Source organism: Marmota marmota, unplaced genomic scaffold (assembly GCF_001458135.2).
Source record: "Marmota marmota marmota unplaced genomic scaffold, marMar, whole genome shotgun sequence".
Lineage (NCBI taxonomy): Eukaryota > Metazoa > Chordata > Mammalia > Rodentia > Sciuridae > Marmota > Marmota marmota.
Genome location: NW_025999977.1, coordinates 50,367,661 through 50,511,839, shown reverse-complemented (window position 1 = coordinate 50,511,839; position 144,179 = coordinate 50,367,661).

Here is a 144,179-nt window from a genome sequence, read left to right as displayed (position 1 = left end):
CTTTTCACTGATATTTTTCCAAAAAGCTATACTCAAAATGCATATTTAAGCCCATGGTATATGGACACATATTTCATTCATTTTCTAGATAGAATAAGTTTTGTTTATCTACTATATAATGTGTGAGCTGAGGTGGAGGAAATGAATTTGTATACAGTGAACTCTGAAGAAGCCTCTTCACCAAGAGGAAAGGACACAGGAATGGGTACAGACACATGTACGCACACATTCACACACAAACACAAACCTCCTCCATGATTTCTAATGGAAAGAGCAAGCGTAGATGCCAGATGCCTGTCCTGCCTCGGGTATTGGGCTGTCTTTCCACAGCCAGCCTCCGGGCATCTCTCTGAAGGCTTTTCCACAATGGCACATGTTCATAAGGGACTGTTCTGAAATGCATATACTATAAGGTTGTCTGTAGGTGGCATTGCCTATGAGAACAACGGAAAACAGGGATTGCTAGACTGCATGAGATCATTAGCTATGGGAAGAAATAGCAACGGAGTGGCCATTTGGCAGGTGGTGTCACAAGGGCATCTGGCAGAAACTTGCTGGTCTATTCAGTTTTATATTTACTATTTATCCATCTTTTTGGAAGACCTTTATAATTCATGCAATTGTGTGTTCCAAAATGGCGCACACTCTTGTTCCGCAATATGGGCTAGGCCACTTTCATCCAGGGCTACAATCAATCTCAGACCACTGATGAGGGGGTCATAACACTGAGATGTCTTCACTTGGAAGAGTGCAGATCCACCTGCTGGAGTCTAGTTCCGGTATTCTGCAAGGCCAGTGCCAACAGCCTGCCTCTACACAGCCCCCTTACAAGGTGATGGTTTTACTCTGACAGGTGGGTTGCAATACAAAAGCAAATAGAATAACATCTGGTAGAAAGTAGGAAACTCAGACACTTGTGGTTATCTAACAACAAAGGCAAAAATTAAATAACCACAAAACACCAAAACCTAGTGCTATCATCCCCTGCTTACAAGAAAAATAGGGTGACAGGAAAGAAAAACCCTTTCCTGGCATCCACATTTAAGAGGCAATCATTACAGAGATCTTTATGTAAGGGGCATGGAGCAACAGAAGGGACACTCTCTCCTGCAGCACTTTTATAGAAGATACAGAAACATGCTTTATTTGGTCATTTCTTATATGGCCCCTTGATAAAAGAAAAGGACACGCTCTTAAATAGCCATTCTCTAGAGGCAGCTTTACAGGTGTGAGAGTACTGGCAGTGAGAACGAAAGCTTTTGCTCATCTAACTTCTTGGACAAGCTGTTGAAGGTAGGAGCATAAGGCTACACTGCTCATCTCCAATATCTCCAGCTTCCCCGACAGAACTGGGGACAAACAGTTGGCCCGTGGCAATTTCAGACAGATGTCTTGGGACTACAGGATTTTAGCCCTCAGCAGTATTCACTCCACAGGCTTCTTTCCTTTCTCTTCCTCTCTCTCAGCAAGCCTGAAATTTCTCCTTCAACTAGGCATCAAACACCCCTGAAGGCACTGGCAGGAAAAGTAGCCACTAGCATGGTTACTGGGAAGAAGAATTCAAGTTTGTCTAATTTATTGCAATTACCGTCTCTCTCAAATTGTCACAGTAGAGAACTAGCAATGAATGAATTTTAGTAGGTCAGATAGTCCCCAAAAAGATATACTGAAGTCCTAAACCCTAAGACCTGGGAAGCCACCCTTATTTGGAAATGTAACCAAGTCAAGATGCTTCCAAAGCAGTATGAGTTCATACTGGACTCAGTGAGGTGCCTGATGGCCTCGCAAGAAGGAGATTCAGAAAGACACAGCACGAGACACACAGGGAGTGTTCCAGGTGAAGATGAAAATCAAGGCTCAAGTAATTCAGCTACAAGGTACGGAATGGCAAGAATTGCTGGGCACCACCATAAGGTAAGAAGAGGCAAGCAAGGATCCTCCCCCAGATTCTTCAGAGGAAGCATGGCTCTGTGCACTCATTTCAGACTCCTGCCTTCCTGAACTTCAAATGTATAAATTTCAGTTGTTTTAAGCTACTACATTTGTTAGCTGTCCTAGAAAGCTCATAGAACCCCTAGTCACTCTTTAAGTATACAGAGGTATAAGTAATCAAACTGGAATTTTCTTAGATCGGATGGGATTTATTTTCTCTAAGCCTATGGCTATTTGGAGAGCATCATGGTCTTGTTAGTATATTATTGTTAGTAATAGCATGATGCAGCCCCACCAATGCATGAGACCCCTGGGCTCCAATGTTGGATGATCCACACTATTCTAAGTCCTGCTACCATCCTTGGATTTGTCTCATAATGGCCACCCCTCCCCCACCCATGCATCACTTCACCAGAAAGGAACCAGGACAGCATTACCTACCACCTACCTTCCAAGGGCATTGTGAAGATGTGTGTCTCTATAATGTCTGTCCAAGAAATTGGAGCTTGTTGGAGAGCTAAATATAAAGTGTGTTATTATACCCCCCCAAATTGGCAATTCCTTGACACTTTCCTTTTGAAAAGAAAATTATACTTACCCAAAGCATTTCATTACCACCTGAACTGTCTGTTCAATATAAATTTAGAAACTTAAATTTATATAACCACATAGACAGATGCATTAGAGTTAGGAGCCTAGGGTACCTGTAATATTGCTATCACAGAAAATAAATTGTGGCGTGTGACCTTGCATGACTGTTCAGTCTAAGCTCTGAATCATCTATGTTTAGAGAGGCCCCTTCAAAGTACTTTTGTGAGATGGTTTGCCTACATTTGCCTACATTGCCTATGATAGTTTTTGTCAATTAGATCTTAGAGACTTACTCAGCAATAATTATACCATCACCTATCTGAATATTTGGAATTCCTTAATGCATAGTTCCATATTGGAGAGGCATAGTTACCCTGAGTCAGATTTTTGATTAACTGAGGATGTACCTGGATTCAAGCTATATAGCTGGAAAGCTTCAGGAATGATGCAAGTTCCCCCTTTCATGCAGCCTCATAGAGTTAAATGGAATCATTTCAGCTAGGTTGTGTTTCTTTCTTTTAAGTTTATATACTAGTTTCTCCCCAATTCCTTAATTCCTTTGGATAAGAGTATAGCTCTAGATGGTATCAAACCTATGCTTGCCCCATGCATTGCTGCCTCAATTTCCTAATATATAAAATAGGGAAATAATATCTAACTCCTTTGATTGCTGTAAGGATTACATGAGCTAATTTTGTTAAAGAAGTGAATATGGTTCCTGACCCAGAGTGTGTGATAAGTGTTAGAAGAGAAGGTGAGAAGAGGGGGAGGAGGAGGATCATTATTACTGTTGTTTGTGATAGTAGCACTGTTCTCTAGGTCACCTCAGGACCCCAGGGAGACATGATTAGTAGAAAGCAATGGATTGGAAAAAATAAATTGAGCCCAGGATTAAATTTTTTCTGTAAAATTCTCTGGACATATCAAGAAAATCAGTCAACTGGTCAACCAGCCAACCAATCACTCTTCCACCTAACTGTACTAGTTTCTCCCAAGTGAATGGCGTTAGAGCCACAGGATCCAGAAGTCATGATGCCTCTGCCAGGACTGTTATCCACTGTGGTAGGAAGAATAGTGATCCTCCAAGAAGTCTACATTCTAATTGCTGGAGCCTGTACTATGGCATGCTACGTGGCACAGAGGAATTAACGTAGCAGGTGGAGTTCAGGTTTATAGTCATCGCACCTTAAAATAGAGAGACTGTTCTGGATCATTCAAGTGGGGCCAAGGCAATCACAAGTGTCCTTAAATGTGGAAAAAAGAGTCATAATGGTCAACGTTGAAACTCTTCCAAGTAAAAAATAAATAAATAAATAAATGATGATTGAAAAAAAAATGGTCAACGTTGTAGTGATGTAATGTGAGAAAGGCTTGATTGACGATCACTGGCTTTGTAGGTGGAAGAGGTCATAAGCCACAGGATTTGAGTGCCCTCTAGATGCTGGAGAAGACAAGAAAATGGTTTATCCCTCATCACCTCCCTTAAGGAACTCAGTCCTACTGCCACCCTGATCAGAGGCCAGTGAAGTTCCCTTTGGACTTCTCACTTCAGAACTGTAAGATAATAAATCTGTGTTATCATAAGCCACTAAGTTCATGGTGCTTTGTTTTGACAGTCATAGGAAACTGATAAAGCCCTTGATCATCAGATTAAACCACATCTCAGCTACCCGCAACCAGGGCTGTGCTCTCCCTCAGAGAACTGGAGAGTAGCCATCAGAGAATTATGCTCCTGAGGAAGAAGCCAGGTCTTCTAAGAAGAGCAAAGTTCCTGACACATGAAAGACAGAAGCTTAAAGATACGAGACTGAGCATTTGACCTTGCCCTCTCCCCTGGACTTACCAGAGCCATATCTTCCTGCTGGAACCCCCCAAAGCTCTCCTCTTACTCTCCTATGGAAGACAATTAAATTTGTTTGATATGGTTCCTTCAGAGAAGAGGGCTAAATGTTTTGGGAATGCAAGCCATGGGATTGTCCCTGGGATGAGCTTGTTTTGATCTGGGGACTCATTTCATGGAAAGTCTCATAGAAAGGTTCCTCTTTTGACTTCAGGGGACACTTGAGGATATCCCTATTAATGCCAACATCTCATTTCAGATATCAGATAGGAGAATTTTTACAAATGATCATGCAAGTGTAGGTGTCATTAGCATTACTGAAGGCTTACATATTATTAAGTGGTATTATTATTGTGATAACATAGAATTTGGGGAAGTTAAGGGGATTATGTCTTATATTAATTAGAAACAAATTATGCTTTTAGTAAAATGTTTAATTAATAAAATCTTTGTCTTAGGGGAACAGCTGACAACAGGTTATAAAAATAACTACAAGGAATGACCCCTTCTCTGTGTGCAGTGGTCCTCCTTTAGAATCATATCTATCTCATCTTACACTGGGATTCTATATAATTAATTGTGACTTTGACTTTAAGGTAATATTTTAGAATATTAAGTAAAGTAGGGTTAGTCTTGAGGGAAATTCCACAGAAGGTATTTACATGAAACAAACTGAACACTAATTCCTTTATAATGAGCACTCTTTCAAAATCTCCTTTCCCTCCCACCTCTTTCACCCTTACCCCTACCTACTGTTGTTGCAAACTTTATGATGACTATAAGAGTTTTAAGGCATTCATTCATGACTACAAAACATACTACTTGAATAAATCCAAATTGTTTATCTTAGTATCGCCATTACATCAATAGTACTTATTGAACCATTGCATGATATGTCGATCATGAAAAATTACATTGGTGTGACCTGCTAGAACAAAGAGTCAAGGCATCTCCCAATAAAAGGAACCAGTTCAGAAGCTATGCCCCCCCAAGCCCCATCCAACTGTCCCTGGGAGTGAGGAGATGAGTATCTCAAACCCCTTCTAACCTCTTGGGGCATGTCTCATACCCTGGTTGGAAAGAGCTGAGATAAACAGTGAAAAGCAAAACAGTGGACAGGTTGTATGGCATAATAGTTACCTAGTAGATTCTGGAGTCAAGACCAGCCTCTGCCATTGCTAGCTCTTGGCCTTGGGCTACTTATTGATTGCTCTGTACCTGCTTTGGTTTTATTATTTATAAAATATATTTGATTCATAGCACCTGCTTTACAGAGTTGTAATATTAGAACAGTAAAATATTAGAACAGTACCTGGTATATAGTAAGACCTATGTGAAAGGTTAGAGTCGAGAGGCCTAAGTTTAAGCCCTAACCCTATGCCATTTGACCTTGAGCAAGTTGTTCTGCCACTCAGGACACATTTTTATATCCCTAAATGAAGGAGTACTTGCAAAACTGTTTCATTGCTAGAACATCTGTGTTAGGCAACTTTCTGATACAATACACTTGAGATAATCAACTCAATAAGGGGTGTTATTATGTTTGCAGAGGTTTCAGTCCATGGGGGATTGGCTCTGTTGCTTTGTGCCTTTGCTAATACAGTACATCATGGCCAAAGCAGGTGGCAGAGGATGCTGCTCACCTCATGGTGGCCAGAAGCAAAGAGCAAGAGAGGAAGGGGCTGGGGTCCCAGTATCCCCTCCAATGGCACACCCTCAAGAACCTAACTTTCTTCAACTAGGCCCCACCTCTCAAAGATCCCAGCTCCTCTTCTTAGTACTGCAGGCTGGGATCAGGACTTTAACCCATGGGCCTTTGGAGAACATTCTGAACTCAAACTATTGCAGCATCCTTCATCCAGGCGTTCTGGGAGAGTGATAGTGTGCATGTCACTTCAGTGCCTGCTCCCACTTACACTGAAAAAGGTTCTGAACTGTGCCTCAGTTTGACATCATGGTATTGTTATTTAAATGTCTTCCTCAATTTTAACACGTAATGAACCTGGCAATCGGGAAGTCCTGGCTGCCTCCGGTGAGAGAGAGAGCTGTTTTGGAGAGTGGTTAGGGTGGAAGCCCAAGTGTGGACAGTCTCGAGTGAAGGTACAGAATTGAGAGTCTAGATGGAGACTGTGGACTGGAGTCTAGGTCAAGGCTCACTGTGGATTGAGTTGAGAGTCTAAAGGAGGAAGATGAGGCACAAACAAGAGGGACACGAGGCAGAAAGAAAATCGGGGGTTTCAGTGTATTCTAAAATAGAGATGTGAGAATGTTTATATTCTGAGAGCAAAGCACCAGAAAGAGATCACAGGACTCAAAACCAGCAGAGGAAATGGATGATTAATGGAGCAAGACGTCAAAGGTTATGGAAGGGAGTATAGAGTCTCAAATCCTCTCTTAAGAAATAAGTGAATTTTATATTGGCAACTGGATGACTTAATTGAGCTCTCTGATTTCAATGATGCCCACAAAAGAGATAAGCACATGTTAAATTCTAGACTATCCCCAGCTGATTTCTGCACTTGCAGTTGCTGAAGAAATAAAAGCAAAATGATAGAGATTGATTTCAGTCTTCCCAGGAGGCCTGGCTGGCACTGATAATGCAGTTGATACTATAATTACTTGGGAGTCCTCAAGCCAGAGCTCCCTGGAACCAACTTTTGGGCAATCTTACAGAACTGTCAGTCTTCATAGGGTCTGAGGCACCCCCACCTCCAGGAAAGTACACGCACCGGGCAGATGTGCAATGAAGCTTCTTAACGGAGCACTTCCAAAAGAGGCTTGCTTAACAGGCGCTCCTCCTACAAACATCCATTCTGTTAATTCTTCTGACTGGAAACCCTTTGGTGTCCTAATTTCTTCAGGGTCCGTCCAGATCACTGCATCACCGGGGAGGACCATGCATCCTCTCTCTCCGGCCTCTACATCTCAACATCTGCAAGTGATTGTTCCACTGTCTGCTCCCCCTGCCTTTTCTCAGCCTCTTCTGAGCCTTTGGATCTGTGTGACTTAGGGAAACGAGATTCATTCATTCACCCACGTAGTCATTCACACAGAGTGTGCCAGGCGCTAGGGTCTTGTTAATTTGGATCCGAAATGTCTATGTGACTCCTGTGTTGAAAGCCCGGTTCCCAGTGCAGCAAGGTTCAGAGACCGGGCTTCTAAGAAATGCTCAGATCCTGAGAGATCAACCTCTTCAGCAAATTAATCCATTTGATGGATTAAAATTCTGAATGGATTTACTGAAGATGTTGAAAATTACGAGCAGATGGGGCAATGGCTAGAGAAAGTGGGTCACTGGGGGCGTGGTCTTGAAGACTACATCTGTCCTGACCCCTTCTGGTCTCTGCTTCCTGGCTGCCGTGAGCAGAGCAGCTTCCCTCCACCAGGCCTTCCACCATGATCTTTCTCCTTGCAGCCCGCACACCATGGACTGGACCTCTGAAACCATGAGCCAAACTAACCTTTGCCTCATCTAAGTTGTTCTTGTCAGGTATTCTGGTCAGTGATGGGACTCGTACTGAAGAAGACATGGAGCCATCAAAGAGCACACTGTTGGGTGTGCACATCCCTGCTCCTGGCAGTATTGGAGCCACCCAGAGCCACAGAATCACTGACAATTCTCCAAAACATGCTATGCTTGTCATCCTCCTTGAAAGACTTCTTTGACTTTCCTCCTCCTTCCTCTGACTGAATTTACAACCCTTTCCAAATCCATTAGTATGCTTTATGTCTCAAATAATAAAAACCATATATCTAATTTAAACAATGAATCAGTGTTTTGGTTCATACAACTCGAAGCCCAAAAGTACAGCAGGCTTCCTGGTTGCCTGGGTCTAGGATCTTACATTGCTTCTCTGTTGATAACTCAGCTCTCTTTTCTTCTAGGTATCGAGTTCATTTGCAGGGTCACAGAAGCAAAGTGACTATGGTATTTTCTAGAGGATGAGAGGGTTGAAAGCAATTCTTCAGATTTTCCAACACATCCCCCCCCCTCACATCTGATTGATCTGAGATGAACCAAGAAGCCATTTTGAAATCAATGCCATGGCCAGAATACAGCCATGTATTGATCGACTGGGACCTGGGTAATCCATGCCAATGACTGTGCTAAGGCAAAGATTACCCCGATTGCAATTAGATGAATAAGAGTTCATTCCTGGAGCTGAGGATGTAGGCACCTCTCAAGATCTCATGGCTGCCCTATAAAGGGAAATTTGCAGAAGATATGTCCTTTGGCCACTGGTTGACAGCATGAGTACAATGCAAGAATGGAGTATCCCCTGTTGCTCTGAACCTGGTGTGGGTGGGAAATAACCATCACTCCTGCAAACAAACTCTTCAAGGGCTCCAGGCTCTAGTCCCCGGACAGAAGGATCTTGGGTGCCGGATCTCACAGATGGTGAGACCTTACTTTTCTTATTATCAAGGATAATGAAGCTATTTACTCCAAGCAATGTGGATAGGAAGACCTGAAGCACAAATCATTTGTTCCTAAACTAAAGCTATCCCTGGGTATCTGGGGAATTCATTCAAGGTCCCTCACAAATACCAAAATCTGCAGATGCTTAAGTCCCTTACATAAAGTGGTATTATATTTGCATATAAAACAGGCATACTTTCTCATCTACTTTAAATCATCTAGATGACTTATAAAACCTAATACAATTTAAATGCTATGTAAATAGGTATCATTGTATTTTTTAAGGGAATGATGCAAAGAAAAAAAGGTTTGTGCATTCAGTACAAACACAATTTCTCACTAAACATTTTCAAACCATAACTGGTTGAATGCACAGTCATGGAACCCACAGATGAGAAGGGTCAACTGTATTCTTTTTGTCTGCTGGTGGATTGGCCTCTGAAGATTGAAAGAAATATTTTCCACATTGCATCAGTTAGAGAGTTGTTTTTATTCTGTGTCACACACTGTTTTTCACAGGGCAAAGAGACAATCTCAGAATCATCCACCTTCCATTGGCTTATTTTCGTGTAAAGGTTAAAGGAAAGACTCCTTCTCGGAGTCTTCTCAGAAAGCAACATTTTCTCATTACGAATGTCCGAAGGCAGGATGAAGGGATTTGCCAGAGAAAACCTGTGAACCATCAGGCAGAGAGCACGACTCGGTATGCAACCTGGCTCGTCCTGGACTGAGACAGTGCAAAGAACCCTACAGCAGGAGCACAGGGGCTTCCCAGGGCCTGACATGGTGTCCTGGGTCATTTTCCAAATGGTGTCATTTGCTCTGCTCCTGGAAGGGGCTCTATGAGTGGAAAAGTGTTCAAGTGGTGGAGATTACAATTCAGCCCCAGATTCTCAGAGATAGGAGGAAACTTTGGAAGTCACTTCACAAACTAAAGTCAAGAGGGGTGAGCAGCTCCATCAAGCCCACTTTCCTAAGGAAATAACAGTTTGGAGGAGTCAAGGTGAAAAGAAAATAGTGTTACGCAGTGGGTTTGGCAGAGCCAGAAAGCAGCAGTAGACCAGGCCCGTACCAGAGCTCTGACACTGGGGTTGGCACCAGGAATGGGAGGTGACCTTCAAACAATGGCTGAGAGCCACTCCAGAGGGAACAGGAATCTTAGGGACAAGGCCAACTCTGGAACCAAGGGGGCAGCAGGAATCTGGACAACTCTGCCCAGTGGCTTCTCGGCTGCCTCCACCAGGTTTTATGGGCTGAATTCCTCCTGTATTAGCTCTTGCATTGGAGATAGCTTCAGAGCATGTTATATTTACAGTTCTAGATGGTTCTACTCAGAAAGGAAGGGAAAGAAGATGACACAAGTATTGTGTGTTCAGCTATATTCCACTTCTGTGTGATCCCGTGCAGCCTGCACTCCCCTCCTGCACACACCACACATGCACAAACCTGCACACGCTCTCAGACTTGCACATATACACCCTGGCTATGTTCATATACTCATGCACACACACACTCTCTTATACAGTTGTGTACGCACAGATCACACATGCTCATAAGCTCACATGTACTCACACTCTCACGCACGTGCACACACACACTCACTCTTTGACACACTTTAATTCATTGTTTTAGTTCCCTTGCCTCTGAATCAGGCTAGGCATATGTGTCACATTCCCAATCCCTCAATCCTTCTTAGCAAGGAAGAGTTAAAAGAATGATTAACACAGGCTGGGGCTGGGGCTTAGTGGTAGAGCACTTGCCAGGCTTGTGTGAGGCACTGGGTTCGATCCTCAGCAAAACATAAAAATAAATAAATAAAATAAAGGGATTGTGTCTATCTCCAACTAAAAAAAATATATATTTAAAAAAAAAAAAAGAATGATTAATTCATTCCTGATTGAGATGTTGAAGAAGGGTTATGGTCTTTGGTATTCAGAGAGGTAGGGTTTGATGTTGGCATCTCACTTATTTCAAGAACATCCAAGGATCTGCTCTACATAGTGTTCTGTTGATCAGGGTCACAGAGGGTGGAGTACAGGAGCGATTATCCAGGAACTAAGAAAGCTCATCCACATGCCTGTACAGTGGACGATCACTGCTGGAAAGTATCTAATAAGGATAGATAACTTTACCCAATGTCCACCACAAACAGAATATTGTGCTGAAGGTTCACACGCATATTTCCATTTCATCTTTGTAATTGAAAAGGAAAGAGCTTTTGTGATTATTCTTATTTTATAAATAAAGAAACTAAGACCAAGCCACCCACTGAGATCACAGGGCAGGTGAACAGCATGGATCTTCCCCTGCAGAGGCAGCTCTTCACAGTGAGCGGGAGCACTTCCGACTTCCTGGAAGAGGAGACATTTGGGCTGAGGTTGAAGGACAGGGAGGGACTTGCTTATGTTTGTATTCTCCAGGAGGCCGCAGGCCATGTGGGAGCAGAGGATTCTGAAAGGACACACTGACCCCCACTCCTGTGGAGGCGAGTGGCAGGGTGCTGGGGTTGGATGTGCAGAGAATGCTCGGGAGTAAGGACGACTGCTCTGGCACTTCCCACCAGCCCAAGGACTCCGTGACACAAGTCAGGCCAAGCGCGTCTCCTTGTCTGTGGAGAACTTTTGCAGCCAGAGCCCCCTTTTGTAGAAAACCCTGAAGGTCTCCTGTGGCATGCCCTTCTGCTCTCCGTCTCACGGCCAGCCGACTCCCTGAGCAGTCGGTCACTCCCCACGGAGGAAGCCCTAGGATCCTTCCTTTCTCCTCCACCGTGCTCTGAATGATCACGACCTTCATTTCACCCTCACCGTAGACCCTCAGCCTCTCCCTGGGCCACCGCAGCAGTTTCCCACCTCCTCTCCCTGCCCAAGCTGTTCCCTGCACTCCCCGCACGCCCCCGGCAGCCACACTTCCTACAAAAGCCAGCAGAGTGACCTTTATGAAAAATCCATTTTGACGACAGCATTTCCCAACTTACAGTTCTTTTACACTCAATATTGGAAGCAAATCACTAATCAATAAACTCAATGGGCTCTCAGGCAAAGGACCACCAGACAGGGTGGTGTTGTGGTGATGTGAAATGATCAATAAGAGTGTAAATTATAGGTTATAGATTAGTAAAATATATAGATTATAGATATAAGATTTTGATAAGTGAGATAAGACAATTATAAAGCAAAAACTGCCATAGACAGGCCTCAGACTCTATTTTGCTGCCTTCTATAAAAAACTGTTATAAGAGCTGTTTCTGAGAAACTGAAATGAAAGTTGTTTTCTTATTAAAAAAAATTGTCTTTCTGTACTTTGTACCCCACAAATTGTACCCTACTCAGGATACAGTGGTGGTCATGGTGAGCTACATCCTGGGTTTGAATGCCCTTGTGGGTCTACATGACCTTGAAGTAGATTCTCGCCCCGCTGACCCCCACCCAAATTCAGGATGCGACTGTCTACCACCTGCTTGAACCCAGGGCTGTGGTCAACTGAACTGCAGAGCTAATGCTTTTCTTGCTTCTGTTGATCGCTTGCTTACTGACTGGAAAATTCCAGTCCTGCCTAGAGCCCACAGGTCCCACTTATTTATGTTTTAATTTCTATGATTGGCTAGCTTACATGACGATGAGCAAGTCACTGAGTTGTGGTTTTTGTGCTTATATTCTCTTTGGATGAACCAGGAAGCTGTGTCCTCCCACAGAGCTTGAGTCTCTGTGGTGGGTGACAGTCCCTGGCCAGGTAAATAAAGCTCTCTTTTGATTTGAAATTCGGACTTAGAGTGCTTTCTGGAGAGACTCCCCATAACGCTGTCAACCAACAGCACTAGGTGAAGGGACTTGTGCCTGGTAGCACTCACCCTCGTGGAAGTCCATGCGCCTGGAGATGCTGGAGCAGAGACAGAACCCTGAGAAACAGTAGCGGCATAAAAGCAAGGACCTGTAGTCCCTAGGATCCCTCAATCCCAGGGCTGCAGTGGCTGCATCCCGCTCCGAGTGCCATAAGAGCTGCGGCACAAGTGGGCCTCTGGCCTCCTTGGAAGCCTCCTGACCTCACAGACCTTTAACCTGTAACTCACAGAATCTGATTCCTGCCCTGCTCCAGTTGTATCAACCATTGCCGTAGCTGCCGCCTGTCTGCGGCTGTTTCTGTTGAGGTGAGTTCAGAGGGAAGTCTTTGGAGCTCGGGAGAAGGCTCCTTCCCAGAAGATGAGGGTACATGGAGTGCAGAAAGGGGAATAAAGTTCAGTTTCTTGGTAGGCCCAGGCAGGTGAAAAACATTTCTAAGAGCCTGAAGCAGATGTGTCTATGATTCATGGAACAACGTGGGCACCCGTCATATGAGCCTCCCATGAAGAGAATTGTAAGGGAACTTGAGCTCCAAGGACAATCTCTCAGTAATGGGTTTCAGCACTCAATGCCACGGGCTTTCAAGAGTCAAAAGAAAAGATTAAACCCCAAGGGTACAGGAAAACAGTCTCCGTGTCTATTTGTCAAAGAGCAGGCGTCTCCCCCCACCTCCCACCCAGCCCCGGCCGCAGCTTTCAAGAGTGACCTCCACCCAGGCTTGGCAGGGCTTTTGCTACTGCACGGTTCAGACTCTGTCTTGACATTTCAGTGTTTCCATTGGACTTAATTCAGTTCAGAGGATTGTCATAATGTCTCTACTCTGTGCAGGGTACTATGCAAGGCAATGAGGCCACAGGAAAGAATGAGACATTAACTTAGACCTCTAAGAGTTTCAATGCTAATTGAAAGGTGCAGACATATTGCTGGGTGGTGGGTAGACGGCTTCATAAAAACTTTCAAATCCAGTGTGTGGGATACAGCATCCCTTCTCTACTCTGGGCCACAGGGCTACCTTCAAAGCCCAGCTTCAGAATCACCTATCCCAGGGATTCCGAGCTCTCACCTCCAGTGTAGACAAACCATCCAAAGCCTGGTTTCTAGATGGGGAGGAAAGAAGTGGCCGAGGGACCCTGGGAGGGGGACCTCAGACTAACCAAAAACAAAAGGGGAATTTTTAGGGCACAAGGATCCTTTCTCCAGGATACTAAACTAAAACTCCAAGACATTTCAGAAGCACTGTCTCAACTTTTCTATCCCAGAAATTCTAAAAATTAGTCATCACTGCTTTACAAATGAGGAAAATAACCAGGTTTACAGAGTAAGGTGCCAAGGAGCCAGGGGATGCGCTGGCCTCTTTCCCGTCCCCCAGTGGCTTCCCGGCTGATCCCCAGAGCTGGCCTAAACTGCAGTTTTTATCAGAGCCGTCTTTCCTCCTGTTATGTGTACAGGGTGACTTCTCATATGTGTAGGTGAGCACAGCATCTGGGAGATGGAGGGGGGCTGTCGTATATGAAGAGACCCCCCGATGGTCAGCTGGGCCTTTCGGCAGCCAAGGTGGCTGAGAGGCTGTCCTAGGGGAGGAAGGACACAGGTCTGCTCCAGAAGCTTGGCCGGAGTCCAGAGGTTTCACATGGGACTCTGACTTTGAAGGACTGTTCTGAGGATTATTGAGATACGGATTTGGCAAATTCCCTGAGACAGGGCCTGGAAAACAGTAGGCATACACTATGTGGTACCTAAAAAAAAAAAAATAGAAGACTTATTTTGGCCTAAGGATCAGAGGGTTCCGTCCACGGTCGTCTGGCTCCACTCACTTTGATAAGGCAGCACTTCCTGGTGGAGGGGCAGGCTGGAGCAAAGCTGCCCACCTCATGGTGACAGGGAAGCAGAGAGAGCAGGTGGCTGGGGACAAATATAGACCCCAACCCAACCCCAAGTATCCACTCTCTCTAAATACGTTTCACCTCCCAATATTCTATTTCCACCACCTCCCAATATTCTATTCACTATAAATCTTTTTAAAATTTTTTTAATATTTATTTTTTAGTTGCAGTTATACACAATACTTATTTATTTTTATGTGGTGCTGAGGATCAAATCCAGGGCCTCACACGTGCTAGGCGAGTGCTCTACCACTGAGCCACTACCCCAGCCCCCTATTCACCAATAAATCTATCAATAGATTAATCCACTGATGAGGTCAGAGCCCTCATAATCTAACCACTTCCCAAAATCCCCACCTCTGAACACTGCTGCCTTGGGGAGCAAGCCTTTAATGCATGAGCCTTGGGGGGACATTCGAGGAGGACCACATAGCACCAGAAGATCAGTGATTACAGGTAAGACTGAAGCTGGGCAGAGGCAGCTTGCCTGAGGTCACAAGCTTGGAAAGACAGACACAGGCTTTCTGAGTACAAGTCCTTTCTCTGGCCTCTGGCTTTCCCCACACAAGCGCAGCCTTCCAGGGTGCCATGGCGTCAGTCGTCCCCGCCCTGCTGTTCCTCCCACATGGAGTGGTAAGCTCCTCTCCACTGTTCACAAATCATCAACAAGAGAAAACTGCCAACACCTCCCTGTGCCGCAGGCAGCATCTCACAGCATCTGGCCAACAGAGAAGCAGCTTGATTGACTCCATGGAGAGAGAAGTTCTGGAACCTAGAAACCCAAACGCTCTGTTGTCTAGCCCCCCTTGCATCCTGCACCTGCAGACTGCAGACCCTTTGAATACACGACAGCCTTCCCCAGTAGCAGCCACATCCTCCTCTCTTCAACACCTTTAAAATATTCAGTGTTTCTGGAAATCAACCAGGTGCTGAAGACACATAGTCAAACAGCTACAGACCCCACCTAACCATCTCAACATGTGCACAATTGGGCTCAGCAGGGCACACCTGTAATCCCAGAGACTTGGGAGTCTGTGGCAGGAGGATCACAAATTTCAGGCCAGCATCAGCAGCTTAATGAAACCCCTAGCAAATTAGTGAGTTTCTGTTTCTAAAGGAAATATTAAAAAAGGACTGGGGCTATAGCTCAGTGGTAAAGTGTCCCTGGGTTTTAATGGAAGTACTTAAAAAAAAAATACTCAGCCTTGCCACCCACCACTAGTTGCCAAGTTCCCTAAGAACAGAGATCATGGCTCCTCCCTCCCTGGCAAGTCCTCAGGGCCAGGCACTCTCCCGGGAACAAAGCAAGGACCCGGGGCCCAGGTCACTAAACACCAGGCTGTTCTTTTGCAAGCCCAAGCTTTAGAAGGGAGCTCAATTCTCCTCTCTTGCTCTCTACAACAGAGGAGAGGGCTTGGCTGTGATCAGCAGCAATCAGACAGAAACCAGAAACACGACCTCCCTTGGCCTCTCCAGACTTCTCTCAAGAGTTTCTTTATGATTTCATATTTTTAGAAATTTACTAATCTCCTATACGCTGGAGAGATTTACATCCATTATTTTATTTAATACTCACAAACCCCTCTGGTGAGAGAGAAATGTTCCTGTTTTGTAGACTTGAAAAAAGGCCAAACAGAGACATGAAGTGGCCTGCCTAGTGCCCAGCCTTGGGGAGGGCCTAGGGGGTACTCACCTCAGTGTCCGCTCAAGCGACCTTCACCGCATTTCCTGTGTGCAACTCCCCCCACCCCGAACCAAATATAAAGGCATGTACACACAGAGATTAGCCTGGCACTTAGCAATTCATGCTGAACTCATCCTGCTCAAGGATGAATTAATAGTGATAATTTTCTGCAGATTCCCCTTATGTGCTGAAAGCCTACTACAGGAACCCAGGAGGGGAGAGGACAGTGAGTTGGAGCCAGGTTGTTTCTACCCACCCTTGGCCAAATTGCCTGCCTCCCTGTGCCACAGTTTCCTTATTCATAAAAATGAGCCAGTAATAACTACATCTACCACACAGAATTGTGGTAAGAATTAAGTTCATTAATATATGCACACCATGTCTGGGACATGGTCTGACTCATTGAATATCAAATGTTGCTACTATGCACCAGGCACTTCACACATAGAGTTAGTTCTGCTTCTTGCCACAACTCTGCAGAGTAGATAACTATCCTCAGTTTTTAGGGTGAGGAGGTTACTGCTCTGAAAGTTTAAATCACATTCCCAAAGCTACACAACTAGAAAAAGAGGTGAGGAGCATTTGACCCATTGTGTGGTAGAGAAGCACAATTCCTAAGAGCCAAGACCATGTACGCACTCAAGTTCTGATCAATAATAGAGGACCTTGTCATTAGACAGGGAGGGCCCTCAGCCCTCTGAGTCTGGACCCTCTACCACAGCTCTTTGCAGACCTCTAACTCCTGTGTTTACTCTGTAGGCATTTCCTGGTCTCAAGGGCTCTCCTGAAAATGTTAGTATAAAAAAAAAAAGCATGCTTTTCTAGTCCAGCAGAAAAGGAACTTGCAAAGACTTTCCCTAGAGTCTCTGATTCTCTGTGATTATTTTCTTGGAAGCGTCAGAGACATTGGGTAACTTGGCTCACATACACTCCCAATGTGCATCCCCACACTAACGCTCTCTCCAATCATCTGACATTTATTCTTCATTAGTAATGAAAGAGTCAGTAAACCCCATTCACCATGCTTACCTGAACATCTGGAACTAAATGCATATCAAATGCATTCATTTTAATGTGTGCATTTCAAATTATGGATTTATGGCTATCTATCTTGTGATGCCTCAAGAGTTTCAAGCTGGTCCTCATAAAAATACTACCTTTGGAAATTGTCTTCCAACACCTGCTACCTTCCTCCTGCTCCATCATCATCATCATCATCATCATCAATCACTATTGAGCATCTATCTTACCAACTATTTTTTTAAAATAGCCGATAAAATTTATACACAATAAAATTTACTTTTTGAAATGTGTAGGGAGATGGATATTTAACAAATGAACATAAAAATATTTTCACTCCAAAACATTCCTCCATGCCCATATGCTTTAGTCTCCTTTCCCAGCTCCCAGTCCTGGTAACCACTGAACTGATTTCTGTCACTACAATTGTGCCATTTCTAGAATATCACAAACATAAAGTCATACCAAATGTGGTATTTTAGCACAAGACTTCTTAAGGTTGTGTTTGTTAAATCCACTAGTTCTTAATCCTTACTGAGTTTCTGAATCTGGGGCATTGAAAAAATTACAGATCTGTAGTCTCCCACCCCAGAAAAATCAAATTCATCTTGTCCGGGGTGAGGAATGTTTTTTAAGTTCCCCCGGTGAGATAACCTAGGAGATCTGAGTGGCCATGGTAAAGACATTTTAGACACAAACACTAAATGCCTGATGGATGAAATAAAAAAAATGATAATCTGAACTTCATTAAAATTAACAACTTTGGGGGCTGGGGATGTGGCTCAAGTGGTAGCGCGCTCGCCTGGCATGCGTGCGGCCCGGGTTCGATCCTCAGCACCACATACCAACAAAGATGTTGTGTCCACCGAAAACTAAAAAATAAATATTAAAAAATTCTCTCTCTCTCTCTGTCTTTCCCCCTCTCTCTCTCACTCTCTCTTTAAAAAAAAAATTAACAACTTTTATTCTGAAAAAATCTACCAAGAGGATGAAAAGACAAGCCAAAGAGAGAAAATATTTGCAGAAGAATTATCTGATAAAAGAAAGATTATTATATCCAAACACAAAAAAAACTCTTCAAATTTAACAATAAGAAAACAAATATCCTCGTTGTAAAATAAGCCAAAGACCTTAACAGACGCTTTGCAAAAGATATGCCTGATGACAAATAAACACAGGAAAATGTAAGGGTTCTGTGTTTGGATTGGGGTCTCTGATGGCTTCATGACTGCAGATTGCTTGGTGACTAGGAAATTTCTATGCAAAGGCACAGAATGCCTGGCTGCCAGGAGGTTTCTGTGCAAAGACACAGAATGCTTGGCTGCTAGGAAAACCTCTGGGCAAAGACACAGGATGCCTGGCTGCTGTAGCAATGCCCTGCATGAGGCAGCTCTGTGGTAGAGTCTTATCAGCCTTGACTTTGATCTCAGGCACACAGCTCCTGGGAATAAAGAAACTCTCTTGTTAGACAACCACAATGTTTCACACAGTTCCACTGGGTCTAAACCTGTCCAAATTACAGTAACTTTAAACAGTGGACTTTCTTGAGAACTTCACAAAGCTCCTAACATTTCCCATTGCAACTATAGAATGTAAATGAGGAATAATTTGCTAACTCTGTAACCTACCTAATGACACAATAAACAAGGATGTAGTTATGCCACTGATGATCTAATGTGTCCTGTTGGTATAAATAAACATGGCTGCTTGGATGAGGAGCCATCTTTCCTGCCTCTGCATCTTGTCTCTGTGTCTCTTTTTATTTTTCTTACAGGAATAGTTATCCATACTGTTTGTTATCAGGTAAATGCAATTTTTAAAAAATGAGTTATAACTGTACATTCATTACAATGGCCAAAGTTCATGATATAAAATGTTCCTACTACTCAAAGTTATCTACAGATTCAATGCAGTCAACATTCAATGAAATCTCCATCAAAACACCAATGACATTCTTCAAAGAACTAGAAAAAATCCTAAAATTCATATGGAAACACAAAAGACCCCAAATAGCCAAAGCAATCCTAAGTAAATAAGAGTAATGCTGGATACATCACAATGCCTGATTTCAGGGCATACTACAGAGCCATAATAACCAAAACAGCACGACATTGGCATTAAAATAGACACATAGACAAATGGAGCAAAATAAAGAATTCAGATATAAATTCACATATCATCAGCCAACAGAGACTCAATAAAGGAGCCAAAAGCAAACAATGGAGAAAGGACCGTCTCCTGAACAAATGGTGCTGGGGAAACCTGCAGAAGATTGAAAGTAGATCCCTATCTCTCACCCTGTACAAAAAGCAACTCAAAATATACAAAAGGCCTTAGTGTAAGAACTGGAACTACTAGAACAAAACACAGGGAGAACCCTCACAATACTGGCACAGGAAATGATTTCCTGGATGGGACTCCCATAGCTCAGAAAACAAAAGCAGGAATTGACAAGTGGAATTCTATTAAATTTTAAAGCTTCTTAACAGCAGTGGAAAATCAACAGAGTGAGCAGCAGAGACAATCTTTGCCAGTTATTCATATGACAGAGAAATAATATTCCAAATGTAGATCAGCAAACTTAACAACAAAAACGAAACCAATAGCAAATGGGAAAATGACCTGAATAGACACTTCTCAAAAGAAGTACAAATAGCCAATAAAATATGGGGGAGGGGGGAGCTGAACATCTTTAGACATCAGGAATATGCAAATCAAAACAACTTTGAGATTCCATCTTACCACAACTAGAATGGTTATTTAAAAAAAAAATGCTGCTGAAGGCTGGGGATACAGCTCACTTGGTAGAGTGCTTGCCTTTTATGCACAAAGCCCTGGTTCAATCCCCAGCAACACCAAAAAAAAAAAAAAATGCTGCTGACAAAAAGGAATGCTTATACACTACTGATGGGAAGGTACAGCCACTATGGAAAACCATATGGAGTATTTTCTCCGAAAAGTAAAAATAGAACTACCCTATGATCCAGCTATACTACTCCTGGGAATATATCCAAAGGAAATAAAGCCAGCATACAAAAAGATACCCACATTCCCAAGTTTATTGCAGCACTATTCATAACAGCCAAGATTAGGAATCAGCCTAGGAGCCCATCAACAGATGGATGGATAGGAAATATGGTATATATTCATAGTGGAATATTATTCAGCTATAAATAAGAATGAAATCCTGTCATTTGCAGGAAAATGGATGGAACTGGAGGTCATCGTGTTAAATGATAAAACAGAAAGGCGTGCATTACATGTTTTCTCTCATCTATGTAAATTGAAAAATAAAACATGACCTGAAAGTAAGAAGAGGGATTATAAGGGACTGGGAATAAGGGATCAGTGAGTGAGAAAGAGAGGGAAGGGGGTGAAAAGGATAGAAGGAAGAGTGGACATGATCAATGCCCACTGCATGCATGAATGGAAAGTTCAGAGTAAAACCCATTGATTGGCACAACTTGTCCATGTTAATAAATTATAATAACAGAAAGGCCAAAATCCAGAACATGAACCTCATCAAATGCTGGTGAGAATGTCAAGCTCAGTCTTTGCAGGTGGGAGTGCAAAATAGTACAGCCACTTAAGAAGACAGTTTGGTAGCTTCTCACAAAATGGAACGTACCCTTACCACATCCTCCAGCAGTTGTGGAACTTGGCATTCACCCTCAAGAGCTTAAAAGCGATGTCCACACAAAACCCTGCACATGGATGCTCACAGCAGTTTGGTTTGTAACTGCTGAAAATTGAAAGCAACCAAAATGTCCTTCAGGAGGTGAATGGATAAATGAGCTGAGGTTCATCCAGAGAATGAAATATCATCCAGTGCTGAAGGGAAATGAGCTGGCAAGTCATAAAGATGTGGATGAAACTTAAATGCATATTACTAAAGGAAATAAGCCAATCTGAAAAGGCTGCATACTGTGTAATTCCAACTATATGTCATTTTGGAAAAGGCAGAACTATGGAGACAGTAAAAAGATCTATTGTTGCTGGTGGATAAGATGAATAGGTCTTAGTGAAATTACTCCATATGACACTACACTGGTGGATATATGTCATTATACATTTGTCTAAACCCATAAAATGTGCAAGAATGAATCCAAATGTAAACTATAGATTCTGGGTGATAATGATGTATCATTGTAGGTTCATCAATTGTACAATAACAACAACAAGTTCACTCTTATGGAGGTTGCTGATAATGAAGGGAGCTGAGCATACATGCAGGCAGAGAGTATTTGATAAATCTCTGTACATTCCATCAAAGTTTGCTGTGAGTCTAAAATTGCTTCTAAAAAATAAGAGACTATTTAAAAAAAAAATGATTTCCCCAGGCATCCAGGTTTGAGAACCAGCATATTGTTCCACATTCTCCATTGATTTACATGTATCAACTCCAATGCTCACAATACACTTGAAAAGTATCATCATCCATATGTGATTACAAAAAAATAAGGCTTTACAAGGTTAAATGTCTTGCCCAAGATCACACAAACAGTACTTGGAAAAATGAGGTTCAAACTCAAGTCTGTCTTTTCACACAGCCCACGATCTTTCTCCAGTACTACTTCAGGCGAGGGAGAAAATCTCCCACTGTGACAAAGAAGCACTTCTTGCACTCAAAGGAGGCCAAGGAAAATTTTCACTTTAAAAAAAAAAAAACCTCACTCCTGTTATTTGGCTAGAGGTGGAAAGCATCTAAACAATTTTCAGAGCATGATAACTATGCATCATGCTTCAGCAGTAAAAACACAGCTGAGCAGAAATCTACCCAACTTTCAGGAGAAAAAGAAATCACCTTTGGGCTCAGAACAAGCCTGATAAATTCCAGCCCAAAGGGTGAGTTGAAGGATGCTAAAGACTCCTGAGCCACAGACTTATAATAAAAAAGTCTCAACAATGATAATTGTAGAAAGTGAGGGCTGTCGGACAAGCAACTGGTCTCAGAGGTCAGATTGGCTGGAAGACAAATTAAAAGCTCCCTGCATCCCTTGGTTTCTATATATACACTGTTAACTGGGCCTGTCTAGAAAGAAGTTTCCATGTGTTGCTTACCGAGACCTATAGGAAAGAGCAGTATGCCTGGTGGGACCTGTTTGTCAGAAAGAACACTGAATGCATAGACATTTTAGAATGAAGAGTGGGTTCTTTCTAGTTAACTAGCAACTCAGGAAACCATAGTTTTCCAAATGCACTGGAATTCTTTGAAATTAGAAATATTATCAACTTTAGCTATTCTGGGTCTCTTATTTTTCCAGATGAGTTTCATGATTGCTTTTCTTATTTCTATGAGGAATGCATTGGGATTTTGATTGGAATTGCATTAAATCTGTATAGTGCTTTTGGTAGTATACTCATTTTGATAATATTAATTCTACCTATCCAAGAGCAAGGTAGATCTTTCCATCTTCTAAGGTTTTCTTTGGTTTCTTTCTTTAGGGTTCTGTAGTTAGCAAGGATAGTGGAATGTGATGGACATCATTATCCAAAGTACATGTATGAAGACACAAATTGGCTATCAACCTACTTTATATACAGAGATATGAAAAATTGTGGTATATATATATATATATATATATATGTAAGAAGAATTGTAATGCAAAAAAACCCAAAGTACCTGTATGAAGACATGAATTGGTGTGAACATACTTCATATACAAAGACATGAAAAATTGTTCTCTATATGTGTGATAAGAATTATAATACATTACGCTGTTGTGTAGTTAAAAAATAAATTCAACTAAATTTAAAAAAAGAAATATTACCATCTTTAATCACCTTTGCACTCGTGACATTATATGGTAGGATGATATACCAGCTTTTTGTTGTTGCTGGAACCAGAGGAATGTTAACAAATGTCTATTGAAAAGAAGCATACAGTCCTGTCCTGGCTAACTTGTTTGGTGGTTTCAAAATGTTCACACATCCCACAAGCCTCCTCAAAAAAACCCTGAGTGAGTCAGCAAGGGTAGCTGACACTCAGATGTGAAGGTATCTGAAGATACCCAGGAGAGTAGCCAGGGAGATGGAACTCGGCTTCCCAGCCCCACTCTGTCCTCAGAAGCCACTGAAGAGCTGATAAAGAGCCTGATCCTTGGGCCTCACCTCACCCTAGCGATTGCACTCAGTAGGAGCTGGACAAGACTGTGCATTCGTTTACTAGTGCTGCTGTAACAACTGCAGGAGCCTCCCTATTCTTGGGGGATCCATTCCAAGTCCCTTTGTGGATGCTTGGAACCAGATAGTACCAAACTCTATCTATACTATGATTTCCGCAAACACACGTGACCTATGATAAAGCTTAATCTATGAATTGGGCACAGTAAGACATTAATGATAACTAATAAAAGTAAAATGACTATAGCAGTCAGGACTGAAAGATCATTATAAAAATTTAAAAATCAATCACAAAAATTAATTATGACAGCCCAGCATCAGTGTACTTGCATTTTGGGGCCATTATTTAGCAAAATAAAGGTAACTTGAACACAGCACTGGGAGAACATGGCAGGCAAACTGATAACCAAGAAGTCTACTAAGTAGGAACTAACAAACAGCACAAACTGCATTGAGGTGAGTCAAACCCTAGGCAGGACAGAGCTGGGTGCAGAGAGAGTTCATCAACCTTCTCAGAACAGTGCATAATCAATTGTTTATTTCTATTTTGATTTTCAATTTTGATTGCTAGAATTGCTATTTCAAAGTTTCAAATTGGTTATTTCTGGAATTTTTTCACTTAGTATTTTTGAATTGTGACTGATGATGGGTAAACCTCAGTAAGGGAAATCTTGGGTGAGAGGGTGCTGCTTTACCACAAATGAATGGTGTGAGAAACTGACACTATTCTGTGACAGCTCTAGGTCTGGAAGTCTGATTGCAAGGTGTGGCCAGGGTTGGCTCCCTCTTGGGGTTGTGAGGAAGCATTTGCTCTATGCCTCTTCCCCAGCTTTAGGGATCATGGATGGTCTTGGCTGTGTCACCTTGACCTTGGCCTTCATTGTCACGTGGCATTCTCCCTGGACACATGCCTGTCTCCAAATTTCCTCTGTTTATAGAGACATAAGTCACATTGGATGTGGGACCACCCTACTCCAGCTGACCTTATCCTAACAGTAATTAACACCTCCACACAGTCCTATTTCCAAACAAGGTCCCATTTGATGTAGCAGAGGTTAGAACTTCAACATAGGAAATCAGGGGTTGGGAACACAATTCAATCCATAACTGGCTGAGTCTGTCATTTGAACCAATTGCCTAGAAAAAGCTTTTCGGTTTGGTTAGAAAACCAGTAATTTACAGTGCAACAGCACACTTTGATAAACCCATTTCCAGCACAGGAAGAAACTAAAATGCACATACACAAATCCATGCCTCTTTCTCCCCTCACTGCCCTCTTATCCCTCAGATACTTCACCTGTGTTTCACTAAGCCCACTTACTCTGACCAAAGGAAAAAAGAAGACTAGGTGGGGATCATTACAAAAAGGAAACATCCCCAACTGGGCATTGGGGGCCACCTTCACCAAATGCCCATTGCTGACCACGAGAGCCAGAGATTACATTTACCAAGAGAGTATTCACTATTAGACAGTGTTCCAGGTCTAAAAAAGTTTGTTCTTGTCCGTGAAGATGTTAGCTATTTCAAACACCAAATGAAATTGGACATCAGTAAATAACATGGCCTTCTCTGTGACAAATTCAAAGAAATGGTATCTGCTCCTTCTGCCACTTGGCTTAAATTCTATTTTCTTAGGAGAGGACACAGGCTAAACCCAAGTGTATACCATGTGCATGTAAAACAGCACAGTGACAAATAATGAGGGAATGAAAAAAGCATACCCGTCTTAGTAAGAGTATCATACACATTTGTTTCAAATATTTATGGTACAAAAAGCAGGATCTTTCTTTTCAAATTAAAGACAAGTTTCAAGCCAATAATAAACACATAAAGACTATAAACAAATCAAAGACTCTTTCAAAGACTCTTCTCTGTATTCTAAATGTTAGAAAGCTTTGCATTTTGTCTAAAAGGGTAGCTATAAGGTAGAAAGAGAATATATAAACTTCTGAGTCATTAACAATCCAGTCTGCATGCCAGCCAGGGTGAGCTTTGAAAATGTAAATCAGATCATGCCGCCCTTGACAGCTGTCAAGTGTTCCCAATTCTACTAGGAACAAAGTCCAAAGCCCTTGCTGGACCTGGACCCTGGCTGCTTCACCAACCTCCCTCCTGATGGGGAGGAAGGCAGAGAGACACAGGATTTCAGCCTCTACGTGAACAATGGCAAAGGCAATGGTGTCCTCTCTAGTGATTTTAAAGACAAAACTGTCATCAACAAAGATTCTAGCAAGTGCCTCTTCAAGAGGGCCCTCCATGCTTTCCCTGTTCACTCACCAAGGCCAGGACTCGGGTAAAGAAAAGAAGGTGCCCTGGATACAGAGTTGAAGGGGATAATTCTCAGAGCCACACATGTGTGTGCTGCTTTAGATTTTGCAAGGTAGGGGCCTCTCTGTCGGTACCCGATGCCCAGCCCCATCACACACAATGAACATCCCATCCAGCAGTTAACTCTACCTGATTGAGATCTGCTCCCCACACTGCACCAGCTGGCTTCTCAGGGACCCTGGGCCAGCCTCTATAATGGAAGCAGAGATGAATGAGGGCCAGAGTTTGAAGTGACAAGCTTATGATCTCATAAGGGCTGAGATGCAATTTGGTTAATACTCAGGACCCCGTGACGAGTTCTCTAATGGCAGGTCAGCAGTAAATGGGGATGATACAGGGAAGGAAGGACTTTATGGGGTTTGTATGGCTTCTTGTAGCCCATCACAGTGGAGAGGGACATTGAGGGATGAACAGGATTTGGACAGGTGAAGATGGAAATTGAAAGATTCCTAGGAGAAAGAAGACTGGGAGCAAACGTGCCAGAAAAGCCAGACTGCAGGTAAAATAATGTGCCACGTTCAAAGGAGAAGGCTTCAGGGCATCTTGTTCATAGTCTGTGAATGTCTGGATGTCATCAAAGCCAACATCTCTCTTCCAGCCTGACATTCTTTCTGTCATTTTCTTTCTAATTAGTACAGGAGCTAAGCTCTGGATCCTTAATTTTACTCCTATGCCGTGTTAATAGCAGGATTGGCTATTAAATGATTTAAAAAAAAAAAAAAGGTGATTCTCTTGCACATGGACCATTTAAACTGTGCTCAGGGTTAATTCCTTCATCATATACTAAAGAAGGGTTTCTTCATCCAGACCTAATGAGACTCTGCAAAGAAAGGTACTGGGCACACAGTCCAGGGGATTAAGTGCGCTAATTAAAATGCAATGCCACCCAAGCTGCCCAGTTTCCAAAGATCAGCGATGCCAAGAAGTCAATGAGGCTAAAAGTCGGAGCTGGCGAGGAGAGCAAGGAGTGGGCTCCCAGGTGCATGGCCCCGGAGCAGCGCCAAGCAGCCAGGCAGTTCTCTCTTGGAGAGACGAAATGCTTTCCCAGGGCTGCGTGTAACTCAGAATAACATAATTTTATTCTTAGAAGCAATTTCCATTACTGGCCCTGTTTATTATCACATTATTTTCTCAATAGCGGCAATAAACACACTAAACTCTTCCCGTTTGCACACATTTTTATCGCTGTGCACAGTCGTCAGCAAAGGGTAAGCTGTGAAGAATGGGCTCCGTGTCCTGGTACTGTCGGCATCACCAGCAGCCCCAGAGTGGGACACAGGGGTCTGGAAGACAGCCAGGAGCCTGAGGCCCGCCTGAGGCCTCCCGAGGGCCACTGGGCAGTCAGCTCCAAGGCCACCAGCAAGGAGTTTGCTTCAGTCTCTCTGCTCATGGTTTTGACCTAGTAGAAAAGATTTAAATAAATGCCACCAGCGAATACTTGATCACTCTGAAGATTGTTTTTCAAACTGTGGATCACGGCCATTTGGTGGCCTATGAAACAATATTAATGGGTCATGAGCAGCATTTTGTAATTGAAGAATGAGCTAGAAACAGAGTTGCGGTAGTAGACCGTTCATTCAGAAAGCTTCACTTTTGTGTCTGTGTGTGTCTGTAGGGGTGCATGTGGGTGCCTGTATAGATCTATGGCAATTTCTTACCATGGACTGACATCAAACACGTTTGGAATACACTGTGATATAGTCATGCACATAGCATGATTTGGTCAACTTCCTTCCCCAGTTCTTCATAATGCTTTCCAATTTTACATCTAATGAAACTGTTCCAACTAAAATTAATAAATAAATAAATAAATAGAAGGAAGATCAATAGAGTAGGGGATGGAGGTCCGTCAGAGGGAGGAGGACAGGGTAAATGGAAGAACTGAGAACTGAAATGGAGCAATCTCTTGTATGAACTAATGAATATGCCAAAATAAACCCAACTATTACTATAACTATAAAACACAAATAAAATCATTTAAAAAAAAAAAAAAGGTTTTGGTGCCAGGAATTGAACCCAAGGATGCTTAATGACTGAGCCATGTCCCCAACCCTTTTTTAAACTTTTTGAGACAATCTCACTAAATTGCTTAGGGCCTCAAGAAGTTTCTGAGGTTCACTTTGAACTTGCAATCCTCCTGACTCAGCCCCCTGTGTCGCCGGGATTACAGGCATGTGCCATTACACCCGGTCACATTAAAAACAAACAAACAAAAATGCTTGGGAAGAACAATTCATGATTCAAAGCTTCAAGGAAAATGGCAAAGTCATAAAATAAAAAGAGTAGTTGGCTTGGAGTTGAGAATTAAGTTTGAATCCTGGCCTTCCACTTGCTAACTGTGTGACTTTGGGCTCCTCACGGCAACCTTGGGTCCTGTTTCACCACAGCTAAAGTGGGATAGCAGAGAGCATGGGCATGAAATCAGACTCGGTTGGTGCCTCATGGTGGGCAGAGCCCTTATCTCTTGGCATCGGTCTCATTGTCTGTAACATGTGGGTGATGACTCTACCTCTTAGGTTTGTTTTGAGGATAAATGAGATGAAAAGATATGAATGTGCTTTGTGAATGGAAAAGTGCTCTCGAATGTGAGGGCTTGTTATTTCTACTTTACTTAAAGCCACAAGTGTTCCTAATGGTCTCTGGTAGTCCTTTCTGAGAAGATAATAGCTGAGCCATAGTCTGAGTACACCCCAATGTCGCTTAAGGTAGGACCAGCAGATGAGTGACAGGTTCTTAGCTGGAAAAACAGAACCTGGATGCCTCTCACTGGGCCCTTACTCTCTTCTCCAAGGACTCTGATGTGCTTAGATGTGCTTCAGGGGACTCTGATTCATTAGGAGAATGAGGCCTTTTGACAAAGAAACTGAGTATTAGGAAGAGAGACAGCCCTGAGACCCTATTCCCAAAGCATCAAATTACCCAGTTAAAATTGTTCTCTGTTGACTCCAGCTTTTTAAAAATATCCTGGCTGAATTTCAACTGATCCATAGCACAGAAGTTGCCAAGTCTTGCAGAGAATCAGTACCAGCTATGTGACTATTTTGGAATGAAGATTCCAGGGCCACTCCTGGAAAAACCATGTCCGTTGGCCTGGTGTGGCACTTAGTGGTGTGTGTCCTTCCTTAAATGCTCTTTGGTGACTGTGATAACATGTCACCAAAGTCTGTGTTTCAGAGTCTGTGCCCGGGAAGGAGAAAGCATGGCCATTCTGAGAGTTAGATTGGTTCTCTGTTGAGAACATTTCCTTACAAAGTGGTTGTCATGTTTTGACGTGCTGAGGAATTTCCCCAGGGATTGTGAAGGTCACAGGCTCCAGGACTCACCTTCTAAGGCATTACAGCCAACACAGGGCCAAGGTCTGTAGGACTGAGTACCTCCAGATGTGTCTCAGGGAAGTGAGACAAAACAAAGCCTTTGGAGAACACCACACAACGTGGGCAAATCACTGCACTTCTCAGAGCCTGCTCCAAACAGGAGCAACTCTGCTCTCTGAATAGGTGGTATTCTTCACGGGGTTCTTATGAAGCCCAGATGAAAATGGTCAGGTGTAGATTGCAAAAGGCTGTAAAGAACGCTTCTGGTAGTTAACCAGATAGTTGTGTAACTCAGAGCACAAAGGTCTACAGGGCAAAAACCCATGTTTCCAGTTGATCTCAAAGCAGGTCCTTAAGAGACAAAAAAAAAAGTCACAAATCCTTCTGAAAAGCAAACAAGACAATGGAAAGACCAAGCCAATGTAAGGAATGTTTCCTACATTTGGCTACTTGATTGTTCCTGAATTCATCCTGATCTCTTTCAGTTTCAAATCTATGGGACTGCTTATTTTCTGAGACAGACTAAAATAGTACATGTACAACTGTAAATATGCTATAAATATAAATGCTAAAAGGAACATAGATTAAAAACTTCACACACATGCAAACTGTTGTTGGCAAAATACACAGGACCTAGGGACTCAATCTTCAGGGACTATGACTTGGATGGAACTGAGCCCCAAAGAAGCCTGAACTCAAGACTAGCAGAGCCAGAAGGCACCTGAAGTCCCTCACATTGGAGAAAACTTAGACTAAGAGTGTCATGCCATTATTTACACAGTCCACTTTATTTGACTCCCAGGATACTGGTCATCTCACTCCAGCAACCCCTGATGATAACTTCATTAGACTCCCAAGTTACTGGTCATCTCACTCCAGCAACCCTTGATGATAAACAGGATGTTGGATGCCCACCATATTTTTTGAGTGTGCATCTGTGATTCAAGGATGAATAGGACCTTGTCTTAGGAGACCGTATTGTCCAAGTAGGGAAGTAAGAAAAAAAAATCCAAAGATTAAAACCTAAAGTTTCATCCAGAAACTCACAAATCAGAGCAAGAGGGTGATGATGGTAATGCATAGTGAACCGGACAAGCACCTAGGTCTGGCTGGGTTTGGAAGGGTTCAGCTGGGAAGAACTGCAGACTCAGGCAAAAACAATAAAGGGGTGCTCAGGGAATGATGAGAGAACAGGGGTCTCTAGAGACCAGGACACATAAATGCAGGAAAGTTTGGAGAGAAGATTAGATAAATCATGAGGAATCTGAAAAATCACGTTGCAGAATTTAGATTGCATATGGAGCTATCGAAAATTTCTGAGCAAGCAAGCAGCCTGATGGTATAGAATCCTGAAATGAGAGTTGGAAGGAACCTCAGCAGCGATTCTCAGACCTCACAGTGCACTGAGTCACCTGAGGTTTTTGCATATTCTGATCCAGTGAGCTGGCCTGGGACCCGCAATGCTACATTTCTGACAAGATCTCATGCCGGGCAATGCTGCTGGTCAGTGGCTATCACTTGGAATAGCAATATCAGTGTCCATTCTAGCCCAGGGGATTTCCATCCTGCCACATAGTAGACTCATTCATAGAACTTCCCTGAACTACCAATACTCATGCCCTACACTAAAAACAATGAACTCAAAACAGTTGGGGGAACATAGACATTGATCATTCTAAATACTCTTCAGTGATTCCAGCAGCCAGAGCTGAGACCCTACTTCCAGTCCAAGCTCTCCTCATTGCAGAAGACGGAGTGTCAGACAAAGAAGGTGACAACTTCTTTCAGGAAAGAGACTGAAAACAGCAATCTTTAATAGTTGGCAAAAAAAAAAAAACACCCACAGAAGCTGCAAATCTTATTTAGGGTATTTTTCTAGCAATGGTGTTTGCTGGCATACTGTGAGTTTATTCTTCCATGATGCACTTAACTCTGTGTGATTAATGAGTGTAGGGAAACCCCTAGAAGCTTCACTTCCCATTCTGGCAGCTCCATGATCTAGTAACAAACTGTATAGGAAGTTTAACAGGAAAGATTTAACTAGAACTTCACAATAGAAATGCAAATAAACTGAAATTCAAATCTGTTGGTGACTAGGGTTATTATTTAGGAAGAGTAAAAAAAAATTGCCCATTTGTTATTCTATCCCTTCCCCCATTCCCTAGAGGGAGCTTTGCCCTGGAGACAGAGCACTGGACTGAGGTTGTACTCCTGGGTTCCAAAACTCACTGAGTGGTCTTTTGCAGTTTTGAGCCAGGGCTTTCTCATCTATGAAATGGAACGGTGGAATGAGATGCTCTGTAATTTGCTACTCAGAACTTTTCTTGGTTATAAGTAAAATATAATTCAATGGGGGGTTGGAGGCAGGGAGCAGCAATGTACATTTAAAAAAAAAATGCTCCCCAACTAATGAATTAAAAAGTGAACCAAAGGCAGCAAGTGAAACCACCCTGGCAGAGGCTGCTCCTTGCTTTCCCAAGGTCTACGTTCTCTTTCTTCCTTAGCAGCAGAGCTCCAGTGACATCTGAGAGCCATGGACCAGCCTGAAAACTACGTTTCCAACTCTCCTGCAGCTCAGATTGACCATGTAGCACAGTTCTAGCCAATGAGAGAGAAGCAGAACTCTGCTGAAATTTTCAGGAAAAAATGTTTTGCTTTCCTAATTTAGTTGTGATCACTTCATCTTTTTAGTTTCTTAATTCTTCTTTCGGCACTAAAATTATTTACAAAATTCTAACCCATGTGTCTTCAAATGCTGTCAAGTAGTTATTATCTACTAATACATATAAACCCAGTAAATGTACAACTAAATTACTACTGACAAGATCTTTCTTGCATTGCTACGGAGATCACCCTTCAAAACCCAAGCCAACTCACTTATCAATAAATCAGCAATCATTAGCTCAGTGATCTACCAACGACCAATCTCCTAAATTACAGAATGATTTAAAAAAACTTTATTACCAATTATAAAGTTAATAGCAGTTTGTTTGTTTGTTTGATTGTTTTGTTTTGTTTGTTCTTTTGGGTACCAGGGATTGAATTCAGGGGCATTTGGCCATTGCAGCTAGCTTTGAACTTACTATCCTCCTGCCTCAGTCTCCAGAGCCACTGGGATTACAGGTGTGCACCATCATGTCCAGCAGTTTTGCTTTCTTTGAAGATGGTTAACATTGAGAGTAACTTTGGTTTGCAATTTCTTATAGATTTTGAATTTCACCTGTCAGGAAAGTCATAAATGTTAAATAATGTATAAATGAAATAGTAGGCTGCCTTCACTGAGTGTATTCTTCAATCCAGATACTGCCATTTCTACTTCTTTGATTTACTGATTTGCTGTTGTGATTGAGAGAAAAGAGATGGTACCAGGTAGTGCACCACAACTGGGAACATTTCACTCATTTATCTGCATGTATTACACACCTATCAAATCAATACCCACACCCGTAACTTACAGATACACGCACACTCAAGACATAGCTACACAGATCTGACCAGTTTATTGAGGCTGACAAGCATATATTATGGCCCTATAGATTATGTATGAAGAATAGGCCATACAAAAGACACCAAATTACTCTATTTTTTAATGACACATAAAATCATGCACTATATAGAACCAGAGGAAATAGTGATAGAGATACAGCATACTAGTAAATCACATTTCATCTTTGTGAGATGAGAAACAGTGTATACTCCACAACATGAATAGCGGGATGACCATGCAGGAGCAAAGAACAGCTCTGTGTCTGCAAGGGCATCAACACACGGGTATGGTGATACTCTCCTAGTGTGAGTATTTTTCTTGCATTGCTATGGAGAACTTTTCTTGATTATAAGTAAAATATAATTCAATGGAGTTGGAGGCAGAGAGCAGCAACGTACATTTAAAATAAAATGCTCCCCAACTAATGAATTAAAAAGTGAATCATCTCCAAGCATGAAACGCTGCTACATACAAAAAAAGAAATCTGTGTGCTCAGGGAAGTAGGGAAGGCAGAAGATTGAATTTAAAAATGAGAATTCATCCATTCATCTATATAGTTCTTGACATTCATCATTCATAGAGTGCCTTAATTCAAAATCCACAATATATAAAGGAAAAAATTAACACAACATTGATCCAGAAACAAATAGTTGCTATAAACTTTCTAAGTGGTTAGTAAAATAAGTTGTTGTTTTCTTTTGGTTTTGGTTTTGAATTTTTTACAGAGCTATTAGACGAACAGGTCCTTCATTAGATGAACAGGTCCTTCATTAGATGAACAGGTCCTTCAGCAAGTTGTACCCATTGCCATTTGCTATTACAGAACTGGGGTTATGTCAATGTGTCATTCCAAGGTCAATGGGTAAATTATTTGGTAAAGTAGCCTTTGACTGAATATCAGTAAACTCACCTAGGGTTTTCTATATCATGACATTAGCATAATTAACAAATTCCTTTTTAAGCTGTATAAACATTTTCAGTTATTAACAATGGTACTGTTTTTTACATAACTGTTCATTAATGAAAACAATCTCATTATTTGATACATCTGGTATTTGGGCTTCCATCTAATTGATATTATATTGTGGTCTTAATGTCAGTTTAACAGTTCTCTCAAGTTTTGTTGAAAACCCATTACTAGAAAACCCATTCTGTGCTTTAATTATAGTGGATTTTCTGTGATACACCATTCTTCTCCAACCCACATTGGAATTGTATTTTCTTTTTAAGATGTATTTCTGTCCACCTGTACCTCAGATAGAGCATTAATTTCCAGGATATATAAAGAACCCAAAAAACTTAATACATACAAAAAAAATAACCCAATCAATAAAGGGGCAAAGGAACTGCACAAACATTTCACAGAAGAAATATGATCAGCCAACAAACATATGAAAAAATGTGCAGCATCTCTAGCAACTAGAGAAGTGCAAATTAAGACTACAGTGAGATTTTACTCTAGTCAGAATGGCAATCATAAAGAATACAAGTAACAATAAATGTTGGCAAGAATGTGGAGGGAAAGGTACCATATGTTGCTGGTGGGACTGCAAATTGGTGCAACCACTATGGAAAGCAGTATGGAGATTCTTCAGAAAACTTGGAATGGAACCACCATTTGATCCAGTTATTCCACTCTTTGGTTTATAGCCAAAGGACTTAAAATCAGCACACTATACTAACACAGCTGCTGTGGCCATCCTTCCACCACAACTGTTAATTCAGAAACCAGTGAGAGGCGATGAGGAGTTGAGAAAAGACAAACACATAAAAAGAGAAAGCTGGGCCCAGGTGGGACACCTTCGTCTGATGGAAGAACAGTAACCCAGAGCTAGCTCAGTATGTTTACTGTACTGGTTTTATCTCAAAAGGTAATTTGTGGGAAAGTTTTTGCCAAGCAGACAAACTGAAGGACACAGCTCTGGTGAAACATTAGGGTTATCTTGTTATGCCAGAATTCTCTATTCTCAGGAGTAGAGCCTGAGCTCAAAGTCCAGCTCAAGGTCCAGGCCAGGAATTACCATAGCAAATGGGAAATCTTTGCACAGGAAGTTCCCAGCACAAATGTAGCCATGAGGCAGTCAGAGATCATGATCCAAGCCACACTCTCCACATGCAGCCACATCAATATTTACAGCAGCTCAACTCACAATAACTAAGCTATGGAACCAAACTAGGTGCCCTTCAACAGATGAATAGATTTTAAAAATGTGAGATATATATATATATATATATATATATATATATATATATATATATATACACACACACACACACACACACACATACACACACAAACACACACACACAATGTAATATTACTCAGCCATCAATGCAATATTACTCAAATGAAATTGTGGCATTTTCCAGGAAATGGATGGATTTGGAGAGACTGTTACGCTAAGTGAAACAAGCCAATCCCCCCAAAAAACAAAGGCCAAATGTTCTCTCTGATATGGGGCTGTTAACACACAATAAGGGAGGAGGGAAGAATAGAAGTTTATTAATTGTGAACTTAATCAATTCATCTAATTGTGCTTGTGGGGTGTTTTGGTCACAGACAAAGGAATGAAGGGAAGGGAGGAGGGTTGGGAATAGGAAAGGCAGTAGAATGAATCAGACATTAGTTTCCTATGTTAATATATGAATACACGACCAGTGTAACTCCACATTATGTACAACCACAAGAATGGGAAGTTATACTCCATGTATGTATAATATGTCAAAATATATCTACTGTCATGTATATCTAAAAGGAACAAATAAAAAATAGTTATTAAATTAAACAGAAAAAAATAAGATGTGTTTCTGTGTCTAATTGTTCTGAGTTTCCACCTAATGCAGTATGATGGTTGGATGTAAGGTATCCCCCAAAAGCTCACGTGTGAGACAAGGCAAGATGGTATAGAGGTGAAATGATTGTGTTATAAAAGGTTTAACCTAATCAGTGCTTTAATCCCGGTAGGAATTAATTTGGTGATAACTATGGCACAGTCAGTGTATGGCTGGAAGAGGTGGGGTTCCTGGGGACATGCTTTGGGGTTTACTATTGGTGAGTGAAACTTAGTGTCTCTCTCTCTCTCTCTCTCTCTCTCTCTCTCTCTCTCTCTCTCTCTCCTTTCTGGTGTGAAGCCTTGAGCTGCATCCATCTGCCACATTCTTGCTCCCTGAGGAATGGAGCCTGCTGTCTATGCACTGTGACCCAAAACCATGAGCTCCCAAATAAACTTTTCCTGCTCTAATTGTGCTTCTCAGACCTTTTGGTCACAGAAGTGAAAAGCTGACTAACACATGCAGATTGTCATCAAGCACATTTCTTTAAATATGATCTTTGAAACACTAAATTCATGCACCTAATTCAGAGGCCTCAGAAGTTTCACTCCCCTTCTAAGTACACTGCCACTGTGCACTGTCATGGGGTGAGTGTGCGGTGCGTGCATGCATGTGTGTGTGTGTGCAAGAGAGAATGTAATGGTAAATCATTCTTTCTGATTGAGTAACATCACGGTTGATTTCCAAATGAAAATGAATCTCCCAGTGTACAAAAACAAAATCCATCATAGTCTTTGTGTTCCTGTTAGCGCTCTTAAACATTTTACACCCTCTACCTTCTGGGTACACCATTATGTAAATGTCAAGGAGATAATAAATCATCAGTCATCTCTTCATTTATTCTCCAGGACGTGTTCTGCCTTGTGGGGCTCCCTGCCTTGAGGCTTGCTCCTTTATGGTTCTTGAGGTTCATCTTTCTAAATTTAAAATCCAAATTTACCACCAGCCTACTCAAAAACCTCTGATGAACCCCATCTCCTACCAGAGAGAGGGAGATTCCTTGAAATGACAAGCTAATGCCTGCCCAGCCTACCCTAGACTTCTAGAGACTCACTCCTGACATCATGCCCACCTTCTAGTGTCTCCCACTTGCTTTCTGCTATCTCTGGGCCTCAGCCCAAGGGACCCCTGAGACAGCAGTTCTCATTTCTGCAAGATGCCTCTTCACATTTTGAAGCACTTCTCCAAGGGAAGTTCCCCAAGCTGACTTTGGCCCTCTCTCATAGCATGAGGGTTTGTGTGATGATTAATTGCAGTATCTGTATATTGGAATCTCGGTTGCACACGCTGTATGATCTCTAAGCCTTGGGTTGTGGTTTACAAAGTGAGGACAATAATAGTACCTACTATGCAGTTCATTGTAAAAATTAAATAACGCTACCCTTGAACACGTTAGACTGAATCAGTCACCATCTCAACATCTAACCCAGACCCAGCATCTATAGCTTCTGAATTAAGATGTCTAGTTCCTAAAGAATCTTAGATGAGACATTATTTTAAAGAGGCCATTGCAACTTCTGTCCTGTGAAGCACAAGACTCACCAACATACCCATCATGGCATCTCCACCTCTGGGTTTTCAGGCAGTATAACAAACGTACAGCTAAACTTACATATGCCCCATCAGAAGTCACCAGAAAATTTCTGCAAGGTCCAGGCAAATCTAGATGTAGCCACTGTGGGGCTCTGAGTTGTACAGGAGCAGCCCGTGTTATGGTTTGCAGATCCCTCTCTTCAGGCAGGCAGTGCATGCCATAGACCCCCGCTAGCCTCCTTCGGAGTGAGAGGAGTGTGGTTCTCACATACGCTCCGCTTTGGGCTTTCAGAAGCTTCCACCAAACTTGGCCAGGACCTGCGAGGCCCACAGGCAAATTCAGCTCTTACAATTAGCCTATGCACAGCCTTGCTGTTTATTTTTTAAAATTATGCCTCACACAGCGTTGGGCATCCAGTGCCCTGTAAATACTAAACCATTGATATTAGTATAGACTGTAAGCTCCTTGAAAGCAGAAACTCGCCTTTTTTTTAATCATTTCATTATGATACAGTGTAGAAATTTAAATAAATGACAGAGGGTCTACAACTCCTATCGGGCCTGGCAGACATGGGTTGTAGAACAGCAGTCATATCCTCCCGAATTAAAAGTTTCATGATCTAATTAATTTAAACCTGTAACAACTTCTTTGCAGATATACTGACATCATTAGAGTGATAAATAACTTGGATAAATGCCTTACTTGTGCTTCTCAGAATTTCTACCTGGAACATAGAGGTAGCCTATGACCAGTCACCTCCTGGGCTGATCTTGTCAATCAATGCAAGTGTAGCTACCAGTGTCCTGTAATTGCCTTCTTGCTCAGACCTCTCAGACCCCATTCCAGAGCACCTTTCGGGGCAACAAGGATTTGTGAGCCCTGGGGTGCATATTCACTTTGGCTTTGCTCCCACACTTGGGTGTCTCAGCTTGCCTTTTAGGTTGACAAGCGCATACCCCAATCCTTGGTGCCCAGAAAGACCTCAGTGGATACTGCCTGAGTTAACTAAGGATGGTTAGAATTAGCAACTGTGTAGTAATTTGTAACACATACAGAACTTGCAGATTCATCCCCCTCGTTATTTTAAAAATGATGCTCTGACAAAATTCGTCTTATTTTCTACCGAAGACTGTGGGAATCAAAGGAGGAACCCGGCTTGCCAAGGCTACAGAATTAGTGACAGAGCCCAGACTCAAATCCATGTGTTGTTTTGCTTTGTTTCTTCTTTGTTTTTGTTATTTTGAATTTAAACTGGATGGTCTTTTGGTTACACGATGATTTGTTCAATTAATTAGCTAATTTTGCCTTGGGAATGCTATTCAGAGGTCTGTGCCACACAGAGAAAGGCTTCTTATTTTCTCCTTTCATGAGCTACTCCACTAGAGTTTTCTCTAACCTCGGAAAATCCCATATAACCATGTTGCAGAGTTATAACTAATCCATAAGCTATACTAGGGAGAAAGAGAAAGAAAACATACAAGTCATTATCTGCCAAAAGGAATAGTCTGAAATCACTTATATCAAAAGCAATGCCAGTAATCTCTGCTGAAATTCTGCAGGAACGTATGTAATTGGATAGATACTTTCCAAGAACATTCAAAGTTATCACACTCCTGGCATTTAATATATAGGAGTATGTTATTCTTCCAGTAAATCCTGACTGTATTAAAGTTTCAGACGATGAATGGGTACAATGAAAACATCTCTGAATGTCCCTTGTCATTTTTACTACTCACCCACTCCAAGACATTGCAGTCAAATTATTATTTTGCAGTTTAAATATCCTCAGCTACTAGAGGTTCCCCAAACCCATGCCTCATTCTCAAGAACATTCTCATAATTTAGATACAAGCTTTTTATTAAATGTATAAAGGTGTGAAATTTATAAACCTCATAAAACCTTCCCACTTCTGCTCCCTGTGTGTGGCTTGCTTGGGCCACACCACCATTAATGCTGCTTTACATAATGGAGCCATGTAAAAGGCAACCTGGATGATTTCAATATTTTAAAGCTTCCCTTTAAAGGAGGACGTGCATCCTTTTATGTGTCTAACCAATGACCTTTTAAGAATTAAAACAAGGGCAGCCAACTCCTACATCCTTACACGCGTAGCTCTGAAGGAGAGCAAGCAGACCCCACAGAAGGAAGCTGAAGTGAGAGCCTGCAGGAGGTCGCTCCTTCAGGTAATGACTTCTTCTCTCCCTCATTAGCATCTTAACAGTGTATGGATTCGAGATAATTGAGAGGTGCAGCCAGAAGGTCAAGTCAAAACTGCCAATAAAGGGACAGACAACTTGATGGGGAATTATGCAACTGTCCTCAGAAGTGGATGGGAAAGGCGGTCACCCCTCAAATGCCCCTCCTGCAAGACACATTCTGAGGGCTGCAGATGCATCTTCTCAAGCTCTTTGAGGGAGAGAATTGCCATTGCTATATGGGTCCCCGATAATTCAGCAAGTGAGACGACGTGTTGTGAAATCACCTCGCTATTCTAAAAAGTTTTTATTTTTTCAGGTATAGAGGATTGTGAAGATTCTTTGTAAATTATAAATCTGCTTGAATGAAGGATGCTTGTTACAATGGGGACAGTGTCTCTGCTCCCCACGGTTCCTTGCAGATGAGCAGGTACATTGTTATAGTTCCTCCTTCTCCCACAGAGACTACTGAAGAAGGGAGCCCATGCCAAAAATCTAATCTGCTCCAAAAGAAAGATGAAGCTATGAATTGAAAGTGTGCATGCTCCTGGTCTTTGCAGAGCTAATTGAGAGGGATTGGGAGATATGAGAGCTATTCTGAAGGACATTTTTATGAGCCCTGTTTCATATACTTAAATGGGTCTCTTGTCAAGAACCAATGCATGACAGAACAAGGGCTATGGAAAGAAAGAAAGGAAAACTTTCTTTATAATGTAAATACTATAAATAATGTATATACTATAAAATAATGTATATACTATTTACATTATGATTTATAATATAAATACTATAAGATAACCCCTTGGAAGTAGAGGTTGTCCTTGTGGAATATATATATATATATATATATATATTATATCTTATATGTATAATACATATATATTATATATATGTAATTTGGGAAGTATTTCTCTTCAACTTATTTAGATTGCACTGTCTGAGAATTAGTAACTGTCCTGAGTGATGTGCACACTTCGGGGGTAGGGTGAGTTTCAGGCCAAGGTTGAGCCACATGGGATCAAAAGCCCCAAAGAAAAGTGAGATTATTTTTATTTAGTTTGTACTGATAGAAAGGCATGAAAGTGAGGGTCTTCAGCTGTGAGCGCCCATGCTGAACAGCCGTCCCATGGGACACTGGTCTTGACAGAGCAAGCTGGGTTTTAGGAAATGGATATAATCATACACAACTGTGGTTGCTGTTTGCCAAGGGCAGGAGGGGAGGACGGAACAAGAGAGAGACCAGTGCCGTAGGTGGACATGGGCTTTTCCTGGTGGGGACTGACACCCACACTGTGAAAGTTGGAGGTCATGAGTACCTATCTCTCTGCAATATTTATCTGTGCTAGCACCCCTGTAAGTGTCATGGCTTACTGTCTTCCCTTTGGTTGCTGAAAACAGTCTGCTTAGCATTTATGAGTAAGAATCCTGCTCTCCATGTTGGAATTCCCTCTGGTTATCCGAGCCCTTAGTTAAAAGAAGTCTGACCTGCATTAGCAGGGTTTTTTTGTTTGTTTGTTTGTTTTTTGATAGTGGAGTTTGAAGACTGAACTCAGGGGGCAGTGAACCAGCCCTATTATTTTGTATTTTATTTAGAGACAGGGTGTCTCACTGAATTGCTTAGTGCCTCACTGTGGCTGAGGCTGGCTTTGAACTCATGATCCTCCTGTCTCAGCCTCCCAAACCACTGGGATTTCCAGGCATGTGCCACTGCGCCTGGCCATTAGTAGGGTTTTGCAGAGTGAAGGGGGCTGGCAGCAAGAGGAAGGTGATCTTTATACAGAACGCCTCCAACAGGGTCCATGCAGTAATCTGAAGGAAAGAAGGCAATGACCCAGGGTGGTTAGGTAATGAACAGGAGAAAGTTAGCCAGGGTAAAGGTGGGTTTATATCTCTACAGAGAAGCCACTGCCTCGTGACAACTCCTGAGCAGACAAGGGAGCAAACCCCTCTTCTAACACATATTCTAGAGAAACTTTTCCCTTGTTAACATTAATAAGTTATACTAGCATTCCAATTATCATTAAACTGTTCCATAAATATTTACAGAATTGAATAAATGGAATAATTTATTCACTCCACAATTATTTGCAGAATGCTAACTTTCAGGATATGCAATACTTCCCCCAAAGGCATACATATACAGTGACATGTGCCCACCATGCACACACGTCCCCACTCCCACCCACAGGGAAGTCTGATTGTAGACAAACTCAGACACATACATATATGTACAAGGCCATCCAATGAACACACACATGCCTGCACAGCAGGACACACCCCACACCCTTGACAGGTCAGACATTAGCGAGTGTTGATGACCGTAGGCCCCAGAGGTCGGCCACACAGCCCTGGCAGAAGCAGACCTCCTGGATTCTTGGATTCTGCTCCTCCCGGCTAGGTTCTCTGACTCTGGCCTACTGACAACACAAAACCCTGTCACTCTCCTTTATGGTAGCACCAGGGCCCCTTCAGGGTGGTTCTAAGCCAGAAACTTTGACTACAAATGATAGAAACCCTTTTCCAGGTACCTGGGTCCTTTGCCAAAGAGTAATTCACCCCCAGTTTCTGTGAGATTTCCCGTGATCCCAAGGCCTCACCCTTTGACTCTGTTCCATGTTACCAGTTGCTAAGCTCGCGGGGCCTGGGCAGAGTGGTATTTCTTTGTGGTTGTCAAGGCACAGATACAACCACACAGAGACAAAATGCAAGGAAGAGGAAAGCCAAAGAGAAAAGCAGGTGAAGATCATGTGGAAAAGTGAAAGAAGACACGCATGGTAGACAGAGTAAGGTGGGTCGTCCAGGGACAGGTGGAGTGGAGATGGAGGATGCCGACTGGAAAGAGTCAAGTCAAAACATCCAGGATCTCAGCTGGTAATAGTTGAGAAAGTGCTGGAGTAGTTCCAGGCTTTCAAAGCCTGGTGAGTCTCTCCAAGTTGGAAGTAGCTCCTTAAAAAGGCAATGAGCAGACCCAGTTAAACAGTGAAACATAACTTAAAATATACATTAAAAGCGCAAAATTCAAAAATGATATTGAAATGAAAAAGATGTTAAATTATATAACTTTATTTAAAAGGTAAAAAGATATTAAATCTATTACTTTCGTGTTCTCACATGCGCAGATATTGAACATCTTGCAGGCCCGATTGGGTATACAGCTGCAATGTAATGTTCTTCTTTGTATTTGAGGATATCACAGGTCCAGGACTTATAACATACAAAATATGAATATATATTACATTTCTCTCTCTCTCTCTCTCTCTCTCTCTCTCTCTCTCTCTCTCTCTCTCTCTCTCTTTCTCTCTTGNTTCTCTCTCTCTCTCTCTCTCTCTCTCTCTCTCTCTCTCTCTCTCTCTCTCTCTCTTTCTCTCTTGTTTTTGTTCTATTTGGAGGAACAGTAATACTCTAAGACTCTTTCCAGTTCAGTTTCCCAATATTTGAGAGGTTTTTACAGTGGTTAAAATCATTCCCTGTTTCTATGACTCATCTTTCTTTTGTACAATGAAAATTTTGGTGATTCTACCAAGGTTATAAATGTAATCAATGAGGTTATAAAACCGATGTGCTTACAAAGAATATGTGGCTTAGCTTACACTTTTTTTTTTCAATATTTAACATGTTAGAAACTAACCATCACCAGAAAGAGTTGGGACACAACATTTTAACTATCTACTGGTTTCAGAAAATGTTAGGGACTGTGTAATGATTTATAAATGTTTTTATATTAAGAGAAAAATACCCCAGTATTCATTCCAACATGTTACTTCAAATGTTTGATGAAGTTTGGTTCAGGTCAAGGGGAAAACATATTCCAAAGAAGCACTGGGTATAGAGTGTTCAAAAAAGATAATTTCTGAAAAACTTCATGGTCTGGGAAATTGGAGATTCTTGGTAGTTTTAAAGACATATGAAAGAATAAAGATAGCAAGCTCCAGTTTCTTGAAGGTTAAAAAATGGGAGATGGGGAAGCAAAAGAAGTGGAATGTAAATAGAACAATTTATTTCTGGCTGTACCAGTCAATAGGGTCTTAGTTACACTGCGGTAACAACCCCAAAGCACCGTGGCTTAATGAAACACAGATCTATGTCTCACCCAGGCAAACTGTCCGGTACGAGTAGGCAGAGTCTGCTAAATGGACACTGGTACTCCCAGCCCACGGAGCCTCCATCTCAACACACACCCACCATCTCCATGGTTGACTCAAGGAAGGTGGGGTCAACACCAGCAATTAAAACTCCACCCTGGGAAAGACCCACTGCTTCTCCCTGTCACTGTCCAAGTGAGTACGCCCATCCTGCCCATTTGTGTGCCTCCAGAGTCAGTATTCCACTTAGCCTTGCAAGCAGGTATATTTGTGCTCACCTGAGTGTCTGTCACTGGATGAGGCCAGCTCCAGGCTGAGAAATCTGCTGGTCTTTAACTTTTATCATTCCCCTCCCATAGTATACCTGCAGTGTTTTCTCCCCTCTTAAAGTAATCTCACATAGACTAGAAGCCAAGCTGCAGAGCTGACAGATGGCTCTGCAGACATCACAGAGTTTGGAATGTCAGAGAGCACCACCTTCACATGCAGAAGGGACCCAGGCAAGGCTTGATGGGTAAAACCATGTCAGGTGCTTACCCAGAGTACCCCATCCTCATCTCTAAATTCACCCTCTACTCCTCTGCTCTATTCCAAATGCCCAAGAGTCTTGGCGTATTATCCCGGGGAGAAACTGTCTATGAATCAGAGGACGTTAATTCTGGCAGGGATCTTAAAATGCCTCAAATCCTTTGGTTCTCAAAGAATGTTTCAGAGGTAATTTAGGGCTAAATAGAGATCATCCACCATGAGAGTCAAATGAGACAACCCTAAGGGCACTTCTACACCATGTCAAGCAATAAATTAGATACTCTTCAGAGATTATCATATTCTATTCCATAGACAAACTCACGTGGTCATTTCCAACACTTCTCTCTTTTTTTTTATTTTTTAATGGTCTGAATAGAATTCTCTTAATTGTAAAATTTCCTTGCACATTTTTCTTGAACTTTTATCTATTGCTATTGCTTGTCTGCTGGTGTGCAATAAAGTATTGAACATAGGGTTGATTAATATCTGATATCAAGTGTCTTTGCTCAACCTGATAGGCTCATCCCTTACTACACATATGGTAGATAGACCTACAATAGTTTTATCCTGCTCATATATGAATTTTTTAAAAAGGTTATGTGGTATTCCCATATTTGATTCAGATGTGTCTATATATGTATGTGTGTATACACACACACACACACACACTCACACATTTTTCTGAATGTATACACACATATGTGTGTATACGTATATATGTATGTATAGAATATAATATTTTTCTTCTGGAAAAATCTTTTCTATTGGTATACAGGAATTAAAATAATTTCACTGCATTTAGGTTAAGAGCACCCAGATATCCCATTCTAAGCAAATCTGAGAATGTTGTGCTCCAAGTCCTTCATTCATAGATGAGTGAAGGAAGGCTTACAGAGAAGGGACTTACCCTCAGCAACAGAGTCACTTAGTGTCAGAAACAAGACCAGAAATAATTCCACTCACTCCTTGAACCTAAGCCTGGTGCTCTTCACTCCTAGGATACAGAAACAGGACATTCATGCTAAGGGCCTGGAAACTGGATCTCTTAGTTATTTTTGAGCACTAACAATCTTTCTAAATTTGAATTCTAGGAGAGGAAATGCTTAAATTGAATAATTTCTTTCAAAATATACAATTAGGTATTAGGTGAAGAAGATGGAGGAGGAGGAGGAGGAGGAGAGAAGGAAGAAGAAGAAGAAGGGGTGGGGAAGAGGGAGGGGGAGGAGAGAGAAGAGGAGGAGGGGGAGGCTCCACCGAGACCCACAGCCCTAGTAGGACCTGCAAATGCAGGTAGTAAGGATGAGGAATGCAGAGGGGAGGTGTGGCTGCTCGGGAAAAAGGCCAACACTCCAGGCTTTTCTGATCCTCCAGCTCCTCCAGAGTGGATCCCAGGCAACTCAGCACCTGACACTGGGAGTGAACACCAACAAATGAAAGCTTCTAGGAAAAAGGCAGAAATGATTTCAAACAGTCCTGGGAACAAACCCAGATGGGCAACCCTGGAAATGTTATTTAAGCTGCAAATTTCCACTCTTTCTGCATAGTTTGGAGATGATGAGCTCTAAGTCAAATGACCTAGGTAAGGCATTGGCACATGGCAGGTGCTCAGAGAGGATTAGTCACCTACTTCCTACCTGTACCAAAGTCCTCACATCCATCCTGACTGCCTGAGCCCATGTCCTGTGCTTTTATATGGATGCTTGGGGAAAGTTCCTTCCATCAGGGACACCTCCCTGCCAAACCATCGAGCCAAAACTGCAACACACAAAAACACAGGAGAAGTTGGAGGCTGACTCAGCCAATCTCAAGCACTCTTTGCTGGGTCAAAAGCTAGACCCCAAACGTCTGTTAGAAAACCCTTCATTTCTCAAAACGGAGAAACTCGCCTTCTGAAGCCAGCTGAAAAGGCTGATGAAAAATCAATAGCATTTGATTGTAAACGTGTCAAAATGATAGTGACGGGAGTACTTTAACGGAGGCTCCCCAGTATTGATCCCTCCCCCTTCCTTTCCCCATCATCGCCCATCACCTTCATACTAATAACAGACTCTTTTTTTCTGAATTAATCTCCAGACCAGGGAAATCAATAGCATTTACCGTGTGTAAATTTCCCTACTCTCCCAGCCAACAGTTCCCTGCTTCAAACTTGAAGCAAGGGGCCCATAAGAAAGGACTTGGACCATCTGCGCATGTGCTGATTCCTTAGCACAAGGGCTGCGCTATCACAAGCAAAGAGCCGAGGGAAAGAGAGAAACTCCACAGGCCCCACAGTGTTGAAAAGATGAAAGTAACGGGCTCCCTGCAAAAAGAGATCTTGGCGAGATGAAGGAGGCTAATTGACCCAATGTCCTAGCATTTCATGAGAGGAAATAGTCTCAGGTGGACTTTTCTCCCCATCAAAGCCACAAGATTCGTCCAAATATTAACAATCACAGCATCTTTGGGCTGTACTTCAAAACTAATTATTTTGTCCCAATAAGTACATGTTATTTTGAATACAATATCTAAATCATTTTTAAAATTTCACATGTCAGTGAAGAAAAATGTGAAATTTTATTTAATCAGAAGTGACATAGTTTTTAAAAACATTTGAAAAATACTGATCTAGCTCAAATTCCCTCAAACTAACAGTGGGGAAGTGGGCTCATCTTGAGCCCGGCACAAGATGAGTCCTGAAATTCACCCTGATAGTAAGTGGCAATTATTTTGTGATACTACTAGTAGTGGTTAAAATAGTGGCTATAATTCATTGAGCACTGACTTCTATGGCCACTCTGAATATGTACTTCACTCAAGTATTTCTAATCCTTGGAGAAATCTCTAATGGGAACTACTATTTATGACCATTGTAAAACTGGGCAAACTGGACTCAAAAATATTAAATAATTATCCATGGTCAAGCAGCGATGAGTCCTGGGATCTGGGATTCAAACCTAATCTGTCAAGCTCTGTCTTTCCTCTTGCCTTTCAAGAAATATGCTGACTTTGCAAATATGTAGGACTCCAGATACTCGCAGGAACTCACAAAAGCCAGAAACTTCACCTTTCAAATAATTTGTGTATTGTGCTCAGGACTGAGGATTACCTGGAGATGATCTTATTGGGAAGTTAAAATCATGATTTTATGGGGAGGTTAGTAACATCATGGTATAAGTATTTGGTTGCTCCTTGAATGAGAAATTCAGGCAATAGAGGAAGCAGGATAGCATTTAGGGAAGACTGGAGAGTTTCTAGTAAGAGGATCGAAAGGGAGATTGGTTCAAATAGAAGTGGTTAGTATAAGCCATGGAAGGGGGAAAACAGGAGACACAGTGGGGAGCCGAATAAATGCTGGCATCATGAGGTTCATGTGTTAGAACTGGAAGAAACCAGCCAGGAAGAGGGGACGAGGTTGCAATGGGAAGAGGTCAACTGTTTAGCTGAGAATTTGCAATGCAGGGATGGAGTGTGCAACATGGGACACAGGATAAGAGAGGAGGCAGGTAAGAGCCCGCAAAATTGTGTCAACATCCAGGGGCTGAAGCTAGAACAGGCCCCGGGCATCTTCAGGACAGGGGAGCTGAGGTCCGTGACAGGCTCCTGCATCTTGCCTTAATAATGAACATTTTAGTCCATTACAGCAGACCACCCTCCCCAGCACTAGCCTGGGGCCTCCTCAGGTCTCCCTGCCTCGGCCCTGTTTCTTTCCGCCTCATCTCAAAGCAGCTGTCAGAAGGAGCCTGCCAAAATACATTATCTTACCTCAGTGCCAGCTCCCTCAGGAGCCAGCAGGCTCCAGTGATCTGCCCTGTGATCTCTCTGGCCTTATCTCTTTAGCTACCCACTCTGCTCCCTCCACCCTGCAGACTGGGTCCTGCTGTGACTCAAACACAGCCAGGCTGGCTCCTGCCTCAGGACCTTTGCTCTAGCTGTCCTGTGCCCAGACTAGCCTTCCCTGGAAAGACAACCCTTCAGGTCTGGACTTATCAGCCCTTCTCTTGCTGCACTTAAGTAACAGTCCTGCCATGCTCATCAGCCATAGCAATTTCCACAAGATTTGTCTCTTGCGGGCTCGATGTTGGTTTGTGTTACTTTGCATTGAATTCTATTGTAGGGCCTTGTTTCTGACTCCCAATTCTGGACTCTAGCCAAATGAAATCGGATTTTCCTCTGTTTGGTTCACCACTATATCCCCAATGCCCACAAGGTTCTTGCTTATGGTAGGATCTTAAAACATATTGGTTGAATGACTGAATGAATGGATTCTACAGCCCTATGGGGTTTGTGGTTTCTTTTCATGACTAGATTATATAACTCTTGCTTGGACAGGGTTCATTTCTCTGTCACTGTGTTGCTAACCATTAGTGGCCTGCCAAGTCACAGTGACTCCCAAACCTCTCCCAGCTCAGTCTCCTCTTTTTCTTACTTCCTGTGTGGTCTGGAGGAGCAGAACTGGAGGAGAGGGGGCTGTGATTTCTTCAGACCCAGACTTGGCTCCTTACTAGCCATGTGACTTGGAGCCCTGAACCTCCCCAAACCCAGAGACCATCTACAAAATGACGACGATAGTAGCTTCCAGCTGGGGTTGAGAAATTGACTGGTTTGATGCTTAAATGTGACAGGAAAAGTGATTTTCAAAATCAGTGGCACCTGTGGGCCTGGACTTTAAATGAAACACACAGAATGTCCTTCAGGTCACAGTTCTTAGCCATTAATTCCTCTCCTCCAGCAGAATGGAACCCAGACTTCAGAGTCTATGTGGAAGTAGATGCTCTGCATTTCTATAAAAATGAGATTCCGTGAGATGGGATCTTGCCCACTCTCTTCTAAATTAGACTTTCATTTAATTTGAAGAGCTAAGAATCTTTAGGCTGGCACTGCCACATGCAGACATAAGCAAAAAGGTCTATTAAAAAGTCAGATGTGATGATTTGGTAATCATGTGCTCTCCTGAATTATCAAATTAGCCATGCTTTTTGGAGAAATGGCCATTTGGATCTTCTTCAAAAAGGCTGTCTTCATCAAATGTGTGCAAGAGAATGAACCACTCTATTTTGGGCTCCTAGATTTCTTCCAGGGACAAGAGAGATTTGCCACCCCCTCCCCAATAACTCTGGGAAATTCCTTTAGGCTGAAATCAAATCAAATCTTTGTCATGATGCATTCTGATTATTTGTTTATGTGTTTTATTTATCGATTTTTTTTCCCATTGGATTGTGAGTTCCTAAGAACAGAATTTGTGTTTTTTGTCTTTGTGACTTTGGTCACTAATTGTGATTGACATATTTTGGGGGCTCAATAAATGATTGAGGACATAAAGAAGACCCAGGAAGAAAAGAAGGAAGAGTGGAACAGAAGAAAAGGAAGGAGAAAGGAAAGTCAGGAAGGGCCCTCCAGAGGGGAGATTTTACTTTAAATTTTAATTCAACCATCTTGGAAAAACAGATTTCCTAAGATGTTTTTTCTAGTTGGTAACATGACATTACACATGCATGTTGGCAAATCTGCAACGAATCAAATGAAAATATCCTCTGCCATTTCTCCCTCTGTTGAGATAGAAATGATGTCACTAACAGAAGAGATTTTAAATAAGGAGGCTTCCTTGAACCTCCACAATATTTCCTTCTCTCATTTGAACAGAAATCAATAAAATGGAATCTTCTGTCCCTCTAGTGTCCTTACTATTGAGCACTTGTAAAAATGAGACTTTCCAGCTTATTAATTTGCTTACGCAAATAGAGCCCAGAACCAGTTAATCCCGAAAAACAACTACTCTATTATCATCTTTTAGTGGCTGTTTCATGCCTGGATTTCAACCTGAACTCAATAAAATCTCTCATAGAGTTTCCACATCCCCTACCCAGGTTGCTCAGAAGAATTTTCGGGTTGGGGGGCGGGGGGATATAACAGAGAGTAGCATGTCCCAGGCATTTCTTTTCCTGCAAATGACAGAGGACATCATTATTCAATCCACAGGCAAGGCTGCAGGAGGCAGCCCCAAATGGCTATCAATCAATGTGGGGACACAGCAAGGTGTTTTTGGTGACATTCCTCAGAGCCATGGTCAGATTGGGATCCCTCATCATATCTATAAGACTTTTCTAAAGGCACCTTTGTAAAGTGCTCTCCTGTTAAGAATCTATGTCTAAAGGCTATTGTGGCACACACACACACACACACACACACACACAAAATCTAACGTTTAATGTCCCCTTCCTTTATAATGCAGATGCAAAAAAGCAAAGTGTTAATTGACACTAATCACATGAAAAAGTTTGTTCTTGCAATTCTTACCCTTAACATTACCCCTTCACTTCTTCCCATGGGATGAACTCAAACTCCATCCTCCTCAGCATGAGAGATTGACCCTAATGATTTCACCCCAAGTCAGACTCTTTACTCCCCCTCTACCTCCTGAAGCTCATGGGTCAGCCATGCCAAGATGTGTGCTGCCCCTGAAACCTGCCCACTAACAACAGGATGCCCTCAGGTGGAGTGTCTTGTTCATATAAAAGTCTTCTCCAATCCTGCCTTTCAAACCCAGGTCAAAGGTCTCCCATGGTCCTAGAATAATAAATAAAATCAGTCTCTAAACCCCTGTTCTCCCACAGCCCTCTTCATTTCTCTTATAACACATTTCTGTCCCTTAAGCTAGCTATTCATTAATTAAAACTTGTTCTCAGGCCTGGGTTTTCCACATTCAATCTGATAGTGAAATTGCAAATCCACTCCGAATGAACTTCAAGTCACCCTGTTGTGACTAAACCTATTGCAAAATGGACCTCAACCTGACTCTTGTGACAGATGATGGTATCACAGAAGGAAGAGATTCTCCAACTTCCAAGACCCTGATCTCCTAGCAGTATCTAAGGCATATGCCGACAGAAAACTTTTAATACATTAGGAATCCTAACATTTGAAAACTACTGGGCCAATTAATGACCTTATAGCCATCCATTGCTTATGGCCAGTGCATGAAGGCTCAGACATTTTGTAGTGAGCAGGTGAAAATGCAGTGATCTTATAAGTAATTTCCCAGGACGGGAGGGCTCCTGCTCTCCTCTGGTCTCTGTACCTTATACAGGCCTCTCCTCCAATCCTTTTATTTTTTTTTTGAATTTTTTTAATATTTATTTTTTAGTTCTCGGCGGACACAACATCTCTGCTTGTATGTGGTGCTGAGGATCGAACCCGGACCGCACGCATGCCAGGCGAGCGCGCTACCGCTTGAGCCGCATCCCCAGCCCTCCAATCCTTTTATTTATGGGTCCATCCCCTCATGACAGAGCAAACTCCGTGAGAACAAAAGGGACTTTTTATTGTCTTTGTGTCTTCGGTGCTACTGCACGCAGCAGGCACTCAGCAAATGTTTAATGAGTAAAAGAAGGAAATTCAAAACTGGAGCTGACAGAGGAAGTACAGCTGACTTCCACCATGGAGCAGGGCACCATCGGAGCTAAAGCTGAGCTGTCCTTGGCATGGCAGGAGGTGCATTTATTGAGCTCTTACTATTTACTAGGTACTGACCATAGATTATCTTCCTGAGTCCTCACCACACCACTGAAGACACAAAATTAGACAAGATAAGATATTCGGTCCAAGATGATACAGTCATGATTGAGCAGAACCAGGATTTGAACCCAGTGCTCTCTGAATCAAGGGCACAAACACTGAACCACTACACCACACTGCCTACTTACTGCTAATCTTCATAATCTTAGGCAAACACCACCTTTGAATAAGTCCTATCTCTGCATGGGTAATGTAGGAGGTTTTGATCGAACTGTCCCCTCATCTCCCTTCAGTTCTGATACTGTGTAGTCCTATCAACCCCAATTAAAGAGCATTTGCTCCTGGGCCGGCCTCTGTGGCAAGAGCCAGAATAGTTATCCATTCATAGGTTCCTCTCATCCCAGCCAAATAGCCTTTTCTGCCGTGTGAACACTCAAAGCTTATTCCTGAATCCCTTTAGAACTCTTTTATAAAAGTCAAGAAGAGGAGGCAATCGTTCTTCTTGCTTGGCTCTAAAAAGCAGACTGCGTGATAGAAACAAAGGCCTCTCAACAGAGTGGCACGCTGCATCCAAGTGGCTGCCACACCCACGAAGGCAGACAGCTCCCACAGAAAACCAGAGCCTTGTATGCAGTGTCCTTGAGAAGTTCATCTCTGCCTGCACTTGTCCAGACAAACCTGTCAGAGTAGAGGGACGGCAATCATCTCCACCACACCCTGGTGAAGGAGTGAGAACTGTATCGCCTGAGCACCTGCATGTACCCAACACTGCACCAAGGGGTGAGATGGGCAAGGAGAGAACATGGAGTGAGTGGGCCAGGTGGAAAGAACTAGCAAATAGGGCCAGTTCCACAGAGCAGCGGGGTCCAGGAAATACATTTGTCCTCATGGGCTTGAGACTCCCTGTTCCGCTGCCCAGGAACACTGGAGAAACCTGAGGAGGCGGGCTCAGGCAGGGCATCAGTAGGGGATCCTACCACATCCTTCCCAGTGGAGAGACACCTGCTGGCCTCACCTAGGAAAGTCACTTCTGCCCCTCAGGAAGTAGCACAGGGGCCAGGAGAGCCCCACTGTCACCTGTTAATCCGAACAACACTGTCACTAGAAGAAGAAAAAAACTCCAATGTAAACCAAAACTGATATGTTCAACCCTAGTCAGGGTAACTATATATGAAAATCTAAAAATTCAATAGAACCTAGAGTCCCCAAACATAATGGATAAAAAGTCAAGAATACAATTTTTAGATTATCCATCATACCAAGAAACAATAAAATCACAACTTGAGTGAGGAAGGATAATCACCTGACACCAACACCAAAATGTATCAGAGGGTGGGACTATGTGACATTGGTTTAAAGCAGTGCTGTGGACTGTACTGTGTCCTTCCAACGTTGAAGGTGTAACCTGCACCCCCCGCCGGGGTGATCACATTTAGAAGCAGAGCCACCATGGCAGTTGCTGAGGCTCGAGACTGTCCTGTAGACTCGAGACTGTAAGGGACTTGTCCTGACAGGCTCAGTATTCCTCCATGAAAGACACCCAAGCTCATCCTCTCCCTCTCCGGTATGTGTGAGCAAGAAGGAAGCCAAAGCCAGGACGAGAGCCCTCAGGGGAACGGAATCAGCCACACCATGATCTTCGACACCTCTGCCTCCACAACTGTGAGGAAATGGTTTTCTATAATTCAGACCACCCATAACGTGGTACTTTGCCAAGGCATTCCAAGAAGATTAAAACAAGCAGTCATCACAAAAATGCCTTAATGACCTAATATGAATCCTCTTGAAAAAATGGAATGGGCTCAAGAGCAGTATGTAGATGACAGAACTTAACAGTCATTAAACTTGGGGACAGCACAATAGAATTGACACGATCTGAACAACAGAGAGAAAGCAGATTGAGAAAAACACAGTAATAAACAGAATCTCAGGAACCTGTGAGGCAAATAAGAAAAGTTCAGAATTTTTACCGCTGCACTACTGCGAATTTCAGAAAGCAAAAGGGTAAAAATACAAGAAAAACAAGATTGAAAATTTCCAAAATTTGATAGTCACACTCACACACATTCAAGAAACTGAGTGAACACCAGAAAAAAACAAATTCAAAGAAATCATGCCAAGGTACTAAACTTTTAAAAACTAGAGACAAAGTCTTGAAAGCAGATAAATGACACAATAGAGATAGGGAACAGGAATTCAAATGACACTGGATTTCTCACGTGGAGCTATGGAGGCCAGAAGGGTGGGGCATGGTATTTTTCAAGTTGAGAAGAACTGTTAACCATGAATTCTGTATCTAGAGAAACTGTCCTTCAGGAATCAAGGAAAAATGTGAACATTCTCAGATGAAGAAAAACTAAAAGAATTTGTCACTAGTAGACCTACTCTCAAAGACTGGCTAAAGGAAATTCTTCAAACAGAAAAAAAAAAATGATACAAGAGAGAACCTCAATACATCAGGAGGGAAGAAAGGACAGAGAGATCATAAATATACTAAGTACAACAGACTGTCCTTTGCCTTGTGAGCTTCATAAATCTTTTTTGATGACTGGAACAAAAAAATAATAGTACTATCTGATCCCCCAACAATGATATTTAAAAGTAGAAAAGATACTGGGACCTAAATGAAAGTGGGAATTTCTATATTTCACTCAAAAATGGTACAATGTTGCAACCAGGAGATTGTTGTAAGTTGCATATGTATATTGTAATACCACAATGACCACTAGGAAAATTATACAAAAATATATACTCAAAACACTATAAATAAATCACAAAGAAACCCTTGAAAATTGCAAGCATCCCATAGGAGAAAACAGAAGAATAACAATTGAAGGAAAGAAAATAATAATCACAGACACTAGTGCTAGCAGGTTGACAATTATCTTAAATATATAACACCACCAATGCAAAGAAAAAGATTTTCAGAGCAGGTTAAACATATACATCCTAACTCTACATAGTTTAAAAGAAGGTACTTCAAATTCTATAAATAGATTGGTTGACGGTAAGAGAACAGAAAACAAGCTGCCATGCAAAGATCAGTGTTTTAAAAAGCAGAAGTAGTATTTTCATATTTGATAAAGTAGACTGTAAATCAAAGAAAATTCCTGGGGGCCAATAGGAGCATTACATAATAATAAGAGAATTAACCTATCAGGGAAACATTGTGATCCTAACTATGTACCACCAATCAACAGAGGCTCAAAATACATGAAACTACTAAGAGATGAAAGGAAAAATAAGAAAATCCACAATTATATTGTTCGCTTCAGCACCATCTTCTCAGCAAGTATAGAACTGCTATCTGAAAAATGAGTAAGATTTAGAAAATCTAAATAATACAATAAACCAAAAGGACCTATTTGACCAACTATGTGTGAAATGTTGCGGGCACTTTTTTTTTTTTTCCAAACACTCATGAAACACTCACCAAGATGTTCTCTGGCCATAATGAAATGAAATTAGAAATCAATACCCCCAAACAGCAGGAAAATCTTTAAACACATGGGAATTAAATAATATACTTTTAAATAGTTCACAGGAAAAAGAGAGTTTCAAAAGAAGTTTTAAAATATATAGAATTAAATGAAACAAACGAACAACTTACTGAAATATGTGGGATGCAGCTAAAATAGGGGAGAAATGGAAATTTGTAGCACTAAGTGCTACATTAGAAATGAGGGGAAAAAAACTCATGTCAATAATCTAAGTTCCCCCCTTAAGAAACTGGAAAAAGAAAAGCAAAATAAATGCAAGTCAAACAGAAGGAAAAAAATAATGATAACAGAAATTTTAGTGAAATTTTTAGAACAAAAGGCTTGATCTTTTAAAAAAATAATAAAATTTATATACATCTAAAGAAACTGACAAATACAAAAAAAAAGAGAGAAAACACAAATAAACAATATCAGGAATGAAATAGAGGATAAAACCTCAAATCTTGTGGCCCTTTCTAAAGAGAATAGGAAAACACTATGAACAATTTCATGTTCATAAATTGAATAACTTAGAAGAAATGAATCAATTTCTCCAAAACCAAAAACTGCCAAAATTCCAGTAAGATGAAATTGATGATCATAAGAGTCTTATAATCATCAAAGAAATTGAATATTTTATTTAAAATATTCACCAACAAACTCCACATCCAGATGTTTTCACTGAAGAATTCTACCAAACATTTAACAGTTCACAGCAATTTTATGTGATCTCTTCTAGGAAATAGAAGAAGAAAGATTACTCTCCAACTCATTTTATGGGGCCATTTTAGTATCATCCTGATACCAAAACCATACAAAGATAGTGCCAAAAATCAAACAAAAACAAAAAACTATATACCAATATCTTAGAAGCAAAAAGATCTCAACAAAACATTAGCATGCCAAATCGAACAATGTGTAAAATGAATCACACACACCATGACTAAGGGAAATATATTCCACCTTATGAACAAGCTAAAGAAAAATCATATGGTGATATCAGTTAACACATATAAATATGCTCAACTGATACTATCGATCTACACATGTAAATATGATCAACTAATTTTTGACAGTTGCAAAACTAATTAAATGAAGGAATTCTCTCATAGAAAATAATTCAAAATAAATTATGGACTTAAATATAAAATAAAATTATATAAATTTTAGGAAAGAACATCCAAAAAAATGTTTAGACTTGACACTAAAACATGATGCATAAAAAGAAAAATTGATAAACTGGTCCTCATCAAACTCTCAGCCTTTGCTCTGTGGAAGGTCATATAAAGACAATGGAAAATCAATCTACAAACTGGGAGAGAACATTTGGAAATTTCATATCTGACAAAAAACTAGAATCTAAATACATGAAGGACTTTAAATTCAAAAACATAAAAGAAACAATCCAACTAGAATATGGGCAAAAATATGAGTAGATATTATGCTGAAGAGAATATACAGATGGCAAATAAGCACATAAAAAGATGTTCAGTGTCATTAGCCATCAGAGAAACGCATATTAAAACCACAGTGAAATATTACTACACACCTATCAGAAAAATTCAAGCAACACCAAAGCTAATGAAAATATGGATAAACTGGAATACTCAGATACAGCTAATTTAAGTGTAAAGTGATTCAGACACTCTGGAAAACAGTTGGCAGTCTCCAATAGCATAGAATAACACATGGTCCGGAAGTCACACCTTTGGGCATTATCACAGAGAAATGAAAACTTAACTGTCACACAAAAACCTCCCCTACAAATGTTCACAGCGGCCATACTTATAGTAACCAAAAAAAAAAAAAAAATGAAATCCAACCAAATATCCTTCCAAAGGTGTTGAACAGACCATGACACAACCATATTGCAGAATCCCAACAATAAGCAGGAATGAACTATGGGTATATGCAAATCCAGGTGAAGTTCTGGGCAACTAAGTGAAAAACAAGAGCAAGTCCTAAAAAGTTAAGAAGTATTTGAGTTTATTCAAATAACATTTTGAAACGACAAAATTTTAGGAATGTACAGTTAAGGGTTATCCCAGGCTAGGTAGAGCCAATGGTAGGTGGGTCAGGAGGTGGATGGTTATATAAGGACCACGTGAGGGGTCTTTAAGGGCCTTGTAGTCCTGGAACTATTCAGAATCTCAACTGCAAGGTGGATCCAAAAACCTATTCCATACAGGTGATAGAACTGTATGGAATCCAACACACACACACACACACACACACACACACACACGTAGAAATAGAGAAATAAGAATAAGACCAGTAGAATATATGATTGTAAATAACCTGGGTTTTAGAGTATACTATAGTTTTGCAAAATGTCACATTGAGAATAATTGAGTGAAGTCTACAAGGAATCTACTTTTTTATGTTTTTATTGGTGCATATAGTAAATACAATAGTGGGATTTATTGTGACATATTTGTACCTGCACATAAAAGAACCTGATCATTTTCATTCCGAGAAGCTCCCTTTTAGCTTCCCTCCCTCGGGTCCCCTTCCTCTGCTCTATTGGTCTCCTAGTCAGCTGTTTTCATTCCTGAGACCAAAAGACCTGACAAGCACAACTCAGAGGAGGAGAAGCTGATTTGGGCTCAGGGTTTCTGGTGTGGGGTCCATGGTTAGCCAACTCACACCTCCGGGCCTGAGTGAGGCTGAACATGGTGATAGAAGGGTGTGGTGGGGGAAAGCAGCTCAGACTTGGCAACAAGGAAAGGGGTGGGGGCTGAGCTCTCCATGCACCAAGGACAGAATATAAATCCAAAAGCACAAGCCTAGTGACCCACCCAGCCACACCCTACCTGCCTACTGTTATCACCCAGTAAATCCCTACCAGTGGATTATCCACCAATTAGGTTAGGGCTCTCATAACCTTATAATTTCATCTCTGAAAAATTCTTGCATTGTGGGGACATCACATATCCAAACCATAGTATCTTGCTTCTGGTTTTTTAATTATTACATTATAATTATATATAAAAGTAGGATTCATTATGATACATTCATACTTGTGCGTAGCATAATTTGGTTGATTTCATTCTTCAGCCTCCCTGTTCCCCTTCCTCTATTCTAGTAATTACCCTTCTGTTTTCATGAGAGATCTCTCATTTTCTTGCAACTTAATGGGATTCTAGAATTGTGTCCAAAATTTTTATTTAAAAAAAGTGGTTAAAGTATAGCTAATCTTTGTCTAGCACAGGCCCAGCTTCTAGCAAAACAAACAAACAAACAAACAAAGCAAAGTCTTTATCCCAGGCCAAATGACATTTCCTCTTGAAGCAACATTTATAGCTTGATAGGAATAATTACTTCCTATTCTGTACTAGCAAAGGATCTTAATCTCCATAAATATCAGCTACGGCATCTATTAGATAGTATTATAATTAATATATTTACTTCTCCATCATGCAAAAATATCGATGTGGCTTGTTCATTATAGATTTTCTGGGTTCTAATCTGACTTGACTCTAACCAGCTATATAACGTTTTTACAAAATTTTTTAACCTAGCTAAACCTTAATTTTTTCATGTGTAAAATGAGATTAAGAAAAGGACCTACCTCAAAGATTTCCTGTTAAGACAAAGACCTAGATCAGTACCTAGGATATACTAAATATTGAATTAAGTTTGGTATTTCACTATGTTCTAGACATTCATCTAAGTTTAATTTTGTCTTGGTTTTATTTTTTTCTGACAAAATTCTGGATATTCTATAATGTATAATCATTCCATCCATTTATCTTAAATCCAGGGCCATTCATTGGAGAAGGTACTCAATAAATGTTTGCTTATTTATCTATTAGTTTATATCAATTTTATAAAGAGTTTTATTCTGTAAAATTGGCATATAATACATTGCATATACTTAAAGCATATGATTTATAAGATTAGATATATATCCCTGAATCTATCAACTCAACCAAGTCCATTAACATACAACCGTATCACCCCAAATTTTCTCTTATCCTATTGTATTATTTTCCTTCTGTCCTTTCTGGAATCCCCAGTTCCCAGTCTAAAATTCATCTTCCTGTCACTGCAGGTTACTCTGTATTTGCTAAAATTTTATATACATGGATTCTTACAGTATTGCACGTCTCTAATTCTGTTTTCTTTCCCCCAACATAATTATTTTGATATGCTCCTATGCCATTGCTTTTATCAACAGTGCATTTTTACTGTGAAATAGCTTCTGTTTTATAGATGTGTCAAGTATTATTTTTAAGTAATTTTTCCAGTCTGTAGTTTGATTTCATTCTCTTAACAGGATCTATCAAAGACCAGAATTTCTCAATTTTACCATTTCTTTTCTTTTATGGACCATATTCTTGATGCTGTACCTAAAAAGGAAACTTTTGCCTAACTCCAGGTTTCTCCACTTTGGTGCTACTAATATTGTGCAGGGGACAACTCTGTTTTAGGTAGGTATGGGGGAAGGGAGAAGCTGCCCTGTGCATTGTAGGATATTTACCAGGATTCCTGCCCTTTACTACCAGAAATGACTGTAGCAACCCCCACTCCAGTTGTAGTGACCAAAAATATCTCCAGATATTGCCGCATGTCCCCTGGCAAGGGAACAAAATCACCAGCAGGGAACCACTGGTTCAATCCAACATCACAAAGAATTTCTCCAATGCAGTCTTATGGAAGTTTTATGATTTGGGGTTTTGTATTCAAGTGTATAATATGGTTTGAGTTGAGTTTTGTAAACAGGATTAAGATAATGTTAAAATTTATTTATTTTTTTGTATGTGAGTGTCAAATTTGTTGCAATATCTACTTTTCCTCTAATGAATCGCTGCTGCATATCCACAGGAGAGGGGTTGATCACCTACATGGGAGTCTATTTCCAGACTCTCTCTCTCCTGTTTCTATTGTCCATCTTAATACCTCTACACATTGCCTTGATTACTGAAACATGACGCTCATCCTTGAAGTCAGGTGAAATAAAGCCCCAACTTTGTTCTCTTTCAAAATGGTTTTGGCTGTTCTAGTCCTTTGCACTTCCACATGAATTTTAGAACCAGGTTGTAAATTCCCACATAAGGTGCCTCCTGGGTTTATGACTGATTTTGCCTTCAATCTATAGAACAATGTAGGAAAAATTGGCATCATGGCAATTTTGAGTTTTCCCATTCATCAATATTATCTACCCCACACATCTTTGTGTCTTCAATTTCTCTTGACAGTATTTTGTAGTTTTCAGCATATAGATCTTGAGTGTATTCTGTCAGATGTGTCATGCAGTATTTCATATGTCTTTGCTTTGTTTCTTTGTGGTGCAAAGGATCAAATCCAGGTCCTTTCATATGCTGGGCAAGGGCTTTACCACTGTAAGCCAAACCCCAGTTTCATTTCAGTTTACATAATTGTAAATGGTACTGTTTTTCTATTTTAATTTCCAATTCTTGCTGCTAAAATAGACACAGTTGACATTTAGACTGACCACATGTCCTGCCACCTTCCTTGCTCACTAGTTTCCCAGTGCATCCAATTTTCTAGCTAATTGTATCACATGTGAAAAAAGATGGCGTCCTTCTTCCTTCCTGTTTAAATATGTTTCTTTTCCTTGCTTAACACTCCTGGCTGGAACCCCTAGTGCAACATGAATAAAAGTGATAAGAATGGAAAGCCTTGCCTGTATCCCACACGGTATCAGGAGGAACATGTCCATTCTGTCACTGTTTTAAGCATGATGTTAGCCACCGGCTTGTTGTAGATCCATTTATTGGGTTGAGAGTATTAATTCTTAGTTTCCTGTACCATCTTGTCAAATGCTCTTTCTAAATCTGCTGAGATGATAATATGGTTTTATTTTTAAATCTGTTAATACAGTGAATCACATTGGTTGATGTTCAACAGGTAAATCCACTTTACAGTCCTAGAATAAACTCAACTTGATTATGATATAATTTTTTAAAACTGCAATCTGTATACGGGGTAATAATGGGAGTTCATAATCCACTTGAATCTAAAGTATGAAATATGAGATGTCAAGAGCTATGTAATGTTTTGAACAACCAATAAAAAAAAGAAAAAAAAACTACAAACTATCAGAACTTTTAATTTTTAATTTTAATTTTTTTCTATTTTTGTATTTCTGGTAGTAAGTGGATTGGTTTGTAATTTTTTTTTTTTTTTTTGTAATTGGTTTGTATAGTTTGCTGTCAGAAAGAATTGTGTAGTGTCCCTTCCTCTTAATTTTCTGGAACAGTTTGTGTAGAATTGATACTATTTTTTTTATTTACTTAAACATTTGGTAGAATGTTCCAGTAAATGCATCTGAGCCTGAAGTTTTCTCTGTGGAGTTGTTTTCAGCTGTAAATTAATTGAAAACAAAAATAGTTGTAAGGATACTTTAGTAATCTACTCCTTAAGTGAGATTTGGTAGTTTGTGTGTTTCAAGTTGCTGCTCATTCATCTGGAAGGCTAAATTTATGGGTATAAACCTATTCATAATGTTCCTTAATTATCACTTTAAGATTTATAGAATCTATGATGACATCACCTTCTTACTTTCTAATATTGGTAATCTGTATCCTTTCGTTCCGCTGCAGTCTGACTGGAGGATTATGGATTCTGTAATATTCACAGTGAGCAGAGCATTTGGTTTTCTTGTTTTTCTCTACTGTTGCTATTTTATTGATTTCTGTTCCATTTAATTATTTCTTTTTTACATTTATTCTATTTATTCCCCTTTTTTAATTTCTTAAAATAGAAACCAAGTTCATTGGTTTGGGACCCTTTTGAGCTCATAAAAGAGCCATCTACCTCTCTAAATTAATCTCTAAACTCCTTATAATTAAACTAAAGATCCCAAAGTTTGGTAAGTTGTGTGTTCAGCTCCATTCATTTCAAAATACTATTTTCCCCTTTTGATTTCTTTTCTTACCCACAGGCTACTTAGAAGTTTGTTGTCTGATTTCCAAATATGTAAGAATTTTCCAATTATCTTTCTTTTATTGATTACCAAATTAAGTAAATTATGGTCAAAGAAAAAAAAACTTGTCTTGAAAAGTTTTAAATTTATTGTTACCTTTATGTGGCCCACCACATGGTCTGTCTTAGAAATAAGTTCCACTTCCACATGAAGAGGATGGACATTCGGCTGGTGGTGGCCTCTAAAACGTCCTTTCGCATTGGCTAATCATGTGTAATGACACGTTCCATATCCTGGCCAATCTTCTCCCTCCTGACTCCATCAGTTATGAGGGAAGGTACTGACATCTCTCCTTACAGCAGTGTCTGTCTAGGTTCCCTACATTCCATTAGTTTTGGCTTTACTATTTTGAACTTTTGTTATTCAGTGCATCTTCTTGATGAGCTGACAGACCTTTCATTAAGAAGTTGCACGGCCTCTGGTACCATTCTTCATTCTGAAGTGTACTTTGATAATCATATCACTCTTCCGGTCATTTTTTTGTTGAATGGTAGTATGGAATATTCTTTACCACCCTTTTTCATTTAATCTCTTTTGGTCTTTATGAGACATGTGAGTCTTAGAGTCAACATATATTTCAGTACATATGTTCCAATCTTATTTTTTATCCAACCAGGCAATATCTGCCTTTTAAATGGAATGTTTGAGCCATTTACATTTATGTGCTTATTGACAGACTTGAATACAAATCTTCCACCTTGGTACTTATTTTGATTAGTATAATTTGTTCTGTTTCTTTTTTGCTTTCATCCTACCTCCTATTTGGTTGAGCATCTTCATAATTCCATGCTATGTCCTTTATTGACCATTAGGTAAACTCTTTGTTGTGTTTTTTTAATGCTGGAATTGATGCATATAGGAGACATCTTATCACAGTATACTTTGGTTAGAACACTTTTCATTACAATATATCAACTTTATATTTCCATTTTCTTTTCCTGTTATCCTACAGTTTACTTCCACATTTTTTATAAATTCCATACTACACTGCTATTATTTTGGCTTCAAACAGTTGATTTGTAATATATTTAAATTATAAGAAAAAGGCATTTCTATTTATCCACCGACCATTTCCAATACTCTTCATTCTTTTGTGTAGATCAAACTTTTCATCTGGTGTCCCATTTCTTGTACTTCAAGTACTGCTTTTGACATTTCTCACAGTGAGGTTCTACAAGTGATAAATTATTTCAGTTTTTGTAGGGTTAAAATTATTGTCTTTTCCTTCTAAAAATATTTTCACTGGGTATAGAATTTTATGTTCACAATATTTTCCTTCGGTACTTGTAGTGTGCATTGTTTCTGATAATAAATCTGCCGTCAATCTTATATTTATTTCTCTGTATGCAGTGCACATACCTTAGCATGCTTTTAAATGTGTTCTTGAGCACTGATTTTTTAGCAATATGATTATAATTTTTCTTCCTTTCGGAGGGCTGTTTTGTACTGGGTTGGATTTTTTCCAATTTTCTTCTCTCATCCTCCTTGTAGTCTTAGGAATGCCAGTTACACGTGCAGGGGGGTTGCTTGAAGTTCTCTATAGCTCTGTCCACTGTTCTTCCATCTTTTGTCTGTGTTTCATTTTGAATTGTTTATTGTGAAATGAATTCAAGGTTACCAATCTTTTCTTCTGCAATGTTTATAATACTCTTAGTCCCATGCAATGTATATATATTTTTTTAATTCAGACACTATAGTTTTTACTTTTGGAACTTCATTTGTCTTTTTTTAATCTTCCATTTCTCTAAGTGTTCAATCTTTCCTTTAGCGTCTTGAAAATATGGGGTACAGTTTCAGTAATTAATTAACTCACCATTCTACTCTGTGTCATTTTTAGGTTGATACTTATTTGTTTATTTATTTAGTATTTTATTAATTTGTTTAGTTACACATCATATTAGGGTTTTCTTTGACATAATTATAAAAGCATGAAATATACTCTGCTCTAATTCAGTCCCCAGTACTTCCCTTCCCCACCCCCGACTCCCTTTCCTCTATCCTACTGATCTTTCTTCTATTTATCATTTCTTTTCTTTAATTAGTGCTCTGTGGGTATAACAGTGAGATTCTTTGTGGTATATTCATATATGACCAAACTTTACTAGGTTAATCTTTATTGATAGATTTTCTTCCTTTTATTTTAAAAGTCATATCATTTCCCCTCTTTGCATGCCTAGTAGTTTTATTAGATTTCAGACAACATGAATATTATGAGGTTGAATGCTGAACTTTTTTGTATTCCAATAAATACCTTAGATATTTGTTCAGGAACATAGTTAAGTTACTTAAAAAGAGTTCAACACTTTAAAATTTTTAAATTATTTTTTGTTAATCAGGACCATAGCAGCCTTGAGCCTTGAAGTGAATTAATATCAGGTAAATTCTTTCTGAATATTTATCCAATGTCCATGAACACTGAGATTTGAACTCCATCTAGAAGCAGCAAACACTATTCCTGGTACTCTGTGAGCTGTAGGAATTGTTCAGGAAGTGTTCTCACACCTGTGTGCTGATTATAGCTCACCTGAACACCTGAGGGGACCCTCTTCAGGTCTCTGGGGTCCTCCCGCTGTGCAGCAGGATCCTCTGCAGTACTTAGCCATCAGTCTTGCCCTCTCGGCCCTCCAAGACTCTGTGATCCTTCTCATTTCTTACAGACTACTGGGATTGCCCTGAGATTCCTCTCTGCAACATCTCCTGGAAATGTTTCTCCAGGTAAACTGAAGCAACATAGAGCTCTTCTCTGTTTCCCATCACTCAGAAGCCACCGTCCTGTGTTAACTAGTATTGATACCTTAGAAAACCATGGCTCATATATTTTGTCTGGGTTTTTAGTTGTTTCCAATAAGAGGGTAAATCCAGCCTTTCATCCTTCATCTTGGCCCATGTACACAATTTCTAAATGTACATATAGCTAATCCACAATAGTCACAGATTCTATAGTTGTGAATTCTCCCACTCACTGAAATGCATTTGTAACTCTCAAATCAGTACTGGTGACACATTTGCAGACAATCACAGAATGGTGAAAAATTTGAGTGATCCAGTGCATATGTGCCCAGCTGAGGTCAAACTTGGCCACCCTCTATCTTCTCATTCCAGCAAACAAGTGTCCTTTCAACAGTCTATTTAATTCCTTATGTTTCACATTTTTGTGTCCCACATATAGGACTGAAGTTCTAGTGCTCTTAAGCACAGAAGGCTATGATGTGCCTCACAGAAAAAAAAAATGTGTGTTAGATTAGCTTCCTTCAGACAAGAGCATAGTGTTTGGTTATGAGTTCCATATTAATGGAATATATGAGTGTGTGTGTGTGTGTGTATACTTCTTTACACAGAAACACTTATAAAAATGAAAATGAAGTTACATGTAAAAAAAAATTGATTGACAAAAAAATGTTGTGACCAGAAATTCACAAGAACTTAACTTTAACTCATGAAGCAAATGCTTCAGTATTTGCTAATTCAATGTTCATGGTAGCTTTACAGAATATAGAACAGGACCATAAGGAATAATGAGAATACATTCTATTTGAGCTCTGATATAAAGTAGATCAATATCCACACTCTAACAGAAATTTCCCATGCTGTGTTCAGCCTAGTGAAGGGAAGAAATAATTCAAGCCAGGTAGATATAATTGTGTTAGTGTCAAGGACTTGGAAAGGTTAAGTAGCAAGAAAGAAGAACAGCCTGAAGGGTATTCAGAATTATGAATTTACTGCTCGTATTACTGTTTCCTCAAACAGAATGACCTTGTCCACTAGAAGAGAGAAGTAATTCTCCCAGGCTCTCCTCACAAGCTCTGTTACTGGAAAAGCAAGCCAGTTCATATTCATCCAGCCAATAGATATGCGCTCCACACTTCCGACATTTCCGGCACTGCACTCAAATTTGAGGTTAGGAACTAGGAAGACTTGATTCTTCACCCTCTGGGCAGAATCAGAATCAGATAAGAGGAGTGGGACAGAGGAGCTATATCAGTGCAGTGAGGTGAACCTGGACAGATGCATCCCAGGATGCTACAGAGATGCAGAGATCCATCCACTTTGGTAAGGGGACAGTGAGAGAGCAAAAAGACTGACCTTGGGGCATCTTGGAGGAAGAGAAATTTGAATTGGTTAACTAGGCGTATCCCAAGGGAATGGCAGTTGGAGAAGCATCATATTAAAGGCCTTGAGGAGATGGGGAGAAACCAAAGAGATAGGGGTACAGAGGGAAGCAAGCAAGATCATAATAGACCTATTACATTGAGCTAGGGAGTTTGAATGTCATCCTGCAAGCAAAGAGAGCCTTGAGAGAATTTCATGCAGGAGAATGACATGGCCAGGTTTGAATGCTCCTTCCAGTTTTAGAATATAGACAATAAAGAGTGATCTTGAAGGCAGAAGATGAATAAAGAGGTTGATACAACAGTCAGTAGGTGAGGTAAAATGGCCTGGACCAAGGCAGTGCTGCTCCCAACATCCCCATCCATCCACCTTTGCTTCAGCCACACAAACCCTCTTCTGATCCACACACAGGCCATTTCTTTCTTGCCTTTTTTCTTTGGCTTTCCAGATTTCTCTTGTCTGCAATTTTATTTCCTCCCTTTGCTTACTTGGAGAACTCCCATCCATCCCTAAATGCCCACTTACTTGAAGTTTTCACCCATATCCACAAGCAGAGTTAATCTGTATTCATAGTTTATTTCTCTATGACACCCTTCAAAATCGATACATACTTGTCAATCAATTTAGGATCTCAACTAGATTGAGATCTGCTTGAAGTCAAGGACTGTGTCTTATACATTCACTACAGGAATGAACATAAATGTTGCTACCTGCAGATCAGTGGCTCTCAAACTTTACATTGCATCAGAGTCTCCTGGAGAACTTGACTAACACAGGTGGATAGTCCACAGATTAAGTAGGTCAAAGATGGGACACGGGAATATAATTTCAACAAGTTCCCAGGTGATGCTGCTGCTGCTGGTCCGGGGACCACACTTTGAGAAGCACCAGTTTGGATTTCCAGACTGGTTTTTCATCTCCACCATTCCAAGTGTCATGATTTTCTATCATGTGCATGTGTCTCTGTGTATGTGTATAGAAATGCAGGGCCACAATGCACATGCCCTCTTTTGCTTCCTTCCTACAAATGATTCTGCATATCTATTGTTGAGAAGAGTGTTAGGCATACATTGTCATTTTGATCCCCTTAGGTCATTATATATTAGAAGAACCATCCTACCCCTTCTACCACATGCCCATCTTTGCTCTAATCAGAGAGAACACTCACAGTTCCCTAGAGTTTCCCATCCATTACCACTTTCTCCTCTCAAATGAAACTGATCACAAACAAAAACCAAACAAAACAGAAACCCTACTTTTAGCTAACACAATAAAGGAAATGTACTACTCATTTTAAAAATCTGACTTGATTATAAAAAGGAGAAGAGGATGCTGAGGGGAAGGAATGGTCATCTTTGGGCAAAGCCTTCTAAATGACCAAGGAACACCCTAGTGTTTATTTTTGTTTTCTTTTCTCTTTTCTTTCACCCATAAGAGCTAGTGCTGATCACCCCATTGCACCAACAAAGCCGCTTTCCTTTATAAAATCTATTCCGTTTCATTTTCAGTTAGCTGTCAGACTTCCCTAGGGGTACATGTTCTACTCAGTTCATTTATTTTTGTGAAATTCTGCATCACATTTTCTTTCTTTTCTTTTTTTTTAAATCTGGTTTCCTGATAACTTCACAGCTTCTCCACAAAAAAAATTAAAAAATAAATAAATAATAACCAAAAAATGACACTAATAGACAGAAACTCTTTGCATGGCTCTTTGATTTGCTGGGATATAATGAGAGAGTGGGAGAGTGGCCCTGAGGCTGGTAGGTGTAAATATCAGTGGGGTTTGGGACATGCCTACTACTTTTATGAATTCAAATATAATTTTTAAAATGTCTTAATCATGAACTATTCTCTTTTATTTCTTCATTTTCATTGAACTTTAGAGTAATTACAAAGTTATCAATTATTTCAGGGTAATTTCTGTTTATTATGAAGCCTAATTTCTCTTGGACTTCTCATGTAGAGTTATTTGCATAAATGTTCAAACTTTCTGCTTTCTCCAGGGACTCCTAACATAAAATAATGATCCACAGCCCTGTACATTATCCTGAGAACTTCATATCCCTTGGGTGTGTGGGCCTGTGTGCATTCATGGGGGTGCATGGGAGAAGATGGTGAAGACGGCAGGCCTCCCCCATCTGCCTGTCTTTTGGGTCCGTGAGGTCTCAGGGAAGCCCTACCATGTAGGCAGTGAGCTGCCATGCTCATCCTAGGGGTCTCCAACTCAGGAAGAACATGAATGCCCATAGATTTTTCCCCCACATGATCAGGATTTAACATTCATCTATTTAAAACATATATGTTGCTTTGAAACTTAAAAATGTCTCTCAAAAGTGAACTGAGCCAGGTGGAATATTGCACATCTATCATCCCAGCAACTCAGGAGGGTGAAACGGGAGGATCGCAAGTTCCAGGCCAGCCTGAGAAACTTAGCAAGACCCTGTCTCAAAAAATAAAAAGGGCCGGGCATGTGTCTCAGTAGTAAAGTGCCCCTAGATTCAATCCCTAGTACCAAAAAACATAAGTGAATAAAATAAAAATTACCTGATGAAGCTGAGTCTGGATTTCAAACCAATGGACCCAGGTTCCAATCACAGCTCTGCCATCAACTAGCCATGGGACATAAGCTTCAGCTTTTCTGAGACTTGGCTGTCTTCAAAGTTAAGTTGAGATAATAACAGTTACTCTGAAGACAAAGTAGATTATTCATAGAAACACTGGGCATATAGTAGATGCTCCAAAGGGCTAATACTACTTGCTATCTATCTTCTTCTCAATCTCTCTCTCTCTCTCTCTCTCTCTCTCTCTCTCTCTCTCTCTCCCCCTCTCCCCCCGCCTCCCTCTGCCCTCTACTCTCTCCTTTCTCTTTCTACATTTTTCAAACTTTAAATATTTATATATTGTTTTATAATTTTAACACCTTTGTCGTACACACATTCTATTCTTAAATCAGGGATGACATGGTTCAATCGAGTACTACAGCCATTACATACATAGCAAAAAGGATGAATTATTTCTTATTGTGCATCTACTTTATGCTAGACATTAGGTTTTATTTAATACTATACCAATCACATATGGGATAGGCATTATTTTCCCCACTTTTATTGAAAAAGAAGTTTAATTCAGAAAAATAAATAAACTCATCCAAGAAGACAGAGCTGTAAATAAAAGAGCCAGCCTAAGAATACATTTTCTGGCTTTGGTGTTGTTTCTAGTCACAGTTGTACAACAGGATAAAGATCAGGGGTCCAGAGGTAGATGGTGAGGTTCAAGTCTGGACTCTGGCCTGGGTTATTTATGCTATTAGGGAAAGTAGCATGTTCTAAGTTTCCTTCCTGGAAAAAAGTAGAAATCAAAGTAGTAGTGTTCCTCCAAAGGCTTTTGTGAAGATTAGCTATGGTGATTTCTCCAAGGCTCTGAGCATGGTGACGTCCGGTACATGGTAAGGTCCTGAGAAGGAACATCTATCAGCAGTAGACAAAGTCAAAAGATGGGTCATGACTTCTTCAGATCAGAGTGACTCAAACAAAAAAAATTCCTATATTTTACCACAAAGTACCTTTGATTTCTGACATCCTCTGCCCAGGAGCAAAGAGATTAAGCAATTAAATAGAATTTCTGATTTCAGATCAGAAGTAAAGTGAGAACACTGAAAACGTCATTTACCTCCCCTACCATTCATTTCCCTGTCATGACAAGAGACCCATCCAGAAAAGAAAGATACCAAAAATCATCCAGAGGTACCGGATAATCATCAAAGGGGTTTGAAATAAAAGATTCAGGTTTTAGATAGAATTTTATATGCAATTCTCAACTAGAGGAAATTTTGACCCCCAGGTGATATTTGGCAATGTCTGAATACAATTTTGAATGTCATACCTGGGAGGACGCCACTGGCACTTACTGGGTATAGCCAAGAATGCCACTACCCCTCCTACAACACATAGGAAAAGTCCTCACATCACTGCCACAGCCGTCAGTGACAGGATTGAGAAACCCTGATGTCGATGCAGGAAGATGCAGGAGGACAGACTTCACAGAGTGGGAAAGTCCAGAGCAAGGTCACTGTCGAACAACCCAGGAAGGAAACAATGGTCCCAGATGTGTACTGATGGAATGTAGGAGGCAGGTGCATGGAGACAGTTAACAGAACAGACCTGGTGCAACTAGAGGGAGTGGTGAGCAGCTCTGGGTAAGGAAGAAAGAGCAACCCAAGAGGCTTCCATGACTGGAGGAACCATAGTCCAAAACCTAGGAGCTCTGATTCAGTTATCTAACAGTAACAAACCAACCCAAAACTTAGTGGATGGGAACAACATCCATCTATTATTTATCATGATTGAGTTTGTTGGCTGAGTGGTTCCTCTGTTTCACACAACATTGGCTGGGGCACAGGGACAGCTGGATGATGGAAGTGGTCTCATTCCCAGAGCTGGCAGTTGTTACTAGGCTAATTCATGTGGCTATTTGCACTTTCTCGCAGATTGGAGGCCAGGTTATAAGAAGAAGCAACCCCAGAAGATAAGACCCAGCGTGCAAGTGCTAAGCAAGCCTCTGCCTGAATGATACTTGTCAGTGTGTGATTGGTCAAAGCTAATCTTACACCAAGCCCAGAGTCAGCCTGAGAGGGGACCTTGTAAGGCATGCAGCGAGGGCTGGCTCATTGGGTGACTCCAGCATAACAGTCGACCTCAGCCTCCTGGGACATCTCATTTCCACTTCTAGCTCTCTGCACGATTCCTGAATTTATGGCTTACATTACCATCTTCTCTAGTGGGCCAGGACTGCGATCTATTTATCACATCTCCCACCATCAGTCAGTCACAGAAAAGGATGGAAGAAGGAAGAAAGAAAGGGGAAGAAGGAGGAAGACTCGTGTCCTTTATTTCTGAGGTAGAAAGGGTGGGGTGGGGAAGTTATTGGGTCTCTAGTTCCTTCTTTTCCAAAATTTAAAATATGAATCTGTGTCATAAGAAAACCTGGAAATCTAATGCAAATGTTTTCAGACCAAAACAGGTGACTAGGTGTGGGCTTACCTCATGCTCATCTATGTCTGAGATCCAGGGATATTTCACTCAAAGCACTAGTGTGAAAATAGGCCCAAACATATTCAAACTACCAATACCAAGACTTGCTGGAAACTGAGCACACACAGTCCCAGACGGAGAGCCAGAAATTTCCTGCATGAGGAAGAATTTCTCTACAGAAGGATCCCCTAGCTCCTGGTTTACACGCTTTGTTGTCAACCAAAGGATGCCCATGGGGAAAACATCTGAAAGCTGCATCAACAAGGAACAAGATCTGAAGTTTCTAACTTATCATTTCAAAGAGAGAAGCCACTCCACCGCTTCTCTCTCTGCTTACTTGGTTTGGGGAAACAAAATCACTTCCCTCCTTCCCATGTTCAACGATATTTTATACACTGGTGACGTCCAAGTTTTCATCCCAAACCCAGATTTCAGCCCCAGACCACTCCTATCATTTGCAACGCAGTGTTCTGCAGGATGTATTAATCAGGAGGACCTACAGGCATATACCCAGCAAGTCCAAACTCTGTGATCACACACCCCTAACTCTTCCTTCTATGTTACTAATCTTATGCAGCAACATGACTATTTACCTAGGCAAATGTACTAGAAATCTTGGAGCCAATCGACAAGCCTCCCCACACTCCTACACCTGACACACTAGGAACTGATGTCCAACTTTTTAAATGACTTAATTCAGGCTGGGGATGTAGCTCAGTTGGTAGAGTGCTTGCCTTGCATGCACAAGGCCCTGGGTTCTAATCCCCAGCACCACACACACACACACACAAAAAAAAAAAAGTCCCAATTCAGTTCCCTTCATCCATTGTCAAGTTTGTTGTGTCAGACCAGTGGTCTCCGCTCATTAAACCTTCCCCAGCTCCATTTCTTCCTCGTTGCTACAGTCAAATAACTTGTCTAAACCCCCAAATCTACAGATCTCTTTCTGCTATAAAATTTTCAGTGACTCTCCCAAATCACGAAATAAAGCCTAAACCTCTCCAGGCTTGGGAGGTCTCTTCTATTGGCTTCCTCTGTCTCAGGGGCACCTTATTGTTTTACTGCCTCACCCATCTCTTCTGAAGACGTACACTGGCCGCGAGTTTACATTTTTTATTTCTTCTATGAGGAAGAGCTTCTCCCCTTATTTGAACATCTACCTTCTATTCATTCTTCAAGGTTCCATCCTAGAAACTGAATTTGACCCCAGCTATGTCTCTGCACTCTGAAGTGTCCTCCAGAGGAGGGCACCCCCTGTCTCGTGGCTGTCTTTCCCACCTGACTAACCATTCCTTTAGAGCAGAGATCCTGCTGTATTCCCCTCTGCATTCCCAGAGATCAATACTTACTGCTTCGGCTTCACAGTACTAACATCAGTATTATGACACAGAACCCTGCAGGTGAGGCACCAGGCACAGCCGCCAAGGTTTAACAAGTCGGGGGAGAGTCATCCTGTGACCACCTCTTCCCATTCCTGAAAGAAGCAGACAATGTCTCAAGCAGAATTCCATCTGGCAGGGTTTCATCAACTGGGGTGACTCTTGCCAACAGTAGAAGACAGGATCTGCTCTGGATTGGAAAAATTTCACCCTTTGTCCTTTCCATTGTCACATTTTCATATGGTTGAGATGAATCCTTTCCCAAATCCGACATGAGTGTTATTCTCTTATAATGTTGCCATATGCTCTCCATGTTGTCAGGGAAAGGTCCTCTGTCTGTCCTGCAGCCATGCAGCACTCTGTATATCACTTAGAGAATCCATGACTCAGCACTTAAACCCACCCCTGCCTCCACTGGAAACCTTCTGGCTCCCCTCCAAGACCTGGTCCAAGAACTATTATCCCTGAGATGCCTTCTCACGTATTTCCTAACTGACTTTCCCCTTCATTGTGCATATTCTCCAAACACTGTTGCATCTGTCTGTCTTCTAGTTGAGACACCAAGTTCCCTGAGGCTAAGGACAGGGACCTGTTCATGTTTGGAACCCTACTGCTTTATGAAGTACCTAGAATATAGGAAACCCTTGTAACAGTCTGTTAAATGAATGGATAAATGGGCTTTTGAAAACATAGTTTGATGAAGGAAGTGGAGAAAATGTTTACAGATCCATGGAAATGTCGGAAGGTTGAACCGAGTATGAATCCACATTTCAAAAATCATCCAGTTCTAAGTGTATTCTTGTGCTAAATTTATTCTGTGAAGTGATCCTCATCAGGGCTGACATGGACTCACGGTTTCCTCCAGTGTCAGGAAGTGGTAGGAACAACAAAACCAGCAGGATTCCCAGGTTGGCATCTCGGTTTGCAGCTCACCATGCTTATGGCTGGAAATCTAGAACCCAGTTTCCTCACTTAGGGCGACTGCGTGAAGACTGCACTCCTCAGGACCCACCCTGCTGCCAGCATCTCCATGATCTCACTGTCCTCCCACCCCATTTCCCACCCTGCAGCCCACGTGTCCTGGCCGTCAGCACCCTGTCACCACATCCTGCAACACCTCCACTTGTCCCCACTCCATCTGCCTAATTGGGTGCTTCTCAGAACCCACTCACCTCTGTCCACCAGCAACATGGGACCACAGTTCCTCTTTGAATCGCCTCCTACGTCATGTTCAATGAGCTGTCTTCTCACCCTCCTCCTTCAAAAAGTTCCTTAAGCTATTTTCCTCACAAAAACTCAGATCTATCCTGAACAAGTTTTTGTGATGTGTGTGTGTGTGTGTGTAATTTGCAACAATAACAACCACCAGTACATCCTAATCCTTCAAACTTCTAAATTTGATATCTTATTTACTTTTCTTAAAAATCCCATAGTAGTTAACATCATTAATCACAATTTTAGAAGAAACTGAGATTTGGGCATTTAAGAGGATTGCCCAGAACCACAGTTGGGATATGGGAGGGTCAGGATTTATTCTCAGGTCCCCAGGGCTCCTATTTTTGTTCCCGTCCCTCTCTTGCCAGTAGTCTTTCACAACAGCAATTATACATTCAGAACTGAAAGTGAAATTCTTACACGGAGGAGGAGTAGTAAGTGCTCTTTAATCCTTTGTTAATTCGTGACAATCTTTACCTGCTGTCTCAGGGAAGGCCTAGATGAAGGACACAAGATGGTCTCACTGCCACACCTCCACAAGGCAGCCAGGGGGCAAAGAGGAGGCCTGGGGTACAAGAACCAGCTGTCAAGGATGCTTGAAGGTCACACCCAGGAGGGAGCCATGAAGGACCCTCTGGTCCCACAGCATTGAAACTTACATTTCTACAAACTGCAAATGTTTCTGTATTTTTAGGTCTATGAACATGTATGTTTTGTGCCCGGAAATTTCCTACCCTATCTTTGTTTTTAATCTAGAAAATTTCTGCTCAATTTTTAAGACTAAGATCAAGTTCAGCTCCTCCCCAGGGCTTTCCCTAAACAGCCTAGGCTGGGCTCACCGTCATTCCTCTGAGTTCCCAGGGCTTCCTTTGCCCCGCTCCATTACAAAGCTTCTAATCCTGAGCTGTAACTGTCTGTTGTTGAAATCTTTCTTCCCACTAGATCGTGTGCTTCTTCAGAGCAGGAGTGGTTTAGTATGCATTTGTGTTTCTTCAAAATTACCTCAATGCCCAGGACACATTAAATGTTCGGCTGTCTGTGAATGAATGAATGAATGAATGAATGTTCTAGGGAGATCCCACATAGGAACTGTCTTCTCTCTGCAAATTCTACTCTGCCTGTAGAACCCTTTTAACCCCAGCAGACAAGGACAATGAGTTTTACAACCAGCATATCTACAAAATAAGGAATGAATGTCTCCTCCAGTCAATAGCAAAAAGTTTCTTTTTTTATGTAACATTTTAATTTTTTTTTGCAGTTGTAGATAGACAGAATGCCTTTATTTTATTTGTTTATTTCTATGTGGTACTAAGGATCAAACCCAGTGCCTCACTCATGCTAGGCAAGTGCTCTGCCACTGAGCTACAGCCCCCAGCCCACAAAGAGTTTCTTAAAAGATTATTTATAAAGCATGGATTAGGAGGTCTCTAAAATCACTAGCTAGTTCAAAATCTAGACCATGAAAACACATGACACAGAATGAAAGTGTTTCAAAGACTTAGGTAAAGAAGTAGAAGTCCCCAACAGGACCCTGTTGTAGAGAACATCTTTCCAGCCAGTTCCCTAGTAAAGAGTACTTATAGGTAACAGCATCACCATCTAGGGAAAGCCAGATTTTATTGTAATCTTTGAATATTATCATACAAGGTAACAATAATCATATACTCTTATGTTTGCTACGTTCTCTTATTTCTTGCTGCCTTATAAAAGTCCCGATTTAAAGAACCGTTGAGGAACTTTGAAGAAGCCAGTTATGGAAAGGCTGGATACAAGAGAATTCGCTGTTCTCTTGTAGCCCTGGGAAGCAGCAGCTCTTGGAGGACAGCCCTATCACATTGGTCACCTTCCGTCTGACAGCAGCACCCTGGGACACAGTGGCCAAGCCAGGCCAGCTGTGTGAGCAGCTTCTGTGGGATCAGGAATGTGGACGCTCTTAGGGGGCCCCCGAGCAGCCATATAGAGCTGGTAGCTTGGTGGGCAGAAGGAAGCCTTGCAGTAGTGAAGGGGCCTAAGGATTCTCACTGCGTAAGGCGGCTCTCATCCCCACCTTTTCAGAGTACAACGTGTGATACTGACTGATGTTAGGGCCAGTCTCAATCTCTTGACCTCTTGACCCTACTATCAACCCTATTCCTTCTGGTTTGGTGTCTATCGCTCAAGTCAGCTCAGGAGTACTTCTCCTTGCTTCCTTCCAACCCCAGATGTATTGAATCTCAAATTCCCTGCTCTTTTTCCTGGCCTAGAACCCACCCCTAATTCTGGCCAGATGCTTCCACAGGGAAAGAATTCCATCACAATGTGGCCAACAAAGAGAACTTTATCTGACTAATATAGAGCTTTTAAGTTATGGGACTGAGGCCAAAATTTTACACTTTTTTCTCCCGTTAGGAAAATTTAGAATGATACCCTCTAAAATGTTATAATCGTGCTATACAGTAAACACGTCAAACTCTTGACTAGCAACCCAGAAGGGAATGTGAATGTTCTAAAGAGCTGGTTGGGTAGCATTTGTGTCATTGAAATAGAGGGACAAGTTAGGTCATGTGTCAATTAAAAACACGTCCACTGCTTTTCCTCATTCCTGCTATTGCCTAAAGGAACTGCCAAAATATCAAGTTTCTGTTTCACCTGGAAACAGCTTCAGGTACCAACTTCCCCAGAAAGTCTGTTCCCTAAGTGACTCACTAACATCCCACTGCTATGTAGCTGTGGACTGTGGAGCCATAGGAAGCTAAAGAGCACAGCTGGTGGGGGGGGGCTTTTAATTCACCCGAACACTGCTGAGAGTCTGTTGGACGGTAAGAAGAAAATTTCCAATGAACAACATTTGGCATGCAATCTTTGCCTACATTTCAGACCTCCAAAGGCACAATAAGGCCCAGCCAGTGTAATCCAGTCCACCACTCATCTATGATTGAAGATAGCCAACCCACAATAGAAGTGACTTGTTCAAAATGACACTAGTTTGTCCGTTCACTTTTTTCCCATCACATAGTGTGATCTTTCCGTGAAAATTCCAATAAGGTGAGCAACTTGAATAGGCGAGGACATTTTAACAACAAATCTTGTTAAGAACGTGAGATTATAGCTGGATATAAGATCAAAGATCGTGCTTACCGTAAATCATTCAAATGAAGCTATCCCACTAAAAAACACCAATGAAGAAACAACTTCTTTTTTGTTGTTGTTTGTTTGTTTGGCACTAGGGATTAAACCCAGAGGTGCTTTACCACTTTACTACATCCCAGTCCTCTTTTATTGTTTATTTTGAGACAGAGTCTCACTAAGTTGCTGAGAACATGGCTAAATTGCTGAGGCTGGCCTTGAACTTGTGGTCCTCCTGCTTTTGCCTCCCAAGTTGCTGGGATTATAGGCATGTGCCACCCACCCAACTTCTTCAGCAACTTCTAAATGGAATATTTCACTCAGTGCTCCTGGCTTCTCTTGGAGGCAGGTGCAAGGAGGTGGGTGCATCAACTATGCACATTCTAGACAGGGACTGATTGACTAAGTGACTCACTGCATAGAGACAGAGCAGAATTTGAACCCAGTGTCAGACACCAGCATCTGAGGCCTCAGCTATCATGTGACACTGCTCTGGTACAACTGAATTAGCAAAACAAACATAAATTGCAGGTAGTTCTTTTTTATTTATTTTTTTTCAACAAAATGTACTTTTATTCCTGTCAAAAATCTACAGAGACTTAATTTAAGCAAAGCATGTTCTCCAGTGTGCATTAATGAGTAGTTAAGAATGGTTTGCAATTAGCCAATCAATTTTTTATACCTAAATCCATGCTCTTCAATTGCTTCAAATTGCTTGAAAGTGCTCTCTCAAGCATTTTAAACATTCCTTTCTATCATCTCCTCTACACTATTCATTTGTAAAACTTATCAAGAAATTGTTTTAGTTGACTGAAGTTTTCATTTCCCCAATACTTGTAACTAAATGAATAAAAATCATAGTTGACTTTTTGTTTTTTAAGAGCAGAAAAAAAATCTCATAGAACATTTAGTCTGACCCATTCATTTTATAATGAGGAAACAGAGCCCAGGTACATTAAAAAGTAATTTTTATGAAGATTAAAAAAAAAAACCCAAATCTAAAACACAGATCTGCTTCTCTGTAGCACGCTGGGGGCCTATTGCACACAAAACCTTAGCTCTCTGAGTTTTAAACTTTTCCAAATGATTCCTTCATCTTTCTAAATTAAGAGCAAACTAAAGCAACATTAGAATTGTCAAAAGGGGGTTAAAATTGCAGCAGGCTTCAGTGGTAAATTCACAGGCATTAAAAAATAGAGAAGCTTTCCCTCTTTTTTTTCAATTTATAAAATACATGATTTTTTCTTAAAGCTTGGTTACCATATCAACCATCTTTCTTCATAGTTTAAAATGGAAATTTCAAAGCATTGTCTTAAATAAAATTTAAAAATAAGAAAAATGTCAACACATGCCTGCATACTCCTTTCAGATGAAGTTCCACAGTGAGAGCCAGAGTGGAGGGAAATTAACCTCTCAGGGGTGGTCCCCTGACCTTTGACCCAACCTGCTCTGACCTTGAAACACCATGTTCCATGGTGTCTGGGGCTGATCAGTCTCAGGCAGGTGAGGAGGACCCAGCACTACCCCAACCAATGGTGCCAACCCCTGTGCCAGGAAGGCACTTGAGCTGCATCTCATTGTGGCTTTGAGCACTGTTATCCCCACTTTCCAGGTGAGGAGACTGAGCCACAGATGCCAAGAAACTTGCCCAACTCTCACATGTAGTAAGTGAGAGGAGGAACTGGGATTGGAGTCAGGGTTCGTTGGTTTCAGTTCATGTGGTCTTTTTGCTACGAAGAACTACATAATTGTCACAGGCAATTGCCTGACTTCAAGGAGGTTGCAATTGGTTGAGGAAGAAAGGGAAAAAGTGTAAATCTAAATATTAGAAAACTTACAGCTATATGGGTAAACAAATAAAAATGCAGGTGTGTAAATGAAGTTATTAAGGAGTATTTTTCACTTCTTCAGTATAGCACATAATGCTAAGTATGAAATCTAGGAGCCAGTAAGTATTTATGGAAGGCAGAAAGAAAGAAAGGGAGACAGGAGGAAAACACTCAAAACCAAGAAGCCTTAAAGCCTTGATATTCAAGTGAGATCCTTAGACCTGCTGCAAGGACATCACCTGGGAGTGTTGGAAATGTCGACTTTCAGGACCAACTCCAGACCTGCTGAACCAGAATCTGCGTTCTCAGTCCCCCAGGTGATATGCATGTGCAAGAAGATCCAAAAAGCCCTGGCCTTCTCCAACCACCAGACAGTGAGTGAGCAGGGGACATGCAATGACCAAGAGCACACCTTGGAGTCAGTGGAAACAGTCATCTTCTACAAGGTGCTGGGGGGGGGCCACATGGGGGGGAGGTGTTTAGAATCCCCCTGAGCAGCAAGGAGCCAGTGTTTGAAGTATAGGAGAAAGAGCGGATCTGCAGGACAGAGAGCATCTGCAACAGTGAGCAAACCACGCTGCCCAAGGCAAAAGCGCCTGCAGAAGAACATTTGAAATTTCCCCTTTGTGTTCTTCCAATGCCCTAGGTTGCATATTCCCAATTAGAGTATTTCCATTTATATCAATAAAGAAATATTTTTAAAATATGTACATTTGGAATTGGAAAAGTTGGGTGCTCATGGGGGTTGTGTAAGAGACCAGTTGGAACCTCATCTGTGACCTGGGACCCACCCAAATGAGCAACTTCAGTGCGTCCCTTGATGAAGTGGGCTGGGCAGTCATGCACAGGGCCCTGGCTCCCTGTGTGTGTACTTCACATGACACAGCTTGCATATTCTACAGGTCCTATTGACATGAAGGGGATTTGAGAGCAGAACAATCCTGCTGAATACAGTTACCCTCCATACCATGTAGGCAGCCTATACTCTCTGGTTCACTGAGGGTTAACTTAATCTCTATTCCACTTCTTTTTTCTAGAGAAATCAAATTTCACCAGCAAGGAGCCAACTCTCTGTGACCCAAGTGATTTGCTAAGATCATTAACTAAATGCTAATCATCCAGAAAACCAACTGGTATATGGCCTCAGAAATGAGTCCTGCCCCTCTGAATCCACGGCGCACATTTGCTCATGCAACAAACATTTACTGAGGTCGACCTAATGTCAGGGCTCTGCCTGTGGATTTGGGGAAGGAAACAAATGATCCTTGAATTCAAGCAACTTGTAGTTTACCTTACAGACAGCAATTAAAATCCTGTAAGAGGTTGGTTAAATGGGGGAAAGGCCGGGTTCAGTAGGAGTTTGGATGAAGAAAAACTCCAGTCATTGCAGAGAAGTTAGTGAAACACCACAAAGGATATAGGAATCAGACTGAATGTCAGTAGGCATTTGCCACATGGACTGGTGAGAAAGGAAGTGGTATTCAGGCGGAGAAAGCAGATTAAACAAATCAGGGAAGGTGCGAGTGAGCAGGAAGTGTTGGTACTGCAGAGGTTACAGATTAGGATACAGATTTGGGAACCTGATAGTTTTGGGGTTCAAATAAGCTTTGGAATTTACTACCAACAAATCCATAGCAACTGTGTGAGATAATAAATGTTTGTTTTGAACAGCTAAACATAGGTGGGGGGTGATTTGTTACACAGCAATACTAACTGACACACCGTGAAACCAACGAAGCTTACATCTCAGGGCCCCTCCATTGCATTGACCTCTTCCAGCACTCAAAGGTGGGTGAAGGCTGGCCACGTGTTCACAAGTCTTTATATCTGTGCAAAAATACAATATTGGATTTTACAATGTTTGGGTATTTGTTAACTTTTCAATTTTTTAAACTAGCCATGTCATTTTAATTCATTCTAAATAAAAATTAGAAATAAACATTTCATAACTAACTAAATAAATAAATATGTAAACACTAACACACATATACATGACACAGTGCTTAATGGTGTGTCATGTGTGTATGACACTGTGTTTAGTGTGTGTGAGAGAGATATTAGATGTAAAAAGGTGTTGTGTGGAGAATTAAACGAACTTCAGTTCATGGACGTGGACGAATCCAGAGACACTCCAGACAATCCCTACTCTTCATCTGTCCTTCCGCCCCTTTGTGAGGCAGCTGTATATAGAAGTCTGCCCTCGACATCTTCATTGAGGATTCCAAGCCCATCAGACCCAGTGTGGTTTCTTGTGTTTCAGAAGAGGCCGGCCGAGTCAAGAGGATGGTGTCACATTGTGCCCTCAAAGGCCTTCGGTCACCATCTGGATGACCTCTCTCTGGCCCTACAGTTCACCATGTCATTCCACTGAAGTCTCAGTCCCAAAGTAGGACTTTGCCTCACGTTAAGACCCCACAGAGTTTGGAGCAGCTCCTGTTTCCAACTACTTTTCTTCTGGAGATTGCTTCTTGCAATTCTGGCAAACAACATTTTCAGCTTGTTGTAAACCTACATTGGAATATTGAATGGGCATTCCCACCAAAACAAGCCTGCAACATGCTGCCACTGCCTGTATTTACTTGAGGTTAAAAATCACATTGCAACCAGGAGCAGAATGTGGTTAAGAGAGGTCCATGAGAAAAGGTCAGAGGTGGGGTGTCTCCACTATATCATACTCACTCCAAATATATAGTAGGCATAGCGTGATGCAGAAATTAAGATCTGCAGTAGCTCAAAGAAGAAAAGCCAGGAGAAATTTAAATCATCACAAAGCAAGGACAGGAGAGTGGTTTGAACTCCAAAGCAAGTGCCTCTTAGCAAACAGTATTCTATTCACACAGTGAATGGTGGGTTGGTTCCATCAAAATCTTACCTGTCACATTGATCTTGTTTGTTTGAATTTTATTTGTTTCACTGTTTTGTTTGTAAATATATCTTTATTCTATGTCCCTGTAAGAATTATAATCATGAGGAACTTAAATTCATTTCTCATTTGTGCACATGTGAGGGACACTCAGGGGTTTGTGATCATTTTTTCAGACTTGAGAAATGCAGGCTTTTGCAGGTACGGCTGCAATAAACATGAACCCAAGAGTACAGACGTCTCCTTGAGGTCCTCACTTCAATTCTTTGGATACAGAAACAACCTAAATGTTCACCAGTGAATGAATGGATGAAGTGACACTTTCAAAAGGAAGGACTCCTGCCACGTTCCACCACATGGACAAACTGGAAGGACGTGATGTACGAGTCATGACACCACAGAACATATACCATGTGACTCGCTTATGTGAGTAAGGTAGTCGGACTCATAGAAGAAGAGAAAGGACCTGGGGTGAGGGGAAATGGTGTTCAATGGGTATATAAAGTTTCAGTTATACAAGATGAATAAATTCCAGAGGTCTTCTATACAGCACCATGCCTGTGCTTAACAATAGTGTATTGGGAACTTAAAAATTTAAGAGGGTAGATCTCAAGTATCCTTACTATATTTTTTTAGCTGAAAAATATTAAAAATAAATTTTTTAAAAAAGAAAAATACCAGCTTAGCATTTTAGAAAGTGAAAATTGAAAAATACTAAAAAGAGTACCCACCGTGATCTCAATTATTCATTCATTCACTCATTTACTCATTCAACATACAATTTATTAGATATTGATAGATAACATATAGTCAGGAATTATCTGAAACACCAAATAGAGCAAGACACAAGTTAGTCAGGGTCAGATCTGTCCTACATCTTACCTTTCAGAAAAAAAAAAAAGAGAGATAAGAGATAAGTAAAATGTTTTTAATAGACCACTTTAAGCCAGGTGTGGTGGTGCAGGCTTATACTCCCAGGTACTTGGGAGACTGAGGCAGGACCATCACAAGTCCAATGCCAGCAGGAACTTAAAATTTAAAACAATAAATAAAAAGGGCTGTGGATCTAGTGCAGTGGCAGAGCACCCCAGAGTTCAAACCCCAGCACCAGAAAACACACCCTCACACGTTAGAATATGATGTGTACACAGAAGGACGTAAACCAGAGTGACTTGATCTGCAAGCCAGGTTACTCTGGTAAACAGGAAAGGACTTTCTATGGAAGGGGTGTTAGAGGTGACACCTGGATGACGGGAAGGAGCAGCCATGGGCACAGTCAGGAATTCATGCTCCAGGCAGGGAAGTGTGAAGTTGACAGGAGAGTCAGCAGGGCCAAACGTATCATACTGGATCTTTTAAGCCATTTGAAAGAAAACAAGATTTGGGTTCCATGAGAAGCATTTGGAGAGTTCCTCATAGTGGAGCCACAAGATTGAATTAAAACACAGAACGATCAAAGTGAGTTCTAGGGCCTAAGAGCTGGGAGGCCGTGGAGCTGACCTGGTGAGCAATGAGGGTGTGAGCAAGGTGTGGTGGAGGGAAGGAGAGAGGGAAGGTGTGACAGGCAGCGGTGCCATCCCTAGGACTCGCTGGTGGACAGGACCCGAGAAGGCAAGGGAGGGAAAGGGAGGAATCGAGATGTTCCATGGGCTTGGGAATTGCATCGATATAAAGAGAATTCTGAAATATAACAAAACCCAAGGAGTGAATCTTCGGATGGCAGATAAAGTTTGCTTTTTTGTGCAGATATTCATTATTTTAAAATGGGACCATGATTAATGCTCTCTGTTTAAATGCCTGGTGATGAATGTCATTTGGTTTTTCACAGACTCAAGGCTGAAAGGCACCCGAGGAAGGCCAAGATCCGTCTGAGGCGTCTGACAAGGAGAGGCCCAGATCAGGAGAAGCCAGGGCCAGGGGCTGATCATGAATGACTTCAGGAGGTTCTGGGGCTCAGGAGCCAGAAAGGGAGAGGAGACACACGGCTGCAGTCTCTGCTCATGCTGAACAGTAGTGACTTGTCAGTGTTATTGTTATTTCCGAGTCCTATTGAACGAAGGGGAGTGCCACCCATAAGGGAGAAAACAGAGTAAGTTGGCTTGGAGGCCACCAATCGTCACATTGTTTCCTCATTAATCATCCCTCTTGATCACTTAAACAGCCACCTGTAGGTAATTGTATGATGAAAAACCTGAGAAACAACTGAACAAAGAGCATTTCTAAGCCCACCTAGTTATTTGGCGATTTAGGCCTCTTACCTTTCCACAACACTGTGTTAAACACGGCTAAATGTTAAACACAGTTAAATGTCACACCCAGAAGCTGGTATTTTTATAGGACGCTGGGGCACATGAACAAGGATGCTCACAGCCTGTTACAACTCCCTCCTGGGCTCCATTTGCCTCAGTCCTGACTTGGTCATATAAAAACGGAGAGGGTAAACATTTTAACATACCTCTCAGAAAACTCCACATGACATTTTAGGAAACTTAACCCAGAGGTTTCCAAACGTGACTGTCAGAATGATTTGGAAAACAGTTAAAATGCAGAATCCATCTCAGGCCTTATTCAAAACATATTCTTTTTTTTTTTTTTCAGTTGTAAATAACCGATAAGGCCTAAGCAATGAGCAGGCACTTTAGAGTCATTCACGTTGAACTCTGGATAACTCAGTGGCTCACCTTGGTCATCTGGGACTCACATCTTATTTCTCCACAATCCCATTCTGAATTTATCAGCTTTCCCTGCAGGCTGGCTTCTCTTATTGTCTAAACATGACTGAAACAATTCCAGGCATTCAATAGCTCATGTTATACAATGTCCAGCAACGGTCCAGGGCAGAAGGGGCCATCTTTTCTCGTGTCTCTTTCTGGAACGTAGGACCTTCTCAGAAGCCTAGCAGCAGACACAGCTTCACCTAATTAGCCTCAAGTAAATGACGTGATCAGCCTCATGTAATTAATCACAACTCGATCATGAGCCTACCCTTAAACAAATCAGGGGTGATTATCCTGATTGGTTTATATGACTCGTGGTTGATTCTTGGAGTCAGAAATATAATTGCCTTCCCCTGAGGCAGTGAGCATCTAGACAAAGTTGGAAGAAGAGTGGCATTACTGGAAGCTGCACAAACCAAATAAAAATCCTGCAGAAGTACCAAACCTACTAGATGATGAGCCAAACTTGGGAGCCATAGCCCTGAGCACAGGACGGCTGCTCATCCATTTGTGGCCTTTGTGGAACTTAGTAGAAGAGAGTAGCCCTGTGAGTGGACAGCTCTCAGTGGAGGGAGCTTTCCTTCAAGGAGAAAAAGGAGCCCTCCCACCCCATCCCCACACTGGGGAGCAGGGTTGGAGGCTCTGGCTGATGAGCAGGACAGGGCTGATTTTTATCCCCCTTCCTAACCTCCCCACAGTCCCCAGACTGAGCCAACAGATGCCTACCAATCATCCCCCTGAGTTTGCCAACTTCTGTGGTGTAAATATTCCCACCATGGCCGATGTTAAGCTGCTGGTCTAAGATCACTGAGCGTGCAGCAAAGGTGGATGCTCTCAATTAGCCTTCATAGAAGGTCTGGCCAACCTCAGCACCACTGCCCATGGTCAGCTCCTTCCTGAGTCTGCACTGGACTCCATATATGGGTAAAAGTACCAAAATAAGCACTAAAGTTACATCTAACTGTTTTTAAGCATCTTGCCTTTAATTATTTTTTCAGAACCCCACCTTACCTGATATAATACTCCTCTGAAAACTAATTGCAAACAGAAACTTCATGTTTTAAGTAACACCATGATCATTACTATAATATATTACTCATGAGTAAGAAAGAAAATTCTATATTTAAAAAACAAACTAGAATTCAGGCTGAGTAAAGAATTAATAATTTTTATAAATAATGTCAAAGGAAACTGTTATACCTTTGAATTTTGTTAAAAGCACAAAATTTATTTTAGAAACTTTCTATCCCTGCTATTACTTAAAAATATCAAGAAACTTTGAGCAATGTATTACATAGTCATGCAATTTTTCCTTTGCCTCAAGTAGGTACTTTAAAACTTAAAGTCATTAAATATAAATGCTGTCATGCCCCTTTGGTAGCTTTTTGTAAAATTGGCATGGGGACCAATAACAAGGAAGCTGGTACTGCCTAGAGGTTAAAAGCATCTCTCATGCCAGGTTCCCTGTAGAAAACCCCAGCTACCACCTGCCAGTGGGGAGTGGTCCTGGTGCAGTCCCTTAAGCCCTCCTCACTCCAGCATTCTCATGGGTAGCATGAAGGTAATAACAAGACCTTATCAGAGTGCTTAAAAGAGGGTAAATGAAATAGTCCACGCCCACCCTCAGCATCAGCCCAAGGCACAGCCATTAGCCTTGGGACACTCCTGGGCCACGTGTACAGATCTGGTGACCAAAAGCCTAACTGACCAATGACTCCTCCCAGCACTTTCCACAGTTCATTGTCTTCTCAGAGTGAAGACAACCAGGCATCGCCTAAGCAGTCTGTGTCGAGTTGATCCGTGCTGTTACTCCACGGCCATGCCGTGTGTCGTGTGTGTGATTTCTTCCTCTCCCCTGCCAAGTCCTGTGCTTCCCCAGGGCACAGACTTGCGTCCCCCTCCCCAGCCTCTCATGGTGTACTTAGTTACCCATGAGCACTTAAAAAGAGAAGCAGTCCCAGCCTACATGGCAAGAGGACAGTGTCCTCAGTGATTGCCAAAGCGAGGTGCTTGTCTTGTTTAGCCCTCCACCACTTCCACCACCTCTCCATGGCCCTCAGTGACCCCAGGCCCTGAGCTACCAGAGGGAAAGCAGATGAATCCCTGTCCCAGTGGCGAGACCTGGTGGGACGCTCCTGTGAGCCTGGCTGTGGTGGCTGCATTGCCCTGTGGCTCACGTTCTTGCCTCACTGTTTCTCATTCAGCATTTCTCCGCACTATCGGCATTTGGACTGAATAATTCCTTGCTGTGTGGAGCTGTGTGGAGCTTTCCTGTGCAGTGAAGGAGCCCTTGCTCCCCACCTGTGACAACCCAAAATGTTTCTAGACATTACCAAATGTCCCCTGGGGGTAAATCACCTGGAGTGAGAGCCACTGTTCTATACAATAGCTGCATTGGATAGCCATGATCTGATCTTATGGCGCAGAAGAAGCAGCTGCAACGCAGCTGTGCGGTAGATTGGCTACCCAGTGCCAGGGCACTGATGAATGTCATGACTGGACTGAAGCATTCACTATTCTGCCCCTTGGTTTGTGGCTTCAAAGTCTAGCTCAAAATCTTTAAGACTGTAGGCATTCCATTAATGTTGTTAAATTATTCAATAAATGAGTAGGCATCCTACTTCTCCACATTGTTAATACTCTGGGCTCTAGTTTTCCATTAAAGCAAATACAGCAGATAGCTTGCACTTAGCAGGATCCGCTGAGATGCAAAGTGGTGACAGCCAGCCAGGAGAACTCCAGTGTGTAAGGGACCCTGATTTGAAGAGGTCCATGTCACAGGAGGCTGTTCTGAAACAAGGGACAGCAGATCAGGGAGCTCACACAAGCTGTGTGACAGACCTTGGGCAAGATGCTCGATTTCTCTAAGACCCAGATTTCTCACTGTTTTAGGGAGCTTTTTCGTCACTGTGACCAAAAGAACAACTTAGAGGAAAAGTTTATTTTGGTTCACAGTCTCAACTCCCTAACTCTGGGTTCAAGGTGAGGCAGAACATCATGACAGAAGGGCATAGAGGAGGAGGGTAGCTCAAGACTTGGCAATAAGAACACAGAGGGAGCTCTGCTCACCATGGACAAAACATAAACCCCAAAGGCATCCCCCGGGGACCTGCCTCATACAGCCACACCCTACCTGTCTACAGTTACCACCCAGTTAATCTGTATCAGTGGATTAATCCACTGGTTAGACTCAGGCTCTCATAACTTAATAATTTCACCACTGAATATTCTTGCACTGTCTCATACACAAGACTTTAGGGAAAACTCACACCTAAACCATTACACTCATCCATAACTATTACACTTCATGCTCTTATAGTGAGGACCAGAGAGATTGTAGGTATTTTGATCATAGGTGATCAAAAAGTAAAATTTCTTACCATCGTTGTTACTACTCATGTGTATAAAGAATCCACATATCTGTCCCAGATAAACCACACAATGGGATACTGTCCCTTTTTTCCTAAGTGAGCCAAGATTCTGCATCATTTATGTGTTTTTTACAATTCTTGGAATAAGAAAGTGCTTTGGACTGAGAGGAGAACTGGATCCCAGTCCTGACTTCATTAGCTATGAACATGTGAATATGTGAATCTATTATTTGGCCCTCTGAGACTGTCACATCATCTGACACTTGGAAGATAGCTCACATTTTTTTCTAAATCTCTTATTCTGTATTCATAAGAATATAAAATTACCCTCTACTGATCTTTTCTAGATTCTTGAATCCATGTACATAAGATGACCATCTGCTACAGTAATAAAACAGCAGCCTTCTCTAAGACATTTTAGTGAATTGTTATAGGATTCAGATTAGAGCTGTAAAAATCAATAACTAGTCACTAAATATATGTTAACTATCATGACTTAATTATTTCTCTGCATGGCAAATAACTGGGATATAAATATGTATGACTTTATAGCCAGTTCAAGAATATGGTCTTTCCATCATGTATTGAGTAAAAATAATCAATGGAAAGTAATGCCTCCACCCATCAAGCAGAAGTCAGATGGAATGCTGAAGAGGCTAACTGCAGACACAGCAGATTTGTTCTAAAAAATCAATCTTCCAACATGGCGCCCAAATTGATAAATTCCGAACAAGCCAATCTTTGCTGTGGAACCACTTGCATTTTCTTCTCTGCAGCTCTGTTTGTGACATTCCTCTGTTTTAATTGCTTTGTCAGCTTTCTGAGGTCTGGTGCAAATGGACAGAGAAGTCTCCGGAATCTTATCACAAGAGGCGACACTTTCGGCCTCTGGATTGATTCCATCAAGAATATTCATTACACAATTACTGAATACTGACTGTATCATAATCCCTGGACTCATGGCCAAGGGGATTGTGGCAAAATTATGTGGCAGTGCACATGGGAGCACCCTATAGTCTGCGATCCTACAGAAAGGTTATAGGACGAAATGCAGGGAGATAGTGGGAGAGGAGGCTGGGGGTGAGAGAGAGGGCAGTTGGGGCCATGCCGCAGTCTGGCTGGGCACAAATGCCGCAGTCTGGCTGGGCACAAAATCACGAGCCACCACACAGCTTGTAGATTCAAACAGCAACTCTTTATTCCCGAACTCACACCAGCCGTCTACAAACACGTTCTGGGGAAATCCACGTTCTCTGCCCAAATCCACACTCCACTGGGCTTCTGTCTCCCAAAAAATACTGTCTGAATCCCGTGAGAACTCAAGGGGAACTCAGGCAGCAGGATATGCCCTATTCCCAGCAGGAATAACCTTAAACCTGGAATGTCCTAAACCGGGAACGCCCTAATCCGCCCTGGTCCTTGAGCAAGGTCACCTACATGCAATGTCACTGCAAAATGTCCTATTTCCACGAGTCCTTCCACTAAGCAACATGGGGTACGCTGGCAAGGAAACTGTCATACCTACTTGGCTAATGGCTCCCAGCAGGGCCACAGATTTGTTCTTCAAATTCTGCCTCTTCGAAAGCTAAGACACTGACTCAGAGGCACGGATCATGAATGAGGATAATGAATAAGCCCGTGAAGAGGGTTAAGAATGATTAGCCTAAGCTGGCATGAGCCAGCATGACCACATTTGTGTTTTACATGAGGGCCCATGACGATGGTAGGGAGGACACCACGAGGCAGGCAAGACCTACTGGGAGAAAGGAGCATTAGAAGGCTGTGGAGGTGACAGAGATCAAGTGCAGAGTCAGTAAGAAACCTGCAGGAGAGAGAAGCTCCAACAGTGTGAAGAGTAAAATGAAGTTGAGGGACGGTGGTGATGGAGAGAGGAGGAGGAATCCATGATGAAGTCCTGGATCCTGGCTTGAGGAGGAAGCAGATGGTGTGGCACTCCCCGCTGTGGGGAACTCAGCAGGCAGACAGGTTTGGGGTACGGCCTGTTCACCTGGAGGTGTGTTGAGAGTGAAGTGCCAAAGGCACATAGCTCAGGAAGTGTCCCTTAGACATTCAGACATACCAGCCAGATGCTCAAGAAGTGATACAAGCTGAAGAGAGGGATATTTTTAAATATCATTGTAAAAACATAAACATAGCCAGAAAAGTTCTTAAAAATAAATGTACATCTTAATAAATTATTATAAATTAAACATTCATTGAACTATCGCCCAAGACTAGAAATGGAACATTTCTAAATTCCAAGAAGCCACCTGCTTAATCACAACCTAACAGAACCCCTATTTTGATTTTATGTTAATCACTTCCTTGTGTTTCTATCTATATTTAGCACCTAATTATACATTATTAATCACTCTAGCTTAATTCTGCCTATTTTGACCTTTATATGAATGGAATGATATGGCTTCATTATTCTATGCCTCCTGTCTTGTCTTCAGGGATTTGGAAGACGTGTCCACATAGCTAACTGAAAGGTGGGGTTCGCATCCGTTGATGTCTGGTGGGCATTCGAGGTGTTTCAAGCTTCTGGCCATCAGGATCAAAGCTGTTATGAATACCCCTCAAAACCTGGCAGACATTGCTGTCAGCTAAATAGTGTGGAATGGGATGGAAGGTCAGGGATGGCAGAGTGTCCTCCACTTGAGCAGGCACTGTTAGCACATGTTCTTGTTGCTGTGCCAATTCACACATCCACAGAAAACCCGCAGTAAAAGAGATCCCCGTTGTTTCATCACCTCACCAGCACTTGATAGTGGGTGCCTTTCTAATAGCAGCCATTCTGGTGGTTGTGATGGTTATCACACGTGGCATTTCACTGATAACCAATAAATCTGGGTATCTTTCCGTTTGAATGTCAATCATTTAGATATCCTCTTTTCTGAAATGTCTGTTCTGATTATCTTGCCCATTTTCCCCATTGAACTGTATATCTTCTTTTTATTAATTTATAGGAGATAGTCATATTTTCTGAATAACAGTCTTTGTTATTTATGTGTATTCTATGGATTGTGTTTTTTTATGGTTTTAATATTTATTACTTATGGACAGAAGTTCTTAACTTTACTGTACTAAAATTACCAATATGTTCTTATGGTAAATAACTTTTGGGCTTAGTTTCAATAAAGTCTCTCTCAAAGACAAGGTATTCCTTTAACTTATCTTCAATACATTTGATTTTTCTGGTTCTCCATATTAAGTTCTCCAATTTACTTGGAATTAATTCTACATACGGCTTGATAATCATTTTCTTTCTTCCCCTGTATAGGTAACCAATGGTTACAGCAGGACAGATTGAGTGCTCTTACATGTCTGACTTTTTTCTGAGTTGTTTATTCTGTTGCACTTGATTATTTGTCTTTTAACCAATACCATGCAATCTTAATACTATAGCAAAACAAGTCTTTATATCTAGTAAAGCACGCTCTCTTATTTACTCAAGGTTGCTTTAGCTGTTTGGGGTCTGTTACTATCCATGTAAGTGGAAGAGTTCTTCATAGTCTCATGAACCATTGTATTTTAGTGGGGATCACATAGAATCTGTAGAAACATTTAGGAAGAATTAATAGCTTTATTATATTGAGTCTCCCAATCCATTAACACTTTATCTACTTTAACTTTCATTCATTTTTCCTAGATTCTCTGCCTAGAGGTTTTTCATATCTTAGATTAGACTTTTTTCCTAGAAATTTATTTTCTAATTGTAAAAATTTCTAAACTCTATTTTTATGTACATTTTATTGCTGTATTGGAAAAAATCACCTTTTATTCTTTTGATCTTTTATCTATCCAATTGCTAGATTTAATTTTTAAATTAAGAAGGTAGATGTAGATTCTTTTAGATGTGTCACATACAAAACCATATCCTCAGAAAATAAAGATCATTTTATTTCTTTATTTTCATTCTTAAAATTTTATTTGTTCTTCTTGCTTTCTTGCACTGGCTAGACCTCTCAGGGCTCAGTAAGTAGAAAAAGTAGCTATTCTTCTCATGTTCCTAAGTTCAAATTGGAAACTTTTATTATAGACATATGTGCAATATTCTAAACAAAATGTGAATAAAGTAGACTTTATAATATGTGAAAAAGAGCAATCCATCATGCTCAAATTGGCAGTTCAGAACTGTAAATTCCTGAGTGAGATTGGCGTTGAAAATATTTTCAATTAAAAAAATTTTAAAATTTATTTAGATTAGTTATACATGACTAATAGTCTAATAGTAGAATGCATTTATGCACTTTAATATATGTAGATGGGGAATAATTTCTCATTTTTCTGATGGTACATGTTGTAAAATCACATCAGTCATGCAGTCATATATGTACATAAGGTAATGGTGTCTGTTTCATTTTACTCTCTTCCTATACCCTTATCCTCTCTTATCTCGTCCCCTCCCTTCATTTCTCTCTACCTAAACCAAGGTAACTCTATTCTTCCCTAGTGCCTTCACCTTTATTGTGAATTAGCATCCACATATCAGAAAAAATATTCAGTTCTCCATTTCTTCATTTCAACATTCTTTCCCAACCTCCACAAACCTTACTATTCCATGGGCAGTGCCTTCACTTTCTTATTTGCCAAATAATTATACTTGACAACTTCTCCTCCTTCTTTTTTCTTCTTTTATAATCTAGCTTCAAGTTTTCTGTACAGTAGAGAAAAATCCCAAATCTAGAAATTGTACTGAGTTGATCTAGCGTCGCTGATGCTACTACGTAGTTGGAGAAACCAACCAAGCAATCAGACCTCTTACAGGTAGATAATCATCTGGGGACTTGAAATATTTCAGCAAACATTTTAAGCAATATCTGGCATACAAGCAAAGACAACTAAGTACATCCACAGAAAAAACCAGCATGAATAAAAAACTCAAAGCAACAGACAGTAGAAATAGATCCACAGGAATGTCAGGCACTGAACTGAACAGAAAAGGACTTAAAAAGAGTACTGTTCAGTACATCTGGCCAGATAAAAGATAAAAGTTTCTCAGAAAGCTGGAAATCACAAAGAGTGAGGTGACAAATTTGAAAGGAGACAAATATGAATTCAAGAACTTTAAAAATATCTGAAAGTAAAAATTCAATTAATGAGATTAATTGTTAATTTAAAACAGCTACATTCAATGAATGGAAAGGATTGAAAGAACGTCAGAGGAAAATATGTAAAATAGATCATGATGAACATGTTGGGTGGAAAATGCAGAACAAAAGAGCATTTGAAGCAAAGGAGGATGAAATGAAAGGGGTAGTTTGAGTCTTAGAAGCAGAAGAGACAGAGTATGCTGGTGAAAAAAGTTCAAAATTATAATTTGGATAATTTTCCAAAACATATGAAAGTTGACAGGTCACAGAATAAGAAAATATTAGTAAAATGTAAGTAGGCAAAATGAACAATCAAAAATGAATCAGCTATGCCAGATACATCACAATAAAATTAACTGATAATCTTAAAATGTTCAAATGCCAATATAGAATTCTATAATCAATAATATATATTCTTTTAAAATAAGTTTTAATTTTTTCCATGTTTTAAAAGTTTGTACATTATAGTATAAATCGTACATACTGATGGAATTCCAACAATATATATTCTTCAGGAGTCAGGGTGAAATTGCTATTTTTAGTTCAATAAAATTGGAAAGAATTTCCCACCAGAAGACCAGTGTAAATTCTGAAGGAAATATTAAAAGATGTTAAAGCAAAAAGATGATTGTACCAGAGTAAGTTTTCAACATAGAAAGAAACTACATGCAAAGGATATGTTAAGTTGGTGAAAAATCCCAAACAAATATGGAAAAATACTAATGGACTTTCTAAAGTTTTTATGTATAAACTTAAAATAATTAAATGTATAGCAAAAAAGTCAAAAGGAAAATGTATATAAATGGGGTTAACATATTTTAATACAATTTTAAAGCATCCACAGGAAGAAATAGAAAATCTAAATAGTAGTCATATTACTATAAAATCTATAGATCCATAAACAAACAAAACTCCAGGCTCATATGACTTCTCCAACAAATTCCACCAAACAAGTAAAGAAGAAATATTACCAAAAAATCCTCTGAAGAAACAACATTCCTTATGCAATTCCATAAATCCAGCAAAACCTGAACAGGGATATTGATAAAACGAACATTCAACGCCAATCTCACTCAGGAATTTACAGTTCTGAACTGCCAGGTTTGTGGAGGTTGGGAAAGAATGTTGAAATGAAGAAATGGAGAACTGAATATTTTTTCTGATATGTGGATGCTAATTCACAACAAAGGTGAAGGCACTAGGGAAGAACAGAGTTACCTTGGTTTAGGTAGAGAGAAATGAAGGGAGGGGACGAGATAAGAGAGGATAAGGGTATAGGAAGAGTAAAATGAAACAGACACCATTACCTTATGTACATATATGACTGCATGACTGATGTGATTTTACAACATGTACCATCAGAAAAATGAGAAATTATTCCCCATCTACATATATTAAAGTGCATAAATGCATTCTACTATTAGACTATTAGTCATGTATAACTAATCTAAATAAATTTAAAAAATTTTTTTAATTGAAAATATTTTCAAGAAGCTTGACTTTGATGGGAAAAAAAGAGCAAGGCCACAGTCCATATGTAAGCCATCTTACAGGTCTTCACATTATGCCGCAAAGGCTCCCTCCCTGCTCATATACAGTGCTACCACCACCACAAGATCTTCTAAAAAGCCAGAACCTTGACTTCTACTGGCTCATAATTCCAACACACATCCCCGAGCCTTCACATGATCAATGCACAATTAATCTAATTGAAATAGCTACATTATTCATTTGAGACTCTTTGAATACTTAATCCCAACAAAATGTGCACGTATTTTATTTTGTGGTCTTTATTTATCTCATTGACATCTATGGGAAATGTTAGTACATTCTCCAAGGAACAATGAGAGCTACAGGAATTTACGAGTATGTCAGTACATATGTACCTGCAGCCTGGTTGACAATGAGAGACTAAGCGGGAGGAGTCCTCCCTGACCCATCTGGAGGGGTGTCCAGTCAGGCAGGGGAGACAATCGTGCATGTGCCAGTAGAGAAACAAACCTTTTCCTTTCTAGTTCTCAAAAAAAAAAATACACACTTTAGATCACATTATTACTTTCAAAGATTGCATTGAGCAGACATATCTCTTTCACAAGTACTCCTTTGAGAAATCTCAGGATGATCCTATCCCCTCAATAATTTAAGTGTTCTATTATGTGGTAACCTATACTTTACTACTGGGCTTAAAATTTTATATTGCATTCTTTAAAAGTCTGGCATTACATTGCAAAACAGGCACAGTGAAATACCAAGGAAATATGTTCACAGTATCAGCATCTCTCTTTCCCTATTGGGGAAGAGAGGTGGACACAACAATTACAGGTAGTAGAAAGCCAGAGTGACACGTGGTGCTCCCCATATCCATTACTTCCTAGAAGGCTAGGACCTCAGGGCAGACCTTAAAGACCATGTCTAACCCATCATGGAGGGAACAGCGCCCCAGGTAGGGTTAGGGCAGAATCTGGAGCCAAGGATCCATGAAACAAGTATAGTGAACCTGTGAAAATAAGAAGCAACAGATCAAGGCACAATTTGGAAATCAAATCAAGGTAAATGCTGGATCCCTCTTGCTTTCAACTATTCCTGACACTCTGGGAGGAGCCAATTTTACTGAAAGAAGCTGCAACAAAATAATTAGCTTTGGGAAGGTAGTGAAGAGACTGGGTTGCAATCCCACGGTATCCTCTTATTAGCTGTATGGCCTGGTGAGGAGGAAATACAAATAACAAACATGTAACCTATCTACGTTTCAGGTTCTTCATCTGGAAAATTAAAACTAATGACGAAATTTCAAGGTTGCTTCCATGGTTAAATGAGATAGGCATGTGAAATTGCCTCACACCACACTGCACACCTAAAAGACAACTAAAAAGTGCTATTTTCCCATTGCAGTTTGTATTAATTAAGGTGACATTAGATGCTATAGTAAATAAAGCCCATTCTAAGAGGCTTAACACAAAAAATTCTTCGTCCTCTCACATCACAGTGCAATGAATGCAGACATTTGTGGTTAAGCAGACTTCCACAAGATACTTGAATGACTCTGGCTTCTCTTACCTGCAAAACTACTCTCTGTAATTATCAGAGTCCCCTCAATTCAGCCCATGAGAACAAAGGAAGACTATGGAATGATGCACCCGCTTCTTGTACATTTAGACCCAGAAGTAACACATTGGTAGCACAATCCAGGAACTCTGGGATTGGGACATTCTGTTCTTACACAGGGGTCCTGGCAAAGTTTTCCATCTGCCTCTATGGAAACACATTATATTTATTACCTTCTAATGTTGCAGATCTGCCCTGGGGAAGAGCAACAGATCTCTACCTTCCCAAATGTGTAAATTTGCTACAGGAGCTCCTATCTGTATTTTTCCAAGGTGACTCGCTTATATAAATAATAACAACAAAAGTTAGACTTTAAAAGTTGGTCACCCTCCTGGAGGGCACCTGATGCCCAGCAGTGAGTGTAGAAGCTGGAAGTCCAACCCTGGTCTCCAGGGTCTGCAGGCAGCCCTCTTCCTTCCCTCCAGTGAGAACTGGCATTTGAGGGCACCAGGCAATTTTTACAAATGAGAAGTCTAACATTCTACCAAATGCCTTAGCTGAGGTCACTTAAGTACTTAGCAGTAGAGTCAGACTTGGACCCAAGAGTCCTTTCTCTAAGACAACTCACATCATCCCAAAGGTGGTCACAAGGTAACTTCAGATCACGACATAGAGAATGTAAATCCTATTCCCCTGTTTCTGATATATATTTGAACAGTTCAGTTCTTTAACTTTTCTGAGACTCATATCCCTTTTCTATGGTGGGAAAGGGACCTTCTTTGCAAGGTTGTGGTGAAAAGTAAAATGAAACAACATGGTGTAAAGCAGCCAACATGGTGCCCAGCATCAAGCAGGCTCAAAGCATTGTGGGTAAGGGCAAGCACTTAGGAGCTGTGCTTGTTCCATCCACTAGAGCAATTATTTACTAGCTACATGACCTTGAGCAGGTTAACTTCACCTTGCTCCGTTAAAGCATCTGTACAAAGGGACCGGTAATAACATCAACATCCTGGGGAAGATTAAACAGAATACACAGAAAACACTAGAATAGTACCTGGCACCTAGTGAGTACTCTAAAAGTGTTAGCTATTAGGCTGGGGATATAGCTCAGGTGTAGAGCCCTTGCCTAGCACACTTGGGGCCCTAGGTTTAATTCCCATTACTGACCAAAAAAAAGTGTTAGGTTTTATTATTATTGTGCGTAGTATACAATTGTAATTGGTGTAGTCATGCTATCAATTCTACTCAAAGAAGGCTACTCATTTGGAGACTTCCTCAAAGATCCCCTCTGTGAGGGAGCATCAAACATGAGGATCTCTTGGTCTCCTATCCTACTTAAATGAGGGAAACTCAATTTTTTTATCTTTATTATTCAATGTCTCTCCATAGATGGACTTCTTCCAACAGGGTTTTAATGTAAAAAGTCAGAAAAAGTTAGTAGAAATGGCCTTCCTTTATTTTACTGCTTCTTAACCACAGTAAAACTTAGAGAAGTCAACCCACCCCTCTGGGCCTTCTGTTTCCTCATCTGTAAAATGGTGGGAGTTGTTGGGTTGTTACTTCTCATAACTCTAAAATTACGTGTCCTATGGATCAAATCCTTCAACCTTAACCTGAAGGGTTTGATCCATAGGACATGGAATTGAGAGAGCAGCTAAGGTGGGAGGTTTGGAGGAAAGGAAAAGAGGACATAGGGAATCTATGGGCATGGGGGAACATCCAACCAAAGGTTAGGCATGCAAAAAAGGACACCCAGAGAAGGAGAATACAAATACCCAACTTCACGTTTCAACAAGTCAGTGATAGGAAGCAAAGGTCCCTAGCTGTGAAAGAGAAGGGCACCTTGATTTTCAACTGAATTCATTAAAAAAAAATCTTAGACTTCTAAAACACGTACTATTTTTTATATTTAAACTTCTCTAAACTGGGAAATTGTCTTACTCATAATATATATACTCATCTGATAGTTTTGTTTTTTAACAAATGCTGATGTTAAATCAATGAGGCATCTTAAAATTAAATGAGCACTAGACTCATCAAATGTGGTAATATGTATGTAATATCTTCATGTAATCTTGTTTTTTTCTCTCACAACAATCCTATGAATCTGACATTATTATTATCCCCATGCTCTCAGGGAAATAGAGGCTCAGAGACTTTGTGTTTTTGCCCAAGTTAGCAGAACTCTAAGAACAATATCAGGATTCAGACTGAAGATTGGATTCATTCCACATCTCCTACTCCTTTTATTTATCTTAATATGCCCTTAGAAGTTTCCCAGTTCTGTTTTCAGAGGGATTTTTATCAGAATAACAGTTGCAGTTTCTCAGTCTGTCCCAGGGGAGGTGGGACAGGTGCTACATCTGGTCAGCAGAATCACAAGGGACAGATGTCATTGGTTCACATCACTCTGTGGACCAGAAAGCAGTATTGAGGCTTCCTGCTGCCATGTGGTCATTTCCAGTTCCACTCTGGCAGAGAGACCATCCTCTCTTCCACATGGCCTGCTGAACATCTGGGCTCTGTCCTGCAGTGAGTGACTAGCAGTTCTGAGTCCTTTAATCAAGCAGATGATAATAAGAAGACTGACTGAACACAGAGGCACCCTTGCTCTCCAACCTAGAACTACTAGCAACATTCATTTCTCTACCTGTCAGTCTCTGTCTCGTTCTCAGTTGATTCCTACTGCAATGGGGCAGAAAATGGTTACTGGCTTGTTATAAATAGCTATTGCAAATATGTCTGGAACATAGTATAATAGCAATAATATGATATTATATTATATACTTATGTATTTATCTAGAATTTTCCTTATTTAGTTTTTAGATGAGAGAGTCAAATCCCAGAGATGCTAAGCGACAGATGCTCTCAGCTCTGAAGTGGAAAGAATATAAGTAGAATTCATGTTTCTGAATGCCTAGTCAAATATTCTCACTCATTCTACTTAATCATGTACTCATTAAAATATAATGGTCAAATGAGATTATGTGGCTGAAAATTTACTACAGAGGGCATAGGGCCTTCTCTTGAGAATCAGAATCATTCTGAAAAATACTGCTAAGCAGATTTAATGACAGTCACAAGTATTGTCAATATTCATTTGAACCACACACACACACACACACACACACACAAAAAAAAAAATAGACTATCCAAGATGGGCTTTGCTTCAGCATTTCAGTGTTATCCACACAAATGAGGAATAGCTCTAGGGAGATCTGAGGCTAGACGACAACTAACAAGTCAAACATCTAACTGCAACACTGTGAGTCATAACAAGTATGTATACTGACTGTTTTAGTCACAGCGATGTCATAGGATTTTGTGCCAAAAAGATCTTGCATGGCTTATAAGCCATTACAGAGAGACATTATTTTAAAAAGAATAAACTACAAGAGGCTAAGAGGGGCAAATAAAACCTCCCATTGGGTAAATGGAACAAGTTGATGTGTCTCTAAGAGGAGTAAGACTTGTCGGAGGCCAGGTCAGGAAGCCAGCCTTTCTGGTCACAGTCCAAGAATCAATAAAACCTTCCCCAAGCACAGCAGTTCTCTGAATAGAAAGCAATCCAAATCAGGTCTCCGCAGCTTTGTCTCCACATCACGGCACAGGAGCTCTGAGGGGCTGCAGATTGTAGATTACTTTAACTCTGGCGACAATCTGAAAAGTCCCAAGAAACACAGGGTCCACCCTCTCTTGGGGAGGATCTGAGCAACTGGCCTAGAAGAAGAAAGGTACCGTTGCTCTCTCTCAGGGGAACATCTTCACTTGGCAAGGTTTCTGTTCAGGATCTGGTGTTTCTAGATGCCTGCCCTGGGTCCTCCATTCGACAGTCCAGCAAGCTACTACTGGACTAACGTGCACATCCAAGTGCTGGCCAGCCAAAAAGGGGAGGAACATGAAGATGGCTATCACTTACTAGAACATTCTGGAGACCATGCACATGATTGTTCTCAAACTTAGTAGGATGTTGTTCTCCCGCTCTGTCTTCTGAGAAGTGGATTTTTAAAATTCATTCTCTGGGTTTTGTTTTGTTTTTCTGTCTTGCCTTATTTGCTATCGTGAGGACCAACTGCATGCCCTTTTTGTTTGCACACTTTTAAAATGTGCTGACACATAATAAAAACAAAAAGTAAGTCTCATTTTTGTTTTTTTTTACTGCTTCCGATGTTTCTGGAATTATCAAAAGTTTTCTTTGCTAGTCAACCTGAGGACAGCCATTAGAGGCACAGAAAGAGGAGAACTGTGCCCATGAGCATCCAAGTGGAGCACAATGCAAACCCACAACCCTCCCTCTACGTGGCTGGTCTCTAGAACCTAGAGTGCCTTTGACAGAGTGTCGCTGTGTGTCGGCTGTTCTCAAGGGTTTTACAGAGAGTGTCTCCATCAGCATCCTTATTTTACAATTCAGGAAGCTAAAAGCCAGTGGGTAGGCACTTCACTGACCTTATGGCCGACACCTAGCAGGGCTGGAAGCTGAATCCTGATGGATCTGGCTCTGAGACTGTCCCCTTTGCTGTCTGCTGTGCACCCCATCTGTGAACAGTCGGGAGTCCAGATTCATGGTGGCATCCGCTGCTTTACAGCACCTTGGTTTATTGCCATTTTAACCTCAGAAGTAGTTATTTTGATCTTGGGTTTTAATAAGACAAGCATAGGGTATGTTGAAAACGACTAAAATTTCACTATGGGAAGATCCACATGTAATTTACTAACAATGGTTTTAAAACAAGGGTCTAAATATTTTCTTGTAACGGCCTTTAGTATTCCTGAAAGTACTTCCTCACCAATGTTGCTCTCCTGAGAATTTTTCATTATTCTGTGGTTCATACTACAGACCTGGGTGGAATATCACTTTGGTGAACTATAGCCCAGAACTCAGAACCCCTCTGGGGTGTATTCAAGGATTATACTAGATATAACCTTCGAGCCTAGTCTAAACTAAAAAACCGGGGCCCTCTTGTACATCATTTTGTGTAATCAGTCTGTATGATTTTGTCGTCTTCTCAACACCCTTTTCTTCCATGGACAAGCATCCCTTCCCATCTCCATTTGATTCTGATAAGGCTGCAACTCATAAAAATATACTCAGCCTTACAGTGGGGAGTAAGGGCTGTAGAGATGACTGAGAGCTAATGCACATGAACCAGACGGAGCCCAACAAAAACCTTGCCCAGAATTTTCCAGAAAGTATGTGGGGGAGTTGTTCTCTCTTTGCTCTGAGAAGGACAAGTGAACATGTCTCCAACTATGTATAAGAACTCAATAGAATGAATCCACTTCACAGATTAAAGAAATAAAAGCTCCTACCTTCATGATCCTTAAATATAGTGGAAAGAGACGAGAAATGAAATAAGCAAGCAAATTATACCATGCATTGAGTACTATTGCTCTTGCAACCAAGCTTGGCAGCAACTTCTGATCTCAGTCCCTGTGCCTTTCATCCTCTTGGCTGAGGACCCCCCACCACTGCACCTGGAAGGGTGTCCCCCAGCCCCTGTGAATAACTGACAGAAGTTCTAGAGATTTGCTTTTTCCAGGACAATAAAAAGAAGCCAGGACTCTGTGGGCAACGTTTCAACATCCCTGTCCCTCAGGTGGGAACTGAAGTACATTCTAGCAGTTATTTAGAGAGTCTCTAGCAAAATTGGGTAAAAGTCACCCGTAGTAGCAACAAGTCCCCACATGCACCCTTCAAAGCTGGCCTCCGGGCCCTGAGTCACTTTCCTCACCCCCTTTCTTAGGTTTTAAGAGATCCAGGGTGTTTTGGTTAATGGGATAAACTATGGTCCCTACTTCCACCGCAGGTTTCAGAGAGTCATGAATTGTACACACCAGCCTCCTTGTCGTCCTTCTCCTCCTCCACTGATCATTCTCCCAAATTCTTGCCCAAAGAGAGTCTACACTGGGGGAAACAAACTGAACCCCAGGGGTTCTTGGAGTGTTAAAGACAACGTTGGAACTTCAGGGAGCCAAAGTTGTTAGAATCCATAGGGCAAAACTCCAGAGACCAGAGAACTGCACAGAGAGGGAGAGAACTCCCAGGAGCTGCCAAGGGTGCTTCTTGAATCCTTAGCTAAGTACTCAACTCAACACGGATGTGAGGAAACTACCAAGTCCAGGGGAAATCACCAGGAAGAAGAATCCTGAACACTCCCCAAGACTTACCCAGGCAGGGGATAATGAAAAACTGTATTACAAATAGAAAACTACACAGAACGATAAATTTAAAGCCAACTATGTCCATTGTCATATTAAATGTAAATGATCTAACAGAATAATTAAATGGCAAAGATTGTCAAAGTGAATGGAAAAACAAGGCCCAAATATAGGTTGACCACACACACACACATACACACACACACACACTTACAAAGACAGTGTAAACATAACAGTATGAAAAATATAAATATACAAAGCTAAAGAAAACTGGACTAGACTATATAAATATGAGAGAGTAATTTTAGAGCAAAACATAAAATCAGAGAAAAAGAGGATTATTTGATAATCAAGAAGACATACTAATTCTAAATATTAATTCATAATAGTAGAGATTCAAAAAACATGAACTAAAATTAATAGATTCAAAGGAAAAATAAAGAAACCCAATAATCTCCTTTCAATAATTAATAGAACAAGTAGACAGAAAATCAGGAAATATATAGAAGTCTTAAAACTGCCTATTAATATTACATACAACAAAGAAGAATGTACATTCTTTCTCAAGAACACATGAAATATATCCCAGGATATATTATAAGTCATAAAACAGGTTTCAATCTATTTAAAAGGATTGAAATAATACAAAACTAATTCATTGTCTATAACAGAAGAAAATCAGATATGGTCCTCCCAAAGAAAACCCAAGGAAATAGCCAAAATCATTGAATTTTGGCTACTTGGCTCACTCTTCTAGGTGACCTAGAGCAAACCTTGCTCATCATAATCTCTTTGTAATGCTAATTCTTCACCCAGAGAAGTTCCTAACCCACCTCTTTTTGAACAAGCAAGGTATGAAGAAGCATGATCTTCAACTGAGCGTGCTCAGGATATACCACCCCTGTATGGGCTGGAGAGTCTCTCCAATATAAATACACATCAGTTTTCCCAGCAAGAGCTCCTTGCTTACCTTGTTTGGGGAGAGAGCACTTGGGGAGTTTCCCAGGGCTCTCTTTACTTGATCCAATTAACCTTACTGCACTTGTGTCTCCTGGTTGTGCTTAAGATGCTTACCAAGGGCAAACACATTGTGTCTAAGTAGACTACCAATGTTGGGAATGAGCTATGGGGAATCACTACAGATCTTACAGAGGATAAAAGGAAAACAAGGAACTATCAAGAATTTCATTAAGCCAATAAATTTGAAACTGTAACTGAGAGGAATTAATTTCTTAAAAGATACAAACTCACTCAAGAAGAAGTAAATACATTTTAAAATTTTGAAAAAATAGTAATTCTACATAATCTTTACTAAAAATGGGGGAATTTTGCATAGCTCTTTCTATAAGACCTGTGTCACATTGAAAAAAAACCTAAAAGATTATAGGAAAAGAAAACTACAAATTAATCTATCTGATGAAAATAGTTGCAAAAATCCTTACCAAAAATTTTGCAAATAGAATCTAAAAAAAATATTTTTAATAATAAGAGGTCATGATTAAGAGGGATTTTTTTCTAAATAATATATGTTTGGTTTAGCATAGGAAATCAAAAATATAATTCACTCTGATATTCAACAAAACTCAACACCTATTCATTAAAGAAATTTGCAAATATCTAGAAATAGAAGGGAGCATCTTCTATGTAAACTGTTATCAACCAACAACTACAAGTAACTTTATACTTAAGGGCAATAGACTATACACTTTCTGGCTAAGATCAGGTGAAAAACAAGGATCTTCAAACTCACCATTTCTATTCAACATTATAAATAGATCTTAGAAAAATGACAGAAAAGGAAATAAAACATAGAGACTGTAAAAGTGATAGAAAACCAGTTTTTATCTGTAGACGACATAATCATCTATATAGAAAATGCCAAGGAATCTACAAAAAGAAGGCTAGAAATAGCATCCTCACTATGCAAGTGAGATTAGAAAGGTTGCAGGATACAAGATCAACAGGCAAAAAAATAAATTTCAGTTTTATAAACTAGCCACAGTTAAAAATTGAAATTTTAAAAATATAATGCAAAATAGCATCAAAAATATGAAGGGGTTGCTATTTAGTGCCCCTGAAACCTGACACTATAATATGAAGAGAAGTGGAGAGTTTGCCCAGCCCCACAGACAACCATCAATATACACTGTGGTCTGACCCAGGTGAAGGCAGATCACGTCTGGCCCCCCTCACTGGAAGGGAAGGAAAAGAAATCATTACAAGACAGTGACAGCATACCATGCACCTGCATTTGCTCCAGCCAAGATTCTACATCTTGCATAGCAGCCTAAATGGGGCTACCTGGGGGAGCCCTCCTTAGTCTCTGCCAGTCCCTGTGGAAAACACTGGTTATATATTATCACTGTTGGGGAGAAGGCAGGTTGTGAGGTTTCCACTTGGCCTTTCCATGTCAATAGCCCTTACTTTACAGGTCAGTATAATTTTTTTTCCAATTACCAAGGATATACATTCCGATGTTAGGGATTACTGAAATGACAACCAGGAAGATTCGTAGACTCTTTGTGACCTCCTGAGAGCCAGAACTTCATTTATTCCATTTATCCAAAGTGACCCATTTCCCCTATATGCCCACTTTCACAGAGGACCCATGATACAAGTTTCTTTGTTATCAGTGTCAATATGACCTGTTTCCACTAACTCTCAAAATGCTGAATATTCCTTTTTTCCAGAATATCCCTTGTGTACATGAATATCTAAGTAAATAGCAGAAGATCCCCTTAAGGAAGGATCTGTTCCTGTATGTACTCTGTGCAGTATAGGGGTGTTCTTGTTGGGAAGTGGAACTATCCTTTAGCCAATGTGTTCTGAATTTAGGAATAAGTTCAGTCAGGAGACTGGCAAGGTCTGAGGAATTTTAATTGGGACAGTGGGTGTCAACCTCCTGGTAATCCTTATTTCCTCTTGATTGTACTTATTGAGCAATACCCTTGCTGGTCCTCCATCTGTGTACCAGTTCTTATGGACTAACAGGTCCTTAGCTCTTCATCTGTCAGAACCACCTGGCTGCCACTCCAATCTTGCTATAAGGTTTACAGTTTGCTTCTGATGGTTTTATGCTACCACCTGGCCACACATATTGCAGGAATCCATTCCACTGCTATTAGGGCTCTCATTTCTAGAGGGGCATCTACTGCCATCAGCCCTGTCCTAGAGAGAAGAGCCACCACCAAGCTTCCCATCAGTGCTCATTCCCCTCTTACCAGCACAAACCTCATTGCCTACTAATCCTGCTGTCCCCTGAGCTCAACTAAATTTTATGGCTATGAAATGGTAGATTCACTTTAGCATGCTTGTTTTTTCTGAGCCTTTTGTAGCTACTTCTCTTAGTGCAAGGCATACTTTTCCCACGCATTCAAGAGTCAGCAGTGTTTTAACTGCTTTCTATGGACCATAAAGGAATATCGATTCCCGTATCATGGAAAGATGCTTCTCTATCAATGAACTCTCCATAACCCAGCTTTACATCCCAACCTCCTCAATTCAGCATCCTCAGGATTCAGTCTATGCTCACTGGGGAGGGAGCTAGAGGTAAAGTCTAAGAAGAAAATACCAGACAAGAACTTCTGCATTATCTTCAGGCAGAGGGGAGCAACTCCTTAACAGGGAGGAGTCAGATACTCCAGGTCCAGGGGATTCAGGAAGATGGGTTTTCAACTTTTACTAGTGCAGCAATTCAGTTATCACCAGCCCAAGTCTCAGTCCCACTTTTTTCTAACCAGAGCCCGACTTGAGTCTAAGAGACTTTCTAGGATTGAAGATTTAATATTTGTAGACACTCCACTATTATAATTATGTCTCAGGCTTCCTCTTCAACTTTTCTTGACCTCTTACTATAAGAAATAAGATATCTGTATTCTACAAAGGAGTTTTTTTTTTTCTTTCTTTGGGACTGGGGATTGAACTCAGGGGAACTCCATCACTGAGCCACATCCCCAGCCCTATTTTGTGTTTTATTTAGAGACAGGGTCTCACTGAGTTGCTTAGTGCCTCACTTTTGCTAAGACTGGCTTTGAACTTGTGATCCTCCTGCCTCAGCCTTCCAAGCTGCTGGGATTACAGGCGTGCACCACCTTGACCAGCTTGCGAAGGAGTTTTCTGACTTCATATTTCACATTTAATTGCTAATCCCTTTAGCCTCTTTTTGTCCTCCTCCAACATATAGATGACACTCACCAATGGCCATCAGGTTCCATTGTCCTTATGACTATTTCCTTGATACCTCTCAAATGCCTCAAATGCTACTATACCTGACAGTGTCCTTCCTCAATTGCTATCTCACCCCAGTTCACCACAGGTGAAATTCAAACTATCTAGCCAAAGTATGCCAAAGCCTACCAGTGCTCCTATTTAGTACTGGTTGGCTGACAGGTGAGACCACACTAAAATCCTATCTATGATTGATCTACCTCCTCCAATGACTCCTAGCACCAATTATCTTAGGTCAGCATTCCCAGGGAAAAAAAATGGACCTTAGGTCAGCATTCCCAGAAAATTTTCCTACATGAAATTTATTGAGATTGTTCTCAGGAGCAACCTCAAAGTAAGTGAATGATGCAGAATTGATTTGTAGAGGAAGAAGTTGAACCGTGACATGATGCCAAGAAAGGCTTATAGAAGCAATGGAGCTGGAGTGTTCCTAAGTCATCCCAAATTAGAGGAGGAGGATCGTGAGTTCGTTAGGCTCACAGTAGCAAAGCTTGAATGTGGCTACCTCCAAAAAGGGACCTAAAGGTGGGTGGCCCAGGTTCCTGTGGCCAAGGCGGTTTCCAGAGTGCCTTGACTGAGTTGTCAGGATCCAGTACTCCCAGCAGCTGGAGGGATGGAAACCTCTACTCAGGAGCTGGGACCTGAGCAGGAGACCAGGATATCCACTATGGACCCAATGTTTTTGTTTGGGAATGGGCTTTACTTTTAGAGCCGTTTCTAGTTCACATAAAAGTTTAAATGTAAAGTGCAGGAAGTTTCCGTATTCCTCTTCCTCTCCATACACATGGTCTTCCCTTTTCTCAAAAGATACTTGTGACAAATTGATGAACCCACATTGAGACACATCATTTTCATACCAAATCCGTAGTGTACATGAGAGTCCATTCTTTGTGTTGTACATTTTAGGGATTTGGACAAATGTATAATGAAATGTATCCACCATTAGAGTATCACACAAAATAACTGAAGATCCCCCAAATTCCCCTGTGACCTTGTATTCACCCTTCCCTCTCCACTAACTGCCGCAGTCTGGCTGGGCACAAATCACCAGCCACTGAAGCAGGAACAAACTTTATTTCTGAACTCCACCAGCACACTCCACACACGCTCCCCGGGGAACTCTCCCGAATGCCCCCCACGCGGCTTCTCCAAGAACCACTAACCAGAAATCCCTCCTCCGGCACTTCCTCAACCAATGGGAACTCTCCGGGAATTCCTCTGAGAACTCCAAAATAGCGTGAGAACTCCAAAGTAGCAGGCCGAGGTGGACAGCAGGGGTCTAATATACACAGCTTAACATAACCATTATCATCTCAATGGCTTGCTGGCGTCACCTCTCAACCACTCCGTTCTGGCAAAAATGCCATGCATCATTCAGACTCGGCTATGGCTCTCAGCTACTAACCTTTGGCAACCATGGATCTTTTTACTGTCTCCATAGTTCTGCCTTTCCCAGAATCCCATGTGTTTGGAGTGATACAGCACAGAAACTTTTCACACAGACTTCTTTCACTTACTAACTTGTTTCAGTGTCCTTTGTGTCTTTCCCCAGCTTTTAATTTCATTTATTTTCAGCACTGAATAATACTGCACTGTCAGTATGCAACCCGTTGGATCTATTCACCTACTGAAGGACATTTTGGTTGCTTCCAAGTTTTGACAGTTATGAATAAAACGGCTAAAAACACCCATGTGAAAGTTTTTGTGTGGATACTTTGTACTTTAGGGCCTGCTAGGCCTCAACTCAATACATTCTTCTCTCTGATTTTGTTGCCACACAGAAATACCACATAGTAAATAACTCTCCAAGCCCCTCTGCATAGAAATAGATACACAAGTTCAATGCAAGGGAAATTGTAGGTTAAAGCTGTATTCTCTGATTATCTTTTCCAACAGCGACACCATTGGCATATTTTCACTTTGATACAACTTTGCATATTTGTTTGTCAAGACACAAAGGCAGCCAAAAGATACCCATTACCAATCTGTGTACCAAGATTCTTGATGAAGAATCTATAGGGGAGACTATTTCTCAGATCTCGTAGGACAATAGTATAACATATAGACTAAAAAGAAACTCAAATAAAACCACAAATAACACAAGCCTACAGCATGCCCACCGGGTAGTTAGAATGCTGCAAACTTCAATATTTACGGAAGTGATGAAATAAAGATTGAAACCTACAGAGACAGCTCCAGGGTTTATCCCAGAGTAGAGAACAGGAGCTAGACTTAGTAGAAAAGAAAAGACGGCATCATACCCCAGCGATGGAGAAACACAGATAGCATCTGCTCTGAAAAAGATTTTCCCACCATGAAGAGGGAAATAATAAGAAAATGTCTAAGAGGGGCAGACTGGCTACTAGGGAACCCAATGGAAGCAGTTTGAAAGTATCTAAGGGTGAAACACAGGTTCTGGGGCAAAGGGAGCCAACCCATAAGAACAGGCATCCCTTGGAGATTTGGTACTGATGGGGAAGAAAAAAGTGTATTCCATGATTAGAAGACACTACTGAGCTATGCGTATCTCCCCAATGGAAAGTTTCTACTAATTTCTTTAAAAATATATGGAAGAGGGAACCTTGAACAAAGAAATTTAATAGGTAACCAAATCCCCTAAACCTTTCCATACATGTATTAGTTATTGCTCTAGAAAATTGAAGGGACTTTAGGATGAGCTGAGATACCAAAATCCATGTAAAACACCATAAGATGAAAATAAAAGTGAGCAACAGGGCCAGGGATGTTACTCAATGGAAGAGCACATATCTAGCATGTGCAAGGCCCTGGGTTCAATCCCCTGTATTGCAAAAAAAGGGGAGAAACAAAAATTTTCAGCTCATTAAATACTCTACAAACCTCACTTAAAATAGAACAAAACCATAACACAACACACCAGCATAAAGTAAATTAAATAACAATGTAAATTATAAGTAGCTTAAGCTATATAAGTATTAAATTTAAAACTCAGGATTAAAATGGACATATAATACATGAACAAATTTAACAAAGAAATTAAAGAAAAATATGAAATTGTATTAAGAAATAAAGACGAAATTATCAGGTAAAAGAGGAACACAAGATTTTGCTGAGACTATAAGAGAAATTGAAAAAAAATGCAAATAGTCAATACAACAAAAATAGAATTTAAAAGTTTAAAATCAATGTGAAAATGAGACATATTAAAGTAATCTCTTTTATTAAGAAGATATTAAACATGACCCAGCACAATAATTTACATATTGCATATGTATTACATATATTTTATGTTACATATATTATGTATGTATACAAATAATATAGTTTCTGAAGGAAAAAGGAACAATGGAAAAATACTAATATTTAAGATTATAATTCAAAAACATTTTTGTAAAGAAAATAAGACCTGAATATTCACATTTAAAAAGATCCACCTGGGAAAATCTTTTGCATTTGTGACACTATGATTAACAAAAACGTGTCAAGCTTCCATTGTAAACGTTTCCTTTATTAATTACTTATTCTTTCTCTGGGAGAAAATAACTGTCTCCCATAACCATCTGAGGGAAAGAGAACAAGACGTGGTCCCCAGGAAGGTATATTTAAGTCTTAATGCTAGTTAGTGAAGAATTTGGTGGAAAAGGTAATTAAAGTTCTCTCTTATGAAAAAGAACCCATTTGGGGCTGTTAAGTTCCCTGGATGAGGATCCAAAACTACTCTAAATGATCAACTTTGAGGCATATCCTAGATAAATAATTGACCTATAAAGTCAAAAAGTAGAAAAGAGAAGTTTCTAGGCATGTAGGACAACAGAAAAGTTATTTAAAAAGAAGAAAGAAAGAAGGTTAGCCTTGGACTTCTCAAAAGCAGCACAGAAAAGAAAATAAGAGTAAAAGATAATTCTTTAAGACTCAAGGAAGAAAAAGTGAACCAAAAGTTCTATACCTAGCCCAGATATCCTTCCAGAACCAAGTCTAAAAAGTCTAAAGCAAAAACATTTTAAACATTTAACAACTCAGGGAAAACTAATAATCCCTTCCTAAGGAATCTACTGGACTTGAGTGGGCTAACCAGGGTCTATGGGACAAATCCAGCCTGACTGACTTTTTTTTTTTTAATCTTACTGAAGCACAACCATACCTATTCATTACACACACACACACACACACACACACACACACACACTGACCATATATAATGACTACATATGGTTTGTATCTGTGTTGGTTTCCCAGTCGCAGGGTTGGACAATTACACAGAGAATATATAGTCCATAGAGTCTAACATATTCACTAATTGGACTTTCAACAGAGAAAGATTTCCAATTCTCATACCAGAGAATGACCTTTAGCCATGTAAGAACCTGCCAAAATGCCTAGTGGTGAATAGAGAATAAATATAATAGTAATTCTAAGAGAAGAACAAAGATAAAGACAAAGGCAAAAGAATAATGTCTAATTGCTGCGTATCTGACCAAGTAACTTGTGAGGAAATGGAATAATTTCATGAACTGCTGCACCCTCCGTAATCCTAACACTTCCTGGGACCCTATTTTCCTCATGCCCACACTCAATTGGCTTAAAGCTCAGCAGAGTGTCTATGCTGTGATTAATGAAAATAATGACTCTAATCTTAGATCCAAAGTTTTATCCAAATCCCACTAATTATTCCTGTCAGCAAAGCTGGCCCACACTGGAGTTATCAGGATTGATTTCAACCTCCTAGACTAAAATCAGGAAACCATTTCCCCCAACTCACACCAAGATGCCCACCCTCCAACCTTTACTAGGAGATGAAAATAATTATAAGGTGGAACAATAAGCCTAGGAAACACAGGATTTCCCCTGAGTCACGCTCACCAAAACTGGCCTAAGATGTCTTTCCCAGGGTTCTATAATTGGCATTTCCAAAGAGGGTCTTTGGAAAGGTCTTCTCAAACAGGACATTTCCCTGACGGCAGCTACCTGGAAAGCAAGAGGGTAAAGTGATCCTTAAAGAGACCTATCCAGGGAACTCAACAGCCCCAAATGGGTTCTTTTTCATAAGGGAGAACTTTAATTACCTTTTCCACCAAATTCTTCACTATCTAGCATTAAGACTTAAATATACCTTCCTGGGGACCACGTCTTGTCTTTTTCTTTCCCTCAGATGGTTATGGGAGACAGTTATTTTCTCCCAGAGTAAGAATAAGCCATTAATAAAGGAAATGCTTACAAAGGAAGCTTGATACGTTTTTGTTAATCATAGTGTCACAAATGCAACAACATCCTCTGGCGTCCTGTAAGGAGCCACATCCGGGTCCTCGGTGTCTTCTTAGCTGCCCCTTCGTGATTCTGTTATTTTATTGTTTATGTGAACCACTCTGCATCCCCCGGTGATAATATTTGCCTACATAAAACCTAAAATTAGCTTTCATAAGGGGTAATAGTACACATAAGCACAGCATAACAATGTGTATAACTGGTAAAATGTGCGTGAAATATGTCAACTTAAGCATTTGCCTAATTTCACATTTACATATTAAAGATGCTATTGAAAGCCATGGTAATTTTTGTGCTTATTTGGGATAAAGAAAATGAAAAGAAGCTGCAAGGTGTACACGTGTCTCTTCTTGATAAGCATTTCATCTCTCCTTTGCCAATTTGTTCCTATTTTCTCCCCAAAGCATCTTCATTATATTCGTAACTAACACTGCAAGGGTAGGGCGATGTGAAGTGGGTGGATAACAGAGTCAGTGCGAATGTGGCGGTTTTGATTTTGTTTACTTAATCTGAACAATGTATTTCATATATTTAAATGATTTACACTTATAATCTCTCTTGCCTTCTTTTAATCTATGCAATACACAGGAAAATTCATGTGATATTGTTTGGATCTGGAGTCTCCTGGAGGCATGAGCCTTGGAGGCTTGGTCCCCATTTGGTGGAGACACTGCTGGGTGGCTGGAGGCTTTAGGAGGTAGAGCCTAGTTGAGGGAGGTAAAGGCCTAGGGGGCTTGTCCTTAAAGGAAGCACCTTTTTTAAAAAAATTTTTACATAAATCAATTTATTTTACCAAATACACAAGTCAATCTTGCACATCTCTGAATACTTTATATATCTATGGCCTTAAAAAGTCTCCAGTCAAATGTTCATTTTATTCTTTCTTGCAAAAGAATAAAAATGCCCAGGATGCAGACATGTTCTTACCTTTTTGTGTTAACTTCGATATCTGAAGGTTGCTTTTCCCCCACATTTGTAATTGGTGCATTAGAGTATTACATAACGGTGGGGTCTGTTGTTACATATTCACACGTACAAATAACCACCTAAGTTGGCCAATAGCCCTCCCCAGCCTTTCCCCCTCCCTCCCCACCTCCCACCCTTAGTCCCTTTCCTCTATTCTGCTGAACTTCCCTTCCTCTCTCCCTCTGTAGTCCCTGGCCACCTGAGGGGAGTAGCTTGGCTGGGCCACCAGTGCTCCGCACCACGTTGGTCTGCCTCACCACAAGACCAGAATCAATGGAGCCAAGTCATCGTGGGCAGGAACCTCTGAAACCACAAGCCAAATGAATCTCTCCTCCTTTCAGTTGACTTGTCCGGTACTTTGCCAGAAGGCTGACTAACACAGACACTTAGACCAAAGGAGCTCTGAAACGTGGAAATTAAAGCAACACTAATCAAAAAAAAAAAAAAAAAAAATCTGGGGAGTGAGTCATGAGCACCATGTTGTGGCTCAAAGTCATTCATCTTTGTCTTTAAAAAGAATTCTATGGCTGCTATGGGTCACACATCAATGAATGAATGGACCAACCTCTCAGAGGTGTCTACTCTCCTCCCAAAAGCTGGCTTCTAGAAAGTGAAGGGATTTAAATGTCATGAAGAAGAGAAGACACTGACATCTGCTCAGGAGTAATCAGGAGCCTCATGCCTCATGGCCGCAATGAGAGCACAGACGCTCGCTCTGAGGATGCCCACACCTCCCTTGGTGCAGCCCGCCGTCTTCCCATGGTGGCAAGCTCGATCAAAGATGAACTCAGCGTGCGCAGGGTTTCTATAAAGCCGGGCCAGTGCTCACACTTCACCACAGAGCTGTGCTGCCAAGGAAGTCAGAACTCAAAAGACCCTAAAGGACCCTGGGATCTCTGGAAACTGCTTGCTCGCCATAAATCTGAATTCCACCAGCACCAGCATCTGGGGTTACTGGGGTTGGAGCAGCATTTCAATGGAGAGAGAGCTGGAGGGGCTCAGTCGGTGGAGAAAGAGCCGTTTCGTGTGCATGATCTTTCTCACACGCGCTCGTGGAAAGCAGCTCCCGGGACCTGACCAAATCAGAACTGTGGTCCCTTGCTTCGGGAATAGTGGGGGAGAGGGTAGGATGGGGGTTGAGCAAAGGGAAGAAATCCTGTTCTCTGTCAATCTTCCTCTAAAAATCGTGCCACATAGTTCTGAGTTCCTATCATTTTGTATCCACTTATGAAATGAAATTATACTGGTCATCTGCTATGAGTGTGTCCTCACCTGGCTCTGAGAACCCTGCAGTGTCAATAGCCCAGAGATCCTCCTCAAGAGGAAGGAGACACACACACACACACACACACACACACAACTCCAAAAAAAAAAAAAAAAAAAAAAGCTCAAATGCTAGCAAGTGCTCTATGGAAAGCAGATGATCAGCCAAAGGTAACTGGAAGATCACATTGGGGAGTGAGACCCTGTCTCTAAATAAAATACAAAATAGGGCTGGGAATGTGGCTTAATTGTCGAGTGCCCTGAGTTTAATCCCTGGGGAGTGTTATTAGGGAAGATCCCTCAGAGAAGATGTCAGAATCCAGAGAATCTAGCCATTCAGAACCCAGAAGAAAGGGAGGTTCGATAAGTAAAACACCAAGTGAAAGTCTCTAAAAGGGACTAATCATAGGGCTTGGAAGACCTGTCTGGGACTTAGGATCTTATTCCAAGTTCAATGAGAAGTCATGAAAGATTTTTAAAGAGATAAATAACATGATCTGATTTATGTATGCAAATACTGCTCTCATTGCTGTGTGCAGAATGGACTTGGAATGATAACAAGCCTAGAAACTCAGAAAAATCAGTTGTGTAGGCAACAGATAATGATAGTGTGGACTTTAATATCAGAAGTAGAGACAGAAATGGGAGTGTTTGATATATATATATATATATATATATATATATATATATATATATATATGTATGTATATTTAGAGTAGAATAAGATTTTCTAATGGCGGGATATACAAAGTGAAAGGAGGGAAAGAATCAAAGATGATGCCAACACCTTGGCTTTTGGATTAAGCAACAAGATGGATGGTACATCCTCTCCCAAGACCCAAAATATCAGTAGGTGTATGAAGAAGGAGAGGCAGCACTAAGACCTCTATTTCAATGCCTATTAGACCCCCAGGGACCAAATGCAGGAGGACTGATGAGTCTGGAGTTGAGTGGACACTGAAGGACTCCAGATGTAAAGCTGGGATTTGTCAGCATGAAGACGGAATCCAAAGTCCAGGGAGGGGATGGGGTCTCCTAGAGACACGTTTTTAATATGGAAGAAAAGAGGGCCCAAGACTGAGCCTTGCAGAGCTGTTCTCCTCAGGAGCCAGGGAGAAGAGATGTGGGCAAAGAGAGAAGCAGGGACCCCTGAGGGAGGGGGCAAGGCCAGGAAGACAGTGTTTCAGGAGACAGGACTTAAGGGCCCTGCTGCAAACATGCAAAGCTGAAGAGAAAGAGAACAGAGTGCGCCTAAGATCTGACATTGAGTGGGCACGGCGCACACTGGTCATCCCAGAGGCTCGAGAGGCTGAGGCAGGAGGATCGCGAGTTCAAAGCCAGCCTCAGCAAAGGCGAGGCACTAAGCAACTCAGTGAGACCCTGTCTCTCAACAAAATACAAAATAGGGCTGGGGGTGTGGCTTAGTGCCCTTGAGTTCAATCCCTGGTGCCCTGACCCCTGCAAAAAAAAAAAAAGTAGTTTTACTAAAAGAGTGAGAACAGAACCCAGACTGGAGTGGAATTAAGGGTGAATGTGAGTTAGTGATAAAAAGAACCTGCAACTTGTTTGCTCTTTAGGAATGGAGAAGAGGCTGAAGTGGGTATGAGTGTGGGCAACCCAGCCCAGGTCAGATTTCTACCATGCCAAGCAGGTCCAGCTTGTCACGGGCCAAGGCTCTGCCCCAAGGCAAGCTCCACACCTCTCAGGCTGTCCATCAAGGGCTTCACAGCCAGACTGAAAGAATGAAGCCAGCTCAAGTCCTGCCTCTCTTTCTGTCCTTGCTACCCTGACCCCACTCTGTTCACTATGCTCAGACCCTAATAGTCCCCGTTCTCCTATCATCTCATTCTCTTCCCGACCCCTACACCTTTTCTTTTACCAGAAATGTCACTCCCTTTCTAATTCTTCAGTAATTGAGGTTCAGTTCAAATTATCTCCTGCTTGAGAATTCCCAGCTCCCCCGCAGCTCCTCCACCTCTGTCTGTCCAGCTCTCCACCAAGGCCCCATGAGGACCTGTGGGTGAGGCTGGTCTTCCCCATAGCTTGTACCCAGCATTGGCCGATTGCCCATAGGGACGGGTGACATGAACATACCAACAGATATTATCAAAATGACTTGCAGCCGTAGTTACCTGTCACACCTACGATGCTGCCAGCCAGGGTCCATGCTGATTCATGTAAACTCTGATACCATTCTTTGTCTCACACCTTCCTCAAAGGTCTATCTGCCCCAAGGTAAATAAAATGGGAAAACTTGGTTAGACAAGAGACAAAGAAAGTGATAAAGGCTTAGTAGAATCACCAGATTGAATAAAAGCATATTAATAATTTTTATTTCTGGAGCCTGGGGGCCATTTTCCTATTTCGTGCAAGTTCAGATCATTACAAAGCCAATATTTCCTGAAAAATTGCAGAGAGCTCTGCAAAATATCTGTGCAATATAAAACAGTTGAGGATCTGGTCCTTGTTTTACTTGAAGTGAAATCCAAGTAGATAAACATTAAGTTTCTCCAAGGAAACTTAATCTTCTCAAACTGATTGACAGGAAAAAAGAATTTGCCATGGCAGCCTTACTTAGAAACCCCATGAAATGCCATAATCCTTTAGGAATAAAGTTCTCTGGATTGATATTGTTTTAGATGGCAGATACTCTAGAATGTCCCCTTCTTCTGAAAATGGTAGTGGGGAGAAGCACAGGGCAGGGAGTTCTCCAACATGGAGCCTCGGCCCGAGTGGCCTTGCCTTGCTTGCCGGTTCATAGCAGCTACATCTGCCCCTGGGATTCTGAGGACCTTGTCATCTGTCCTCTGCCTTATTCCCAACACCTACTTGCTCACTAAATCTAATCTGTTTTAGGTCCCATCTCTAGAATCCATCACTTCATCTTCACAAGTTTAATCACCTGCCAGTCCCCGACAGGGGTCCTGCATGGCCCCAGTTCCTCACACCGTCTTGTAGTGATCATGTTCTGCTCACAGATCTTCTTTGCCTTCTTTTGCTATGAAATCAAAACACAAACTTCTTCCCTGCTATTGAAAGCCTTCTATGGTCTGGCCTGTCTGCTGTATTACTAGAGACTCCTTCTCTCAAAAAGTTATATAAATGACAGCCAGGCTTGGTAGTGCATACCTGTAATCCCAGCAACTTGGGAGGCTGAGGCAGGAGGATTGCAAGTTGGAGACCAATCTCAGCAATTTATCAAGGCCCTCCCTCAGCAATTTCCAAAAAAAAAAAAAAAAATTATGTAACTGAAATTTATTAAATTAGCCATTTCTTGCCAAATGCAGTGGCACAGATCCATAATCCCAGTTATTCAGGAGTTTAAGGCAGGAGGATCATCCTGGTCAGATTAGCAGGACCCTGTCTGTTATGATATTATGTGTCCCTCAAAAGTTCATGTGTGCGACAAAGCAAGGACATTCAGAGGTGAAATAATTGGGTTATGAGAACTTTAACCCTATCAGTGAATGAATCCCCTGGTGGGAATAACTAAAGGCAGGTAGGGTGTGGCTGGAGGAGGTGGGCATTGGGGGTGGGCCCTTGGGGTATATACTGTGTATGTGGCAAGTGGAGTCCCTTTCTCTCTCTGCTTCCTGACCTGCTTCCCTCTCTCACACCCTCTGCCATGATGTTCTGCCTCACCTCGAGCCTGGAGAAATGGAGTTGGCTGTCTACGGTCTGAGACCTCTGAAACTGTGAGCCCCCAAATAAACTCCCTCCTCTAAAATTGTTCTTGGCAGGTCTTTTGATCACAGCAGCTAAGAAGCTGACTCAAACACACTGTCTAAAAATAAAGTAAAAGGGACTCTGGCTATAGCTCAGAGGTAGCGTGCTCCTGAATTCAGTGCCCAGTAACACAAAAATAAATAAAAACAAGCCGTTTCTATCTCAGAATGCCACCTCTCTGCACATCCCCCCGTTTTCTGCCACAGGACTGGAGGGAGCCGGGTTAGACAGACGTCACCAAGACTTGTGCCATGGTGTCTGATTCTGAAGCTGAGCTCAACCAGCCATGCATGTTCCCAGGAAAGTCAACATAGGAGTCTGCAGAGAACGAGTCAGAACTTTGAGTGGACCGAGATGGACATTTTATTCCTGAGGTCAAAGCCAGATAAGTGCAGTCGACTCTCGGGTCAGGAGTGGGGCGTGGGTGAGAAAAACAGTTCTAAGGTCAGATGCCAGGAAGAGTTGGGGAGATCTGGAATAGAGTGTGAAGGCTTTCAAGGGAGTAAAGAGTGCATGATGCACAGTGGCAGTAGAGGCTGGCCCTTGGTGGGGCCACACTTCCTCACCCTGTGCCTGTGCTTGGGCATGTCCTCTCTAGAACTCCCCTTCAGACCTCGTGAACACCTGCTCCAAATTCACCCATTCCGTGAAGGCCCAGTACATATCTCTGCTCAAGGAGGCAGTTCCTTGGCCTTCTAAAGGGAGGTCACCAGCCCCCTGTCAATCCCCAGGACTCTCCCATCCCTTTATCATGGCTGCATTTGATAATCAGTTGTATGGTGATTGGTTTAGGCTCCAGTACCTGGTGGTAAGAATGGCAGCATCCTGTTTGGAAGCCATGTGGCCTCCACCTGCCACTTCCCACACGGAACTGCTCTGTCAGGGTTTGCTTTGCTCTCTGCTCACGCTGGCACAGGCCTCCAAGAGAGCAACAGACTGGAGCAATGCTTTTCCATCAATATTCTAATCAGAAATATTTGTCTGAACCAACTGATTCATCCACCTCTGTGAGCACAAAAACAGAAAGTTTCCAAATCCAAAGGTAGCATCCTATGGAAGCAGAAGAAGGAAAAGAATTCCCTGTCACCAAAATGAGTCCTCATAATTGACCCACAGAATGTAGTCCTGTGATTTCCTAAATTCCAAGAAAAAGACCCAGACTTCCCACATTCTTGCAACACAGGCAGCTTTGAGGAACAGATGCATCGGCCCAGCATACAAAGCCTTCCAAGATTGAAGTTCCAAGCTTGGTAGGGAAGAAGCTGTGGAATATGCATGACATTAGGAATGCAGTTCTTCCAGGTGCTAAATGAGTGCTTTTTGACCCTTCTGAAGTTCCTAATTTATAAAATAGAGATGATGGGAATTAACTTGTAGGATACATTGTAAGAAAGATTTACACAGGACATCACTCCAACAAAGTAAGTAGTCAATGAATTTAAAAGTCATTTCAATAGCAAAGTCATATCATTTCACACATACATGTGCATGCACACACACACACACACACACTCACACACACTCATTCATACACACAACTAATATATTAAAATTATAAACAGAAATTTAATACATGTGCATGTAGGTGTGATTAGATGTGTTCCAAATTAACTAAAATCATTACAGAATATGTGATCTGAAATAATTAACTACTTTTGGAAATGTATTTGAAATATAATAGTGTCAAAACTCCTAATGTAACGTTCTCAAGAAATTCTGGGTTTTCTTTTTCATTAGAAAACAAAGTTATATGTCTGGGGATATATCTCAGTTTGTCTGAACCAACTGATTCATCCACCTAGCCTAGCATGTGATTGGTTCTGGGTTCAATTCCCAGCCCAGCACTATAAAAAAAAGAAAAAAAAAAGAATGAAAGAAGGACAAGAGAAAAGAAACCCTACTGTTTAAATGCTGATACCTATCTTTTCTGAATCATTTCCCCTCATTTGAGGAAACTATGAGAAGAAAAACTTATCCTTTCTTCATAGTTTCTGAGGATTTTATTCCCCAGAACCCAAAGATTCATTTTACAAAAGAGATAATGAAAGATTCTTAACAAAGAAAGTAAAATGTATCATGATGTAAGATATAAATTTCCATATTTTCCACATAGCAAAAAACTCTACCTCAATCCCAGCAAATGGCCTTAGAGGAAAAATATAAAGCTTAGCATCCAGCATATTTTTTTTCAACTTTATTTAGCAATACTAAGCATTTTCTGCTGATAAGGGTATTACCTATGTATTATCTAGAAGAATTTGCAAATTATTTTGCTGAAGTTAAGAACTTATTAAAGGTAGTGGCAATCATGCTCTTAGAATAGCAGGCACTAAAATCAAAGTGTAAATTGCCTTAGACTTCAGCTTCAAAAATACCCATTGGTAAATGAAAGAGATTATTAGTAGCAAATCTTTTTTAGAATAAAAGGATTATAGTTACTAATTTCTATAAAAATTACTACTTTCTCTCTTGCCAAATTAATCCCTGAGAGATTTGAAACTGAAGGGAAAGAGTGATTCTAAAATAGCTATATTAGCATAAATATGCCACATATATATTTTTTGTCAAATTTTCACGATTACTGGAAGAGAGAAGAAAAACCAGTCAGTGGAGAGAAGCAGAGTACTTGGGAATTGGGGTCTGGATTCCTATTCTGAATCTAGACAAGCCAAATTATAAAAATATTTCCAACAGAATTAATATGATAGAAATAAAATGCAGAGATAGAAATAAAATTGCTAAAATAAAAGTGCTTTAACACGGGGGTGTAGCTCAATAGTGGAATGCTTTCCCAATAAGCACAAGGCCCTGGGTTTGACCCTCAGCACCTCAAAATTAAAAAAGCTTTATAATGTTTGATTTTTTAATTAAAATAACTGGATTAACACAAAGCATATTTTAATATTGAATATTTTCTTCCACATATAGGTATCTGGATCTGACACTGAGAAGCCCTTCCATAAATGTTTGTAGGAAGAGTGGATCACCCTAGTTCAAATATGGAAGGGCACTAAAGGCACCATTTCCCCTGTCACTTCACCTACATAATCTCATTCATTTCTTAGGACAACCCGAGATTTTAAACTGTGAGTGAATAGAGTGTGAGAGAGAACCAAGAACCACCCCAACAACACACACACCTAGAAACAGCACGGCTCTGAGCGAGCCTGAAACTCTGATAAAGGAAAGAGATTATTAGCAGCAAATCTTTTTAGTAGCTGTGCCCTTTCCCTCACTCCAGGGACAGCACAGTTCTCCCCCAGAACCCAGTTCTGCAAGATGGCCCCCAACCACCACCCTTGCCTCCAACTAAGGGAATCGGGGGACTTACCTACATTGCCTTCACTCCTTTCTAAAATCACGGAGACAAGAGGCAGCTGTGGTGTGGTAAGGAAAGCACTGGGTTTGGAATCAAGTAATATTGATTTCGTTCCCAGATCTGAAAAGTATTTTCTGACCCAAATCACTTACCCATCCTTTCATTACACCTGTTTGCTCTCTTGTAAAATGGGTCTGATACTAACTCCCAGGGTCAGTATGAGACAAGCCAGTCAGTGTGTGCTATCACCATCTAACATGGCACACAGGATCCAGGAGGTGCAACATTAAAACATTTTTAAAGAAGGTAAACTCCAAATCAGTAGCCGTTCCTTCTGGGTGAGCCCATGCTCTGCGGTAAGCAGTCCTCCTTCCCGACAATGAAGCCTTCAGCACGGACAGTGGTGGCAGAGAAACGGAGTGAGGAGGAAAGAGAGAAAGGTGGACAGGGCGGCCATGATCACAACACCCATCCAGAGGGATCAGTCCCAGACTGTGCATCACCTCTGCTGGTAAAAATAAAACAGCCATTAGAGATGCTTTAAAGTATAGGGGAGGATTGTGTAGGTTACATGCAAATATTATTTCATTTCATAAAATGGACTAGAGCACCCTCAAAGTTTGGTGTCTGTGGAGGGACCTGAAACCAGTCCTACACAGATACTGAGGGATAGTATATATATTTATATTATATATATATATTACATATATATTATATATCATGATATATATATTATATATCATGATATATACACATACATATATGTATACAGCTCACTTTAGTAAAATCTCTTTCTCTCCAATCTCTGAATGGAGTTCTTCTGCCTACTGGGACCAACTAATACCAAGTATCTGTTGTTGTTATTTTTTTTCAAGATTAATTGATTCTTTAATCTGAGATCTAAATATTACTTAGGAGAATACTTCTTAATTTCTACAAGGTAAGACTCTATCAATATTGTGTTTTTAATTGACTTTAGACTTGTAGAGACTCACAAAAATATGACTCTCATGCTTGTCTACTCAAAGGTGTTAGAGGATGTTCTCTGCCAAGATGAGAAGGTAGACCAAGCAAGAGGAATAGTGCGATCCAGAAGACGGGGGACCAGCAGTCAGGAGGCAAGGAGACTTCCCTGATGAGTGAAAGAGAAAGTCCTTAGATGACAGTGGTGTCATCCAGAATGGAGCAGAAGAATAAGGGGCCACCAAAAGCTCTATAAATGATATATTTGCTGATATATTTGCTGAATTCAGAGAGGTTTTATAGGTTTTTTTGAAGAGTATGGAAAAATATGAGTGACAGGTACCTCCATAACTAAGCAAATGAAAAAAAATAATCACTGATAAACTAAAAGAAAAGTGGAATAAATTGTCATGGAAAAAATTAATATAGAATATGACATGGCTCGGGGCTGGGGTTATCGTTTAGTGGTTAGTGCTTGCCTCACATGCGAGGCCCTGGGTTCGATCCTCAGCACCACATAAAATAAATAAGTAGAACAAAGGGGGAAAAAGAATATCACATGGCTCATCTGTGAGTGGTGTTTATATAACAATAATAATATGAGCACTGAAAATGGGTTTAAACAAAAACTGGAAGATGGATGGGAGGGAAGAGAAGGCAGAGCTGTACACATGCGGTCTCCCTCCACAGGAGAATGCTCACCACCGTCCATGCACTGGTCAACCAGAAATGGTACAATGAGCATATCGTCTGGGAACAAGGAGGTCAACACCCAAAGAAACAGCTCACAAAACTGAAAGTGGTTTATGCTAAGAAGCCAGAGCTCAGCTCAGAGTGCAGGGGAGAAGGGCAGAGAATTACTGTGTTATCATTATTGGTGATGGCTCTATGATTCTGTTTGGCTTATTAAATTATGTAAATATGCTATTTTGATATGAAGTTGAATGTATAAAATGGAAGAGTAAGAAAACTAAGCCACTCAACTTTCCCTCACAGATAACTGGCAACAAAACAACAAAATTGTTCTGGGAAAAGCAAATCCATTGACACCGTAATATGAACTATGTAAATGAATAGGCTCCTGTTTCTAAATCTCAGTGGTCTCCTAGTTCAGGGTTTCCCAAGAGGCTCTTTGGTACTCGGAAGAGAGGAGAGCCACCTAACTCTTGCCCTCAAAAGTATCAGAGGCCTTGCTTCATTCAGCCCCAGCCAAGATGCCACACTGGAGATTAATAATACCAATGTTCAGTATATTCCAAGTACCAAGCCATTATACATGTTATTAAATCTTTTTCAAATTTGATAATATGCTGCTTGAAATTTAAGAGCAGTTTTATTCTGTTTCTCGTAGCAATTTTTGCCTTAGTCATTCTCCCTCCCACACTCGATGCTTCCCCAGTGTTGTGGGGGAGGTTCCATAGCATATATTTGGAAGCTTGTCCTAAGCACAACAAACCAATTAGCTGCTAAGAAACACACTGCAGCGTTCTCTTTCCATTTTTGTTGACTCACATTCTGTGTGTTAATAGCAGCCCAGCCACACAGAGAGCACCCACTGTGTGTCAGTACCGCAGCTGCCTCAGCTACTGCACAGACCCTGCCGGGCCTTCCTAAGGGTACAGAAACCAAGCACCAGCCCTGCTAGAGGCAGAAGCCTGTGGACCATTAAACAGGTAAAGCCACAGGTGTAAACACCTGGGGAATGGATCACAGCGAAAAGGACTATCTTCACTGATGGTGGCCATTCTGTTGACAAGTTAGAGGCCCATTAATACAAATGTTCTAATTTTTTCTGAGAATTCACATAAAGTTTGACCACACAACCTGAAAGAAAATGCAGGGCCTCTTATTCAGAGATTTCCAAGTGCCAGGTAGAGGCCTTCAGAGCTGTGTGGAAAGACTGCAGGGCTTCAGTGGCCCAGGGGGAGTGGGCAGTCAGACCACATGACACAGGAGTCCCTGAGTGGTTTCTTTTCCCATCACTTTTACATGGGAGAGCAAAGCCTCGGAGCAGGTGGAAGGAGCTTACCCATGTCACCTAGCCAGCAGGTGGCAAAGTAGGGCCCAGAGCCAGGCCTGATCCCGCCTCCTCCTGGACACGTCCTCACCACCGGCTTTCCTGCCTTTCTTATGTTAGGTGCTTTCGACTTATGGAGACTAAACTTGGACCCTTTCTAGAGAATTATGGAGATACTACTCCGCATTCTCCCCAAGGAAAGAAGTTTGATAAATTATTGAAATATCCACTTTTCTCCACTAAAACGTACACTACATTTTTCTCTGAGTAAAATGTGAAAACACTTATTTTACTGAGCCATTTATATGCACCATTTTTCTTCTTAAAAGCTTCACTTCTCCTACATCCATTGCTTGGGAAACCTCAGGAGATATAATGAAACGCTGATTGCCCCCACTCTTGTCTTCCCTCTATTCGAATGATCCTACAACTTCACAATGATTTCTGTTGAGCAAGTCCCAATCCAGAAAGGTTCCTACATTTTTTAAAGATACCATTGGATGGAATGTGCTCCAGCCTTTCAGCACATTAACTCCTGTGTTCTAGGTCTTCTGGTGAAACATCAGAGTGCAGCAAGATGGTGGACTTGCTAGCTTCAGAGGGGACCCTCTGATTTCCCAGAGGGCAGCTTCAAGTGGATGGCAGTGGTTACAAATCAGACTTGGGACTTGGGAGGGAGGAGGAACCATGTGGAGGTCCATTGGAAGGGTACAGTTCAGGCTCCTGGAGATACCGAGGGCTGCTTACCCTTCATAGCACATCCCTGGGTTGAGTGCAGACACTTTCCTGAATGGGCCAGATTGAAACCAAGAGTGATGCTGCCGGTTCAAAATAGCAGGAGTGATGTTCTGCTGAAATATGTTCTGAGTTTAGAATCAGAAGAACCTAAGCTCAGCTTCCCCATGGCCTGCCAACTCAGTGGTCTCAGATAATTTAATCAAATTTGGCCCAGTTTTCTCATACACTGCAGGTAAGTAAGGACAATCTTTTTATTGATATTGCGAGGATTCCAACGGGTCATTCCTCTTAAATGCCAACGTGTGCCTGTGGATCCTACAAGAATGTCAAATCTCTTTCTTCCTTGAGGAGAAAAGATAAAGATCAGCCATTGGTGTTGCCAAGGAGATGTGGGGCAGCTTTTCCAATAAGACCCAGGAGGCACTTGGGAAATCAATCACCACAGATGGGCATCATGACAAGGACCCATCAAGGAAGTTATAGCAGTTAAACCATCAAGTTCAGATGGCAGAGAACAGGAGGGGTTGTCTGCTTTTCTATGGCTGCCTCAGAAGCCCCCTAAAGCCAAGCAATAGAACATCCAGCGAGTTATTATTTCTCAGGATTCTGCAGCTGGAGCTCATCTGGGGAGGCCTCTGGGTCTCACTTGCAGTCTTGTGTGGTTCTGTCACCTGGTGGCCAAGTGGGCATCATATGGAGGCTGTCCTTGGAAGCGAGAATGATGGGGCCTCTCTCCCTCTCCTCCTGCATGGTTCTCCCACCGGAAGGTTGGATTTCTTACCTGGCAGCTCAGATCTTCCATAAAGCAGGCATTTCTGGAGAAGGAGGCAGAAGGTTCCAGGCTTTCTTAACACCTCAACTCAAAACCCAAGGCCCAGACTTGCTCCCTATTTTACAGTAGAGCAGATCCCAGGCCCAGTCCACCCCCATCAGGGGGACAGAAAAGCTATCCAGGGAACTTTAGAGACTTCTGCCCAGCAGTCCAGGTGGCTGATGTCCATGCGGTAGCCACAATTGTGCACACAGGACATTTTCAATAAATAAATGTCAAGTGGCTGGATGAATACGTAAATGACTTCTCTTATTCTAGCTTACTTTTTTTTTTTAGTTCTTAGTGCGATAAAATTGAGAAGAATTAACTCTGTGGCTGGCTCACCTGCAGCGGCTGCTTTGCAATTGCTGTCAGGCTCACTGTGATGCTAACTTGGGAGATTTTCTACACCCCTTGAACACAACAGTGCCGACGTGTCCCTTGCAGTGTCCCTTGCAAGTTTCCACCGGAAACACTGCTGATTTTACTGCATGATATTTTAAGAGTGAATACAGTTTGAAGATCACAACCAACTTGGAATTTGGAATTTGGTGGTTCTTTTCAAAATACTTCTATCTACTCCTCCAGGGCCCTCTAAGAGGAAGGAGCCCACTTTCCTTACTCCCCAACCCAGGTATCCAGCCAAGGTTCACCCTAGAAAATAGGCCAGCTGGGGGGAGCCTATGATTTCAGGGCCTGGGGAAGGAGGCACACCCCATGTCTGTGGTTCTCCCACCTCCTCACTGCGAAAGCACACACTGCACCAAGCAAAGCCGGCTTACAAGGACAGAGGGGGCAGGATCCTCCTCAAGGTATCAGGGACTGCAACTGGATGCCCCAGGAGAGAAGTTACACTGGGAAGGGGGGATGATACTAGAACAAGGGTTACCAAAAGTGTTTGCAGAAAGAACAGAAATGAAATTTCTCAGGCAAACATTGAATCACTCTTTTTTTTTTTTTTTGGATGGTTCCTGCCAGTTCTTAGGGAAAGACAATCTCTCTCCCATTTTCTGTCTCTCCCCTCACCATAAAACTATAAAACTCTACAGCCTAATGTCCACAAGGCCTCACTGGTCCTTCCTACCTTTCCAGGCTTCTATTTACAAGATACAGACACACACTCAACAAATATTTGTAGAAGACATAAATGCACAAATGACACCATCCATTTTCCCTCTAAAAAAACAAAGCCTGCTTCAGCCATGCCAAAGGGCATCCTATGGTCAGCAATAAAAGGAAGTCCAGCACTTTTCCACTCGGCCCTTTTCCAGCAGGTAGCCCCTCCCTCCGCCGGGCGTGTCCAGCTCCATGAAGTTTCACCACTGACACTCCATTCCTCATGGTCTGGTTGTAAATGTCCAGTCTACCAGCAAGTCTTCCCTAGTCTCTTCTTTTCTTCCAGGTCACCCAATCCGTTCATCATTACTTCTAAAATAATAACTCTATACCCGGTGTTTTTAATAATTTGACCCCATGTGCTGAATGGTGAATCGGGCACCAGGGACTCGATTCAGAATGAGGTGAAGTCCTGGTCTCCAGAGTTCAGGCTCTAGGAGAGAAAGGGAGGCTTTTCAACATCCAGATAGGGCCTACTAGGTGCACAACAATGTAAACATTGGGTGCAGAGTGCAGCACAGAGGAAGGAAGGAAGAATTTTGGAGGAAAAGCAAACATCAGACTGTGAGAAGCGATGACGCGGGGGAGAGGCATGGAAGGAAGCCGTGCCACACACACCTCAGCACCAGGCTGCAATTCCACCTGCCAGGCATAGACATCCACAAAAGGGTCAGTGACAGCCTTCAGATCTGTCTCGGGGACCTGAAGTTCATCTGCCAGGGTTTAAGCAGAGGAATGCCTCATTTCCGATTCATCTTTGTAATACTAGGATTAACCAACACAGGGCTAGAAATCACAATTACCACATGGGCATACAGTGAGTGCTTCTTGTATTCTGTGGCAGTCACTGCACATTGCATTAGTGAGTAGGTGCTCAATAAAAGTGTATTTGGCTCTGGGTTAGTTCTCTCCATTAAATTAAAGGGAATTAAAGCTCCATCCCATCCAAACAGGGTGAAAATAGAAACCAGAATTGTAGCTTTAACAGAGAGACTTGGAAAATTACAAGTCTAGAGAAATATCATAATGAAAAAAGATCAGAATGAAGGAGAGGATTTGATTATGTCTCAGCTAAAGGCCAAACCAGATAGGCTTGGGCAATGAAAAAAAGGAGAGATGACTCTTTAAGTGGCAAAAGAGTTAGAGAAGATTTTATAAACACTTTAAGGGAGAAAAGGATAAACCACAAAGAAAAATGGGTCTCCTAATAAATGACTAGGAAAAGAGAATTAACAATAAATGAGAACAGATGAAATATTGAACTCATCTTTTGCAAGAAAAATGAGAGGAAATAACTTAGATTCTTAGCAAGTAATAAAAATCTTGCAAAATACTTAATAGGGGTAGAAATCTAGGGAGAAGATAGTCATTAAATTGAATTCATCATTTTTAAATAGACAGCCCACAGCCCTCACAAGGTATCTCCAGCACGGATCGGCTCCGGGTTAGTTCTCTCCTTCTTCAGTTATGGCTCCTAAAACACTGACCTAAGGACACACTAAATAGTCTTAGGAACTGTGGTCCCACACAGAGGTGCAGCCCTGAGCTGAGGTCTTGAGACACTGTCTGCCAACAGAGCACCTCTGAGCTCCATGAGTCTCTCTGACACCACTCCAATTTCTGAATCCCAGTTTCCTTTCCTCCACAAATTGGGAGCCCTGGTTAAGGCAGCCATAAATTGTTTTTCCCTACTAACTTTGCATTTCTCATATTTTGTATTCCTGATATTGTCTGTAAAAGGAAGTAAGGGGAGGAAGAGAGAGAAAGAAACACTATGTGATATGTATGTACATATATATGTTAAAATACACACATAATCTATATCATATATAATATATATGGGATTTTATCTTCATAAACTTTGGAAAATGGTCTGCAACATTACGGTGAACCTGGGAATTCTGCCTCCTTGAGTCCTCGCTGATTACAATGATGATCAACACGAGGCTCAAAGCTGCTGAAAACTGAGGCTCTGAAAGGCTGGGGAAGGGCAGGGTGTAGACCAGGAAGTCGGAGGCTGTGAGGAGAGCAACCCAGATTGGAGTCAGGAGCTAGGCAGCCAAACAAGCATGATCCCAAAGCCACAGAACCTAGGGTGAAGGGGCCACGAAGAAGAGAATCCTTACTGGAGTAAATTAGCTGTTCTGAGGAAAAGAAGTGAAGTAGGAGTTTATGTCAGAGGATCAAAGGAATAGAGGGTCACATGGTCAAGAACCGACCCTGAAAAGGAGGCAAAAAGAAGCCAGGAAGCCACAGTGGGAACCAAGGACAAAGGCCAGTTCCAGTGAAAATCAGCTTTTGTTGAAGACACTGTTCATGAACGTGCCAATGAGTGAATAAATGAGTGTGCAAACACACCCAGGCCTTCTCAACACAGTCCTGGTCTTGCCTAAAAAATAAGGGCAATCGCTGTATTGTACAAGTTCTTTTCTAGTGATGGCATAGCCTCTTGAGGACTGTACAGGCAAAGCCAAGTGCAGATGACTAAATCCAGTCACTACAGCCACATGCAATGTCACAGAATCTCACAATCCTGGATCCAAACCTTTTTTATTTATTTATTCATTTTAACTTGTGGAACAAGCCCTGCAAATCATAGAAACCAGAAACTGGTGAAGTTCTATGAAAGCATGTCTTTCTCCTGGTGTGGATCAGAGCCTCATGTGTGGGAAGACACGCCCCAGGTGACAGAGTGAGCTGATGCAGCCACTTGGGGAAAAGCTGCTTCAGCGTGACAGTCACCACTTTGAAAGAGTACCTACCGTGTTGTTGGTATACAGTTGGAATCCACCGGGGGCAAGGCTTATGAACAGGTGGGCAAGACCACCATCCTCAGAGCCAGCTTCTCACTAAGATGGAAATGAAGCACTGGGAGGAAAAATTTCACCTTGTACAAAAATCACAGAGCTATTTTTATAAATGCAAACTAATGATCAAAATCATGGTTTCAAAGGAATTGAGAGAAGAAGTCAACGCTGGAGGTCAACACTGACTCGACGCTGAGAAAACCAAGGTTCAGGGGAGAACTCCTGTCGCCTGTGGCATGGTCACATCTGATGGGATGCTAGGCAGTTGGCAGCCAGGAGGACAGAGCCACTCGCTGCCCAGGAGATCCAGGGCAGGGCTGGCCACCACCTGCAGGGGGCAGCTGAGCTTCAACTCATTAGGTTGGGTCAGGCGCCCCCTCCTGGACACTCCGAGAAACGTGGGCATTTCTCCATCTCTGCCTTAACTTTGCTTTATAATCCTATGTACTTTCCTCTAGAGCAGGAGCTCTATAAAGACAAGGACTGCGTCCCAGTAAATGGTGTGACAGTAGTGAGTACTCGACAGATGTTTGTTGAATAAATAAATGCACTAAGTGAAGATTCCAAAAACAGGCTATCAAAGACCCCAGGCTGCAGTAGTGAAACCAGAGCCCAGAAACTTCCTGAAGATCCCTCCTGCTCTCATGCCACCCAGCACCCATCTACCTCAGCTGCTGGGGAGCTGGTGGCCCTGCTGTCCTCTCTGTGGGCTCCTCAGGGAATCAGGGAGGAATCCAACAGCCTGGCGGTCACAAAACAAGCAAACCAACATCCAAACCGCAGACCCATGTATCTGCCTCCTCCATTCATCTTGAATTCAGTGGCACATTGGGAAAGTGACTCAGCTGAAGTGCTTGAAATCTGGGGATATTAAATGCCACCGGTCCTAATGAGAGCAATGCAGACTGCACATGACTCATGCATGTTCTGGGAGAGGGGAGGGTGGAAAGATGGTGATCCTGGAGCAGATGGCCATCTGCTCCATGGAATGCCTTTAAAACTAAGTCCTGCTGAGACCCAAAGCCCATTTCCCCAAGGAGCTTTGTCTGAGGACTCATCAGGAGAGATCTCTCTCTAAACTCCCAAGGCACGTTCCTCCCTGACCACCTTTGTCAGAGTGAGTTCACATGCTGATGGGTTTGCATGTGAAGACTGTGAACTTCCTGAGGGCAGGGGAAATTCTAGCCCTTCTCACCACCTGCTCCCAAACGTGGTTTCTAGAACAGTCGACCCTCCAGGCATGTGAGTAGCGGCCACAGCAGTAACACTCAGCTGCTCTTGGTGGAAGCCCTGGGATTCTGTCAGGGATGTGCACAGTTTCCGTCTTCCTGTTTCATGTTATATTGAAAGCAACTCCAAACAGTGTGTGCTCATCATCTCTATGTTGCAGGCTTAGCCTCTTACCGGTGAAAAGCTCCAAGAAAAGTCATGCAAGATCGAAATAGCTCGTGTAGGAGAGGCCGAGCCAGGTTCATGCTCAGTCTCATTGTCACCAGACCTGTTCTCTTCCCAAGTGAATGCATGGGCTCAGCCACTGCAGGCACCGAAAGGCTGCCACCACCTGCGATGTGAGACCAGGTCCATAGGACATGCTGTTCCTGGAGACCCACCTTTATTCTCAATTGCTCCCACACTGCTGCCTCGTGCTTCCCTAGAGAACTGGGGAATCCAGAGTGCAGAGTCCTCAGAGATAAATCAACTTGAGACCTAAACCCTGAGGTAGCCCAGCCTGCCCAGTGTCCCTTGATGAATTCAGGGCAGAACAGGGCAAGCAGCCTGGTGGCCTGGTGGCCTGCAACATCACCACACTGGGGACCAGGCTTCCAACACATGAATCCAGAGGGACAGACCACATCCCAACCACAACAAGTGAGTTCACGCTTATGGCCCTTCCTGTGGAGGGGGACTAGAGGGGGGGCCTTGTCCCCGATGCACTTGCTTCCTGTGCCTCGTCACTGCCCACTCTGACCCAGTGTGCCCTGGAAACCTGGGAAGAGTCAAGGTTCACCCCGTCTCCTGGCGACCAGCCTGCTGCACTGTCCCTGGCTGTCACCTGCTCATTAGTGCATCCCACCCCACACAGAGGCCCACCCAATGGGACGGTGTCACCTGAGTTCCAGGAACACACTTACTGAAGCCCTTCACTGCCCCTTTGCAAGGGTCACATTTTCACATAAACACAAAACCAGAATAAAACACAAAGAGGGTTTTTTTGGTTTGGGGGGTTTGTTCCACACATGGCACAACACTAGAAAGAGCACCATGGCTGACTTCCTCTGGTGGGAGTTTGGTGTAATACCCCATTATTGTGAGGATTCAATGGAGCTGAATCCACATGAAGTGGCTGACACTCGTTAGATAGTCAACGACGAGTGGCTCTTTTTTTTTTTTTTTTATCCTTTAAGCTTCCTTCTAGACAAAGCTCAGCTGCAGGCACTTCTCTAAGCCCTTCTGAGCACCTCCCTTCGCTCCAGCCCAAATTATGAAAATGCTCCTGGGACACTCAATTTTTTTGACAGTGAACACATTCTGACCTTTAGTAGCATTATGCACCTTTAAGTCAATGGAAGGAAGCTGTCTCTGCCCCTTGCTTGTCACAGGTGAGTGATATGGGACAGGAGAGGCTGGACACCTGAGGAATTTCAGGAAACAGGTTTATTGACTGCAGGGTGCAGAGAGGGCTATCGCCTAAGATTCTCTGAACAAAGATTTGGGGAATTCTTTGAACTTCATGCCCAGTGTCGGGGGAGGGCTTGGAGGTTCACATGACAAGTGCTCTCTGTTCCATCCTCCAGACCAAACACAGGGGACACAAGTGTTTACCAAGAACACAGAGAAAATATCTTTTTTGTACAATAAGCTTGCAGACTACCTCTGTCACACCTTTTGTGTGCAAAGCTGGCATTTATAAGAAAGAGGAAACTACCAACCACAACCACCTCTGCAGACATCCTGCTGATCTGACAAGAGGAGAAGCTGAATTATGACAAGGGTCTTTTCAGTGGGGGTCTCTGTACTTCATGAGTAGAGTTGGATTGGACGGGAGTGGTTGGGACTTGACATTGCTAGCTCAGCCTTGAACTCGCTGTGTGACCTCTCTCTGTATCTGAGCTCACTTGTCTACAGTTCAGGATGGCAATACGAGAAAAGAGGGCTTTGTCCCAGAGCTGCAGTTCTCAAAGCATCTTCCTCAAATCAGCACCATCCTCATCATCCCCTGGAACTTAGCAAAAATGCAAAAACTTAGACTCCACTCCAGACTTACCAAATCAGAAAGACCAGGGGTGAGCCCATCGTTAGTTAAATGAGTGACTTTAAAAGTGCAGAAAAACATCTGCACCCTGAGAACTCCAAAACTCATGCAAAACTCCACGTGTACGTGCCCAAGCTTGCAGGTGCTTCTCCTGCAGGACTGTGCTTAGCCTTCTGTCTTCTCCAGGTTTCTCATCCTTAAGAAGAGGCCCACAGCTCCGAGTCGGCTTTACCCTAGGCTTCCTTCTTGGTATGAAATGCCAAGAGTCTTACCAGAAAGAAAAAGAATCCGTAACAATTAACACATACACGGCTTAATTTCCACGCTGATTGATTAGATGAACACAAGGGACAGGGCAATACGCCAACAAGGAGTCCAGGAGGGAACAGCATGTGTGCAAGTCTGCCGACCACTCTGAAGATGGAATTAGTCCCAGACCTCTGTCCCTCCCAACATCCTGATGCCACCGTCCCTTCCCTACCTCAAAAATCATAACTTCTCAGAGTAGGCAGGGTCATCAGAGTCCATCTGAGGTCTGCTTCTGTATTAGGACCACCTGGGGGATTCCAGGAAGTACTAGAGCTGAAGCCCACTCCCAAACACTCCTACAACATTGTTCTCAGAGTCTGACCATCTCTTTTGGTTAAGGTCCTTCAAATGATTCCGAAGTATAGTGCCAAGTAGGAACCACTAAGGCTCAGGGAGTGTTTTTCAAAAAAACTATCTTCTGTCCACCTGCCCTGGGACAAAACCAGGTCATTGGCCTGTCAGTGAGGAACATCTGCTCTAAAGGGATGGCGGAGTCCAGGGGCCCAGGGAGCAGGTCTGGGAATGAGATCTGGATTCAGTGAGTACAGACCTGGCTTTGCCATTGGATAGCTCTCTAAACTTGTCAGAATCCCACGATCTCTCTGAGCTCAGTTTCTTGGCTCGGAGAAAATAGGGGAGTTCTAGCTTCTCACATGCTTTTGTGAGCAACTATCAGATAATCATGCAAACGGGGCTTTGTGACTGGTGAGCACAAGGCCAAGGTATGGGGATGAAAGGATGTGCCAGGGAGGGGCACTGGGGAAGTTTCCGCCTTCCAAGCAGGAGGCTGGCGACAAGGTTGCCCTCTGAATACAGGGCAAGGAAGGGCAGGGCCCACATAGCAGCAGCAGCTCTGGGGACAGCCCAGTTGAGCTGGTGTCTTCCGGAGCCTTTTGGAGCAGGGAGCACTAAGGGGTTAACTCTGGCTGCCAGGCATCCCTGCGGCTGGCAGGATTGTTTTTGCTCTGGCTAATTAAAAACAGGTGCATTTGCTTGCTTGGGACTAGCACTGGGAGCCTTTCTAGGGCCTGGTTGCCCTGGAGACTACCCTCTCTGTGGGTAATCAGGTTAGGGAAGCGCTCTGGCTTCATTTGCATAGGAGAATTTGGGTTTTACCTGAGGTTCATAGAAAGAACAGAAAAATCATATGTGTGCTTAGTTGTTCTCCGAGAGAAAATGGCTTGATTGAAAAGATCTCTGCAAAGGCAGAAAAGGCATAAAGAATGAGCATGGCTCCTTCAAAGGGCCCATGGGGAGAGCCGAGGCTGCAAAGCCAGCAGCTTGGGATTCTGATTCCAAGGCTGCCACTATCCTCTGGCCTCGCACAGTAGGCAAAAAGGGCACGTGCCCAGTTGTGTGCTCTCTCCTTTAAGTCTGTGCCTTTATTCCCATGTGAAAGATGTAGTCAAAAGGATCAATTGCTCCAAGTCATTCCACCAGATAAGGACAAGCACAACTCAAACTCGGTTCTCCTGGCCTTTGCCGCTCGACCATGCTGCTATTCTGCTCTGAGCCTCAAACTCTTGCATAAAATGAAGAGGTCACACCTCTCTAGCTTCTGTCTTGCCCTGTGGATCTATAACACCAGCCCATTCTACTGTGGCAGAGTAGAGTGTTTTCCTGCAGCTCAATCTGTCTTGCCACCTCAAAGCCAAAGTCCCTCTGCGAACCCAAGCCTGGATTTTCTGACTCCGAGCTAAGGAGAGAAGGGGTATTTCAAAGATAATAGAGAAAGAGAGAGAGGAACCTGAAACAGCTACTCAAAAAGCTTTAATTTGATTTTGAGTTTGTGTTGGGCAGATTGGAAGCTGGCATTTGGAGTGGATGATTTGGATGTCAAGATGAAGCCAAGAACTTGATTTATAGTGGCTAGGATCTGTGCCCAAGGATTTAACATCTGATTTTCCCCCCACTTTTTAATTTACGGCTCTCGAGCCAATTTAATTGGATTTGTCTTCAGTGGGGCTAACTGTTTATTACCATTTGAGAAAGCAGGCTTTCAAAATTATAAGAGCCTTCAAAATTGTATTGGGGATAGTGAAGAATCGGAAGATAAGAATTCCAATACTCCTTGGTAATTTACCCACACAGCATGAAGCCAGGGAGACAGGCTCAAGTTAGTGTATTACCCAGAATGACTTGGCTGGATTGCAACTTTGGAAAAGTTGAGCAAAAATAAACTTCTTTTTTCCCAAATCAATCACTTGAGGATTTGAAAACGTGTCTCTGTGTTCCTTCGTTTGAACAAAGAAACTCAAAGTTACCTTTTTGAACCTTCCCCTCAAATTTAGCTTTCAAGATGTTGTTGAAAGTAAAGTTTCCAACAATCTACCAGCTTTTCAAGATCACTCAACTCAGCTGTCACTCAGAGGAGCTGTGAAGAAGTGGAAATTGCACTGGTCCTGAAGCAGAAAATGTGCCTTTGTTCTTATCTCCTGCCTATTTGACCTTGAACAAGTCACTTCACCACTGAATTCAAAAGTTTTCTCCCCAATCTGACAGAGTAGCACTTCCCCTGTGTGCCTGGGAACTTCCATTAGGATCTGCTGGGGTGGCATGAGCATGCCACACTGTATTTCCGACAGGTGCAGGAAGGAAGTGACTGTCGCAGGGTAGGACAGGACAACTGTAGAGTCTAGAGAGAAGCTCACCTAAGATCATGCATAGCCCATCTCTGCCACTGATTACTCCCCCATGGCCTTTGATGCAAAGCTCTTTCAACTACAAAGTGGGAGTGAGATCTCAACCATTTGCTGTCAAAATTAAAGAAAATGATTTAAATCCCAATAGTTAACACTCAGTAAGAATTGAGTGAAGTTCCCTTCCCTGGTACAGCAGTAAATCACCCAAATTCTATAGCTGAATTATCTATCTCAAATCCAAGCTTCCTAGCTGTGTGGTCCTGGATAAGTTACCTAATGTCTCTGAGTCTCAGCTTCCTCTTCTAAAATGGAGAGAATCATAGGGTCATCATGAGGAAAGAAATGAATATATTATTTGAAAAGGGCTTAGAGAAGTTGCTGAAAATAGTTAAGTGCTATATATCCAACCATAGTAATAAAAATTTGCTCAAACCTCTGCTTTACTCGGGCAGCATTAGTAAGTGCAATTATTTCTAGGAAAGGCTGACCCTCAACTTCACCCTTCATTATCTCACCTCAAAAGTGCAATTATTTCAGTCTGGAAAATCTGCCCCAACATACGTACACACATGTGAATAGAAGAAGCTCAGAACCGAAGTGTCCTATCAGCTCAGGGCTGTGCTGGATGACCTCTGGCTTCAAAGGAGTAGGAAAGCCTGGGCCCAGACGTGGGCCAAACCCTCTCCTTACTCTTCTAATGTAGAACCCTCCTTTCTTGTTAGTCATTGCAAACTAGGAGGCCAGCCTCTGCCAGGCCCTGTTTCTCTATGTGTATCGGGACATTCCCCAGCATGCATTTACTTTTTAAAATATCCCTTTACCAAGTCAATTTAAGGGTCCCGCAGCATTTTCTTGCTACAGGGGAAGTTTTTTAATCTAAAATGATGGTAGAGGCCACAGTTTTCCTCGACTCCTATTCCAGCATCCTGGTCTGGAACTATTTCATTTTTAACAACACAAGACACAGACTGAAAATTCCCAAGAGCCTTCCCAAGAGCAATTTCTCATTTCCTGACCCTATAAATTTATACTCTTAGAATAGAATCGTGCTAAACAGTTTCTTTTGAAATCAGGTTAATAGGAACATGAAATGATGGGGAAAAGTTGAAAAGAATGAACACAAGACCTTTCACGAAACCTGTTGATAAGAGGCTGCATCTCATTCATGAGAATCAAAGGAAACCGCTCTCTGGCACTGAACTATTTAACTGCCGATCCCTCGTTAATTCACAAATATTTATCGAGTACCATCATGTGCCAGAGGCTGCCATCGGCCTTGGCATTTAGAGTCCACTGGAAAAGGACCCTCAAGAGCAGAACCTGGACAGGTGCTATTGGAGGAGCGTGGGGAGGGGTCACAGTCCAGAGCTGGGCACCCCTCACGACTCTCTGAGAGATGTTCAGGGAGGCCACCTGGAGCAGTGACCCAAGGAGTGTCATTAAGGACAAGTGAGGACTAGGCAGAGGAGGACAGGGTCTTGACCACAAAGATAGTAGTAGGCCTGAAACCAAGGACCTGAGGTGGTGGGGGGGAAACATGGGGAGACTTCGGGGAAGCGGAGAAGAAACCAGACAGGAAAAGTCAGGGGTAGACTACGGGGGGAATTCCTACCCTGAGAAAGCCATGGATTTCAAGCAGGGAGGGATGCTGTGGTCTTAATGTGTCCCCCAAAGGTGTGTGTTGGAAACTTAACCCTCAGAGCAACACTGTGAGAGGTGGTCCCCTGGAAGGTGTCTAGGTCAAGAGGGCCCCGCACGCCAATGGAGTAGTATTGACTGTAAAGGTGTCTCCTGCTCTCTCTCTCTCTCTCTCTCACCCAGGTGCTGCCTTCCAACATGGGATTGTACGTAAGAAGGCCCTTGCCAACGTGGGCCTCCAACCTTGGACTTTCTAGCCTCTAGGCCTAGAAGAGACGAATCTCCATTTGCATAAGTTACCCAGTCCCGAATTCTGTTATGGTAGCACAGACCGTATTGAGGAGCATACTGAGATTAGTGCTGGAGGAAGTGTGGATCGTTGAGTGGAGGGCATCAGGCCAGGAAAGGGGCCCGTTAGGAAGGTTCTGCAAAGACCATGCAGAGTGCTGAGGGCCAGGGAATAGACAGCAGCCAGGAGGTGGAGGTGGGGGGCAGAAGAACTGGACAGAAGAAAGACTGCAGATTGGCTTGTCTGAACAATGCCACAGGCTGAAAGGGACCTGGAACCTGCCATTCAGAGATGCACAGGTCCCATTGGTCCTCAGGTACAGTGTGGTCCAGCGAGGCGGCGCCCTCTGCTGCTACAGACGGGGTGGTGTCAGGCCATTCAAGGCAGCACTTAGGGCCAAGTGTGAACTTGAGGATCTGGACCTCGGCCTGTTGCAAAGAGCCTGGGTGAATGTGGGGGACGTCTCCAGGGCTGCTGTGCCGGGCACTTGTGGGCCGTTAGGGCTTCAGAAGGTGAATATTTTGAGGAGAGGGTTGTGTGCTCATCATGGGCACGTTGAGTTGAAGGGACTGAATGTGAAAAGTCTGACAATGAGTACTTGGGTGTGGGTGTCTGGAAGTTCAAGTTAGGTCCACCCTCCACCTGCTGGGAGTCTTTCTCTACATGCTCCCTACTCAGGGCTTTGTTTACGCCACCAAGTGTGAAGGTGTTTGTTATGTAGCAAAACCTCACTGATACAGTGGCCCTCACCTAGAGGCAGATCAGAGAGAAAGACGCAAGTCAAGCTTTCCAGGCCATGCTGGGAACAGCCCTCAGGGCAGTAATAGGAAAAGGGGGGCTGTGGGTGGTGAATTAATTCCTGTCCTTCCTGTTTTCCTAGATACTAGCTTATTACCAAATGTTTCTGTCTTTACGTCAACTGGATCTTTTGGAAGGTGCGTTTAACCAAAGTGAGTTCAGTGTTGAGAAGTAGTGTGGCCTGGTGCTTAAAGGCTGCAGATGTGGGGTCAGAAAGAGCTGCATGTGAACCCAGCCTCTGTTTTCCCCTACTGAGCTGTGTGACTTGGCACAGGTTTCTTAACCTCTCTGAGAGTTCTCTTTTCCATCCATAAATTGAGGATAATAGTAACACTATCAGTTTGCTCTGAGAATCAAATTTCCAATGGTGTTCCTGACATTTTATTTGTCTCTTCTCTCCCACTAACCCTGCTTTATGATACAAAACAAATCCAGGCCTCTGTCTCATCTTGGATCCCCATATGTGAAAAGAAATATTTCAGTTAAAAGATTTCTATGCCCCGTCTACCTCGAACATTCTAGGAGAGCAACATAAAGGATTCAAACCTATTAGGCAAGAACATTCTGTGAATTTCTTAAAGGCCTTTAAGTAAGTGTTCTACAGCTGTGCAGGAAGTTTTCACTGTTTTCTTGGTTCTTCTTTTTCTCCTCCTCTTAAAACAATCACAGAGCTACTTGTCAGTACCAAGATAAAGCATATCTCATCTAAGTTATGTCCTGCTGACCATCTGTTGTGTAGCATAGCTAAATATCATGCTTCGATTTCTCTCTCTCTCTCTGTGTGTGTGTGTGTGTGTGTGTGTGTGTGTGTGTGAAGGATGGAACCATCAAGGCTGAATGGTGATTCTTCTCACTGTAACCGCTGTGACGCTGCCCAGCAATCTTGCCGCTAAGCCTGTAGGATCATTTATTAGCTCCTCCTGGTTGTCTGGGCAGATACCTGTGTTCAGATGGGGCTCCACCCACAGTCTCAGAGTCTGAGGTTGTCTTCTTCCGGTTGAAACAGTGAAGCAGACAGTGACTGCGTATAAACAGTGTTTAGGGTTCTTTTCTGCAGCCTATTCTCAACTCCCTGTCCATAAGGTGGGCCAGATTGGAACATCATCCTTCTTTATCATCCATGCATAATACTAGAAAGCAAAACCTCACATGAAGTTTTCAATATTCCTACCAGAAATCAGCCATGTGCTGACTGGATCCAGGGCAAGAAGTTCCCCGGGTTTGATGGACATACAGCCAGAAAATTCCACATAAGTGCATTAGGTATATTGCTGAATAAAAAATACCTAAAACCTTAGCAGCTTAAAACACACGTATTATCTCACAAATGCAGTGGGCCAGGAGTTAGGAGGGACTTCCCCAGGTCCTCGGCTGCAGTGCCTCCTGGGGCTACCGTCACGGCCGGGTTCCATCAAAGGCCTGAGTGGGGAGGAATCTGCTGCTGAGTTCACACACGAGGTTGTTATAGAATCCAGTTCCTCAGTTTCCTTCTGCCCATTGGCCCAAGGCCACCCTCCTTCCTTGCTAGGCATCTCACCCACACAAGGGTTTGGTTCATCAAAGCCAGCCAGGGAGAGAACCTGATGAATGTCAGCCAGATGAATGTCACAACCTCTGGAACCTATCACAGAGGGGCCATTCCATGACCTTTGCCAGACCCTGTTGGTTAAATATTGGGAATCATACATGGTGTAAAACCAGGGAGCAGAGATCCCAGAAGGCCACCCCAGAGGGCCGAAACTGGAGATCCCTCAGCCACATGCCCTGAGGCAGCACTGTGGCCACCCTGGATAAGGAGTGCCCCTTTGCAGTTCACCTGTACCCTTTTACACAGGAATGTCACATGCACTAACAATGACCCTGAGTCCAAAATGCACCTACCTAGGGAGACAGGCAGCTCCGCAAGTACGGACAGGTGGGGTCAAATGAGCTGGAAAGTACACACTCCATAAAGGCTCTCATGTCCTTTGTCCCCAGCCCTCCCTTGTGACCCCTCAGATTCAATATCCTACAAGTAAATCAGATGTGCAGCACCCAAGTTCTAGCTCCTTCCTTCTGAGAGGGGAGGGGGCCTCAGACCTGTGAACTTGTTCTCATGACCAGTGCTCAGCCCGGGAGAACAGGCCTGGGTATCCCTGGGTAATGGAGAGGGATGCTCTCCCTGGAGCGTGGTCTTAGATTGCTGAGCTGGTCCCTCCCCCATCTCCCAGGGTCATTTTACCCACCTTCCAACCTCAACTTTCCAGTTTCTTGTGCCTTGTTCATTGAGTGGTTCCTGAGCACCGGCTCTGGGCCAGGCTCTGCACTGGGCACTGCTATGAGTCAGTAAATGAGGTCCTTATCCTGGAAAGAAAGAAATCCAGGCAATGAAATCAATGCGACAGCTTCTCATGCGTGACTCGGGAAAACAAAGAAAAATATTGTCAGAAAAGGATCAGGAGAGGAAGCCATGTTTGGTTTGAGTACAGTCCTTTAAAAGACTTTAAGGTGATAAGTTTAAAATACTACCAAAGTTTCCCCTTATCCTCAGGGGACATGTTCCATTCAGGGGAAGGCTGAAACCCTTCATAGTCTAACCCCTACATTTATTCTTTTTTCCTGTACACATGTACTTATGATAAAGTTCAATATATGCATTCGATCCAGCATGAGATGTATAGCAATCACTAATAATAAAATAGAAAATCATTACTGTATACTGTATTAAAATTCCCAGTATCACTACCCGTGTGCTTTGGAGCCATTATCAAGTCAGGTAAGGGTCACCCAAACCTGAGCAGTCCCAAGCACAGTGATCCACCCGACAACCAAGACAGCCGCTCAGAGACTAACGAGCACATGGTTTACACCGCATGGGTGCCCCAGACAAAGGGATGGTTGGCATCCCAGGCAGGGCCCAGGGGGCCTAGTCTCATTGAGCGACTCAGAATGAAAAGCAACTTAAACCTGTGAATTTTTTAGTTCTGGAATTTTCTGTTTAGTGTTTTCAGACCACAGTTGACCAAGGGTAAATGAAATCAAAGAAAACAAAATCATGGTTGAGGGGAGAGCACTGCACTTGGAGCAGAGAGACGATGGTGCCGAGAGGCCAGGAGGGCCAGGGAGGGTCATCTTAGCAACTCTGGCTTTGCCCCAAATTGCAAAAGCCCAGTGCCACAGAGGAGAGGGGCTGAAGACCCTTGACAACTCCGCACTTGTCATGCTCTTGAGGACAGTGGGAGCCCTGAAGAGTTTCCCTTGAGGCCTCAGCATGACGACCTCGGCACTTCAGAAATGCCACCATGGCCACAGTGGGTGTCGGGATGAGAGAGGACAGAGATTCAAGCTGAGGGCTAGGGGCAAAGCTTCCTCAGTGACCCAGGATGGAGGAGAGGCGTGGAAGGGAGAAATGTCAAGAGGCACAGCTGACGCGGTGGTGATGAGAAGTGGCCTGGACCGAGGCAGGAGGAGTTGAGATGCAGAGTGGTGGCAGGAAGGAGTTACTGCCACAGTCTCCGAACCTGTAGATAGAGGAAGAAGGGTCCCGAGGTCAGCAGGGGGGAAATCATGGCACCACATTCCAGAGTAATCCATGCAGGGCCTGGAGCAGGTTGGAGCAGGAGGCTCTGCAGCTAGTTCTGCCTGCAGCTCACCACCGTTCAGCCAACAGTGGTGGTCACCAGTGCACACCTGTGACAGGTGCACTCACAGGTCTAGAGCTCAAGGTAGACGTCTGTCTTCACAACTTGCCTAATGCTGTAGTCTTTTCTTCCAGACAGGATGGTGTTAGTTCTGTTCATCCAAAAGTTTATGGAGTCTTAATAATTAAAAATTACTAAGACTGGGTGCCTTAAACTCCTGGAATATATTTCTCAAAAATGAATGTCTGCATTTTGTTCCTTGACTGTTGCAGCAAATGGAAATGAGGTTTCTCTCATTCACCTATGAACCAGGCAGCTGTGATGCCATTTCCAAGCCACCAGGAAAATTAAGTTGCTCCTGAGCATGAGGTGTCTGTCAAGTTCAGAGGCAGATAAGGGATGACCCAGACCCAGGGGACCATCTTTGCCACCGTGCATTGTGAGAGAACATATGATTTGCAAGCTTCAGAAGTCATCCTTCCAAAGCACACTTGGCTGGAACCCAGGGAATGTTCACACATAAAACCACAAAGTATAACTGCTATTATACATTTTGTACGACTCACCTCTGTTTTAATGACAAATGTGGCCGCTAAAAGTATCTTCACTATCAAATCCACCCCTGTGACCTTTTTCAAATAGCCTGCCACTCTTCATATTCAAAGTGTTGATTGACCATCTCGTACATTCCAGGAACTCAGGGAGGCACCTGTGTTATCAGCTCCAAGGTCCCTGTTGTACTTAAGCTGCTACCTTGGAGACTGAGCATGTTGAACTAATAGTACCTCCAAGAATGAACACTTCTTAGCCAACATGAGCAGTAAGTAAAATGAACAGGTCAGTGTTTTACCAGTTTGGTAGACTGGTTGCAGGACCCATTGACTAGATAGCAGAGACCGTGGCAGGGAAGATGTGGCAGAAGAGCACAGGCTATGGACCAGACTGTGTGCTGTGATTTACCTGGGTGTACTTGACTAAGTAGCTTTCCTTTGGTGTACACTGGTTTTCCCATCTGTAAGGTAAAGAGGAGGGCTGGGTTTAAGATCATTTAAAATTTGATAATGGTGGGAGAAGAGATCAGGGAAGTCCAGCACGGAGGGGACTAATACTTCCTGTTGGGAAGTATTAGTCAGCCCAGGCTGCAGTAACAAAACACCAGCTGAGCAGCACAGACTCTTGGAAGGTATTTTTATAGTCTTGGAGGTGAGAAGTCCAAGACCCAGGTGCCAGCAGAGCTGGTTTCTCCTGAGACCTCTCCCTGTGGCTAGCAAAGGCTGTCTATTGTGTCCTCTTATGGCCTTTTCCCTACGCATGCTGTTTCCTGGAGTCTCTTTCTACTTATCACGACACTGTCTTATTGGATCAGGCCCCACTCTTATGACCTCTGTTATCCCTAATTACCTCCTTACGAGCCCTGTCTCAAATACAGTAATTTGGGGGGTTAAGATTCTACTTAACAATTTTGGGGGGGGGAGTACAATTTCATCCACAACCAGGAGATGGCAGATTTTTTTGGAAAATGGTTGTCAAAGGGTCTGGTTACTGGAAGGAGATATAAATTAAAACTGACCTGGTCATTTTACTTACTGCTCATGTTGGCTAAGAAGTGCTCATTCAGTTATTCACTGGTCTCTCGTTCACTCATTCATTCCTTCATTTGTTTCTTCCTCACTAAGTCAATCCTGTGCCAAGGCCAGGCTGGGGCCTGGAAATAAATAGATATGGCCAACCTCTTCCTCTCAGGAGCTTGTAGTCTTTGGGAAGAAAGCAGTGAACACATGATAAGTACAGAGTTTGCACAAATGCCATGCAAGTCCAGAGGGCTCCCTGGCAGGGGGGCCCCAGGAGAGGAGAGATTGTGAGTGAAAATATGATTTGCCAGCTTCCCTCATCCATCACAGACTTGTCTAGTGCTCACTCATGACAGGACTGTCCAGCCCTCAGCAGTTCCCCGGTAAACCAGACGGCCAGGTTTCACTCATATGAAGCTTATTCTGCAGTGGGGAAGCTCACATGGGAGCCCACAAAAAAGGTGGCTATGGAGGTGGGGGTGGGGGATCTATGAGAAAAGGGCAAGAAAGACATTCCGTGACAGGGAAACACAAAAGGCCAGAGCTCACGCTGAGAAAGCCAGGTGGATCTTTGAGAGCCTGCAAATGACCTGGCTGCAGCACAGCATGCATTCTGAGGAGTGAGGAGATGGCCCTCCCTGAGGACCCCCCGTGTGGAGGAAAGGGGTGGATGGGAAGGGGTCAGTGCAGATTAGCATTTTTGGAAAACTTTTTCCCAAGGCTGGCTGCAAATTTATTAGAAGGAAAAGGAGTAAGTTCTGCTGTCATTGGTGGATGGAGGGAGGGAGCTTCTCCCAGACTCTGTGGTCTGCATCCCCTCCTTCACCTGGACCTTCCCCACCTGGGTGATCACCTCCATACGCCACATGCAGACATCTCTTTCCAAAGGACCCCACACATAATACCTCTACCAACCCTTCCTTCTGACATTTCCCGGGTTCTGCCCACAAATGCAGAGGGTAGAACAATTTTGAAATGTAAGAGGAAAGAGATTTTGAATGATACAAACTAAAGTCAGTCTAAGAAAAACACAATCAAATAAAGTTTGTCCAGGGGTGTTTTTTTTGGAAAACTTCAAAAAGCACTAAATGCAGATTACTGTCATTGAGATGATGTAAAGGATTTCAACATTCCCCCAATATATTCAGGAATATGTAATGGACTAGTAGATGCTCATTTGAAATTCTGCTTCAGAATAAATGGCGAGAAAGAAGTTGCTTTATATTCCTCTTACTACTAAGGCCTCACAGCTAAATCCACAGAGCCACGGGCCTGCCTGCTAATTCTGCTCTGGAGATATGTGCAAAAGTCCTCCTAGCGTGCATTCATTTTTCAGACATATACATTGAAGGCAAATCCAAAATGTTCTCACCAGGGAGCTGAGATGCTCAGGA